Source organism: Camellia sinensis, chromosome 12, assembly GCF_055761805.1.
Source record: "Camellia sinensis isolate YWXY chromosome 12, ASM5576180v1, whole genome shotgun sequence".
NCBI classification, from domain to species: domain Eukaryota; kingdom Viridiplantae; phylum Streptophyta; class Magnoliopsida; order Ericales; family Theaceae; genus Camellia; species Camellia sinensis.
The window spans coordinates 50,329,774-50,473,952 of NC_138972.1; the positions used below are offsets into that span (position 1 = coordinate 50,329,774).

Genomic DNA, 144,179 nt, shown 5'->3' on the forward strand with positions numbered 1-144,179 from the left:
CAATAGCCCTAAGGGTTGTTTTTAGCATTTTCCTCTACAAATTTTTTTTTTTTATATTGATTTGAAATTGTAGTCACAAGATTTCAACATATTTCTTTTAAGAAAATGTACAACAAATTTTTTATTAAAATCAAAAATATTTTACAATTTTTGTAAAGACAAATTTATGAAATCATGTAATTATAATTATTTGATCCATTTAACATGATCTATGTACATGGAAGTACTAATTAATTGAATCGAATTTTCTCAACCAATCCTATTATGGTCGTAAAAACAAAATTAGACAGATACAATCAAAACGCAAATGGGACATGAACAGCTCTCATACTATTTCACATGCAATGCCCTCCAAGATTGTGTTTAGATTATGAATTTGAATAGAGATTTGGAAAATGAAAGAAAAAATATGAGTAAAATGTGAATGAAATATAGTTATATTCTACCTATATGTCACTGTCATTTTTTTTGTTTTCTTTTTCAAATTTCTATCAAAATTCATTATCCAAATACAACCAAAATGTACATCCCTTAATAATTAGCATACCAAGCATCCAAAATCATATACACAAATCCTCTCGCAAATATAAATTAACACACAATCACATACATATCATTACAGTTGTAGATAGCTAAATAGTTTTTCAAGTTGCATGCACACTCAAGAAGCTGTTCATAAACAATGGAATGTGAAATCAAGCGCACAATGGAAGCTATAAAACTAAACGATTGTGGCTAAAAATATATACAAATGACAAATATTAGAAAATATTCGCCTTTCTTATTGGCCAAATAGAAAAGCCAGCAAATTTGTGCACGAGGTAGTCCAGCGTTCTACACTCCCCAGCAAATTTGTGCTTGCCATAACTTCACTGCAAACTGTTGATCGTGTAAATGTACAACAAAATATGAATTTTCCTCTCATCAAATATGTGCAGGATGCATGGAGATTCATAATCAGAGAAAAAAATGCCTTTAATTTTAATCATTTAAGAAAATATAAAGTGTGACCCACTAAAAGTATTTTCATTTGTTGATCTCTTTGTTAGTTTTATTAAAAGTGTGACCCATTATTACTAGCAGAGCCAATATTTATTGTTAGCGGGGTCAATTAATAATCAAAATACATTACATGAGTATTAACTTACTAAAAACAATAATTAAAAATGTAAAAAGCTAGAAATATCTCATCTTGTTTTTTGATTTTGAACTAAGTTTCGAATATGAATCATATTTTAGAGGGAAAAAAAAAATCAATACTTTTTTATGTTAAAAGTTGGCATTCTCATAAAATAATATAATTTGGTGGGGGTCATTTTAACGAAACTTCAAAATATAACTTATTTTTTTTAATTTGTCTCATGAAATTACAAAGTATTAGTTAAAATATTGAATTAACATCGATTATGTTTAACATTTCAGTGGGTTCAATTGAATCCATTGATTACAATGTAGCTACGCCAATGCCCATTATGCTAACACATTCTTCATAATTTTATGATATTGTGGGTGTTTAGATTTTTTTTCTTTGACTTTTTGTTAGGTTATTTTCGTCTTTCGTGAAATTTTTTTTTAAAAAAAAATTAGATTGATTAGAAATTAGTACAAATATGTTTGGATCACATTTGTCTAAAAAATATGGATGGTCTATTTTTTGTGAAATTATACTTGCAATCCATTTTTTTAAAAGACAAATTTGATTGAAACATGTGACTATCAATATCAAATCAACCTAACTTTTTTCATGAATAATTTAATTTAAAGACACTAAAAGTTGAAAGGTTCGAATTACTAAAATAGACCAAAAATGAGCTCACAATATACAAAATTGTACCCTCCCATCCAAAAAGTGGATTGGAGGTAAGCCAGTTCCATCAATAAAAGAAATCAAACACACAAATATATCCACCCAAATACAAAAAAATGTGGTTATGATCCAACATTTGTATTGTAAATCCTACACTTAGGATGAATCTAACTTACACATTTTTTTCTTGATTTTATTTATTTATTTAGTGTTTTATTTTTTAGTCAGTAGCATTCCTCATAATGATAGAAAATATCATTTTGACCCCCAAACTTTCACGCGTTTTTCAATTTGACCCCCAAACTTCAATTAATATCAATTTTACACCTAAACTTTCAAAATTTTGATCAATTTGGCTCCGACTGTCACATTCCGTCTACAATTGGACGAAATATGCTGACGTGACACCAAAATTCATTTGAAATTTCATTTTACCCCCCAAATATTAAAAAAAATTTTAATTTAAATATTTAATAAATAATTTTTATCTCAATAATGAAAAAATTAAATTTTAAATAACATATATATTGTAAAAAAATAATAAAAAAATATAAAAATTCTCATTTAAAATTATCTTGAGACTACCAAATATGGATAATTCGACAAACATGTCATACCCATATTAGGTACTTACGTATAGTATTTCTGCATACGTATCGAGCACACAAAACACGTACCTAAATTTTTTTTCTTCTCAATTTTTGGCGTACCCAAACATACCTAGTATATACCCAAGTCGTGCCATACCTTAGTTGAACAATATTTTCTTTTACTACAAAAATAAAATTCTTTTTACTAGACTTCTTTTCATTTTTAGTTTTGTACTTAGTATGGTTTTAAAATTAAGTTATGATTTGTAAGTTATTTAATATAATGATATTTAATTTTGATTTATCTTATACCTGTACTTTTGGCATTAAATGTCAATTGTATCTTGGATTTAACAAATTAAACCATTTAATCAATTTTTTTATTTTATTCCAAATTAAAAATAAATACTTTTTATAAACGTATTAAGACGTATCCGTACATTTTTTTTTTTTTTTTGAGATTTTACCGTGTTGACGTATCCATATCATACCAATACCAGTACTCATATCCGTACATGTGCTTCATAGGTCTCAAATCATTTCAAGTTGATCCAAGCTTATTGAGCTAAAAATTTCTTGATTATTCCATGTGTGTGCGCGCAGTTGTAACTTATTTATTACCCAAATTAATTTCAATAGAATTGATCGACTAATAGTAATTTTAAAATTAAGTGAAAAAATTTTCAAAATTCAATAAGTACCTAGTATGGGTACGGCATGTTTTTCAACATACTCATACTTCATAGTCTCAAGATAATTATAAATGAGGATTTTTAAATTTTTTATTAAATTTTTGCAAAGTATATATTATTTAAAATTTAATTTTTTTCATTATTGAGGAAAAAAATTAGTGAAGCACCAATAAATCTCAAAATGTGATCTTGTGAACTGTTTAGTCCTCCCTTTTTCTTATGTACTCAAAAGTCCCAATAAGGTGAAAATTACACAAAAGGGTAGTCACTTACATGTTTGGATTTAATTTTTAAGGATAAAAGTAGGTTTCTCTAAATGTAAAATTACAAATTTGGGCAATTCGCATTATAGAGGTTTTGGATTTTCCCTCCTAGAACAAATCTCACATTACGAGAGGAAAAAAATGTAACACTCCAATAATGTAACACTCTAATATAACACTAACGTAACATCCAATGTAAAATACTAAAAAACTCATTGGTGCACTTTTTCTAGATGTAACAACGTAACACTACAAAAAAAAAATTACTAGTGTACTTTTTTCAAACGTAACACTCTAATATAACACACAAAAAACTCTTTAGTGTACTTTTCCGAACGTAACACCCCAATCAATGTGATCTCAAATGTAACACTCTAATAGAACACACACAAAAATACTGAAAAAATTCTTAATGTAATTTTTCTAAACGTCTCACAATTTGAAATTATACATTTGCTCAAAACTTACTAAGGAATTTTTGTATTCCTTTTGGAATAGTTTGAAAAATCCCACATCCTTTTGGAATTGTTTGAAGAATCCCATATCTTTTCTTCTTCTTTTTTTTTGAGTGTTATATTGGATTGTTACGTTAGAAAAAAGTACACCAAAGAGTTTTTGTGTGTTACATTAGAATGTTACACTAAAGAATTTTTTTGGAGTGTTATATTGAAGTATTACGTTTAAAAAAAGTACATTAAGATTATTATTATTTTTTTTTTTTAGTATTACATTGGAGTGTTACGTTTAAATATTATATTGGAGTGTTACAGTTTGAAATAACACATTTGCCCAAGGTTTACTAAGGGATTTTGTACTCATTTTGAAATGTTTGAAGAATCTCACATCTTTTTGGAATGTTTGAAGGATCTCATATTTCAAATCATTTTTGTACTCCTTTTGAAATGTTTTCCAAATAAAAAAGATTCTCATATAAAAATTCATTTCAAATTTGATTCTCATAGATTGTGTAAATTAAAACTCTAGCACAAAAGAAAAAAAAAGAAGAGGAAATATAATGGAAATAAGGGTATAGCCGTAAATCTAATTTCTAAATAATATATTGAATTTACATTTTCAAAATCAACGGGACTAATTAGTCTATAAGAAAATTCTTGAGACTAAATGGATCATCATTCCTTAAAATGAGATTTATAGGTAAATTTTTCAAAAAAAATTATTTATTAAATATTTAAATTTTTTTTTTTAATATTTGGGGGGCAAATTGATTTTTAAGGTATGCTTGTGGGGTAAAATGAAATTCCAAATAAATTTTGGTGCCACATCAGCACATTCGGTCCAATTGTAGACGAAATATGATGGCCAAGGTCAAATTGATCAAAATTTCAAAAATTTAAGTGTAAAATTAATATTAGTCGAAATTTGAGAATCAAATTAAAAAACACGCGAAATTTTGAAATGCAAAATGATATTTCCTCTCATAATAATAGTGAAGGATGATCAACTTACTTTACGGTTTGCCGCGTGCCATTTTACCATCAGTCATAGACGTAGTCAAAGGTGGGAGAAATGTTTGTTTGCCTTTCCTAGCTTCTTTATCATCATCATTTTCATTCATAATTGTGAAATTCCTAATTAAAATGAAAGCCACATACAAGAAAACAAAAATATATAGGAAGTTAGTTTCATAATATTCCAAATTAAAATATATAAAAAAATTGTCACATAAAATAAAGTAATTCACCATAATCTGGTTGTGGAAGAAATTATACAAATTAAAATTCGTAACATTTCATGATTACCTTTCCTTTCAAACATCGTCGTTTGTCCTGCTCAGTTTCCTTATCATCATTTTCATTCATAATTTCACGTTCCTAAATAAAAGGAAAGTGGCATACAAGGAAGTAAAAATATATAAGATTAGTTTCATATTATTCCAAGATTCAAAAAAAAAAATGTCAAATGAAAAAAAAAAAAATCACCATAAATCTGGCTTAGGAAGAAATTAAGCGAATTAGAATTCGTAATATTTCATGATTACCATTCCTTTCAGAAGTCGCTGTTTGTCCTGCTCAACTTCCTTATCATCATTCATAATTGCACGTTCCTAAATAAAAGGAAAATGATGGACAAGCAAATAAAATAATATAGGAAGTTCAGTTTCATATTATTCCAAGATTTTAAAAAAAAAATGTCAAATGAATAAAAGTAATTCACCATAAATCTGGTTGAGGAAGAAATTTTGCAAATTAGAATTCATAACATTTTACGGTTACCTTTCCTTTCAAAAGTCGTTGCTGTAAATAATGATCAAGACAAAGATTTTTCAACTTTGGAAGTGCAACCTATCAAAATTTATAATTAAACGTTATAGCATTCGTGGTTGGATTTATATCAAATGTTATAGCATTCGTGGTTGGATTTATTGTAAGTATTTTTTGGGGCGTTATACCAATGATCTACCTCCCGATTTGCATCTATTTGTCCAATCTGATTAGAATCTCGCCATTTTGATCTCTTCAGTGAATCCGTAGCGTTTCACAACATCCGACAACCTCCTTCTAGTTATTGAAGATGACAAACTCACATTTTTGGAAATCTTTAAAAATTGAACAAAATTTCACCATTTTGACATTGCGGTTATGTCCGGAACGGTCCATTTAGCTAGGACTAACCATCGCTACACTTTCGGGGGCCTCATTGAAAGTACTACTCAAAACTTAGGGTAAAATTGCAATTTCTGGAAAAATTAGGCCGCCTTGCAATTTCTAGAACCACCAAGGAATATTCGATTTTCTCTTGAAATATTCCGTCTGCTGACATGATCTTCACATTAGCATTGCGTCAGTCTACTGTGTCAGTGATAACGTCATCTTTGCGTCATGCTGACATCTTCTTGGGCCAGATTTGCATCGGGTCTCTTCTGTACTGGATCTGGCTGACGTTATTTGGGTTAGATCTGCGTTGGGTCCCTCCTGGATCGGATATGCATTAGGTCCCTCCTGGATCAGATATGCTTACGTCATTTACTATGTCAATGCTGTGTCATCCTTCACAAAAAATATTTTCCAGAACGCAGCCTGGCTGTTTTGAACCCTTGACCTCAGACCTTGCCTATGTCTAGAGTATACATTCATGCACCAAACAACCTACACACATAAAGAAGACAAACAAAATTAACGTGGTTTGGCTCAGTGCTTACGTCCGCGGGAGGGTAACCAAATTTCACTATAGATGGAGAGGATACAAAGATTATAATAGAGGAGAAAGGAACACTTATCCTCACTCAAATTACACTCAACTCACCCTCTCACACTAAGGGAGCACCCTTTTTCACACAGAGGACCAATCTATCTTAGTCTCACATTTTGCTCTTTTGGTTTCCCCACTCACTTGTCTTCTCTCCCTACCTCTATTTATACACAAATTGGAAAGGCTAAAGTCAAAGCTTGCCCACCGACTAGCCATTGACGAGCCATCGACAACATTGATGGCAGCTACCAACGCAATTACCCTATAATAGGATAGCTCGACTAAAGATCTTCGGTTCAAATCTGCAGTTGCATTCTTTTCGTCATTTTGCCGCTTTCTTTGACTTCCAATGGCTTCCATGTACGCCGCTCATTACACGGAGCAGAAGCCCAACACAATTGACAGTTGTCCTTGTCTTTACATGGCTAATTAGTATTAGCCAATATTCTGGGTTGGCCTAGAATTTTTCTTTTATATCATTTAAGGTAAAATTTACTTTTATCTTAAATGAAAGGGCATTGTTGACACTATAATTTATTTTTCTATCAATTGTGGCCTATTGATTGTGATCAAATCTAATCTTATTGTGGCCTGTCGATTTTATACCATAAATTATCTTTTTAAGTGATTATGGCAATATTTTTATTATCTTTATCAATTTTATTATTATTGTTATTATTAATTTGGTTGCTAGATTTGTGAAGAATATAGAGGAGTTAGGAAAGTGGTCAAACATGAGACATGGATGATGTTGAGGAAATCATGGCCTGTTGAGAAAATCATAGCCTATTAAGGAAATCCTGAGTTTAGAATACCTCTCTCTCTCTCTCTCTCTCTCTCTCTCTCTCTCTCTCTCTCTCTCTCTCTCTCTCTCTCATGTGGTTAAGCCTATAAATAAGCCAAGAGAGTTACAAAGAAGATATCCAACACAACTCACACAACATGAATTCTTGGAGTAGTTTCTATCTAGGAGTAGTCACTAATCATTTTAGGAGTAGATCAGTGATAACTTGTTACTATTTCTCTGTTGATCAGTGTATTTCTCGAATGTTTGTTCTTGTTTAAGTTCATGTAATTTGTGGCAAGTGACAATTTCATTTGATTAATACAAATTCAGTTCATTTGTTTCTCTATATTTCTTATTTACTTAATTGCCTCTAAAGAAGCCCTTAACCAGTTTAAGGCATAAAACTCAACCACAAGCTTGATGTGTTTTGTTTTGTAAAAATTGAATTTTGTCTGTCGATTGACTTCTATTGATTGACCTTAATTAAATTTTGGTTAACAACACCCTAATTTAAGCTTCTTATACTCGACCTCCCCCATATCTCTCTCTCTCTCTCTCTCTCTCTCTCTCTCTCTCTCATAAGGGATGTGTGAGAGATTAAAAGTAGTGTAGTGTGAACATAATTGTTCTTGAAAATTGATGAAAGTTAGAAATTTGTTGAACCAATATTACTCTCATCTTGGACTAGCATTCCTAAGTAGTTGAGGAAATTTATTTCTAGGTATTGTATTTTATATTTTCCTTTCGAAACCCTTGAATTTGTTTAGAATTATATAATAAAAAAACTTTAGGTTAATCATCCACTTTCATTTATTTCTTCTTTCTTAAGAACCTCCACCCTACATGAAGTATGCTTTAATTATTAAATCAATTGTTTATTTGTAATGTTTTACTCACTTTGGTTGTTAAGATTTATTATGATATTTTGTATATTCACTAAAAAGTCTCCAGGTCTCAAGTGATCCTTTTCAATGTTAGATACACCCTTCTATTTCTCCTATAGAATTCATGTCTGTTAGATATGAGAAAAATATGGGTGTTGGATATATGTCCAACACCTGTATCCAATTTAAACGCTTGTATCCTCTAATTTTTATATGATGTTTGAAGAGAAAGAAACTTACATTTGCTAGTATATATATATATATATATATATTTTGCCTACTCACACATGGTTGAGAGACAGAAATCCTATATATATGTATATATATATTTTTATATCTTAATTTCAAGAATAGTTCTAAATAATTACTGATATCATCTAATAAATTTATATAATATGAATATAGATATAGATATGTGTATGTCACATGTCCCCGTAACTTTTGAATATATATCTCAATATCTTAAGATTTAAGATTTAAAAAGTCTTGTACTTGTCTAGGCATCAACAACCAACACTCATACTCACAGTCATGTAACGTAGATGCTTTTATTATAAATAGATCTTATAGCATATGATAGCATATAAGTTGGAAAGAATTTTGGAAGACACCTCTCTCTCTCTCTCTCTCTCTAAAAACCTCTCTTTTCTTTTTCTGAAAACCTCCATCTCCGGCCTCTTTTTGGGCCGGCTGGCCGCCGCCTTTGGCGATGGCGGTCGGCTGGCCTAGCTTGTTCTTTTCCTTTGCCTTGTCAGTTCTTTCATTTCAATAAACTTGAGTCCCCCGTTTTCATCCCTCCTTGATGTCCTTCGTTGCTACGGGTTAGTGGTTAGTGTGTCCAGGCTTTGTCTTCAGTTTGTCCTCGTCTGCTTCAACCTTGCTGCAGTAGCTGTTTCAGCAGGGGCTTCCAGGTATTTCACTCGAGCGCTTTTGGCGAGTTGGAGCTTGAGGGGTGCGATCCAGTTCTGTCCGGTTGTCACTCGAGCGCTCCTCCTCGTGTAAGAGTTTGAGGGGTGAGTTTCTACCTATGTTTGGAGGTGTCCTAGCAGGTGGTCGGTGCTCGGTGGGTGTGTGGATTCGCGGCGTGTGATTGAAGACCTGTTGGTTTTGGTGCTTGGCAGTGGGTATTGGGTGCGAGAAAGAAGAGGACCTGATGTAGCAGAGGAGGTGTAGTTATTTTTTTGTGGGCTGCAGCACAGGTTAAGGCGTGGGGATTGGGTGTGAGCAAGAAGAAGATCTGGTGGGAGATGCTATGTGGGTGTCTTCGGTAGGTGTTGTTGTGTAGGCAGTGGGTGTTGCAGCCGGGGTGTAGTTCTGTCGGCAGTGGGTGTTGTTCCCAGCGGTGGTTTTTGGAGTCTTCTCGGCAGAAGCGTGGCTTGTTGGTGGAGTGGGTAGTAGCTATGGAGTTGCAGCAACCTAGAGGTGGCGTGGGCAGCAGCTAGGAAAGGGTGGTTGAAGCTGCAGAGGCATGCCTTGTTCTTGCAGCAGCGTCAGAGGAGTGGACTTGGCAGAGGCGTTGGTGTTGTTCCCGGGGTTGGTTTAGTTAATTTAGTTTAGTTTGGGTGCAGGTTAGTTCATTTAGTTTGTATTGGATGTTTTGGTGGGTTGAATATGTGGGGATTCATGTATTTTAATTCTCTAGTTAAGTTCTTCTTAACTTTTTTGTTTAAAAAATCGAGAGGCTTAGGGGTTAGTTGTATGGATGCGAGTAGCATTAGTAAGGGTATTTTTATACTTCCGAATCTCTCTCGATGCATGTCATCTTCCTGTACCTTTAATTTCATGCTTTTAAATGAAATTTCTCTTTGCTGATAAAAAAAAAATATAAGTTGGAAAGAAAACAGAAGAGAGTGAATTGTTGGTTCCACTTGAGGTGTACTAACATCAATTAGGAATTAAAATATTAGTTTTAATATTCACAATTCACAAGTGATATAGTAAAAGCTCAAGAATAAATAACCCTATACAATGAATTCTAATTTTGTGAATTTTGAAAATTATGTATGGATCATGGATTTGTATAGGGATTTTAAAGAAAAAAGGAAAAATTGTGTAACATGTAACTATATGTTATTCATATTTCATCCAACAATTTTTTTTATTTTTTTTTCTAAATTCCTATCTAAATCCATGATCCAAACACAACTTAAGAGAAACTTCACACTTTAGAAAGAATGAACTTTTGATCTTTCAATGTTTATAATTGAATGGAAGTAAATTTTATGTAAAATGTACTTCAGATATATTAATTTGATACTTCTTTTACTTGCAAATTTAGTAGTATAGTAAACAAAATTTTAATTTTTGGAAAAATCATGGTTTGATAGTTTTAAAATACTTATTTCTCAATTGTCTGGAGCTTCTTTTCCTTTTTGGATACTTGGACGTTAAAATGTGGCTTATGCACTTAATGCAAGAAAAAGAGAGAGAAAAACAAAAGTTTTCATACATACCTTTTCAATTAGGTGCAGTATGGTTTGATTAAGGTCGTTTATCCATAGCCAGTCTTCTCCTTCTACGCCTATAAACCACTCATACTTTCCGTCCTTCACAAATACACGTTGCAACTTTGGGGTGCATATGACTCCAGGAGAGAAGGTCTTCATTTTAGGGCAATTGAGGACAGTGATGTGTTCTACCAATGGCAATTTCCAAACATGAGTAACGTGGCAAAAACTCTCGAGCTCTGGTAGATCTTTGAGTTTTAAATACTCCAATTTAGGCAATGGAGTTCTGTTTATCCTTCCTCCTTCTTCATCTTCCTCATTTGCAACTACCTCTTCCATCATTGAGCATTTATTTATGACTAGCCTTTTTAGATGCACAAGATGTCTGGCCATAAAAGGAGAGAACATATTTCTCAAACTGCCACAATCTGAGACATGCAGATTAATTAGTTTGTTGAATGAGCCGGTCTGAAATTGATTGCACCATATTTCGTTCATGTTCTGAAATCCATGCAGTTTCAATTCCTCTAAGCTAGGGAATGCAACCTGCAAACCAAACAACTGCATTGACAACCATACTACCAAAAGTAATATAAAATGTTTAAAAAGGAGATTTATTGCTTTAGTGTCATTACAGTATTCAACTTCTACCATTCACCTTTTCATTGAAGAGACTTTGTCCCGGGGTTTGGATGTGTTCAAATGATGTCGCCACAGTAGTAGTCACTTTCGGGAAGATACTCACAAGGTTTTGCATATCATAAAGACGCAGAACTTTCAATTGAGTGAACTCAATTTTATCCACCAAAATTTCACACTGGCTGTCCTCCCCCCTAACAATTGTTGACATCATTTTACATCCCCTTATTTCCAATTCTTGGAGTTGTAACATACACTTCATCATGGATTGTGGGAATAGATATCTCAAGTTACCACAATCATGAACATGTAGAATACTTAATTGTGAAATGTGCGTAAATCCAATGGGATCTCTCTTTGAAATATAATCCAGTCCGGGTAGATGTTTTAATTTTAGAGATTTCAAGAGCAAGAGCATCTCTAATTCTTGTTCCTTACCGTCCACCATTTCCGATCCGAACACCTTCTCTAGTGAACTACAATTTTCTACAGTCAGATCTTCAAGATTTCGCAGACTCGTAAGAAATTGTGATGGAAAAACACAGAGCAATTTGTCACAGTTTTCTACATGTACTTTTCTAAGTTTAGAAAAGAAACCCACTGAGATTGGAATGGGTCCTAGCCCTTCTAGATTGTCAAGATACTTGAGTTCTAGCTCCTCCAAGCTAGGTAATGAAACCTGAAAATAAAAGTTTTGTCAGTGGTAGTTATAACATTTGTAGGAATGGTATGGAATATCACTCTATCTCTGTCTCTCCTGTTGTTGTCTGCATATATGATCAATAATCTTTACAACCAAAACGTTTAAATTAATGAAATAAGATATGATTGTGTCATTCAACTAAAGAAACTAACTATAGAATAAGCTACGTTCTAATAGTAAAATTTCCATCCATGACAAAATGACAAAACCATTTCTAAAGATCTTAGCTTATTTCCAAACAGAGTGAGTGGCAGGAACAGATCTAAGATTTGAGCTTTGGAAGGAGGGAAACACATGTAACTTTTCATCGAAAAAATTATTATAAAATTTTAAATTTTGATTTGTACTTACACAAAAAAATAAATAATATTACTATTAATCAGACATTTTTTGTCAATATAATTGAGCACAAAAATATAATTAGACATATTTCTTATCTGCATTAACATAACAAAATATTAACTATTTCTATGTCTCCGTCTAGTAAAGCTAACTATTTGAAAATAGTGTAACCGTCACTTTTTATAATATATATAAAAATATCTATGTTAAACTCGACATCAAAACCTTAATTAATATATTTCTTAATAAATATGATTAAGTAACTTCCTACAAAATCATCTTCCATCTTATTATGTAGTTTAGTTTTGAAAAGAAATTATAATTGAAAATGTATGTTTTTATGAGTATAATGATAATCCATTTCAATAAGCGGTATTAAATTTTATTAACTTATTTTAAGAATGCCATGTTGAAATATATAATATTTTTATTTCCAAACAATATTCTTATTTCTAGAGAATGAACAAACAAAAATAAATGCAAAATAAGATGTATAAGCAAATTAAAGTGTGATTTATAAAAGAAGAAAAAAAAAAACATAAATGACATGAATAGAAAACAAGAATAGTAAATAAAAGCATACAAGTAACTTTATACAATATAGAAATATAATAAACAATACAGTTAACAAATAGAATAGATCAATATTTGATAAAATTCAATTTAAAAACTATTTTTAAAATTTTGTAATGTAAATAATTTGGAGGGTATGAACTACTGAAATTTTGTAAATGCAAAGTACTCCAATTTATAATTATCTTACTAATTAAAGTCCTAATAGGTGAACTTGCTTTCTATTAGATCCTATGAGAATTAATAACTTCATTTTCTTTTTTTTATCAAACACTATTAAAAAAATGTCACGAATTGTTAATTTTCAGTAACTGTTTGCAATTTTGTCACAAAAAAAAGTCGGCAATTTTCAATTTTCACTGGCAGTTTGAAAAATTCATCATAGAAAAATATTACTAATTGTAGGTTTTAGCTACAATTTATAAAAACTGTGAAAAAAAAGTCACTAATAGTCAAATTTTAGCGACATGTAAAAATCGTCACAAAAAATTATTTTTAATAACAATTTTATTAGGACTTATTTTTAATAGAAATTGATAAAAATTAATTTTAACTATTAAGATGTATTAATAGTTTACTTTAATTTTTTTTAAAAAAAATTAGAGTGCGCCGGCACCAATCTGCACCCCTAGATCTATCATTGGTGAGTGGGTAATACTTTTAAGAAACCGTTACTTATTCTTTGATGACTTTTGTGTAGAATATTCAGTCATGCTTTCTTCTACTTGGCTACTTTATCACACATGAGAGAAGAACAAGATGTTTCCGTAATTTGAGGAACGATTATTGTAAACTACGTTATTCTAGTGTTCTTTTATATATAAAACACATTATTTTAATAATTTCAATAATATTATGATGGTCCTATTTTTTTAGAAAAATTTCACTTTAATCTTAGGTTTACTTTAAGTGCGATTTATCATTTTATTATTTAAAAATAAATACATAACTCCCTATGATTTGTAGAATAAATATTTTTTTAGACAAACCTCACTTTACTCCTTGGGTTACTCTATGTCTGGTTTACCCTATGCCATTTACAAATAAGCACATAACTCCTCCTAGTTTGTGGACTAAATTTTTTTTTAGGTAAACTTCACTTTACTCTTATGGTTTACTCTAAGTGTGGTTTACCTAATGTCATTTGGAAATAACCTAATTCTTATGATTTGTGAATTAAAGTGTATTATTAGATATGAAAGACATTAACAAGTGTAAAACACATTCCAAGATGTAAGAGGTAAACCACAAATAAAGTAAGACGCAAGAAATATTAAAGTAAATTTTGCCTTCTAAAACACTTACGAAATACTTGTTGTTTGGACAATGACATTACTTATGTACAAGTGTCTTTTAGTCTTTTAGCTCACACTTTGCTCTACAAACCACAAAAGATTAGTTCCCAATGACAAAGAGGTTATGCACACATAGGCCAAACCACAAGAAATTAAAGTGAATTCCCCCCCCCCCCCTCTTTTTTTTTTTTTTGTTTCAACACAACATTGGAAAGATAATTTTTTTTTTTGAATTTTTTCTTGAATATTTATAATAAACATAAACGTATAATGTAAAAAATGAATAGTTAAAATTTTATGCAAAAATATAATACATTTATAAATATTTATTGGGAAAATTACAATTTATCCCCCTCATCTACTGTATTTGAATTAAAGTTTTAACACTTGATCCCCTTATCTATTTTATTTTATTTTTTTCAATTTGGACCTTCATGGCGAAAATATTTTTTCAACTATATCTACAACTCAATATCACTCTACCCCTACAATTAAAAAATTGTTTAATTTTTAAGCTAAAATACAATTTTTTTTGTTAATTGTTTTCATACTTTAGTAAGAAAATTTAAATTTTTAGATGCACCTAAACAGTAAATATTTGTGAAATATTTTTAAGAAATTCACTAATGATGAAAAAAAACTAGTGTATTTTTGTGTTTTTTGTTTTTAGTTAACTTTTATATATATATATATATATATATAGAATGTTTCATAAATATTTACTTTTTAGATGCATCCAGAATAGATGTACCTAAATATAAAAAAGTTTTAACTAAAACTAAAAAAAAAATCATTAAAGAAAAAAAAAAAAAAAAAGTTCAAAAATTGTTTATAAAAACTAAACCAAACAAACTAATAATGTCATTTTAGGCCTTCCATTTGAGATGTCATGTATAAGTCACATGTCATATTTTAATGTATTTAAGAGACATATCCTTAACAAAATATTTTTAATGATATAAATTTATAAATGTATTATTTTTTAGTTGAGGGGGTCAAGTGAGATTGGGTGATAATTCAAGAGAGTAAAATGTAATTTATCTTATTTGATGAAAGGGTATTTTCATCATAAAAGTTCAAATTGAAAAAAATTAGTAGAGGAGGAGAGTTAGGTGTTATAAATTTTAATTGAGGGGAGTAATATGATATAGTTGATATGATAAAATGTAAAAAAAATGTTGGTCAATTGATAAGAGATTAATTACAAATATGAAAGATATAATAGCACCCCATAAATTATTTTGGACTCCTCATTTTTTTGGATCATCACTTATAAATTTTGAAACTCTCAAAATTTCTTTCCCCCCCAAATAATATCAAAAGTATCCTTGTGAAAACATTTTATCCATTGAATGCACATCCCCCACACCCCAACACCCCAAAAAATCCCTCTTCTAAAAAACTCTAACAAAACCCACCAAACAGAAGAAGAGTCAATGCGATTACTGTCTATGCTGCCTCATCAACCATTGTCACAGTTGATATGCCCTCTCTCTCTATATATATATATATACACACACAATTTCTTAGTTTTCTCGTAATAATTTCTTCTCTTGCAAGGAAAAAAATTTTAATAATTGGTTTAGTTAGTTTTGTTGGTAGATATTATAAAATTGTGAGTTCAGCAAAAAACTATGCAGCAATATTATCAAAGTTATGCGATGAAGGAATAACTTTTGAACTTGATAATGGATTTGGACTATTTCCAATAACTTTTGCAAGTGTTAAAAATTTTGACCATTCAATGTGTTAAGAAATTTCCATGTTCGAGCCTGTATTGCCAAACTTGAAAAAATGAAAACTTTTGCTAGTTTTAACAATTTTGATCGTTCAATATGTTAAGAAATTTTCATGTTTGGACCCGCATTCCCGAATATTACTTATTTGTTTGGGAATGCCTTCCTGAACAAATAAACAATGTTCGGGCCTGTGTTCCCGAATTTCAATCATATGTTCGGGAGTTCAATCTCAAAAAAATGATGAACATATTTTATTATTTTTGCCATTTTTTTTAAGAAACTTAACCATACAAGGCCAATCTCCTCTGAGCTAAAAACAACATCAATGCTATAAACCTCCTCTAAGCTTTTATTATTGTACTCTTATCTTATGAAGTTGTGGTTACTAGAAAAACTTTTATTCATTGTCATTGCCGGAGAAGTGTAGGTAGTCAAATGATTGCCATTGTTACCGCTGGAATATTACTGCCAAAGGATTTTCAAGGTTTTGAGGGTGGATAGGTTTTTGAAGATGGGATTTGGAGAAGATGGATGAGTGGTGATAGAGGTGGACGCTCTCATAAACCCTAATTTATGATGTAGTGTGTGCGTAAGTTTATTTGTGAGATGAGGTGTCTCAAAATTAATGATATTATTTTTAGTAATTTTATTTGAGGCTATTATTGTAATTAAAAAAAAAGTAAAAAATTAAGGGGTCTAAAATAATTTATTAGATGCTAATAGTAGCACTCTATTTATATCATCAGTTAGACTACTAAAATGTAATTTATCCATATTTGTTTGGATTTTTTTTTTAATTGTCGTGTGAGCATGACTTTAACATATCATATTTATGTCTATGATTTTGAATATATCATATTAATTATTTGAAAAGGGGGGGTGGGTGGGGGATCACACATGAAGTTTATCTCATATTTAGTAATGCTAATCAGAGTTTCCATATAGAAATTTAGGTCTTTTTACTGTATAATCACATTTTATGACATAGTATTTACTCTTTTTTTTCCCTCCCTAGATTTCAATTTTCACATTTTTTTTAAATTTATTTACAGCAAATCTTATTAGAATGGAGAAATTATGTCAAAGTGGAATAATCAAAGTTTGCAAAGAGTAATTGAGATGCTTCCATGGATTCAGAACCTTGTCCTCATAATAAGAATAGAATGATTACTTTTTCTTGTAGAAAAAATTAAGAAAGAACGAAAGAAAGAGAGAGAAGAGCTTAAGAAAAGAAAGACGTGTGGACATACCTCGGGGGGGAATAGACATCGGAAGGGACAAATGTAGAAGAGGTGCTCGAGTAGTGGTAGATACCCAAGACGCAATTTCTTCAATTGAGGGAACTCAATCTCGTAATTCGAAGGAGATTGGTGGGACGTCCCTCTGAAAAAATGAAAGAGCATTCGTAGTCTCCACAAAGTCATGGATTCTAAGGCTGGAAACTCCATCTTGTATGTTGCATCATCTTCTCCTTTTTCCTTCACAATAACTTCTTCCATTCCACAATTAGATATTTCAAGATGTTTTAATTTTCCAAACGAGCCGGTTGGAATTGGGCAACATATCGGTCCTAAATTGGGTAGAACGTCGAGCTTTAATTTCTCCAGGATAGGAAAAATAGGAGCCTCGGCGAATAATGATTGATCGACAAGCCATTGTATTCTACCACAATCAAATATTGTAAGATGTTTTAGTTTCCCAAAAGAGCCGGTTGGAAGTTGGCAGTCACATATCTTTGCTAAATCGTGTAGAGAACTGAGCTCTAATTTCTCCAGGCTAGGAAAAATAGGAGCCTTAAATATATGTGCATGTCGGAAGAATTCCATTGTATGGATAAAATATTCTGGTGTAGCACAATCATGAATTGTTAGTTCCTTCAAGTGTTGGAGTCCTTCAACTCCCTCTAGAGACAACTCTCGCACTGCATCATTCGAACTCGGCCCCCTTAACTCTAGAACTGCACTACTCCTTAACAACAACCTGACGCATTCTAACGGGATAGTACACGAGCCACGAAGTTTGAGAAGCTTTCCGAATCTTGTTATGTGTTTTGTAAAAATAGAGTCGTCGCCATCATAACCTATACAAATTGAGTATTTTTTCAATTGGCTAAACAATGGGATTCTTGGCAAAAACTCGACATTTTGTATATTAATCTCTAAAGTATTCAAATTGGACAAGTATTCAAACTCTCTCAAGCTCGCATTTGCTCCTCCTTCCTTGCCTTTTAGTTCCCAAAAGAATCCGCTGTCAACCCATCCGCAGTCAACCATGTACAACTCTTGTAATTGTTCTAGGGCTGATATGACACCATATGCTATTCTTTGAAGTTTACCACATCTTGTCAGATCTAACAACTTTAATTTAATCAGTCTTTTTATTTCAGCAGGTAACTCCTCAATGTCAGAACCACGAAAGCTGAGGATTTCCAGATTCAATAAACATCCAATTACAGATATATTATCAAACTTCTGACATTGATCAAGATGCAATGTTGACAGGCTGCTCAAGAATTGCAGTGACGACGGCAGTAACGAGATGTCTTCCGTGATTGCCAGGTCCAAAACTTCGAGTTCTCCCGTGCCCTCAAAAAAATTGTCTGGTATTTTTAGTGACCTATTCGAGCATCGTATTAGTTTTTTGCATCTCAATCCACCTGGAAACTCTACAATTTCATTTGACATCACCGAAATGGAAGTGTTAAGCTCACATGTCGCCTTCTTTGGCCACTCTCTCGGTTTGGCACCATGGATTGTCATAAAACCATGCTCATCTTTAGCCGCAATTGATATGGCGACATCGTGCACTACATCGTGCATTTTTATTTTCTCCTCCTCATCACCATCCAACAGTAAATAACAACTTTTAAGTTGATCAACAAAGACTTTCACTTGATCTCTTACGCCATCCACTTCGTCGATGCCTTCAAACCACCGCAATCCGATTCCGTATCTAACCAAATCTTCAATAGCAATATTACAGCCTTCTGGAAACAAGCAACAGAGCAGAAACAACTTCTTCGCCCCCTCTTCTTGTAGAAATTTGTAACTCAAATGTAGAGCCTGATACACTTGAACAGGCACTCCTATCAAACTACTTTCTGGACAAGGGGTCATTAGTTGTCGAAGCGCATTAATCCAATGATGTCCCTTGTCTTTGTTTGTAAGAGCCCTTCCGACAGTTACGAGGGCAAGTGGTAAACCTCCACATTCATCTACAATCTCTTTTGCTAGCGGTAGCAGATCAGAGTTGTCAGCACAATCACCTACCTTCTCTCTAAAGAGATGCCATGGTTCGTCACCCACTAGGACTTGAAGTTCGATATACCTTTTATTTTGTACTCCTTCCCATAGATTTCGATTTCGTGAAGTGAAAAGGATCTTACAAATATTGTTGCTGCCTCCTTCCAAAGGAAATCCGTACTCCTCTAAATCAAATTCTTTCCAAACGTCATCCAATATGACTAGAATTTTCTTATCCTTCGGTAGAAGTCTCTCACGTAGCCGACTTGATCGTACTGTTGGGTTCTCCATGTTGAGTTGTAAACCCAACATTTCTGCAATATGACTTTGAACCTGTTTTAAGTCTGGCTCTTGGCTGACAGTTGCTATTGCAAATTCATTGAAGAGATTTTTGGTTCTTTTTGCAACTTCTTTTGCCATTGTTGTCTTGCCCATTCCGCCCATCCCGCATATCCCAATCAAGTGGATCCCATCATCTTTCAAAGCCTCAATAATCTCGTTCATGACCAGAATTCGAGAATCAAACCCCTGGAATTCTGTTGTTGTAGTGCTTGGTGGTGGTGGATTGTAGGACGATTGAATGTAGTTGCTACCCTCAGCATGGAGAAGAGCAAGTTCCTGAGTCTTCTTCACGGCTTTCCTGCCCAGTGAGTAACGCAACTTGAGATTTGGACACCACCCATTGAAACAACCCTTTTGAACTTGGGCCTTGTCTTTAATAATTGTCTCTGCCTCTGCTGTGTTGTCATTTGCTTTAGTCAGCCATGCCTCAAGATGAGGTCCAACGGTTCTAACATTGTTGCGTGTTTCATCCACCCCTAGTTGAACCCCTTCCCTTGTCACTTTTAGGCTGTCCAATTGAGTCTCAAGATTTTGAATGTTGGTGTTGAAGCAAAACAGATAACCAAACTGTTGGCCGATCGGAGCAACCAAGTTTTCTCCGATTCTCCCCAAAATAGCATAACCAATTCCCTCAGCCATTTCAACTTGTTCTTCCGCTGATGCTGTTTTGGTTAAAGTAAAAAAAATCAACATACCAATGCAAGAGATTGTAATTGTAATTGTAATTCTAATTTGGGAGACACTTAAAAAACAGTCAGTTTAGTGGTATTTTTTCAAATTTGTGCCAAAATAGTTTACTTTTCACATCTCTAACTGTAGAAGGATTCCTGTCTAAAAAAAAAACTGTAGAAGGATTTTTTTTTTTTTATTAAAAAAAGTAATATATATAGAAAAAATACAAAATATATATATATATATCACTAGATACAAAAAAACAAGGGTTTTTTTTAGTGGACTTTCTTTCAACTCTTTTTTTGGGGGGGGGGGGGGGGGGGTTGTGTGTGTGGGAGGGTTCCATCTAGTAAGTGGACTTTAAAGTGCAAATCTTTGTACCAAGACCAATATAAATTAATCAAAAAGTTACTAAAAAAAACAATTCCAGACACAAGATTGAAAGTTTATAATTTTTTTTTAGGATAAATTCATTTAGAAAAAATACAATTATCTCTACAATTTTGACATAATTGTACAAATCTTCCTTGATGTTTTAATTCATAAAACACTTGGGTCATTTTTCGTCATTAATTTGTGAATCGTATAAATGAAAAAAGTGTTTTATCTTGTCTTTTCTTCTAAACTATATATTTAGCTTTTTTTTATTTATTTTATTTATGTGTCTATCCACTATGTGCATTAATGTTGATTACTTTAACTTTATTAGAAAAATATGTTAGTATAATTATATTAAAGTGGTAAGACTAATTATTATTTTTATCAAATCTCAAAGGAAGTGATTGTAATTTATTCTTTTTATTATTATTATTTTATTCGTGTAACAATTTAGAATAACAACCACAGCATGGTGAAAAGAAAGAGTGTCCTTAACAAGAAGTAATACTATACAAATATAATTTTGTACCCAAAAAAAATTATAGAATGAAAGGGTTTTTTAAGCATTAGCAGTGGCGGACGTGGGAATTTTAGTTAGAGGGGACTGCATTCAAATTGTACAATTAAATTTTAGGATAATTCTATTTGCACATTATACAAATTTTCAGTACACATCATAAATATGTTTAGAAATAAATTTTTGAACAAATATCAAATGTTCAGATTTAGATTTGTGAACATAAAACAGTTGTTCGGATATAAATAATTGAGCGGACTATACATTTGAGCATTTATTTTTGTTCGTAACTTTAAATCTGAACATTTGATTTGTTCAGAAATTTATATTCAAATACATTTGTAGTGTGTACTGAGAGTTTGTATGATGTGTAAATAGAATTTTTCTAAATTTTAATTCTTTTATTAATAGCTAAATCATCATACACAAGTATATCAAAAGATGCATTTTTATAACTCTACAAAATAAGAATAAAAGATACACACAATAAGAATATTATTCATTTGAATAAGGACGGCTCAACAAGAGGTTTAGTGCGAAATCTCAACAAGTAGCCTTTTCTTATATTTAAAAGCAAAATACATTTTCCTCTTCGACTTTATGATTGTTAGCTGTATATTATTATAGATGTATCTTATCCTATTGTATCTATCTCTCTCTATCTCTATCCCCTTCTATGCTTATCTCTATCTTTTCTGTATCTATCTAGGTTTCCTTTCTGCCTATATATACAGGCTTCTCCTATTGTATTATTCATTCAATTCAATATAGAGTTTCTCTTTTCTCTTCTTTCTCTATTTTCATAACATGGTATCAGAGCCTAGGTTATCTCATAGCCTCATTTTTTTTTCTGGTTCTGTCCCCGATTGGTTTCTACTGGCTTCTGCGTATCTAGTTCCTCTCTGTTTCAATGATTGGACTACACCAAACTCTTCGTCTCTTCAAGAGGAAGCAAACGCCACCAGAATCACCCTCATCGGCCATTAGACGCGCCTTCACGCGCCACCCAAAGATCGGCGCATCAGCTTGCTTCGGTTCTACTCTCGACATGCTCCCACACGCGTCGTCTCAGCCGGCTTCCCTCGGCTTCTGCTCTTCGGCTTCCGCACCAGCCTCGGCTCGCCATCGGCTTCCGCATCAGCCTCGGCTCTCCCATCAACTTCCGCCTCAGCCGTTCTGTCCTCAGCTTCCGCCCAGCTTCTCTCAGCCGCGTGCCTTGTTTAGTTTAGCCGCTGACGTCAGCCCTATTCAGTCGCTGACGTCAGCCTCTCTCAGCCCCTGGCTGGCTGCTGACTTCATCACAGCACAGTGCTGACGTCAGCCCTACTTGTTCCTAAGGTTTTTTGGGCTTCTGAATCTGTTGGTGACCTCCATTTTGGCAATTATGGATCGTATTGACAATATCCAATCTGTTCCTATTATACTTGATGGGTCTAATTATGTTAGTTGGGCCCAAGCTCTCTCTAGTTTCATTAAAGGGAAACGCCTTTGGCGGATTATTACTGGTACTCTTTCCAAACCCAACCAAAAGGAGGATGAGACGGACTCTGCATTCGATGACCGTCTTGACAAATGAGAAAGTAAGAATTATCAAATTATCACATGGTTCCGGGCTACCTCAATTCCTTCCATCAACCTTCAATTTGGACACTTTCAGGACGATGACTCCCTTGCCTCTCCTGCCAAAGCAATTTGGGATTTTTTGAAAGAACGTTATCAGACCACTGGCCATACTCATCAATATCAACTGTTGCAGACTCTTCATCACATGCGCCAAGCACCCGGTCAGTCTCTCAATGACTTCTTATCCCACATGTCGTCCGTTTGGGACCAGCTCACTCTTTCTAAACCTCCATGGGCTTATTCTGATGATGCACAACTATTTATTACTTATCGGAATCATCAGTGACTATTACAGTTTCTTATGGCTCTTCATAGCACTTTTGAGTCCGTGCGTGCTTCTTTGCTTCATCGTTTGCCCTTGCCCACTTTAGAGTAAGTCATTACTACGCTCTTATCAGATGAGACTCGTTTTGGGAGTCTCAGATCTCACAACATGGATTCTGTTCTTGCTACTCCATCTTCTCAGAGTTCCCCATCTTCATAGTCACTCATATGCAGTTATTATCGCAACCGAGGCCTGCCAGCCAATCATTCTCTTGTTCACTGCCAAGTTCACGAATGTTTGACTTGTCATAAGACTGCTCCGGGCCATCTCCAAAGCAATTGTCCTCGAGCTCCCTCTACTACTTCATCTAAGAAAGGGGCTTCTCGTTCTGGGTCTCAGTCCAAATTTAACCACGGTTCTCGCTCTGCTGCTGTTGCCTCTGAGGGTTCTTCTGCTCCTTCTTTCTCTATGGATGATGTTGAGTCCATTATCCACCAGGTGCTCAACAAATCGAGTACTCCTCCTTCTACTGCTCTTTCAGTAACCTCAGGTAACTCTTCATGGTATTTTGATTCTGCATGTTGTAATCACGTGACTTCTCACTCCACTCTATTTTCTTCTTTGTCATCATCCTCTTCTACTCCCACTATACACACTACTGATGGTTCTCATATGCCTGTTAGTCATATTGGCCAAATCTCTATTTCCACTGTGTCTCTTTCTGATGCTTACCATATTCCTTCTCTTAAAATGAACCTTATCTCTGTTGGTCAGTTATGTGAACTTGGTCTAACTATTACTTTTTCTGTTAATGGTTGTTTGGTGCAGAACCCTCAGACGAGACAGATCCTTGGGATAGGCCGTAAGCATGGACGTCTGTTTGAGCTTATTCATCTTCGCAGTCCACACAAATCATCTCCTGTTGCTGCTGCATCTACTATGTCTCATTTTCATCTTTGGCATTGTCACTTAGGACATGTCTCTTTTAGTCGTTTAAAAAATTTAGTTTCCAGTGGTCAATTAGGTCGTGTCTGCCTTGACGATGTCGATTGTTTATCTTGTCAAATTGCTAAACAACCTGCATTACCTTTTAATAAAAGTAATTCTATTTCTACTGCTCCTTTTGATCTTGTGCATTCAGATATTTGGGGACCTTCCCTCACACCTACCATAGAGGGGTCTAGATATTTTGTGATTTTTGTTGATGATTTTTCTCGATATACTTGGCTTTTTCTTCTCAAAAATCTCTCTGAACTTAAACAGATTTACTATGATTTCTCTGCTATGGTCCACACTTAGTTTTCTTGTACTATTAAGCTTTTTCGTTCTGATAATGCTAAGGAGTACTTGGATTCTGATTTTCTTTCTTTTCTTCAGGCTCATGGTACTCTTTCTCATCGATCTTGTGCAGACACTTCCCAACAAAATGGACAAGCCGAAAGAAGGCACCATTATATTCTAGACACTACTCGAGCTATTCTCCTTTCTTCTTCTTGTCTTGAAAAATTTTGGAGGGAAGCTGCCCTCACTGCCATCCATACCATCAATCCAGTCCCTACCCCTGTCATAGCTAACACAACTCCTTACGAGCGTTTGTATGGTTCTCCTCCTGATTATACCACTCTTAAAGTTTTTGGTTCTGCTTGTTTTGTTCTACTTCAGCCTCATGAACACACTAAACTAGAACCTTGTTCTCGTCTTTGTTGTTTTCTGGGGTATGGTATCGAACATAAAGGGTATTGTTGTTGGGATCCTATCTTCAAGCGTCTTCATAGTTCTCGTCATGTGGTCTTCTGGGAACACAAAATGTTCTCCACTCTTTCCAAGTTTCACCTACCATAGTCCACCCACTCACCGGTCTTCACTGATATTTCTATAGATTTGTTTTCTGATGACTTTGATGCAGATTCTGGCTCCATGCTTCCACAGCCACCTACGCCTATCGTCCATCTTGAGGATCCTGTGTCAGCTGATGGCCCTACGCCTTCTCTGGCTCAGGTGGAGGTTCCTCCGGAACCTATTTCCATTGAGGTTCCCCCTCTACCTGAACGTCATTCTATCCGGGTAAGGCAACCTCATGTTCTTCTCTGTGATTATATTGTTGGTTCCACTGCTTTTTGCTCTCATGAGCCTACTTCTTATCGAGAAGCTTCTTCTAACCCTCTTTGGCAACAAGCTATGACTGATGAACTGTAGGCTTTCGATCAAACTCATACCTGGGATATGGTTGATCTTCCTCCTGGCAAGCGTACTGTTAGTTGCAAATGGGTTTACAAGATCAAAACTTATTCTGACGGTTCCATTGAGCATTACAAAGATCGCATTGTCGCTCGGGGATTTAGTCAAGAATATGGGATTGACTATGAGGAAACATTTGCTCATGTTGCCCGTCTTACTTCAGTTCGCAGCTTACTTGCCGTTGCTACTGCTCGCCACTAGCACATTTCTTAGATGGATGTCAAGAATGCATTTCTCAATGGTGACCTCATTGAGGAAGTTTATATGCAACCTTCTCCTGGTTCTTCTGTTCCCTCAAACAAGGTTTGCAAACTCCGCCGTGCTTTATATGGTTTGAAACAAACTCCACATGCCTGGTTTGCCAAGTTCAGCTCTACCATTCGTGACTTTGGTTTTTCTTCTAGTGCCCATGATTCTGCCTTGTTTATCCGTAAGACGGAGCGCGGTACTATTCTCCTTCTCCTCTATGTGGATGATATGATTATCACTGGAGATGACACAGTGGGTATTTCTAGTCTCAAACAGTTTTTCCGTCGCCAGTTTGAGATGAAAGATTTGGGTGCACTTAGCTACTTCCTTGGCTTGGAAATTTCTCAAGATTCCTCTGGTTATTTTCTTACTCAGGCCAAGTATACTTCTACTCTTTTGGCTCGTGCTAGCCTTTTCGATTGCAAGACTGTCACTACTCCAGTTGATCCTCAGACTCGTCTTGCACCTCTTAATGGCCCCCTATTGTCAGATGCAACTCTATATCGTCAGTTAGTTGGTAGTCTTGTCTATCTCACAGTTACTCGTCCAGATATTGCTTATGTTGTTCACATTGTCAGTCCTCGCTCTCCACACTATGCTGCTCTGGTTCGCATTTTGCGCTATCTTAAAGGAACTTTGTTTTATGATCTTCACTATTCCCCTCACTCTTCTCTACAGCTGCATGCCTTTTCTGATGCCGATTGGGCAGGGGATCTTGCCGATCGTCGTTCCACTACTGGGTTCTGCTTTTTCTTAGGCACCTCTCTCATTTCCTGGCGTAGCAAGAAGCAAACCCTTGTTGCTCGTTCTAGTACCGAGGCTGAGTATCGTGCTCTTGCAGACACTACTCAGGAGCTTGTGTGGCTTCGTTGGCTTCTTTCTGACATGGATGTTTCTCATTCCGCTGCCACTAATCTTTATTGTGACAATCAAAGTGCTATTCAGATTGCCAATAACGATGTCTTCCATGATCACACCAAGCATATTGAGATCGATTGCCACTTCATACGACAACATGTTACTAGTGGCCATGTTCGTCTTCTCTTTGTTACCTCTGCTGATCAGACCGCCGACCTCTTCACCAAAGCTCATCTTCCACACCACTTTTCTGATCTCCTCTCCAAGCTCAAATTGATATATGACTTACCACCTTGAGCTTGAGGGAGGGTGTTAGCTGTATATTATTATAGATGTATCTTATCCTATTGTATCTATCTCTCTATATCTCTATCTCCTTCTATGCTTATCTCTATCTTTTCTGTACCTATTTAGGTTTCCTTTCTGCCTATATATGCAGGCTTCTCCTATTGTATTATTCATTCAATTCAATATAGAGTTTCTCTTTTCTCTTCTTTCTCTATTTTCATAACAATGATTAATCTTGAGATTATTCACAATCTTTACTATTATTGGGGAAAAAAAATGAATCTTGTTGGATTTTTGGAGAACGATTTTTGTAACAGCTTTATTATTGAGGGTCTTTGAAAAATGAGAATTTTTAAGTTTTATTGTTAAAGGTTTTTTTGAATAAAGAGGAATTTTATCATACTTTTATTACTAGAACAACTATTCTTGACTTTTCATACATTATTTCCCACTAATAATTATTTATCACCCCTCATATAGTTAAATAAAATATGAGCATAATAAATTACATACCTCACTACAAAAATAAATCACAATAAAATTACATCATAAAAATATCTTACAAAACACTGAAAAAACTTTTCTTCAGATTTAATTTTCAATTACAATAAAAATTATTATCATAAAATAATAATTTTTTTATTATTATTTATGAATTTTGAAAAATATATAAACTTGTGGGGCCGGCTTTCACGTGGATGATGAATCCTCGGAGGGGCCATCATTCCCCATTCACCAAGTCAGCAGCAATATAACATAAATTAATAGAGTTTGTGGAAGTTTTTGCGGGAGGCACAGCCCCCCTCCCGTCCGCCCTGGAGTAATATCATATTATACTGCATATGTTTCATATGTATAAAAATTATGTTTGTAAGCATATGTGACAATTAGGTGTCATCAATGGATCGGATCAGATTTATTTACATTGTAATTATTGTGTACAATTTTGATATTTTAGCACGTTTTTTGGGTTTTAATTAGTCAATTGATTGGTATGGATCGGACCTATTTAAAAAATTAAATCACGTGTCACTCATAAATCCAAATCTTATGGGCCAAAATCAAGCTGAACTAAGCTACACATTTTTTAGATTTTCATTAGTTATTTTTCTTGTTTACGATCCAATATAATTTAAGTATTTTAATTTTTTTATTAGTTTTATTATGTTTATTTCTTAATCTTTAAAATCGTAAAATTGGCAATTTTATATTAGTTTTGGAGCTTTTTTAATTTTTTCCTTTTGAATTTTTATGAGAGAATAGATTTTGACAAATAAGGAAGGAAATGGTTTTATCTTTCCTTTAAGAAGCATAAATCATGAGATAATTAATATTTTTTATAATTATTGGTTGAATGGGCTAGCGAAATTATATTTTTCCAAAATTATATTTTAATTCAAAAAAATAGTGAGGAGTTTTAAAGCTCTCACAAGGCTACTTACAAAAAATCACTTTACTATAATATATAGTATAGATATATAGTATAGATTATGTTTAGTTTAGGTAAGAATATTCATATTTACTTATTATCATCTATATAATTTGTGACAATGGTCGACTGGATAGGTTACAAGAATTTTAATAGGATTAAATGGGACATAAGTCTCGTAAATGTAATTTTGAATAATAATAATAACTAATTTATTGAAATAAATAAACACACACAATTTTTTTTTAATGAATTAAAAAATCATTTTCGTATTAATTTTAATCAAACTAATTTCTATTAAAAAAATCAAAAAACTAATTTTGAAAATGAAACCAAAAACACAACTCTATTTGGTTGAATTTATTTTCTAAACACCAAAGAAATTATTTTTAAATTTTCTAAAATTAATTTCTTTCCACAAAAAAAAATTAAAAAAAAAAGACAGAAAATCATATGAAATAATAAGTTTTTAATTTTCTTTTTCAACAAATTAGTTTTTAAAATGTTTTCAAAAACAGATCATGAAAACTTAACTAAACAGATATACACAAAACTATTTTTTTTGTTTAGATAAAATACATTTATGGTACTTATAATATGCGTTTCGTCTCATTTTAGTTCTTTAAATTTTAATTTTGTCAACTTTGTTCTTTAAGTTTTCAATTTTAGCCAAATTTTAATTTTGTCAACTTTGTTCTTTAAGTTTTCAATTTTAGCCAAATTGATCCAAATCTAAATAATCATCTAAATTGGAATAACTATAAATTTCAACTATGTTATCTAAACTATACATTTTGTGTCATTTTGGTCCATAAAATTTAATTTTGTTAATTTCGTCACTTAATCTTGCAATGTTACGTTTGATCTTCTTCATCAATGTTTTAGGATCAAATTAACGTAATTAAAAAAATTTAGGGGTAAATTAAACTTTGCACCCCTATGCTTTGTACCAAATCCTACTTTTATCCCTATACATAAAATCGTAATAGTCAACCCCCTACATTTCTGGTCAAATCTCACTTTAGTCTCAATACATAAAATCATGACACTCAGTTGCCTACACTTCTAATCAAGTGTCAATTTACCCTTTTTGTTACTCCATTGTTTAAATTTTTAACATAATACAATCATGTGACAAGTATGTGACTACGAAATGAAAGCAAAAGAAGAAGATCATGCCTATACAAATAAATCATAATAAAATTACAACATAAAAATATCTTACAAAACACTTAAAAACTTTTCTTCAAATTTAATTTTCAATTACAATAAAAATTATTAATATAAAATAATAATATTTTTATTATTTAAAATTTTTTGAATATATATGGAGTGTTTTGGGAAGTTGGTAAAAAGTTGGCTTTTGGCTTTTTACCAAGTTTTTTGGCTTTTTTGGAGGTGATTTGGGAAGTTGGTAAAAAGCTGATTTTTGGCTTTTTACCAAGTTTTTTGGCTTTTTTGGAAGTGATTTGGGAAGTTAGTAAAAAACTGATTTTTTTGATTTTTGGTTTAATATTTATTTATGGCATCAAATCAAAATAAAATGACCAATATACCCTTGCCAAACTTTGGAATTTTAGGTAATTTGTTAACATGGAGTGTATTTAGGTAATTTTACAAGGAAGCTTTTTTGTCACATCCCAAATGCAAGTCCCGACGTTTTCAACTACTGGCATCTTTTTTCACAAGTCAAAAACGTGACGTTTTTGGTGTCTTCCCAAAATGGCACATAAACTTGTGGGGGTCACCTCTCACATGGATGATGGGATCCTTGGAGGGGTCATCCCTTATCACTTCACCAAGTCAGCAAGATTTATTTTTCAGAGAATTGATTTATTTTTTATTAATTTTTTTAATATTTTAAGTAATTTTTTTTTAATTTTTATATATATCTAACATAAATACATTTTAAAAATATAATATTTGTGAAAAAAAAATTTAAAAAATTTATTAAATGCCAAAAATAATTAAAAAAATATGAAAATTCAATATATTTTCTTATTCTTGATATTTATTGATTTTTTAAAATATTATTTTACAAATATTTTACTTTTTAGATATACATAAGTAAAGTGCATCTAAAAAAATAAAAAATTACCTAAAATTTAAAAAAATATTTATTAAAAATAAAAATAAAAAACATGAAAAATAAAAAAAAATTAATTTTAAAAAAATTGAAGCAAAACACAGTAAATATAACATAAATTAATGGAGTTTGTGGAAGTTTTGCAGGGGACACAAGCACCGTTCCGTCCACCTAGGAGTGTTGTCATATCATTCTAAATATGTTTTATGTATAAAAATTATTAGCTTATTACCCGTGCTATGCACGGGATAATTATACATATTTATATTTATTTTAGTTTTTTTAATATATAAATTATATTTTTTAAGATTTTTTATAAAAATAATTTAATAATCTTCTCACTAATTATAGTGTATGAAAGAAGTTAAAAATGGTACTGCATTAACTATACACAGATTATATTTATAATTATTTGTATAAGAGAATTTTAAATGCTGATCAGGGGATTTTGATCAAATCAATAAATGCAAGCATGTGAAAAGACATGTGAATTGAAAAAAATTAATAAATGTTGATTAGGGAATTTTGACCAAATTAATAAATGCTAAGTTTTTTTTAATAAAAAATTAAAAAAATTCAGATTGGGATATTGAAACTCCCACAAGCTTTGGGGGTTAAAAACCCCCTTTTACTTAATATATAGTATAGATATTTTTAAACATATGACAATTAAGGGTCATCAATAGGTCAGGTTGGATTTATCTAGACTGCAATTATTATGTCTAAATCATATATTTTAATAGATTTTTTTCACTTTGATTGGTCAACGAATTGGTTCAAACCTATTTAAAAAATTAAAATTACGTTTCACTCATAAATCCAAATCTTATGAGTCAAAATCAAACCGAATTAGGCTACACATTTTTCATTACACTTATATTATTAAGTTCCCACACATTTTTCATTTACATTTTTTTTTTTGGGATAAATTTTCATTCACATATTTTTTATATTTTCATTAGTTATTTTTCTTGTTTAGTTTCGAACATAGTATAGATTTTAATTTTTTTTTAGTTTTATTATATGTGTATTTCTTAATTTTTAAAATCATAAAATTGACAATTTTATATTAGTTTTGGAGCTTTCTTCATTTTTCCTTTTGAATTTTCATGAGCAAATAGATTTTGACAAATAAGAAAAGAAATTGTTTTATCTTTCCTTCTAAGAAGTATAAATCATGAGATAATATTTTTATAATTATTGGCTGAATGGGCTGGCCAACAGTATTTGTTAAAATTATGTTTTAATTCAAAAAAATATTCAGGAGTTTTAGAACTCTGACAATACTACTCACGAAAAGTCACTTTATAATACATATATATATATAGTATAGAGTATGTTTAGTTTAGGTAAGAATATTCATATTTACTTATTAGAAAAATGTTTGGGAGCACTAATTAGTACTGCCACTAATTAGGTGGCAGTGGATCCCGTCATTAATGATGTGATGTTTTGGTCTTGGAGTTGTGTTTTTTTTTTTTTTTTTTACTTTTTTAATGCATTAGTGCTATTAGTGGTGATGTTTTTAGTGGGATGAATCATTGTTGTACTTATTACCATCTATATAATTTGTGACAATGGTTGATAGGATAGGTTACAGAAATTTTAATAAGATTAAATAGGACATAAGTCTCTTAAATGTGATTTTGTAAAAACAAATAATAATAAATAATTTATTAAAAAATAAATAAATAAAAAATACTCATCATTTTCATATGTTTTTACCCTTTTTAGTAGAAAAATAATTTTAATAAATTAAAAAAAAAAAAGTCATTTTCATACTTATTTTAATCAAACTGTTGGCACCATAACCTTAAAATTTTCTATCAACAGAGGAATGAGCATGTGCAAAAGAGGTTCAAAAATTAAGGGCGTGGAGTTAGTGGCCCAAGGAAGAAGAGTGAGGATGTGACACATGGCAACTTCAGGAAGAAAGAAAGCACAAGGTAGTTCTAGCAGTTGCAGATCATGGGCAGATGTGGGAATCCATCAAATGGACACGTAGTTGCACAGCATGGCCAGTAAAGGCCAAATAAAGTTTGGAAGTTCAAAGGAAAAAAAGGCTTTCAACCAAAGTCATAACTCATGTGAAATCTAGGAGCAGTGTAACTTATCTAGGAATAGTTCTTGTACTTAGGAGTAGTTTGTTTACAATTTAGTTCTTGTAACCAAGTTTGGCCCTATCGATTGTGATGTTATTTGAACTTGTAATTTGATTCTTGTAAGTGGGCGACAACTTTAAGTTTTATTCAATCGAAATTCAGTTTGTTTACATTTGTTTCTTCACATTACAACCTCCAAAGAAGTCCTTGAATCTGTCAAGGCATAAGACATCAACCACATTGCCTGATTGAATTTCTGTTTGTGAAAATTGGTTTCCTTTGTGGACTTTTCCCTATCGATTTGACCCAAACCAGATTTTTGCTAACATATTTTGGCACGCCCAGTAGGACCAGTCTAATTTGGAGTGATGGCTAAAAAGAAACAATATGAGATCTTTGAAGACCCTGGGAAAAGGGTTGTTGATGGAGAAGAACTTGATGGTGAGTTTGAATGAGTTAAAGACAACATAAATGATGGCCACTCGGTGGTTGGACAAGAAACAGGCAAAGGAAATGGCCAAAATGTGGCCTTCACTGGCCAATCCAATTGTTCACTTATTGATCCAAGAATGGCTCTTCTACTGTTATTTTTTTATTTATTACAATCAATGTATTAGAATTCTTTTGGGTTGTAATTAATTATTTATTTTTTTGATGTATTTTTCTATAGCCATGTAAGGGGATGTGTTTCACTGTTACCAATACATTTCAAGGTTGCCTTAACATGTTGCACCATATTGTAGACACTCCATTTTTGACCGACCTTAAGACTCAGACGTCACCGATTGAGCGCTCGGTGATGGTGCATATTGTGCTCGTTCAGAAGTTTCAGAGTCTCGGCTGCGAGCCTTGCCTCCGAACTTCCGGGCTCTTTCGTGTCTTGCCTCGGTTTGTGAACCAGGCTCCGTTTTCTCTGTTTTCTCTTCCCGAAGGAAAGGAGAGGTCTCGTAGATCATCTCTCAGTGGCCGTAGGCTACGTTTCGTGGTCGTAGGCCATTTTTCCCGTTTGGAGCCCGGTTTCCGATTTTTCGGAGCCGACGGCCGTGTGCCTCGGTTCGGGACCGCTTAACCACCTCCGTTTGCCCCGATTTTTGGTATGCACCCCACCAACATCCATTCCAACAACTTGGAGCTGTTTTTCAGAGCTTAGGAGCACCATTTCTCTGACCAAGAGCTGCTGGTCCATTGGTCTTAAAGGGTAAGCTTCTTTTCCCTCTTTTTTGTTCCTATCTTGCTCTATATCTAAGCCTTTCTTGCAAGCATTTTTGGGCTCCGACCCAAACTGTAAATAGTCATATTTTGAGCTCCTTTTCATGTTTTATTAAGGACCTTTTGCTGTTTGAGGTCTCCTACTATCACTTGCCTCTTTAATTCTCTTTTAGGCCTATTTTTGCATGGTATTTTAGGCTTATTTGTGAGCTGTTTCGGACTTGGTCATAAACTATAAAATGTCTTGTTTTGAGCCCCTCTTCAACTTTGTTGAAGGGCTCTCTTCAGTTTGAGGCCGGCAGCTACCACTTGCCTCTTTATCTCTCTTTTAGGCCTATTTTTGGGGGGAAATTTGAATTTCATTTCCCCCCCCCCCCACCTTTTCCTTCACTCCTTTGCCTATATAACCAGCACCCCCAGCTGTGTTTTAAGAGGTTACAAAATTTGCTTTAAGGCTCTTGCATTATATCTTTCTCTCTCTCTCTATTCCAAGCTCCAAAACCCCAAGTTTCCTACACCATTTCTACACTACCTCATAGCACAAAGCCTCCATACTCCATTCCAGACCTTTGAAGCTGATTTCTAGAGGTGAAGAGCTTCTAAACTTGGTCCAAAAGTCGTTGAAGCTTGGTTCTACAAGGGTGAGTCCCATTTTCCCTCTTTCTTGCCTTGTTTTGTTCCATATCTAAGCCATACTTGCTTACACTTTTGAGCTCCGACCCTAACTGTAAATAGTCATATTTTGAGCCTCTTTTCATGTTTTATTAAGAACCTCCTGCTATTTGAGATCTCCTACTACCACTTGCTTCTTTATCTCTCTCTTAGGGCCTAATCTTGCATGATATATTATCCTTGTTTTTGATCATTTCTAGGCTCTAAGCCAAACTGTAAATAGTCTTATTTTGAGCCCCTCTTAAACATTGTTGAAGGGATCTTCTCTGTTTGAGGTCCCCTACTGCCACTTGCCTCTTTATCTCTCTTTTGGGCCAATTTTTGCATGGTAGTTTAGGCTCATTTGTAAGCTGTTTTGGACTCTTCCATAAACTGTGAAATGTCTTGTTTTGAGCCCCTCTTCAAATTGTTTGAAGGGCTCTCCTCTGTTTGAGAACAGTATCTGCTGCTAGTCTCTTTACCCCTCTTTTAGGCCTTTTCTTGCATGATAGTTTGGCCTTATTTGTGATCATTTTCGTGGCTTGATGTAAACTGTAAAATACCTTTTTTTGAGCCTCTATTCAACTTCGTTGAAGGGATATTTGTCATTTGGCTTCTGTCCCTTTGTGCTTAATCTCTATTTTGGGGCTATTTTTACATGATAGATTAGCCCTATTTGTGTTCATATTTGAGACTTTTTATAAACTGGAAATATGCATGTTTTTGGACTTTCTTGCTTCTGTATACATACTTCATGATCAAATAATGCATGTTTTGTATAGCTATAGGCCAATGCATATGCCTAGTTTTGTGTTTCGGGTTCATTCCATGCATCGGGTGCCATGTTTCCATGTTTCGGGGCCGTTTTGCATCATATTTTAGCACTGAAATTTGCATGTTTGCATACCATGTTTCATGCCTTGCCATGCCTTGTTAGTGTTGCATGCTATGCCTTGGGTTCGGTCCTCGGTTTGCGTACATGTGTGCACGCATTTCGAGTGTCTCATTTTTCATCTCATGGCTACTAATGTGAATGTGGCTGAGGTCCACTCATGTTGGTGTAAGTCCATTGTGCATTGAGTATGCCATTTCATTTTATAGCATTGCGTATGCTAGGTTGTATGTTAGAGCATTGCGTATGTCTTGTTACATCGTGCATTGTGTATGCCATCTCATAGCATTGTGCATGCTAGGTTGTATATTAGTTGCATTCATGCATGTCATGCATATTGCATTGTGCTTGGGATAGGAGTTAGCCCGAGCACGAGAAACGAGGGACGTTTCATACTTCGAGTGACGGAATGTGTCTCAATTCCCAGTCACCGACACTTCGGATTATCTATGATGGAGTTTAGGTTTTGTTGTGTTTATATGTGCATTCACTGCATATTGAGTCGTGCAATTCGACTCCTCGGCCATCATGCATCGATATGCATGATTGGTGGCACGAGGACCGAGGACTACACTCCCTGAAGAGTAGTCATGCATACATATGTGAAAATACTTTGCCATGCCCCTTTGTTGCTCTCTGTTGTAGCAAATCAGAAATCGACAACCTTCCGGAGCTTGGCACGCATTCCAAGAACAATTGCAAACAGAGGCAAACCGGGGCATCGCGAGGGATTCTCCGCACAAGGCAACCCGAGCATGCATCATTCATCATCCGGAGCAGATTTGAAGCAATCCCTAGCTTGCATGCCAATTTATTACTTTCCTAATTTAATTTGTTAATTAATTAAGGTTTTGTACATATTTGGACTGTAATTATTCATTTGGGACTGTATATTATTTATTCGGACCCTCTGCGCGAGGGCAATGTTGTAATAAGTGTGCGTATGTGTGATGTATGTCTTCCAACCCCACGTCTTTCTCCCTTTTATTTACCCGCTTATGATGGTTAGATTAAGGCATGTTTCAATTAGCATACAGTATGATAGCATGTTTGCATTCATTCATCTGTTTTGCATGCACCGGGCTCAGCGCATCATACTAACTGCATTGTATTTTCAATTCCAAGTTGAATACATGTTAGCTGTAGCATTTCATATGCCATGTTTAGAATAACCGAGTCTGCTATAGTTGCATTTTTGCATGTGTTGCATTAGGCATTTCCGTATAATTAGGATCATGCATGGATTTCTAATTAGCTTCTGTTTTGGCTTGGAGTACTCGGTAAGTTTTATGCTTTAGCATCCTTGCATGCGTGTGAGTGACTGCCATGAATAGCATGCTTACCATGAGGCTATATGCTTATGTGATGTAACTGCCTGAATGCCTGTGGGTGAAGGTTGGGTTATTTGAATTGGAACAATTCATCAAATGTGTGTTTTAAGCCCACTAGATAGTAGCAAAATCATGTTTTTCTAAGCCCACCCGAGGGTGGCAAATCCACATCTTAGCCTACTTGCGGGTAGCACCATCAAACCACTTAAAAAAATAAACATGAAATGTTTTGTTCCAATTCAGACGATCCAGTCTATACTTGTATGCTGTGCGCATCACATAGTAAGTCTAGGCTAATAACCGGAATTAGAACGCATAATGTTTTCAAAAATAGATATCATGGTTAGTAGAGGCCGATCTTTGATCGGACGAGCGGGGGTGCTCACGAAGTGACCTTCCCCAATCGTACCCAAGTTCCCGAACCGAGGCAACTTTGGTGATGACGGACACGTGGCCTTAGGCAAACGAGTCAGGGTTTCCTAAATTTCTCCAAAATAAAACATTTAGGTGGCGACTCTGTATCTGGCAAAGTAGTCCATGTTTGGCACTTCTTTCAAAATCTGTTTTCTCAAAACGATTTGCCGGATTTGGACTCTTTGGTTCAGATTTAGAACCGTGACAATTTGAGAGTCCGAACTGTAGTGAACCCCAAATGAACAGAACGAGACTCATCCCTCCCGGGGCGTTCGGGGACGTCTACAATTTCTGGCGACTCTGCTGGGGAGTTAGAGAACTTGACTCGAACTCATGATATCTGTTTTTGACTACACTTATGTGTTTCTTTGCATTGCATTTGCATTGGTGCGCCTAGGACACCGTGTTTGCCATCTGCTATTCCTGAACGGTTTGCCGGAGGCTTGTCTTGTCAAGGCATGACCATAAGGCTGACCGGTTATGGGCTCTGCCAGTATGGGAACACAAACCCCGGTTTTACCGGGGCACCCTTTTTGACCATTCGACCTAATGCATATTCGGATCCATAGTGACCATTCCAAACTAGGACAGGTTGCTTACACGATATAGGTTATTTGAAACCGCTGCGTGCGTAGTGAAACCCTAGCTCCTGACAAAATAGGACAGGGAAATCCTCCCCAACATAGGGGTGTTTTGGCTCTCACTTGTCTGCTATTTGCTTTTAGAGTACGTCTCTATAGGAATGCATGTATCAGTCTACAAGTTTGGACATCAGGCCTGCGGGCACCAGTTTAGTAGTTTGGGCATCAGGCCTGCGGGCACCAGTTCAGTACTTTGGGATTCAGTTCACCTGAGGGTATCAGTTTACGGGCAGAATTTTGGGCAGAATTCTGTAGGAGGCACAGTCATTCAGCTCTGCTCATATGGGTTATCGTGAAATCGGGCTGAGAAGCTGCATGTTTTCTCTTTTACTAGGGTAGTCTGGGAACCATAGCTTCAGAGGGCTCCAATATCCCCCGGGTACACCGAACTTCTGTTAATAGACTTTGTCGGGTCAGAGATTCAATTCAAAGGCAATCAGTGTTCCTTTACCAGAGGCAGGGTGAAAAGGTCGGTCCAGCACAGACCACCAGTACAGCAGCTACCAGCTCAGTGTTCTTTGAACAGCCAGGTTGAGATTTCTGAGCCTACTACAGACACAGGTATACCAGTTGCTCAGTTAGATCAGGACAATATGTCGGGTCTGGAAGAAATGGTGCGCCAACTCCAGGATAGTATGAAAGCCATGCAGCAAGATGCTGTCCGTCAAGCGGAATTCACCAAGCAACAGGCCGTGGTCATAGCCCAACAGGCAGAGACAATTTCCAGGTTAGAGCAGCAAACTCAAGTATCTACTTCACACCAGGCTCCTCCCCCACCAAGAGTTCCCATACTCAGGGAGGCAACCCACGTCCAGGATGATGCGGACATTCCAGGCGGGCCAGCTCCGCCCCCGGTGCTACCCCAGCTGTCTAAAACATCCACCAACCTGCCAGACTCCCCATTTGAGTTCGAGACGGACCCCACAGCATTGAAAGTGAGCAAGCTTGAGAAATTGTTCAAAAAGTCTCGGGGGGCCCACTCTATTCCTAATATAGAGGATGGTTATACCGACTCAGTGGTGACCTTGCCGGAGCGGTTTAAAATGCCGCATATCGATCGATTTGATGGCTCTGAAGACCCAATGGTGCACCTCCAACTGTTTTCTGATATCTTGAGGCCAATGGGTTTGACTACAGCCCAGAAATTGTCACTATTCGGTCGAACCCTGTCTGGGATAGCCGCAATCTGGTATGCAAAATTGGAGAACTCTGTGAAACAGAACTGGAAAGGGCTGGTTAAGGCCTTTATTGCTCAATACTCCTACAACACACAGATCGAGGTCACGACTCGTGATCTCGAAGTCACCCGCCAAGAGCCAAAAGAGGGTTTCTCAGAGTTCGTGACAAGATGGAGAGCAAAGGCCTCAATGATGACTACAAGGCCTTCCGACAAAGATCAGATCAGGATGATTGTTCGGAATCTGCATGGCAAGTTGCTGCAAAAGATGGTCGTTCTACCTCTGTTTACCTTTCCAACCCTTCATGAAATGGGGGTTCAAATCGAGGATGCCATCAGACAAGGGATCTTTGCAGAAGATAATGAGCCTTCGAAGAGGAATGTTGCTCACAGTTCCAATGCTACTACTGATGGTAGCACAGCTGCGAAATGCTCAGAAGTAGACACTATCACCACTTCCCTCAATGACCAAAAACCAACCACTTCAACTCGGCCCCAAGCCCGAAAATTCCATCCTCTTTACATGAGTCTCTCCCAAGCTTTGAAAAAGCTGCAAGAAGAAGGGCACCTAGAACTCCTAGAACCCCAACCCCTTCCAAATCCTCTTCCACCAAGATATGACCCAGCTAAATACTGTGCCTATCGTCAACAACACGGTCATGATACGAACCGTTGCATCCGCCTCCGTCATAAGATTCAGGATCTTATTGACGAAGAGACCCTAGCTCCACCAAAAGGACCTCAGGTTAGTACTGATTCGTCACCTCCCCATCTCAACCTCACTCATACACTACCATCCACCTTCGACCCCAGCATATACATCACCCCAGCCCATCTACCCAAGCCTGAGGTGTTCATTCCAGAAAGCATGAACTTATGCATGATGGATGCACCTGGACCCCAATCATGTCAAACCCGTGAGCCCACTACTTCTGAGCTGAAGAGAATGATCAAAGATCTTCAGAGAACTGTGACAGATTTGGCCTCCGGGACATCGGCTCCGTCATCAACCACATCATATACCAGGGAGTTCATGTCAAAAGGCTCCACAATCTTGGAACGAGCTGTATTTGAGGAATGTCAATCCCTTGGCAAAGTGGAGGTGAGTGGAAGGAACAAGATAGGGGCGGACATGGATCCCCATGAACATCTTCTGTTGGCTGTTGAGGCTTTGAAAGCCAAGGGACTGAACAAAGAGCAAGTGCTCGCAGTTGTTGCAAAAACTGTGGACGACATTTTCGCCACTCAAGTTGGGGGCAGTTTGAATCAAGGGGCAAGCCGGGAGAAGGGTCGTTGTATCAGAAACGTTCCTTTCAGCTATAATCCTGCACTCGGAAGAGATCAGCAAACCAGGCCAGCACCTGCTAATCCCTCTGCTGGTGCGCCCAGCAAAAATCCACAAACCTTGAAGTACCAACCCCGAGGTCGGAGGGTCTTCTTTGCCCTCTATATGCCTTTGTCCAAAGCTCTCCAAATCCTTATTGGACAAGGCCATCTCAAACCCCTTGAGCCTCGGCCTCTCCTGAACCCTCTTCCGGCTACACATGATGCTACCCAGTACTGCGTGTACCATCAGCAAACCGGTCATACTACCGACAAACTGCTTTCGTCTTCGCCACGAAGTACAGGATCTGTTTGACAACGGGGACATCCTCCTGCCGAGCTCAGCAAGGTCTATCGGCACTGGATCGGTGAACTTGGGGGATAATGTGATGTGATCAGGGGATGAACCAGCTGCGGGTGGCGCTCAATTAACTCCAGACGTGGGAATGGCACACACTGTTCTGAGCAATATGCAAACACCAGTTTTTGTGCTTTTTAACTTGGGTATTGAGTCAGTCTTGTTGTTTTGTATAGAGTCAGTCTTTTTGTTTTGGGTCTGTCTTGGTGTATCGAGTCAGTCCTGTTTTGTTGGAGTCGAGTGATTTCGGGGGTGTTACCTCGGACATCACTTGCTTGTTTTGTGTTTGTCTTTTCGTTTTCTTTTGAGTTTGTTTCTGCCTTGGAGCCAGTTGTGCCAACAGATTCTAATTGAAATAGCAGTGATTTTCGCACTCTTGTGTTTGCTTTTGCCGTGTGCTAGTTGTGCCAGGATTTGAATGAAATGGCAGTACATTCCACCTGCTCTCTTGTGCCTTGAAATTATTGCATTGACCTAAGTTTTTCAAAACTTTTTTTTTTGAACACTGCGGTGAAAATGAAGAGGAAGGAATTCCTCGGGTTTTGCAAAAATTTGATCAATTGAGAGAAAGAGAGGCATGCTAAGCCCTTAATGAATGAAATCATGCTTGTTAGTGTGAGTACTGGGAAGGATCCTGGCTTGATCCAGATTGGTTCTACATTGTCTTCAGCGCAAGCGACTAGTCGCTTTCTTAAAAGATTTCAAAAAATGTTTTGCGCGGTCCTGCGAAGACCTGTGTGGAATCGCTCTTGAGATTGTGCAGCCTAAGATCACTCTCAGCCTCGAGACTCGACCCCTTGCTTTCAAACCTCGAACTCGGACTCAGAAAGTTCAAAGGTCAACCATAATGTGAGGCCTGCATGGCCAGATTCGAAGCAACCCTCGAACTAAGGGCAAGAAAAGCCAGATCAAGAAGAACAAGTGTTTTCAAAGGAAGCTTGCGAAGCTAGATCAAAAGCCCTCAAACTAGGGGCAAAACTGTCAGATGTGCTCGAAGAGTCAAAAAAATTGGGATGTTTCTCAAGCTAACAAAGATCGGCAAAAATGCCAAATCCCAGAGGGGAAGAGAGAAGAAAGTATTGTTGAAGAAAAACTGAGTTCCGATCTACAACACTAAGGGCAAATTCAGCCTCCACGGGATGGACTCCTGCATCATCAGCGAACAGCAGCCACTCTCTTGGATTCAGACGGATTCGAGATCTCAGAACCATTTGACATGGACCAAGCTACACTTTTACCCTTGAGAGGCTCGCTGGGCCGAAAACCCGGAAGGGCGGCCCAGGCAAAAGTTAGAGCAAGAAAAGAAGAAAAAGAACAAAAAAGAGAAAAGAACAAAAGAACAAAAAGGAAAGATGCAAAGAAAAGAACAAAAAAAGAAAATGCAAAAAATGAAGAAAAAAATTGAATTGAAGAAGAAAGAAAATACAAAAGAAATAAAAAAGAAAAGAAAAGTAAAGCTCGCAAGGTTGAAAACCCGGAAGGGCGGCCTTGGCAAAAGTTAGAGTGCAAAATGAGAGGTTAATACCCGAGTATACCTTAATCCCGAACTACGTAAGGCTTGATTCCCATGTTTGGGATACGTAGGCAACTTCATTCTGAAGTCCAGCCGTAAAACACTTCAAATCGACTGTGCCCATGTAATGGTTTTGATCATCTTCACTTTCTCTGTATCCGAGAATTTGGTTGTATTCGTCACTCTGAGGACTGACTACAATGCGCTGCGGGGCCATTCAGACAAGGGGCAACTTTCCATTGCCATTCAATGCGTTGTGGTGCCATTCAAACAAGGGGCAACTTTCCGTTGCCATTCAATGCGCTGCAGTGCCGTTCAAACAAGGGGCGACTGTCCGTTGCCATGCAGCTCCCCTCAAGTAAGGAGCAATTTTCCTTCGAATCTGAGGTTGTGCATCTCGAGAGTGGGTTCTATGCTTGTTGAGCAGTGGTCGTTTGAAAAAACAGTTTTTGAGAATTTTTACTAAGGTTGACTGATCTTCTCTCGAAAACTATTCAATTTTTCCAAAACTGGACCTTTTTCTTGGACCCAAAAAAAGAAAATTTTCAGTGCTCATAACCTAACTTGCATGATTTTGAATCAGAAAATCGAACAAGTGTGTTAATCTAACTCTCATTTTGGTTAAAATTATTTTAGTAGAAAGCCAAAAACAAAAAATGGTCAAAATGATGAACTAGGGGCACAGTTGAGTCAGGTGTTCTGTCTTTTCCCCATTATCAACATACATGCCAGAAAAGGCACCATACTTGCCAAGAAGGGCACTCTACCTGCCAGAAAAGGCACAACTGAAGGCGACAGCGAAAGGGCTGAAAGCTCTCTCATCCTCCAAGCAGCGAGATATCAAGCCAAGTGCGAAGCACAAGATTGGAACGGATCAAGATACTCCATTCCCTCATCCGGCGCATCGACAGATGTCACCGGAGGAAATAGCCGCGAACTGATTATGTTGGGCAAGAACCCGCAACTTTCTGTTTATCCATCAACCACCCAGGGGAGGGATAAAAAATGAGAGATTGAAGAATAGAGAGATGTGCGCTGAGAGAAAAAGTGAGGAAAGGGCTTTTTCCGAAAAACAGAGCCTGAGGGCCGAGTGATGTGAGAATCACAAATAAGAAAAGGGTGGGAAATAATACCCGGAGAAACTGGCTCCTCTAGCTCCTCGTGCACCAAGAGGTCTCTTGTCTTTATAACACAGTTGAGTGTTGTGTTTGTGTGTTTTGTTTGTATCGATTCTCGTTTTGAGTCGTTTAAGTGTCAATAGATGTGTTTAGGTTGTTCTACCTTTGTTTTCCATTGTTGAGTCGTTTTGGCTATGGTCAGTTGTAGGCTCAATACCCGGTTAAGAACCCTTTTCTCATTTCAATTTCAAAAATTGTTTTGTGCTCAGAGTGCCGTGTCGTTCTCCACATTTGTGCAAATCAGGATTGGTTCTTTCATAAAGCCGCGAGATTCAACCCAGGTCATGTGAAAACAGTAAAACCAGGATCCATCTGAAGCTATGAAAGTTCCGGACTACAAAGCAAAAGAAAAGAGGGAAAATGTCAGGCATCCGAGATTGTTTCAACTTCTGCAAGTTTCGTCATTGCATCATGTATGTTCAGAAAGAGCAGTGTCTTGTATGAGCTGTGTGCCGAATAAACAAAATACTGTGTTATGGGCTGTGAGTTCAGAATGAGTTGTGTTCAGAACGGACCGTGTGTTCAGAATCAGCGGTGTCCTGCGTGAGCTGTATGTTCCAAAATAAGTAGAATATTATGTTATGAGCTGTGTGTTCAGAATAAGCAGTATGCCGATACGAGCTGTGTGCTCAAAGTGAACAGAATACTGTGTTGACTGTTTCACTATTTCAAGCCAGAATGGCGATCAGAAGTGCTCTCTCTGAGTACCATTCCCCGTCAGAGTAAAGCGGTTTACCGCCACTCACTCCATGAGGTGCTTTCTAAAGTGTCGCTTTGCTTGTTTATTGCATTCTTTAAACATCACGCTCCGCATTGCTTGCAACATGTATCGTATCATCACACTTATTGCATTTATTTGCATCTTGTGTTATCTCTTTTTGTTTATCCTTTTACGCTGAGCACTGTTTAGGATCGTTATCCCCCGGGGCTCAACTTAGGTTGCGTGGAACATGCTCCCGAGTTGTTTACCTCTTCTCACGGTTTCAGCGTGGTTAGAGTGTTCTTTTCCTCACACGATTTCAGCGTGTTTGGAATTTATCTCAGATTGCGTTGTGCGCGCACCTGGGTGGTTGTTGTTTTCGGACCTCTTCTCACGATTTCAGCGTGGTTTGAGTGTCCCGTTCCTCACATGATTTCAGCGTGTTTGGATTTTATCTCAGGTTGCGTTGTGCGCACACCTGGGCGGTTGTTGTTTGGACCTCCTCTCACGATTTCAGCGTGGTTTGAGTGTCCCGTTCCTTACGCGATTTCAGCGTGTTTGGATTTTATCTCAGGTTGCGTTGTGCGCGCACCTGGGCTGTTGTTGTTTGGACCTCCTCTCACGATTTTAGCGTGGTTTAAGTGTCCTGTTCCTTACGCGATTTCAGCGTGTTTGGATTTTATCTCAGGTTGTGTTGTGCGCGCACCTGGGCGGTTGTTGTTTGGACCTCCTCTCACGATTTCAGCGTGGTTTGAGTGTCTCGTTCCTTACGCGATTTCAGCGTGTTTGGATTTTATCTCAGGTCGCGTTGTGCACGCACCTGGGCAGTTGTTGTTTGGACCTCCTCTCACGATTTCAGCGCGGTTTGAGTGTCCCGTTCCTTACGCGATTTCAGCGTGTTTGGATTTTATCTTAGGTTGCGTTGTGCGCGCACCTGGGCGGTTGTTGTTTAGACCTCCTCTCACGATTTCAGCGTGGTTTGAGTGTCCCGTTCCTTACGCGATTTCAGCGTGTTTGGATTTTATCTCAGGTCGCGTTGTGTGCGCACCTGGGCGGTTGTTGTTTGGACCTCCTCTCACGATTTCAGCGTGGTTTGAGTGTCTCGTTCCTTACGCGATTTCAGCGTGTTTGGATTTTATCTCAGGTTGCGTTGTGCGCGCACCTGGGCGGTTGTTGTTTTCGGACCTCTTCTCACGATTTCAGCGTGGTTTGAGTGTCCCGTTCCTTACGCGATTTCAGCGTGTTTGAAATTTATCCCAGGTTACGTTGTAGATGCACTGGGCGGGTTGTTTTTTTTTGGAGCCTCCCCTTCCTCACACGATTTCAGCGTGTTTGGAATTTATCTTAGGTTGCATGGAACACGCTCCTGATTTTTTTTTTTTTTTTTTTTTTTTTTTTTTTTTTGTTCTTCCTCCACTCACGAGTCCAGCGTGGTTGGCGTGTGCTCACCCTTTGTATCTATTGCATCACATCTATTACATCGTATCTATTTTACTGTCTGGTCTAGGAGACCTTAAATCCTGCATCTTTATTCGTACTATCTTGTGCACTCCCCGATCTAGGAGACCTTAAATCCTCTAAAGGTGTAATTCCTTTGGTGTTTGTCGTGCCCGAACGACTTCCCGTGGTCTGGTATAGCCACCTGCCTATGTTTGCGGTGAGTTCCTAGGAGACCAACTGAGACGGTGGAAACTAGAGTTCGAATGGCTCATGCCTAGAACACAAAGGTTCAGGATTTTCGTGACTAAAGTCTGGTTTAAATACCCAGAGGTGTATCCTCGGCTTGAAATCTGTATGGCAGCCCCATAGATTGAGATAGCATGTGTATGCGCCTCAATTCTGTATACTGAACCAACCTAGTCTGTCACCCTGTTGGAGAATAGGGAAAGCTGCGATCATAGTCAGGGAGAAAAGTAGTACCTACAGTTCAACCAAGAAGAAGCGAAAGATCCCCAGCAGCATGAGATAAGTCATTGCCAATCGCCCCTGTAAGGTACCTTTACCTCTTAGCTATTACATTGCATTTTAGCCACTACATTACAATACATTGCATGAATCCTCAATTATCAAACCAGGCTTCGCGTAGCGTATAAGTCCAACTTTCAAAATCGGCTTCGCGTAGCGTACAAGTCCAACTTTCAAAACCGACTTCGCGTAGCGTATAAGTCCAATTATCAAACCGGCTTCACGTAGCGTATAAGTCCAATTATCAAACCGGCTTCGCGTAGCGTATAAGTCCAATTATCAAACCGGCTTCGCGTAGCGTATAAGTCCAACTTTCAAAACCGGCTTCGCGTAGCGTATAAGTCCAATTTTCAAACCGGCTTCGCGTAGCGTATAAGTCCAACTTTCAAAACCGGCTTCGCGTAGCGTATAAGTCCAATTTTCAAACCGGCTTCGCGTAGCGTATAAGTCCAACTTTCAAAACCGGCTTCGCGTAGCGTATAAGTCCAATTATCAAACCTGCTTCGCGTAGCGTATAAGTCCAATTATCAAAGTCTTCCTGCATATCATCTGCATCCTGCCCCTGAACTACGCTGGTTTGATTCCTTGCAAAAGGATACGTAGGCAGCCTGCGAGCACAACCATTTATTTATCGGTATTTTGTTTGTTTGTCCAAGTCTTCGGCCTTGTCAAAAATGGGTCGTCTCTGGGCTTTGACATTCACTCCCGTCACTTATGACTTTCGAGTTCTGTCAAAGAGGGGCAACTGTAGACACCCCATTTTTGACCGACCTTAAGACTCAGACGTCACAAATTGAGCGCTCGGTGATGGTGCATATTGTGCTCGTTCAGAAGTTTCAGAGTCTCGACTACGAGCCTTGCCTCCAGACTTCCGGGCTCTTTCGTGTCTTGTCTCGGTTTGCGAACCAGGCTCCGTTTTCTCTGTTTTCTCTTCTCGAAGGGAGGGAGAGGTCTCATAGATCATCTCTCAGTGGCCGTAGGCTACGTTTCGTGGTTGTAGGCCATTTTTCCCGTTTGGAGCCCGGTTTTCAATTTTTCGGAGCCGACGGCCGTGTGCCTCGGTTCGGGACCGCTTAACCACCTCCGTTTGCCCCGATTTTTGGTATACACCCCACCACCATCCATTCCAACAACTTGGAGCTGTTTTTCAAAGCTTAGGAGCACCATTTCTCTGACCAAGAGCTGCTGGTCCATTGGTCTTCAAGGGTAAGCTTATTTTCCCTCTTTTTTGTTCCTATCTTGCTCTATATCTAAGCCTTTCTTGCAAGCATTTTTGGGCTCCGACCCAAACTGTAAATAGTCATATTTTGAGGTCCTTTTCATATTTTATTAAGGACCTTTTGCTATTTGAGGTTTCCTACTATCACTTGCCTCTTTAATTCTCTTTTAGGCCTATTTTTGCATGGTATTTTAGGCTTATTTGTGAGCTGTTTAGGACTTGGTCATAAACTATAAAATGCCTTTTTTTGAGCCCGTCTTCAACTTTGTTGAAGGGCTCTCTTCAGTTTGAGGCCGGCAGCTACCACTTGCCTCTTTATCTCTCTTTTAGGCCTATTTTTGGGGGGAAATTTGAATTTCATTTCCTCCCCTTTTCCTCCACTCCTTTGCCTATATAACCAGCACCCCCAGCTGTGTTTTCAAAGGTTACAAAATTTTCTTTAAGGCTCTTGCATTATATATATATATATATATATCTCTCTCTTTCTCTCTCTCTCTATTCCAAGCTCCAAAACCCCAAGTTTCCTACACCATTTCTACACTACCTCATAGCACAAAGCCTCCATACTCCATTCCAGACCTTTGAAGCTGATTTTCAGAGGTGAAGAGCTTCTAAACTTGGTCCAAAAGTCGTTGAAGCTTGGTTCTACAAGGGTGAGTCCCATTTTCCCTCTTTCTTGCCTTGTTTTGTTCCATATCTAAGCCATACTTGCTTCCATACTTTCTTACACTTTTGGGCTCCAACCCTAACTGTAAATAGTCATATTTTGATCCTCTTTTCATATTTTATTAAGGACCTCCTGCTGTTTGAGGTCTCCTACTACCACTTGCTTCTTTATCTCTCTCTTAGGGCCTAATCTTGCAAGATATATTATCCTTGTTTTTGATCATTTCTGGGCTCCAAGACAAACTGTAAATAGTCTTATTTTGAGCCCCTCTTCAATATTGTTGAAGGACTCTTCTCTGTTTGAGGTCCCCTACCGCCACTTGCCTCTTTATCTCTCTTTTGGGCCAATTTTTGCATGGTAGTTTAGGCTCACTTGTAAGCTGTTTTGGACTCTTCCATAAACTGTGAAATGTCTTTTTTTGAGCACCTCTTCAACGTTTTTGAAGGGCTCTCCTCTGTTTGAGAACAGAAGCTGCTACTTGTCTCTTTACCCCTCTTTTAGGCCTTTTCTTGCATGATAGTTTGGCCTTATTTGTGATCATTTTTGTGGCTTGATGTAAACTGTAAAATACCTTTTTTTGAGCCCTTCTTCAACTTTGTTGAAGGGATCTTTTCCATTTGGGGCCAGCTGCTGTCCCTTTGTGTTTAATCTCTATTTTAGGGCTATTTTTGCATGATAGATTAGCCCTATTTGTGTTCATATTTGAGACTTTTTATAAACTAGAAATATGCATTTCTTGGGACTGTCTTGCTTCTGTCTTCATACTTCATGATCAAATAATGCATGTTTTGTATAGCTATAGGCCAATGCATATGCCTAGTTTTGTGTTTCGGGTTCATTCCATGCATCGGGTGCCATGTTTCCATGTTTCGGGGCTGTTTTGCATCATATTTCAGCACTGAAATTTGCATGTTTGCATACCATATTTCATGCCTTGCCATGCCTTGTTAGTGTTGCATGCTATGCCTTGGGTTCGTTCCTCGGTTTGCGTGCATGTATGCACGCATTTCGAGTGTCTCATTTTTCATCTCATGGCTACTAATGTGAGTGTGGCTGAGGTCCACTCATGTTGGTGTAAGTCCATTGTGCATTGAGTATGCCATTTCATTTTATAGCATTACGTATGCTAGGTTGTATGTTAGAGCATTGCGTATGTCTTGTTACATCGTGCATTGTATATGCCATCTCATAGCATTGTGCATGTTAGCTTGTATATTAGTTGCATTCATGCATGTCATGCATATTGCATTGTGCTTGGGATAAGAGTTAGCCCGAGCACGAGAAACGAGGGACGTTTCATACTTCGAGTGACGGAACGTGTCTCAATTCCTAGTCACCGACACTCCAGATTATCCATGATGGAGTTTAGGTTTTGTTGTGTTTATATGTGCATTCATTTCATATTGAGTCGTGCAATTCGACTCCTCGGCCATCATGCATCGATATGCATGATTGGTGGCACGAGGACCGAGAACTACACTCCCTGAAGAGTAGTCATGCATACATATGTGAAAATACTTTGCCATGCCCCTTTGTTGCTCTCTGTTGCAGCAAATCAGAAATCGACAGCCTTCCGGAGCTTGGCACGCATTCCAAGAACAATTGCAAACAGAGACAAACCGGGGCATCGCGAGGGATTCTCCGCATAAGGCAACCCGAGCATGCATCATTCATCATTCGGAGCAGATTTGAGGCAGTCCCTAGCTTGCATGCCAATTTATTGCTTTCCTAATTTAATTTGTTAATTAATTAGGGTTTTGTACATATTTGGACTGTAATTATTCATTTGGGACTGTATATTATTTATTCGGACCCTCTGCGCGAGGGCAATGTTGTAATAAGTGTGCGTGTGTGTGATGTATGTCTTCCAACCCCACGTCTTTCTCCCTTTTATTTACCCGCTTATGATGGTTAGATTAGGGCATGTTTCAATTAGCATACAGTATGATAGCATGTTTGCATTTATTCGTCTGTTTTGCATGCACCGGGCTCGGCGCATCATACTAACTGCATTGTATTTTCAATTCCAAGTTGAATACATGTTAGCTGTAGCATTTCATATGCCATGTTTAGAATAGCCGAGCCTGCTATAGTTGCATTTTTGCATGTGTTGCATTAGGCATTTCCGTATACTTAGGATCATGCATGGATTTCTAATTAGCTTCTGTTTTGGCTTGGAGTACTCGGTAAGTTTTATGCTTTAGCATCCTTGCATGCGTGTGAGTGACTGCCATGAATAGCATGCTTACCATGAGGCTATATGCTTATGTGATATAACTGCCTGAATGCCTGTGGGTGAAGGTTGGGTTATTTGAATTGGAACAATTCATCAAATGTGTGTTTTAAGCCCACTAGATAGTGGCAAAATCATGTTTTTCCAAGCCCACCCGAGGGTGGCAAATCCACGTCTTAGCCTACTTGCGGGTAGCACCATCAAACCACTTAAAAAAATAAACATGAAATGTTTTGTTCCAATTCAGACGATCCAGTCTATACTTGTATGCTGTGCGCATCACATAGTAAGTCTAGGCTAATAACCGGAATAAGAACTCATAATGTTTTCAAAAATAAATATCATGGTTAGTAGAGGCCGATCTTTGATCGGGCGAGCGGGGTGCTCACGAAGTGACCTTCCCCAATCGTACCCAAGTTCCCGAGCCGAGGCAACTTTGGTGATGACGGACACGTGGCCTTAGGCAAACGAGTCAGGGTTTCCTAAATTTCCCTAAAATAAAACATTTAGGTGGCGACTCTATATCTGGCAAAGCAATCCATGTTTGGCACTTCTTTCAAAATCTGTTTTCTCAAAACGATTTGCCGGATTTGGACTCTTTGGTTCAGATTTAGAACCGTGACAATTTGAGAGTCCGAACTGTAGTGAACCCCAAATGAACGGAACGGGACTCATCCCTACCGGGGCGTTCGGGGACGTCTATACATATTACCAACAGGGCTTCAAGTGGTGCCCATGCGCAAGATAGTGTGGCGCATTTTTTGGATGCATATATATTATGCATGATTTGATGTTGTGGATTTAAGAGATGTTTTTACCTCTTACATAATTTTATTCAAAATTAATTAGGTGCCGTATTTTAGCTCACATAGAGGGAGATGATTATGCGCTTAGCGAAATTTTCGATCTCTCTATGTAAGTGGAAATATTGTATGCCAATTATAATTTTGGAATAATTTTTTTAAAAGTGTGCTAATGTCAAACCATGTGCAATCAATGTAGTGAAATGGCCTCTAAGAATGTTGTCACTAACCTCGCCAAAGATGAAATCCAATATTTGATTAATGAACAAGAAGTCATAGAAAAATTGACCACCCTTAAGATCCGATCTGAAGAAAGGACCACTGTCCAACATTGTCGTGACACGAAGACCCATCAAAATTGGGTCAAAGGAGAACGATGCAAGCGCTATACTATACTTAGCAGCATGCACAATGATCTCACAAGGGAATTCGAGACAAACCCCATTGCTCATGACATGTGGAATCAACTGAATATTACCTATGGGACTACACTTGCAACCGAGCTGCATGCTTTTATTTTGAAATTTGAGCAATTTGGTCTTAAAGCAGAATGCCTGGGGTTGCACTGTAGCACTGTCTTTGTTGCCAAAGCAGGGCAACATCAGGCATTCAAGCCTAACCGCAACAGACAAGGAAAACGTGGTAGCGCAGCTGGTAATTGTGGTCCTAAGGGAGCTAATATGGAGAAGTTTTGTTGAGGCAAGCACGCTGGAAATAAAAGGAAGATCAAAGTCAAGTGCTATAATAATGGGAAGCAACGCCACTTTTCTCAAGAATGCCTTGATGCAAAGAAGGTAGACCTTTCACTTAACTCTTTAAATACTTGTGTTTGTTCACATGTATGTGTTGCTAATTTTCTCCATGGTTGAATTGTAGAACTCAAAAACTACCCGTCACATAGTTAAAGAAAGAGTTGAGTTCGTGGATTACAGAAAGATACATGTGGGCAAGCAATACGTTACTTCAGGTAATGGAACTTGAGAGGATATCCTTGGAGTTGGTTCTTATCAGCTCAAGACACGTTCGGGGCATACTTTACCCCTCCATGATGCGCTTTATGCTCTTGGTATCTAATGTAATTTTTATCAGTTATTACTTTGCTAGTTTTTGGTTTTAGTGGTAGTCAGTTGGATTCCTATTTGAATAAGGGCTTGTATGCATAAGTTTTTCTTTCCAATGGTTTACTTATGCTAGATTTGGATTTTTCCTCATATTCTTATGTGTCTTATGATAATGATACATTTAAATTCTATTAATTGGCATGCTAGACTTGGTCACATAAGATAAGATGGAATGACTAGACTAGTTAAAGAAGACCTGTTGGGGAATCTTGCTGTAAGTCTTCCTATGTGTGAGCCTTGTTTGGCAAGAAGGCTTGTAGGAAGCCTTTTGGAAAGGCACCTAAGGCTTTATATCCTCTAGAGTTTGTCCATTCTAATATTTGCAAACCTATAAACGTAAAGGCATGCGCTTCTTATTTCCTTACATTTGTTAATGACTATTCATGGTTCAATTATGTCTATTTGATCTCACATCGCTTTGAGGCATTGGATTGCTTCAAGTGCTTTATTGTACTGGTTGAGAGTCAAACAAAAAATTGAGTATCCTTCAAACGGACTGAGGGCGTGAATATTTATCACATCAGTTCTAGGGACTATGTAAGGAAAATGGGATACGCAGATAGTTAACGATTCTAGGCACTTCACAACAAAATGGTGTAGCGGAAAGACGAAATCACACCTTGCTTGAAATGGTTAGATCGATGATGGTGCAAGTCAACCTCCCAATAGCTTTTTAGTGGGATGCTCTTATGATTGCTGCCTACATCTTTAACCATGTGCCTTCCAAGTCAGTTCCAACGACTCCATATGAATTATGGAAAGACGCATAACCTAATTTGGATCATTTGCAGCCTTGGAGTTGTGTCGGTTTTGTTCACAATACTTCTCATAAGCATGGAAAGTTAGGCCCTAGAGCAAACAAACTAGTATTTGTTAGATACTCGGAATGCTCAAAGAGTTATGCATAGTGAACATCCTGATAGTGGAATGACTAAAGTAAGTTGCAAGATGTTAATTTCATTGAGAGTGGATTTTCTAGTATTGGTAAAGTAAAGAAAGATCTTGCACTATTTGAGTTACAGAAGTTTGAGGAAGTCACGCCATCTTTTGGCAAGGGTGGAGAATTAGAGACTTATCCTAAAATTGCCAAAGATAGTGGGAGTGATTTACCTTCTAATGGGAGTGTTTCATTAGAAAATGACTCAATAAGGATCCTAGTTATGTAGAGGTGAACGTGGAATCATTCATCGTCGTCTTGTGAGATTGAGGGGAAATCTTTCATGTGTGCTTCATTGGATCATGATGAGCCTACTTCCTATAAGGAAGCATTAGTTTCACCGAATGCTATGAAGTGAATGATTGCTATGAAGGATGAAATGAGTTCTATGGCTCGAAACTAAGTTTGGGAGTTGGTTGACTTTCCACCTTGGCGTAAGACCATTGGCAACAAGTGGGTCTTAAAAGTTAAGTACAAGGCTAATGGGTCAAAATTCCGTCTCATGGCAAAGGGCTATATACCCAACGAGAGGGTATAGACATTCTCCCCGGTGGTGAGATTTGCCCTCATTCGCCTAATTCTAGCTATTGTCGCATATTTAGATTTAGAACTTTTCCAAATGGATGTTACAATTGCATTTCTCAATGGAGAATTGGACGAGGATATCTATAGGGATCAACCAGTAGGCTTTAAGATTAATGGACAAGAGCGCAAAGCATGGTGACTCAAATGTTCCATTTATGGCCTAAAACAATCGTCTAGATAATGGTATTTTAGATTCCATAAAACCATCATTTTGACTGGGTTTGAGATGATGAAAGAAGACCATTGTATCATTGTATGTTGACGACATATTGCTAGCTGAAAATGACATGGAGATGATTGTCGCCACTCAGAAGTGGTTGTCCTGTATTTTTGAAATGAAGGACATGGGAGAGGCAAATTATGAGCTTGGAGTTAGGATCTTGAGAGATTGCTCTAAGAGACTTTTCCGTTTTCTCTCAAGAGACTTACAATAAGAGGATCTTAGAATGGTTTCGGATGCACTATTTCAAACCCATTGACAATCTGATTAAGAATGGATGTAATCTGAGCATTGGCTCTTGCCCTAATAACAGATGAGGAAAAGAAACAAATGGACAAGGTTCCCTATGTGACTGTAGTTGGTAGTCTGATGTACACTGTGGTGTGTACTTGACCGAATATATGCTTTGTAGTGGGTATGGTCAGCCGTTACTAGAGTCACACAGGACTTGTTCATTGGCAAGCAGTGAAGAAGATCTTTTTGCTATCTTTGTCCATGATGGAGTTAGAGTATGTTGATTGTTCAGCAACATTACTTGAGGCTGTTTGGTTGAGAAGATTGCTATAACGTCTTGGGATCATGGCTCTTGTAGATGAAGCCGTTATGATCCATATTGATAGTATTGCAGCTTTGGCATATTCTAGAGAATCCTAAGTATCTTGGTAGGACCAAACACATTGACATTTGTTTTCACTTTATTCGAGGTGTGATTGCACGAGGGGAGGTAGTCCTACAACATATCTCCACTAGCAAGATGGTAGCTGATCCATTGCTAGAGATAGTTTCCATACTCATATTAGGAGTTTAGGACTTTGTAGGATTTGATATATCTTGGATACCTCATTGACTATGTTGGATATTTTTATGAGTATCTTATGCATAATAATTAATTCATGTGGTTTTATGGCGTAATTGATAATATTAGCACACATTGTATATGATGTCACCAAGCTTAGATCAGCCTTCTCACACTGGTGATCACCCTATCGCTTGTAGAGCGAGTATAGCATTTCTGATTTAGACCCGACCCATTTTGTATTTGGACCCAGGTTTCATAGCCTCGTATGGTTGTTCATATTTTTTCCCTCTTCTTCTTCCTTAAATTTGGTTATTGGATTGTATTGGTCTTGTTTGGAACAGGTTGGTTGCTTGATTTTCGAACCTTTGTTACCCAGATTTTTGCCCCTCCGCTCAAGCGGCACTTCTTGCGCTCAAGCGGGCTTTGTAAACTCTCAGTATTTTTGCAGACCTATAAAATACTGGAAGAGTGTATTCTATGCTCGAGCGGCGTTTACTATGCTCGAGCGGTGTTTACTACGCTCGAGCGGGTGGGAGCTCGAGCGGCCAATCTTGAACTCAAGCGATGTCCTTTGTCTGTAAAACTTTTGAAAATGTGTGTTTTGCGCTCAAGCGTCACTTCGCGGAACAATGTATCTAGCGCTCCAGCGTCACTTTTTGCGCTTGAGCGGACTGCGTGTATATCAGTCTGTGAAGACGACTTTTTACTTCACTTTTTCATTCCTCTCTCTCTAAAACTTTTCAAAAACCTAGATCTTAACTCTCTCTCTCTCTCTCTAAAACTCACATTCTCTTTACATTTTTACCTAGATCCATTGGGTTCTCCACCCTAGTGCCTTTGAGAAAAAGTTAGACCATTCTTAGTGCTCCTTTTTGATCCGATTGGAACTTGATTTCGGCGTCATTGAAGTTTTCACCTTACTTTGCTTGTCTCCTAACTTAGAGGTCGGGATTTTTCTACACTTTTATATGGCTTTTAACTTAGTTATGGGTTGTTGTGTAACAATGGTAGAATTTGGGGTATTGTGAACAAACCTAGGGTTTGGGTATTAAATCTAAAGATAGGGGTTTCCAAGTGAGTGAGCTATAGGTGGTTGAGGGATTGATTATGAGGCTATATTGGTCAATATAGTTGATTTTGGCATTTAGTTTGAGATTTTGGAAAAAATGAGAGTTTACCTTAAAATGCTCCAGATATTTATTTTATATAAATAAATGAAATTGATATTGTAAATATGAAATTAAAGTGACGTTGATATAAATGGTGGAGTTGGATATGCATTACCTCACACCTGTGAAATTTTGAATAATTTATCTGTCTTGAGATTGAATATCTTATTAGAAAAATCTGTATTGGGCTATCGGTGGAGGATAGCTATGCTTGTTGTAAAAATTGCATGATGATTAGGTGAATTGAAACTAATCTCTTATTGGATGTCATTGAATATGACTATATTTTAAATACATTACATATGTATGATTGTTTGGGAGGAGAAAAGAGATGTACTCCATTGTTTGGGAGGAGAAAAGGGATGTACACCATTGTTTGGGAGGAGATAGGGGATGGACTCCATTGAAATTAAGTTGGCCTCTGTGTCCAGGGTGAAAGTCCCAAAATCGAGCATATACATGGATGCTGATCCCATGGATGAAATTTCTGTAAAATGGCAAATTGAAGTGCTTATGTGATAGTTGTGTTGACTTGGGAACCAATGAGTTGTAGTCTCAGTTGGGTTGTCTGAAAGATACTGAAATTGGTTCATGAATTGAGATTTAATGAATTAACTTAAAGTGAATTGAAGGAAAACGGGTTGAGATATAAAATTTGATACCTTATGACCTTATAGAATGTGAATGTTTTGTCATAAGTATTGTATATGCACATTGTACTTATATCTTTGTTAATATTCATATATTGTGTTAGATTGTTTGTACTGGGTTTTGGCTCACCCTATTTTAGGAAAAACCATTTCAGGTGTTGGTGATATGCCTCCGCCAAGGCAATAGCTTGGAGGGACTTTGGAGCAAGAGCTTCACTTTTTGTATTTATTTTGTGTAGCTAAGGATTTTATTTTGTGTAGCCAAGGATTTTAATTGTATAGAACTAGACTTTCTTTTGTTGTAACCAAGCAATGACTTAGAAAGATGTAAGCCTTTAGAGCATTTAAATATCTGTTTAGCTTTCATTCCTCTTACTACATGTAGCACATGCTGTAGATTCAGGATGAACTATTTATGAATGTACATTGCATATGTCACTTTTGTATAACAATCCAGATTAATGAAAGCTTATTATTTCAATTATGTTGTCATGTGTTAAGTTATGATTAAGTTGTATTATTATAATTATTTCGAGGCGTTACAGCGAGCGAGATGAGACATTAGTTATCTTAATGCTTAGAGAGCGAGTGATGTAAATGTTTTGTAACTCGAGACGTGAACCAAACTAATTCATTATGAGATGTCGCCTTAGCATTGGCTAAGATGAGACTCTAAAAAGTCAAACATTGAAGTTATCCACAGCTTCATGAAGCCTGAATATAGCCAAATGTGAGGTCTTAGATAGGCACTTGATGAGCGAATATGCTAAGAAACTCAAGTTGGGCGCTGATATAGCAACTAAACTAAGATTCGTATGGCGTTAGAGAGTGATAGACCCAATCTAGTGGAAGCTCCGCCATAACATATATACTATATTGTATGTGCTACTATCAACCACTCAAGGGAGTGGCTAGATGGTTCCCTACTTTAGTACTGTGTGAGCCCTATTAGGCCAATAATAGGCCTACATTATGCCCTTGAACCTGGAACTACGTCATGAAGTGATGACTTGATGTCGCTACTTTAGCATGTCATCCAAGGGTCACGATAAATATGGTCCAGAGGACCATGTCTAGGAAAGCAGTCAAGTTTGAATGAATTGACATGAGTGGCTAAGGAAGATTGTTGGAAATCATACCCTTGTATTGTAGCTCATTGCTCGGGCGATTGTGTCTAATTTGAGATGACGATATAATCATGGGTACAAATACAGCGTTGAGGTCAAACATGTTTATGAGCTATGACTCGTGAGGGGCTTTAAAATGTTTGATAGGGTGTGATTCAATGAATCTGGGGTGTAGACGAGATATTTTGAGTGATGTGCTATGTTAGTTTATAGTGGCTTAATATAACACTCCTACCTTTATACCTTCTCGTCAAGTTGCATGCTCTATTTTTTCGTATGAGAAGTGGACTGAATTAGAAATTGAGAAATGACAACCGTGAATGCAACCAATGATGTGGACGAGTGGGAGATGTTTGAAATTGGGTCAGATTTGACCCGACCCATTACCATGGAGCATCTACATGGGTTATTCATAATTCACATATTTAATAAATAAGATAATTAATAAATTATCTTTTAGGTGTTTGAGTTATTATGGGAGACTACAACTCCACATCTATCAGGAGAGAATGTCTATATATTTGATATAGAGAAAAATTATAATACGGATTATTATTTGGTGTATGAGGTTACTCAAAAATCTCCTGTAGAATTTCTCTCTATGTTCTTCCCTCTTAGGTCACCATTAGAGAACCTAGGGATTTGGAGCGTGGATACAACATTAAAAAACTCTGGTAGCTTCTTGTGTGGGGAGCAAATATTCAGGCAAGCCCGCACTCCTTTCTTCCAAGCTCCTGTCTGTCCGATCGACCTTCGAGCACAACGACGGTGAGTTACCCGGCGGTGTGTGGCCGGAAAACCCCTCCGACGATCAAGTTAGACACACACACAGGGATAGAGAGAGAGAGGAAGGACTGAGTTGTGTTTAGTGTATGTCTCACTAAATATTTTTCTGCCACAGCACGAGGGGCGCAGACTTACTTATATACCTTCTGCGCGCCAAATCCACTCCCATTCGTCTCTCGACACGTGGTGCTACTATCCCAACTGTCAGCACAAATCTTGCTGAACATCACCTGACCTGACTGCCAGCCCACTCTACTGGGAGCTTGGCAGCCGGGCTACATCATCTCGGCTGTAGATGGCCGTGTTGTGTAGCTGGCCAGAGCGCCCCGCTCGCCGTGCTCCGCTTCGACCGAGCTTGGGCATGTCCCGGCATTGCCGAGCTCGGGACAGCTACGCTGGTTTGCCGTGGGCCTTACTGCCGAGCAAACACATATAGCTCGGTCCAACCTTGTCTTTCCTGGCGCCGGACAACCCATTTTGACAGGCTTCGATACCAAGAAGCTATGTAGCTCGATCAAACCACGCCTTGCATTAACCGAGCAGAATCTTTCAAGACAGGGTCGTACTACCTCGGCCCAACCCTTGTTCGGCCCAAATCCGCCCGGCCCAATTCCAGATCATAAATCTCCCTCTCAATTGCGCCTTAATTCCGTCCGCGCAAGCGTGATTGGGATTACCCATTCTGACCGGGGTTACCTCTCCTCGGTCCTCGGTTCACCAGTCGACGACCGGGCTAGCTGACATGCCTGTCTTCAACATACTATCTCTTGACTTGCTCGGTCGTTGCCTCATCTGACCTTCCTGTCTGTTCAACTCTGACGCTGCCATTAATGGGGACACGTGTCAATCTCTCATTGGTCCTCGAGCGGCCAACCCAGCCGTCCGTTGGTATTCAAATTTTTGGCGGTTTTTTCTTCCTTATCCGCATGCCTAGCTTCCTTCATTTCATTCCTCTTGCTTCTCATTTCTCTTCGACGACCCAGAGCTCGTGCCATTCCTCCCTTGCCATTCCTCAGCTTGTGTTCAAAGAAGCAGCCACTACCCTTCAAAGGTATGTCCCCCAACTCCTCTTTTGCTGTTATTTCACTTAGAACTTCACACATTAGGGCACTAAACACGTAGTTTTTAGGACATAGGTACCCAAAATCGTCCCAAACCCTTAACTGTTCATGGTGTTCTTCACTTTCTCTGATGAACATTGAAGATCTGGGGCGGACCGGGCTCCAGGTCTTCTTTTGATCCGAAACATCACTCCGACCGAACAAATAGCTTGTTTGCCTCAACCTTCGTAGAAACCGGGGTAGCAGAAGGACTTGGCCGCTCGACCGGGCCATTCTCTGGTTCGCTTGAGCGACCGAGCTCTTTAGCTAGCTTTCACGACCGAGGTGGTTTGGCACAATCCATGACCGAGCTCAAGTCCAGCTCGTTTTGCGCAACCGCGCTCCCACTTACAATTACCCTCCATTTTCCTGCAGAGTCCAAGGGGACCAAAGACCAATTCCAAGGCTCTCAATGACCGAGCAGTCATTAATTCCCAGCCCGTGCCAAATCGCCCCAGCCGAGCTAAATTAGTCGGCCATACATGGGGAAATTCCGCTTCCTTGTGGACACACCTGCTGCCTTAGCGGCCTTCAGGGAAGAGTATAGTATCCCGGCAGACGTCCATTTAGAGCTCGCCGAGATGGAAACGACCCCCTGGGGCAGGCTTGACCAATGCCCCTTCACTGTGCTGTCAGTAGTTGAAGGAGGCCTCCGCTTCCTGGTCAACCCTTTGATGACCGAATTCCTGCGCCGCACCGGGCTAGCACCTACTCAAGTCTCGACCAATACTTACCGAATAATCAACGGCGTGCACGAGCTAAACAACCAGCTAGGAACAAACTTAGGTTTAGCCGAGATACTACGACAATACACACTTGGGCACACCGGCGATGGCCTGGCCTACTATTTAAAAATAAGACCGGGCAAAGAGAAAATAGTGACCGGCACCCCAGACAAGGACTTACATGATGACGACTTCTTCTGGGTGTCTGGCAATTATGAAACAACCGACGTACCGGGCTGGTTCATCAATAAGAACTTCGGTTCCACATGTAAGCCACGCTAATTTGCTCGGTTAATACCCTGCCTTCAACATCCTGTACTTAACAATTTCTCCTGTTTCTTTTGCAGCAATTCAGGCCTTGCAATCCAACTACCAATATCCTAACGTTGAAGCCATCCGAAACGTGCTCCGTTACAGCCACCGGGATTGTAACGAGTTGCTCGGCTACACACCAACCTACAGATACTCAGCTCCACGCCGGAGCAAAGTTACAGACTTTCTCCGTGCTCAAACGCCTCCTCCAGACCCAACTCTACCAGACGTGCCGTTAATCCGGCTGACCGAAGAACAAGAGATGGCAAAACGAAGCCGCATCAAGAACCTCCTCACAGCAACCTCAGCCGAGATACCGAGCATCACTACCCATTCTCAAGCCGCCGGGCAATCCAGTGGCCTCGTGGTCGCTTTGGCGTCTCTAGCCGCCGGACAGGTCGGACAAGAGACCCGCCGGGCTGGCAAAAGACCTCAGACAGATCCGACTGCCGAGCTGGTTGCCGAGCTAACCACCAAGCAACCCACCGATACTGTCAACCCAACACCTCCGTGGCGCCCGCAGCTGAAGCACCGGGGTAAAGACATCCCGGCTAGTGCCTCCGTCAAGGGCAACAAGGGGCACTTGCTCGCCTTCAACCTTTCAAAAGCCCTCCTGCTGCCGAGCGACGTGGTGGGCAGCGACCATGTCCCTGACACCCGGTTGGTGAAATCAGCCGTAAAGTCCATGACCAGGGTACGTATCTCAATCTTCTACTGAAATTTTACAAGTGTTTGCGCGGTTTCTTCTCTAATTGAACTTTCTTCTTGTAGGCCATCCAGAAACAACACTTGGTCATGGAGCGAATCCATCGACTGCGGCAGAAGGCGAATGACACTGCCGGCCAAGTGCAGAGCCTTCAAACCGAGCTGGGCCGAGCAAAATCCTCTTTGAAAATTGCCAATGCAGACAACAATAGGTTGCTCGGCTAGCTTGATGAAGCCGAGAAGAAGAGGGATGAGCTCCAGGCCGAGCTGGATGCGCTCAAGAAGTCAAGGGAGATGGAGTGCGAGGATGCCAACAACGCCGGCTTCAAGGAAGCCGAGGACAGCTATAAGAAGCAGGTCTTCGCCACTCAAGATATTTATTTCAAAGCGGGCTGGAAGTCAGCCTGCGAACATCTCGGTCAAGGTCCTGACACCGATGTGTTTGCCACTCCCCCGGTTGCCTTCCTATCGGTCTACCTCGTGCCTTATGCCAACGATGTCTTCAGCACGTTGCAAGTTGAGGCCGAGGAAGAGCTCGCTAAAGAAACTGAGGTCAATGTCGAGGAGGGAACCGGCCAGGAGCAGCCCGGAGAAACTGAGGCCAGTGTCCAAGAGCGAACTACGGTCGACCTGGAAGCAGCTAATGACGAGTTCTCCAATCTTTCCCCCTTATTGTAGTTCTCTTTTTCTTTCATTGTTTGCTTTGCATATGTAACCGGGCTCTCTACCCCTCATTTTGTACTGCTCTTACATCAATGAAAAAGCTTTACTTTCATCAAGTGTTTGTGCAGTTTTTAAGCCTCATAACTTCAGCCGAACAAGATATCTCGGCGGGGCAAACCACTTTAATTAACTGATCTAACCGGAGTAAACATCTCGGTTGAGAAGAGCATAATTGAGCAAACCATCAATTCTTTCAACCGGAGTAAACATCTCGGTTGCGAAGAACTGAGTTGAACAAACCATCAACTCTTTTAACTAGAATAAACATCTCGGTTGAGAATAACTGAGTTGAGCAAACCATCAACTCTTTCAACCGGAATAAACATCACGGTTGAGAAAAACTAAGTTGAGCAAACCATCAACTCTTTCAACCAGGGTAAACATCTCGGTTGAGAAGAAGTAAGTTGACCAAACCATCAACTTTTTCAACCGGAATAAACATCTCGGTTGAGAATAACTGAGTTGAGCAAACCATCAACTCTTTCAACCGGAATAAACATCACGGTTGAGAAGAAGTAAGTTGACCAAACCATCAACTCTTTCAACCAGAATAAACATCTCCGTTGAGAATAACTGAGTTGAGCAAACCATCAACTCTTTTAACCAGAATAAACATCACGGTTGAGAAAAACTAAGTTGAGCAAACCATCAACTCTTTCAATCGGAGTAAACATCTCGGTTGAGAATCTCAAACTTAAAGCAACATTAAAAATGCTAAGGCAAAGATGAGTTCTATATATTTGACACCAATGAATATTACATGTAAGGCAAAAAATTCCTTTGCACAAAAAGAAAGCTAAAGCTTTACACAAAAGGAGAGCTAAAGCTAGAAATAATACAGCTTGAGGTTGGCTGCATTCCATGGCCGGGGTATTCTTCTACCATCCAAGTCCTCCAGGTGATATGCCCCCTTGCCCGCTAGACCGGTTATCTTGTAGGGTCCTTCCCAATTTGCCCCTAGCTTGCCTTCACCTGGCACCAGAGTATTGCCCATGACCTTCCTCAAGACCCAATCGCCTACTTTAAACGGTCTGGAGTGCACCGTTTTGTTGTATTTCCTTGAGAGCTCTTGTTGGTAGGCGGCCACATGGATGAGAGCCTTTTCCCGACGCTCTTCCACTAGATCTAGTTCAAGAGCAATGGCTTCGGCGTTCAGCTCGGGTTCAAAACCTTCACGTCTGAGGGTGGGCAGGCCGACTTCCAAAGGTATGACTGCTTCCATGCCATAAGCCAAAGCAAATGGAGTTTTCCCGGTAGATCGCCGTGGGGTTGTCCGGTATACCCAAAGGACGCTGGGGAGCTCCTCAGCCCACTTTCCCTTGGCTTTTTCCAGCCGTTTCTTCAACCCATCAAGTATGATCTTGTTCGACGCCTCAGCTTGGCCATTGGACTGTGGGTAAGCCGGAGTAGAGTTGTAGAATTCAATCTTTAGATCTTCACAGAACCCCCTAAACAGGCGGCCGTCAAATTGAGTGCCGTTATCAGAGATCAGAATTTTGGGGACGCCAAACCGCGTGACCACATTCTGCCAGACAAACCGCTTCACGTCTTTCTCCTTGATTGTTGCCAAGGGCTCCACTTCAACCCATTTGGTGAAGTAGTCCGTGGCCGCGATGAAGAACTTCCGGTTGCCTGGTGCGGTTGGTAGCGGCCCCACTATATCTAGCCCCCACATCGCGAAGGGCCAAGGGCTGGTGAGGGGAAGAAGTTCTCTGGCTGGCTGGTGGATCTGGTGGGCAAACTTCTGGCATTTCTCACACTTGCGAACATATTTCTGGGCATCGACTTGCATGCACGGCCACCAATAACCCTACAAAATAGCTCGGTAGGCCAAGGACCTGCCCCCTATATGACTGCCACAGATGCCTTCGTGAATTTCGTAAAGGAAGGCTTCTACACTACTCGGGTGTACACACTTTAGGTAGGGACCGGAGAAAGACTTCTTGTATAAAGCGCTTGATGGAGAGAGCCAAAACCGCTCAGACTTCACCCGCACTTTATGTGCCTCCTTCTTGTCAGTTGGAAGGGTTCATTCTCTGAGAAAGAGGATTATGGGATCCATCCAAGAAGGACCTAGCTCGGCGCAGAGTACTTCTGTCTGCCCGATTTCCTCAATGCTGGGCCTCGGAAGGAATTCAATCAAAAGAGGGTTGGGAGAGGTGCTGTCGACCATAGAAGCAAGGTCAACCAACTCATCTGCTCGGCCATTTTCTTCTCGGCCAATCTGTTGGACCCTGATCGCCTGAAATCGCTTGATGTGGTCTCTGACCAAAGCTTGGTACTTCATCATTCTGTCATCCTTTGCCTCGTAAACCCCAGAAACTTGGTTAACCACAAGCTGGGAATCACTGTAAACCATGAGTTCGGATGCTTGCATCTGAAGCGCGCTCTTGAGACAAGCCAATAGAGCCTCGTACTCGGCCTCATTGTTGGATGCTGAGAAGCCAAGGGTGATAGAATGTTCTATAGTCAGTCCGTCTGGCGAAATCAGAACTATACCCAGCCCGGCACCGTGACGGTTTGAGGCGCCATCAACAAAAAGTTTCCACATTTCGCCGACAAAGAGCTTCCAACACTCTGAGGGGCCCTGAGAAGCTTGAAGGTTAATGGGATCATGGTTGCTCGGCTGTTCGGCTTCCGGTCCCGTGACGGGCGATTCCACTTCAGCCCCCCTTGGCGATTCGGCGTCGGACTCAGCAAGTTGATTCACGATGCCTAAGTCCGTGGGCAAATCGGCAGGTCGCGGTATTATGCCAGCCGCAGGCTTTGTGTTGAGCAGTTCCATTTCTTCCCTCCTTGGTGATGTGGTGTCGGACAAGGCGGGTTGGTCAGTGATAGCCAACTCCGTCATTGCATCACCGGGCTATAGTGTCGTATTAGCTAAAGGGGCTTCGGCGGGGCGCGCAAGTTCCGTGTCGCCAATGCCGTCAAGCCGCGGTATTTTGGTGGAGCTTACACTCACCTCTTCATCTGCCTCGGCAATATCGACCGGGTATACCGGATGAGTTCCGGGTGAGAATTCAGCAACGAAGTCGGCCAGAGTTTGGGCTTTTATGGCTATGCGCAGCTGGAACTTCACATCAAATTGTCCCAATTCGACCGCCCACTTAAAAATCCGACCGGAAAAGTCTGCCCGTTCGAACAAAGCTTTGAGAGGGAACTCGGACAAGACGATGATGGTATGGGCATGGAAATAGTGCGCCAACTTCCTTGAAGCCATCATCAATGCTAACGCAAGTTTTTCCAGCGGCAAGTACCTCGAACCTGCCGGTAGCAAGGTTTTGCTGACGTAGAAGATGGGTAGGTGTTTGATTCCTTCCGACCGGACAAGCACTGCACTGACTGCATGCTGCGATACGGCCAGATAAAGGTAAAGTTCTTCTCCGGGCTCCGGTGTGACCAATAGCGGCGCTAAAGACAAATATTCCTTGAGCTCGGCCAAAGCCCGGTCACACTCTTCATCCCATGAGAACTTTGATTTCAAGGCTTGAAAGAAAGGGCGGTGGCGATCTGATGACCGGCTTATAAATCGATTAAGCGCGGCGGCCATTTCGGCCAGATACTGCACATCCTTAGCCGAGCTAGGCTGCTTCAACTCTTGCACTGCTCGGATTTGTGTAAGGTCTACTTCAATACCTCGGTTCGTGACTAGGAAACTCAAAAAATTTTCAGATACCACGCCGAAGGCGCATTTAGACGCATTCAAACGTAGCTTGTGCCTTTTGAGAATGGCGAACATCTCGGCCAAATCGGACAAATAGTCTGCTTGATGCCGGCTCTTAACCACCATATCATTAATATAGGCCTCCATTGTTCGGCCTAGCAGAAGAGTGAACATCTTGGTCACCATCCTTTGAAAAGTTGCCCCGGCATTCTTCAAACCAAAAGGCATGACTTGGTAGTAGAAGAGCCCTCTTGGTGTAGTAAACGTGGTGACCTCTCGGTCAGGCCCATGCATGGCAATCTGATGGTAGCCGCGGTAGGCGTCCAAGAAACTGAGCCTGTTATGTCCAGCCGTTGAATCCACAAGCTGGTCTATTCTAGGCAGAGGGAAGCTGTCTTTCGGACAAGCTCGGTTGACGGTCTTGTAGTCAACGCAAACTCGCCACTTCCCATTCTTCTTGGGCACCACGACCGTGTTGGAAATCCACCGCGGGTAGTGCACTTCCTGAATTGCTCGCACCTCAAGCAAGTTCTTCACTTCCTCCGCAACTACCTCAGCGTGATGCAACGCCGATCTCCTTGTGCGTTGAATGACCGGCTTTGCCCTGGAGAAGACATTGAGATGATGGCATATAAAGCTTGGATCGATACCGGGCATGTCGTAAGGTGTCCATGCGAAGACTTCAATGTTGGTTATCAAGAACTCAACCACGTCGGTTCTTTCTTGAGCTGTAAGGCTTGAGCTGAGCAAGAAGAACTTGCTCGGATGCTCGGTATCAAGGCGCACTTCCACCAATTCCTCGACAGCTTTCTCCTCGGCCTTGGTGCCCACATCGTCGAGGACTCCCTGGTCTTCCGGTCCCTCAATCATCTGAACGAAGCATTTGGCAGCTCGGCTCCCGTTGACCGCCACGAAGCATTGCTTCAACATGACTTGATCGCCCCAAATTTCCTCGATTGCCCCCATAACCGAGGAGAATCTCATCACCTGATGATAGGTCGACGCTACGGCTTGCATAACGTGAAGCCATCCCCTTCCTAGGATCAAATTATAAGTAGATGGCACCTGTAACACCCAGAACTCCACTTGTTTGACCACGGATCCCACTTTGACCGGCAGGATAATCTTTCCCAAAGGCCACTCCGGTTGTGAGTTGAAACCAACCAGTGGCGAAGTTGCTGGGGCCAAATCTGTATCCCGGAGCTTGAGCTATTTGAAAGCGTCGTAATACATGATCTCGACCGAGCTTCCCTGATCGATCAAGATCCGTTTGACATCAAATTCTTTGACGCGGAGTGTAACCACCAAAGCATCATTGTGCGGCGTCTGGATGCGCTCTAGGTCTCTTGAAGAGAAACTGATCACTTCTTTCTCTTCGGTCTTTGTAATAACCCTCATCACTGCTTACCGATAAACACTGATTACCGTTAAACTGAACTGATTATGACTGATAACCGAACTAATTACGACTGATAACTGAACTGATTATGACTGATAACCGAACTGATTACGACTGATAACTGAACTGATTAAAGTACTGAACTGACTGACTGAAAAAAACTGGAATCGAATTGACTAAGTATGTGTGTTAATTTGTATTCTATCTGTTTGACTGTTTGACTATCTGTTCATGTTTTATGTTTAAACTGCTAATTGAAGGCCTTATCGGCGGCCGAATCCGGAATTGATTGATGTTCCACGACCCTCATAATTAATGTGATTTTATGGTATATTATCTGAAAACTGATTAGGTATGATTAAACTAGATTAAAATGAGTTAATTGCAAAGTTTGCCGTAATTACCGTTTTGCCACCCTTAGTGGCCCACTCAATATAACATATTTGGGTCTTACACTTGACCACATAACACATTTGCTCAGCCTTTCTCCTTGCCATAGCCGACCAAGAGAGGGAGAGGGAGAGGGAGAGAAATTAAGTTCTATCTTGTGAATTGCTTGGAAATTGAAGAATTGTTGAAGAGATTGCATATTTGAGCTCCCTTCTTGAACTACAAGACTTAAGGTAGCTCCATTGTCTTCTTGTTCATGTTTTGAGTTGATTCTTGCATGGTTTAGAGTTAAGTTGAAGTCTAGAGCCACCTTATGGCTCAAATTGTCATGTTGAAGCTTAATTGTTGCATGCATGTGCATATATTGAAGTTTTGAGGTTGTAGTTCATAATTCCTCACATGCATGTCCATGTTTTGAGAGTAGTTCATGAAATCATCTTGTTATAAAAAGATTTGGCTCACTAGAGCATGAAATTGAAGCTTTGAAATGATTTGAATACATGCATGTTTGCATGTTCATATTGTTCTTGATATTGGTTTGAAATTGGGTTTGAATTAAACACCCTTGGGCTTTGATTTCTCAAAATTGAGCTTTGAACCATGTTATTCTATGTGTTTACAAATGTTTTCTGGAAATTCAGCCCAAGAGGTCGAGTTTTGAGTTGTTAAAACTTGGTTTGAGCTTGGAGGTGCAATCTGGGTTTTCCAGATTTTGCACTTCCGCTCGAGCGGGGGAATTGCCGCTCGAGCGTGAAATCCGAGCATCCAGTATTTCTGCGCACTGTTTTACAGTCCGCTCGAGCGGAGGATTGGGCGCTCGAGCGGAGGCATGTGTCTCACGATTGAGCGGGCGTCGAGCGTCCGTCGAGCGGAGATTTCACCCATCCAGTACTTTTACAGTACGCTCGAGCGAGGGATTTGACGCTCGAGCGTATACCTTTGTTGCATATCCGCTCAAGCGGGGAAACCTGCGCTCGAGCGGGACTCTGTTTTCTGAAAATTCTGAGAATGCTTTTAAACGTGCATCTTTGCATCCTCATCCCATTCTAGGCATTCGTAGACCTAGTTTAAGACATCTTATTGAGGATATAGATGTAGAACACACTGAGGCAAATTAGGGATTAAGTTATTATCTTTCCCAACTGTGTAGCTTAGTGTGTTCAATCTGTTAACTGTGTAGGGTTGGCGACTGGGGAGACACGCTCTAGCTTACTGTAGCCCAAACTCTGTGAGTAACGACTATGTAAAGATATGTTCGAAATGATTATTTTCTGGACAACTGAACTGTACTGCTTTCTGAACTGATACTGTTAATTGAATGAATGTATGTCCTATATTCTAAACTGTATTGTGGCATCCTTAGCAATTACTGTTTACTGTTACTGTTGCAGAGATCTCTGTCGGTTCCCTTGTTGAAACCACTACTGTTACTGACTGATGGCCATCATTACTGCTCGGTCTTCTAAGACCTACTGTTTACTGTACTGTTATGCTAATGGGTGTACCACATATGACTGTACTGACTGATCAACTGAAATACCGTTTAAATGAACTGTTTTCATACTGTAAGGACATTCATTCTTAACCTCTTTACGCATTATGTTATTCACTGGGTTTTAGCTCACTGCTCATATATATATGTAGGTGTTCAGGCACCAGACCGCGGCTAGGAGCGTCAGGGTTACTCCAGTTTTGTCAAGCCAGCCTATGTGCCTCACTGCGAGGTTCCGAGCCTATCTGTTAAGGCTTAGGGGTGTTTTAGATTTCCCCCTTCTGTACTGTCTTACTGTTCTGTATAGACTGCATGTTTACTGTACTGTTATGCAGGGATTGAGTCCCTAGTCTGAATGATTGTAAATATTGTGCATACTGTTCTGTACTGTTTACGTATAAATGTATGGAAAGTCTTTTTGCATACAGACTGTCACAGCTCATTGGGCATTGGTTAATTACTGTATTGGCTTCCGCTAGGCCCTGTACTCTGTTTTTCTGTACTACTGTTCTGCAGGCCTTCGGTAATCTCGGATTACTGGCCGGTTACGGTGCTAAACCCATAGGGCCGGGTTTGGGTCGTGACAGTCTTCCCCCTCTTGATCGCAGGTTGAACTGACAAAACTTCCCTCATGTGTTCTGCCTTCTTGATCATACCTCGGAGCTCGCATACACGCGCCGGTTCCACTATGCCGTGGATGACATTAACCACCCCTTGTGGAGGGGCATCTCGGTTATCCGATCCCCGCGGGTCAACCGGAGCTTGATTGGCTTTCACGTCCCCATCAATGTATAGATCTAGGTGTCCGGCTGCGGCTAGCTCTTCCAAGTGTTGCCTCAAAGGCAAACAGTCCTCTGTCCGGTGGCCTCGCTCCCGGTGAAACGTGCAACGGTACCTTGGGTTGAAGCCCTTCTGCGCGTCACCTAACTTAGCAGGAAACCGGACGTACTCCTCGTCGCGGATTTCACTAAGTATGCGATAGATTGGAATCTTAAAGACTGTGGTGATACATGTCCTGGCTTTCAACCTTCTGTTTGCATCGGCTACGTCATCTCGGGGGTAGTCATCCCGGTCATTCCGACGTCCCCTACCCCAATTTTTTCAATTATTGCCACGGTCCGATTCCTCAGCACGGTCGCTGGATCGGCCGGACTTATGCCCGACGGTGTGCACTTTGCTAGCTGATCGCTTGTCTGTTGCTACCGGAGTTGCCTTCACGGTGGATGTTGACGCATCATCTTCCACTCGGATGTGCTCATTGATGCGCTGCATTAGCTGGCCCATGGATGTCGGCTGGTGCATGGTAAGCGAGTCCCGCAGTCTATGTCTGACCGGAAGACCGCGCTTGTATTGTGTGATTGCAAGGTTGACCGGGCTATCCAAGATCTCGTTGAAGGTCTCCCAATATCTAGAGTTGTACACCTTCAATGTGTCGCTTGGTTTCATCTTGACACTAAGGAGGTGGTCAACTTCCTTTGGTGTTTTGGTGTTGGTTTTGAAGCGCGTCACAAAGGCTTCGGCCAACTACTGCCACCTTTCAATGCTCCCCTCCGGCAACCTCTCGAACCATTTTAAACCCAGCTCGCCCAAACTTGATGGGAAGATCAAGCACATAAGAGCGTCATTCCGCCTATGTCCGACCATGACCTGTCAAAAATGACTTACATGCATATACGGGTCGGTTTTTTCGTCATAGAGCGTGAACTTTGGCTGGTGGAAGCTCGCCGGAAGCGATGCGGTCTCTATATCCACGGAGAATGGGGTGGCACTCAGCCTCGCCAAGTCTGTATCTACAAGGAGAGGCGCGGCTGGACAGGGTAGAGGCATTCTGACCTCCTCGCTAGCGTGAACCCCATAGGATAGCCGCTGGAACGCCGGCACCCTTTGAGCCTCCCGCCGGCGAGCCCGTTCCTTCAAAACTGCCCGCAAATCCTCAGAACGAGCGGAATAAGAATACCCCGACGTCGTCGCTGGACGTGAGGGTTGATAGGTGCTGTCTTGTGTGCTAGACTTCTCTTCGTGCACATCACAATTTGCAACCATGTAACTTCTGGTGATAGAAATGGAAGGAGTGTGCCGCTGACTCTGACTGCCTGAATGGCGGGGTTGGGTGCGCTCACTGTGGTCTCCCTCTCCAGCTGCACCCTTCCCTTTGACATGCCGCTTCAGCTCCTCCATCTTCGCCGCCATCCGTCGGATAACGGTGTCCTGGTCCCTTAACTTGTGTTCCAGTCGTCTCGCATGTGAGTCTCTCCGCCGCCGATGACCGTCTGGACTCCGTGAGTGACCATAATTTCTTCTGCGCTTATCCCGCGCATCTCTGGAATGTCCTCCTGGAGAAATCTCCAGGGCCGCCATCGGAGGAACGATGGTGGGGTGCCCCTCTCTCCGTCTGCCTGACTCCGGGGTAATTCTGTCGACGGCGGACAGCGGAATCTCCTTGTTGTTCGCCATGGACGGCGATCGGACGAGTCTGAAAAACAAGGTTTTGTCTGTCAACTTCCCACAGACGGCGCCAATTGTGCGGGGAGCAAATATTCAGGCAAGCCCGTACTCCTTTCTTCCAAGCTCCTGTCTGCCCGATCGACCTGCGAGCACAATGACGGTGAGCTACCCGGCGGTGTGTGGCCGGAAAACCCCTCCGATGATCAAGTTAGATACACACATAGGGATAGAGAGAGAGAGGAAGGACTGAGTTGTGTTTAGTATATGTCTCACCAAATGTTTTTCTGCCACAGCACGGGGGGCGCAGACTTACTTATATACCTTCTGCGCGCCAAATCCACTCTCATTCGTCTCTCGACACGTGGTGCTACTATCCCAACTGTCAGCACAAATCTTGCTGAACATCACCTAACCCGAATGCCAGCCCACTCTACTGGGAGCTCGGCAGCCGAGCTGCATCATCTCGACTGTAGATGGTCGTGTTGTGTAGCTGGCCAGAGCGCCCCGCTAGCCGTGCTCCGCTTTGACTGAGCTCGGGCATGTTCCGGCATTGCCGAGCTCAGGACAGCTACGCTGGTTTGCCGTGGGCCTTACTGCCGAGCAAACACTTGTAGCTCGGTCCAACCTTGTCTTTCCTGGCGCCGGACAACCCATTTGACAGGCTTCGATACCAAGAAGCTATGTAGCTCGGTCAAACCACGCCTTGCATTAACCGAGCAGGATCTTTCAAGACAAGGCCATTCTACCTCGGTCCAACCTTTGTTCGGCCCAAATCCGTCCGGCCCAATTCCAAATCATAAATATGGTCCAGAGGACCATGTCTAGGAAAGCAGTCAAGTTTGAATGAATTGACATGAGTGGCTAAGGAAGATTGTTGGAAATCATACCCTTGTATTGTAGCTTATTGCTCGGGCGATTGTGTCTAATTTGAGATGACGATATAATCGTGGGTACAAATACAGCGTTGAGGTCAAACATGTTTATGAGCTATGACTCGTGAGGGGCTTTAAAATGTTTTATAGGGTGTGATTCAATGAATCTGGGGTGTAGACGAGATATTTTGAGTGATGTGCTATGTTAGTTTATAGTGGCTTAATATAACACTCCTACCTTTATACCTTCTCGTCAAGTTGCATGCTCTATTTTTTCGTATGAGGAGTGGACTGAATTAGAAATTGAGAAATGACAACCGTGAATGCAACCAGTGATGTGGACGAGTGGGAGATGTTTGAAATTGGGTCAGATTTGACCCGACCCATTACCATGGAGCATCCACATGGGTTATTGATAATTCACATATTTAATAAATAAGATAATTAAGAGATTATCTTTTAGGTGTTTGAGTTATTATGGGAGACTACAACTCCACATCTATCAGGAGAGAATGTCTATATATTTGATATAGAGAAAAATTATAATACGGATTATTATTTGGTGTATGAGGTTACTCAAAAATCTCCTGTAAAATTTCTCTCTATGTTCTTCTCTCTTAGGTCACCATTAGAGAACCTAGGGATTTGAAGCGTGGATACAACATTAAAAAACTCTGGTAGCTTCTCAATTGACGAAGGGTTTTCCAGATGAGGCTCGTAATCCAAGCATGTGATTCAAACTATTTCTTCTTCAGGTAATATGATCACCCGCATATTTTGCCTTCATATCTATATAATAAGGCACAAAGTTTTTTAAAAAATATATCAAAATGTATGTGAGATACATTTTGATCCAATGGCTAAGATCAATCCCAAATATATATCAATGGTTAAGAAAGCTCTGTTTTTCAAATCAGATGGGACATCTTAGGTGGAAATGAGATTGAAAGGCTGAGATTAAGTTAAAGGTTGTATCCTTTTACCTTTACCGTTGGATATATACTTCAACTTTGAAACTCATTTCAAACACATTTCAGCCTTTTCGTCGTCTCTCTCTTCAAACCCATTTCAGTGTTTCTCTTCACCGTTGGATATACCCTTCAATTTTGAAACCCATTTCAAACACATTTCAGCCATTTCACCATCTCTCTCTTCAAACCCATTTCACTGTTTCTCTCTTCAAACCCATCTCTCTCTCTCTCTCTCTCTCTACAGTGGAAAGCCACAGACAAAGCATCGATCGAACGAATTGGGGCAACGATTACACTGAAGATCTCCTCGAATCAGGTCCATTTCTCTCTCTAATGCTCAATATACTTATTGGGTTTTCACTTCTCATCAAAATCTCATAAGGGTTCTCAATATATAATTCTTGGTAAGTATTCCATCTCACACTAATCACCCAACATCTTCTTTAAGTCCTCCATTTTCCCTATCCTCAAATGGAAAACAGAGTTGATATTAATGATGAAGAAGAAGTTCCCGTGGTTAGCCATGGGTCACCTCATCCCATTCCTCCACCTCTCCACCACCTTAGCCACCAAGGGCCACCGCATCTCCTTCATCTCCACCGACGGAAACCTCCGCCGCCTCCCCCAAATCCCTCTCCGCCTCTCCCCTCTCATCACCTTCATCCCCCTCCCCTTCCCCGCCATCCTCAACTTACCACCCAACACCGAATCCTCCATGGACGCACCACACCACCAAGCTCAGCTCCTCAAAATCGCCTTCGATTTTCTTAAACAACCACTCTCGGATTTTCTCGAGAAAATTAGCCCGAACCCAGATTGGATTATCTCTGATTACGCCTCTCACTGGCTGTCGGGACTTGCGACGGAGATGGGTGTTTCGTGTGCTTTTTTCAGCCTTTTTAATGCTGCGACAATGGTGTTTTTTGGGCCTCCGGCGAAGGTGTTGAGCGGGGATTGTGTGAGGAGCAGTGCAGAGGATTTTCAGATTTTCTTCATTTTCAGATTTTCAGATTTCAACCTATTACAACAGAGATTTTCAGATTTTCTTAAATTTCAGGTTTCAACAGGTCAGATTTTCTTCCTTCAGTGTATTGAAATATGATGTTGAGAGTGAGCGTCCTGTAAGAAATTGTACTTTTTGCTGGCCATCCTTTTGCCATTTGAATTTTTCAAAATTTTGCTTTGACAACATAAATTTGGTTTTATAATTTCATTTAAATATGGCACCTTTGAAATTGCATTTGGAACTTCAATCTTTTTTGAGGGGTTCTGTTTCTGTTGCAGCCAGAAAAGTGTTATGTGAACACTCAAATTTTGATTGATTTTATTATTATGTAAAAAATTTTGATCTAACTGAAATAAAGATTTGGTCACTTAGAATATTATTATGTAAATTGTGGTGCAGAGAACTAAAGGTTTGGACACTTCGGAATTGCTTGAGCAGTTGCCAGCATTACAGCAGCTTCTATTTCGTGTTCTTGGTTGCCAGGTAACTTTTTTTTGCTTCACTCAACTGAATCAAACATAATGCTGTCTAGCTTTCAAATATGGCCTCTTAATGAAACTTTTGGGCAGCCACAGGAGCAACGGTTCATAATTTTGTGATTCAATTAGCACTCTCTATGGTGAGTGGAGTTTATAAATTTTCCCCCTGCTTTGTCCATGGATTTGCACTCTGTTTGGATGGGGTGATTTGGTGAGAAATGATAAGAAATGATGAGAGTGAGAACTCTCTTATTTTGCCTATTTCATTTCTCATCAAAAGTGGTGAGTGAGATTGGTGAGAAACAAGCTGATTAGTTATAAAAAATTTATAATAGTGAGATTGCCCATTAAAATTCCAAGGAAGAAAAATAAGTCTTTCATATCCATCTCACATGCATTGCCTTCATACCCATCTGAGTATGATAGTAAGAAAACACAATAATTTCCTGTCTTTCTCACCCACGATCCCAACGGAGTGTTATTGAAGTAACTTTTCAAATAGAATTCTTTTGACCTGACTGTCCTTACTTTTTTCAACAGGTTGCTTCTGAAAGCATTAAAATCTACAATGCTATCAGTGATGGTGTCGTAAATTTGGTCGACAAGGTAGAATGTGGCTTTGGATTTTTGAATGAGTAGTTTTGTTTTCAGCAAATCATGGATATTTGATAACATGCAATGTGACAGTTCTTTGAAATGCAACGACATGATGCTCTTAAGGCTTTGGATATATATCAGAGGTCAGGGAAACAGGTAAATAGTTCTTTGGAATTATTTCTAGCAACTACCTGCTCTTTTTTTATATATATATTATTATTGTTATATGCGTTCTCTCCTTACGGGTATGATCATATCTTTAGGCAGAAAAACACTCCCTTTCTCCCCTTAGTTAGATATGAGGGTCAACTATTCCTCTTTTGGACTCAACCTACTGTAGAACCCACTGCGCTATAGAGGTAACGATCTAATTTATTGAGTTCCATTTAATTGAAATTTTGTGTTTTGGTTATGAGTTGTGGTTCCACATAATGTGTTTGCCCTGTGCGTTTCTAATTTATTTATTTTTACATTTATTATCAGCATTGTGTAGATATATTGTTTTAGATCTATTGTGAAACTAACTTTGGGATTTTGGAGATTGTTGTAGAGCTGCTGATGTGTCCTTGAGTTTATAATAATTTTTTTTTGTATTGTTGATAACTGGCTTGGTTATTGTGTTTTCTGTTGTGTTTATTTTAATTATTGCCTAAGAAAAAGAGTAACCATTGTAAGGAAAGAAACCATCTCAATTGTCTTCTCTCTCCATTTATATCTCCGCTATATGTGTCAAGGTATGTCTCTATATCTACTTTCTCGATTAGCTTTTATTTTTTGTTGTATTGTGTGTCTATTATTTGTTACTTTTAGATGCATCACTATAAATATGGTCAGTTTCTTTCAATCTGTCATAGATTCATTGTTGCTGGTATAATTCATTTTTTTCTATTTTATTTTGACGACTAATTTTGAGTTTTTTGGTTATTATTCAGTGAAGGGATTTTAATTTTTTGTTATGAAGTATATTGTTAATGCTATTTGAGTTTTTTTTTTTTTTTTCTTTTTCCAGAGCTATTGTATCTATTGATGGTGTTAAATATGATTTTTAATTATAAATCTGTGTTGGGGGGCGTTTGGTGTCAAACATATGCTCAAGAATCATTAAAAAGAAAAAAAGCCACAAAATGGCATAACAGGGCAGAAACATAACACATGCAAATTTGATTTTTTCTTCTGTATAACAGGGCACAAATCAAGGGTGTTGATTGTCATGCTTCTCTTCCTCCAAAATGAGTACTATTGAATTTTTGTAAAAAATTAATGTTCCTTTCTTTTTTTATTAGGTTTTGGATGATGTGTAATTATTGTGTGCTTTATAATTAGGTAGTGAGTGCAAAAAATAATGATTATGGCAAATGCTACATGCATAAATCCAAATAAATTTCACTACTCTTTGAAAAAAAAGGCAATTTTCTTGGGTTTCATAGGTTCAAATTGATTTTTTATTCTATATTTTTCAGATACTTTTGTGTTTGATTCAAAAAGGAAAAGTGTTCTGAGTCTTCAATGAAAGATAGATGCATTGGTTATTGCTTGCGTGAAAGTTTCACAATCTGTTATCAATTTAAGATGAGTAGTTCTCCTTTGTCCACGTGGTTTAGTAATTTTATGTTTATTGCCCAAGTTAATTGATTAGATCTCCATTGAAGTCTTTGCTAATTCAATAAATCTATATAACAAAACAAGGGTGTTGATGGGGCATTTGATAAATTTGATGTTTTTATGTATATTTATTCAGATTAAAATTAGTTTAATCAGATTCAAATAATATTTTGGCTTGACAAAGTTTTGCCCAGTTTCACAGGCCTATTACACACTCAGTTGTGTAGTTATGAATTATAATTAAAGAGCATGCATTTGTCTATTCTCTCTCTCAATTAATTGGTTTATTAGGGGAACTGTATACGTATCAATTTGCTTACTAATCGATAGTTGTAAAGAGCATGCATTTGTCTATTCTCTCTCTCAAATTGGCCCCTCTATAAAACATGTATTGGTATCATTTCGTCAACAAAAATAATTTTTGCTTATGTATGTAAGGTTGTGTTTCAATCATAATAACTTTATATTTCCCTCATCTTTTCTTTTTCCTTTTTAAATTCCTATCTAAATTTAAAATGATATTCTCAGAGGGGAATACAGTGAGGGAGGTGGTTGTGCAATACGATTTACGTCTAGATCAATTTAGTTTGCGGTTGACATTCAATTTCTATGGTCACTAGCATAAGGCACGAAGAAACCTCATCTTCATGTTATTTTTTTCTTTCAAAATGCAGCTTCTCTGTTTGATACTCAGTCTATAATTGGAGCAATTGTTATGTTTTATCACATAAATACATTTTTTACATCTTGAGTACTACTTTATTTGATAAATTGTTCATATTTTGCTCTTTCATGATAACGAAACTACATTGAGCTTTTATCTTGCGCAAGTTATTTTGGATAATATAAACATCTTAAAATCAGATTGAGCATGACTATGAAAAAACTTCAATCCAAATTTAAACACCTTAAGCGTCAATTCAAAGAGCTACTTTTGTTTAAAGTATATTAGTTGGTCTACTTTTGAAAATGCATTTTCATGGCATTGGTATGTCATAGGTGAGAGAGAACTTAAGAAAAAAGTGAAAAGAGGGTGTGTGGTTGCGCAATGAGGTTGTGGGATGACGGGAAATGGAAGTATAGGGAGAAAAAAAGTGCAAACAAGTTACTAGAACAGTGAGGGAAAGATATGGAGGATACGTAGCGGGAAATGGTTTGCAATTGAATTAATGGATTTGATTTAGTTTAAAAGATGAGATATAAGTTAAAATGATTACAAATGTACGTTGGCAAAAATATCAGTATGAACTGGATTGTTAATATTTAGGTTACATGCTAAATTTTATGTTCATAAATTTTTGTATTGGCTGGAAATTAATTATATTTGTTGAATCAATTTTTCTAAATGCTCTATTAAGTGTTTAGAGGCTAAAGGTTGAACTTCTGAAATCATGTTTAAGAGTTAAGATTTAATGTGATGAGAACCTGAAATTGAACTTTTTATTTGTGTTTGATGACTTTAGTTTTTGCAATTGTTATAAATAGTTGTATATACATACATATACAAACCTCTTTCACTCTCTCACATTTGCATACTCTTCCCCTCCCCGCCAGCTCTTGATCCAAAGCCCTTTAGGATGGCTTCTTTGTTGATGCAATAAAGTTGTTATTGCATAGGAATACTTTTGATGGTTGATTTCAAAGTGGATTAAATATTTCAACAGGCCACAAAACAAAAATGAAAATCCACTTATTTATATAATAAACCACAAGGGTTTTTGAAAATGTCTTACAGTTGTTTTTAATGGTTGAGATCAATCCTAATCAACATCTGACAGTTAAAAGTATAAGTTGAACAAAATGTGTGTTGATGCTAGACCTCCGGTTCTCGCCTACCAGTACCTCTGTCTATCACAAACATCTCTCTCCCTCTTAAAAAGTTAGTTTGAATTCCTAGACTTGAACGAGAAGAAGAGCTCTATTGGTTTTGATATAAGTGGGATTACCTTAAAAGTTAGTTTCTTTACAACATAATTTGAAGAACGGAAAGAGCTCTACTTAGTTTACTATCTCTCTCTCTCTCTCTCTCTCTCTCTCTCTCTCTCACACACACACACACACACACACACACACACACTCACAACCTCTTTGCAAGTGACGATAATGGAAATTTTTTGTGAATTTCGTTGAGGGTTTCTGTCTTTGGGATTGTGCTTTGTACATAATTTAGTTGTATTTTAATTGTCCTTTTCTTTATGGTTATGTATAGCTCCTTTGCTGCTTCAAGTCTCAATTTAGGTGTACAGTCAGAAGATTGAATATCTTTATTAACTGGTTTTAGCTATGTTGTCGTTCACTTTCCCACATTTTATCTTGGTAATTTTTTTATTCTCTGGATGGGTTTGGGGATGGCCTGAACCACATAAAGCACTTGAAAACTCTAATGTTTAGGGAGGCAATTCGTTTTGTAGAAGACAAAATACAATAAATTTGAAAAAATGGGAGAATGATTTGATACAGTTGTACTGAGTAATATCCATACAATAACTAAAGATTTGATGTACTAATTTAGTCATCCATGAGATTCTTTTTTATGATAGCTATCACTTAAATATTGTTTTCAAGTCTTTATGAGTAAAAAGACAATTTCTCATGTCTCATTCAAACTTAGATCGAATCTTCATTTTGTTTCTATGTGCAACATTTGATTTTATTTGTGAAGTGATGATTGGTCCTTTATATCAAAGTAAAAAACTGATTTTTGCTTGCGGGATTATTGTTCAGATTCATTTTTTCCTCCCAAATTAGTTTTAGTGTTTGTTATGGCCAATACAAGCTATGTGTCTCATATCATCTCTGTTTTTTTTTTTTTTCTTTTTGTTTTCCTCAATTTATTTGTCATGTGTTGCTTCATGCATTGTTGGGAATATAAAATTGTGGCCTCATCATGTCTTTCAAAGATTAAAGATTTTGTGTTTTGGAATTATATAGTAGTAGTGATGACACAAATTTTTGATTTTTTCGTGAATTTTGCAATGAATAGTTTGTGTTTTTTTAGGGCTTTTTAATTTATTTTTTATTATTTGATCTATTTACAGAGCTTAGATAATTGGAAAAATGGCGAGTTTATCAATGCGTGTTCTATGTTTGCTTCACTGTAGCAATTCATTATGTAGATCAAAGTGTTTGGAGAGGTTTGCCTAATTCATAATTTAGCTGCTATTGAAATTTACTCCCTGGTTAAACTAGGAAGACTTCTATACAAGAGTTATCATTTTATTGTTAGGTTTCACTATGTAAAACCTATGTAAACTTCTCTCTTACATTCATGTTTAGAATCTTTGCTCAATACTATTCTTCATATGTGTTTCAGCCAATGATAGGGTCAGAATTATGCTTATCACTGGTATATTCAGAGCTATTAGAGAAGTACATGAATTTTGTGCTGAAAGAAGGGGATTAATTACAAAACAAATTGAAAGAAGAGTATTTGTTGCTATGACAATGTCCAAACCAAGCCAAACCAAATCAAACCAAGCCTTTAGTCCCATTGCAAAAAATTGTGAAACATGCAATTATCACTCTTAAACATGGTTTTGCTGAATTTTTTTGGTATTGTTCAAATTGAAACCATGAAATCATTTGATTCAATAATATTATATTAAGCTATTCATGCATTTTTTTTTTTGTTCTTAATCATTTTTATTATTTTGAAAAATCATTTGAGTTCATTTTGTTGTCAAATTAGAGTTGCTTTTGAAGAATCATTTTGTTGATTTCTCATTTTGTTGATTCCTCATAGCTATTGGGTTTTTAAAGCAAATTTAAGCGAGTGCTTTTGTTGCAGGTCGCTGATCCGTATTAGAAACGCTGGATGATTAATTATTATTTTTTAGTTAGATAGGATGATTGCGCTAAATGTTTTTGCCAATTTACTGTGTAGAAGCAATTTCAACTTCTTATTTGTGAAGTATTAAACTAGAGTGATATATCATTTTAAATTGATTTATTAATTGAATTTCGTAGCACGTGTGGTACCGGAAAAATTATTGACCGTGCCTTCAGGCACGGGTTATCCCTAGTGATATTACAATTCTGAACCAAGTCGGGAAACCAAGATTATTACATCCTAGGTTTAAACTTAGGTAATTATATTTTTCATCTTAAATACATCTTTATTTTTTTAAAAAATGTAAGTAAATTATATATTTATATAAAAACTGATTTATAAGTGCATTAACGTATGTAATATTTTAATAATACGATCAAATCCTCCTGCAAAAAAATATTCCCAAGCTTGACCCATTTAAGAAATGAATAATTGATAACAAATCCATTTATAGGGGATATAGCATTTGGTCTAAAGACCAGTCATTTTACAGAGACAAGAATATGATTTAAATGAAATTGTGATAAATTATTGTTTTGAAATAAATTTTTTTCCCATTTTTATCCCACTGTCACTAGATCACCATCGGATCACAGACAAACATATTAGGGACATAGATAGGTAACATGATAATAAATAAGAAAACAGCATTTGCACAAGTCAACAAGTAGATAACACTTAGAACATATAGGTGCTGATAGGTTGACAGTGCACAAATTGACATATAAGTATGTGTAATATTATCTTTTCAAATTATTTTGTCCTTTCAATCCCAACAAAATAAACTTCAGAATTATTATTCTAAATTTTTTTAAATTGAACTTGTTTAATAAATAGGTCTAGAAAGTCCTGCCAACCTAATCTAGTCCTTCATGAATTTTCAATTTGCTCAATCATAAGGAATAAGTTCTCGTTGGTAGCTCGTCTGGCTTCTCCCAACTTATTGTCTTAATTTGAGAGAGTGTTTTGGCTTAGGTCCATATTTTAGAATTAATTTTGATAATTCAAATCGTTCACTTCTTAAGACTTGTTGAGTAGAATATTCATGTAAAAAAATTAAGATAATTAGACATCAGTAATTATATATTTGAATTATATTTGTATTTGAAAAATAAACGGTTTAAGAATAGTCATCCTTTTTTATAATACAAATTTTATTTAAATATATATTTGAATCATATTTGTTTTTAAAAAATGAACGACAAATATAAAATTAAGAACATTATCAATTTTTTCATAGTAATATTCTAGATAATTGTTTTACTAACTGATAAAAAAAAACAGAACATGAAATTAAACGTTTTTGTCCTTCTAGTTATTGGTTTGATTCAACTATCTAATAAAACCGAGAACATTATTGACTTTTTCTAATTTTAAAACTGAGAACATTACCAGTTTTTTCATTTTTAATTTTTTTTTTTGTTTTTTTTTGCACATCAATGTTCCATCATCATATTCCTTTATAGACACAAAATTTTCAATTTTGTACAAAAAAATAATTCAATTATTTATTTAGTTTTTTTAAATTTTTTAAATTTGAAAATTGATATTTTAAAATTTTGAAAAAATATAAAAAAAAAATGTCAATTCAAACTATTAAACTTTTAATAGGACTTAAAGGTCCAAGAAATCTTAGTTAGGATTTAATGGATTTTCTAATTTAAAAGCTGAGAATATTATCAGTTTTTTTATTTTTAATTTTTTAAATTTTTTTTTTTTTTGCACATCAATGTTCCATCATCATATTATAAAGACACAAAATTTTTAATTTTGCACAAAAAAATAATTCAATTTTTTCAAAAAAAATTATTTATTTAATTTTTTCAATTTGAAAGTTGATATTTTAAAGTTTTGAAAAATATAAAAAAAAAAATATCAAATCATAAATGATGAACAAATGAACAATCATTATTTACAGGGCAATTCAGACTATTAAAATTTAAATAGGACTTGAAGGTTCAAAAAACCTTAGTTAGGATTTAATGAAATATAAGTTCATAAATTAAAACTTGTATGTAAATGCCCATTTTAAAAATAGTCATTTATTTTTTATAATATAAATTTGATTCAAATATCTAACTACCAAAATTTGATTATCTTAATTTTTTTATATAAATATTTTACCCAACAATTTTTAAAAAGTAAACGTTCGGATTGTCCAAATTGATTTTAAAATAAGCCTAAATCTAAAAACTCTATCAAATTGAGATGATTGAGAAAAGTTAAACCATTGTCCCAAAAATGTTTTACCTGCGGTGTCTTTATCAATTTAAAAAGACAGTGCCCCATGTGCAGAAAAGAGTAGAGATCCAATTCCATGGGTAAGAGAACCCATAATAATAATAATAATAATAATAATAATAATAATAATAATAATAACAAATAAATAAATAAAGAGAACCCATAATAATAATAATAATAATAATAATAATAATAAATAAATAAATAAATAAATAAAAAGAAAATTACACAAATATCTATTCATTTTGTACTCATTGCTTGTATATATATTTTATCTTTATCAGAAAAAAATGAGAATCCAAGAGAAATAAAAAGCAATACAAAGTGAAAATCCAAAAGGGGCAGGTCAAGCAAAGTAGTTGTAATAGAATAAAACAGAATGGTAAGTCAAGTAAATTGAAATTTTTTATTTTTGTTTTGGTACCTTGGATTTGAGAAGTAGCACAGCAAGCACAAAAGGGAGCCCTCTGAAGTAGATGACAAACGAAGCAATGTAATACTACTGAGCAATCGCCAATTGGACCAAACAGTGCCTATCTAATGGACAAGTTAAAATATTTGTTAGTGTCAGCTGATTAAATGACCATGTTAAATGGTTTACGAAATGCTTTAGTTTTTTTAATTTATTTGTTAACTCTTTAGATTAATGGGACGGATTTCCCCAATTCATAGAAATTCCTTCTATGCACACTCATAAAATGAATATATTATATGCACATTATTATGTATTTTTGTGATTCATATTACACATTTTTTTTGATAAATGTTACGTAATCTTATAATAGAATTATTATAATTAGTATTTCAGAAATGAAGTTAGGTAGTTTATAGCAATATTACACGTTTTTCCATAGAAATTTTGAACCACAAAATGTATGATTACCTTGATTCAATATATAGGTTATGATAAATATAGGTCACGATATTATCATATTTTTCTTTAAAAAAATAAATAGATTAATTTAAAAATTATCTTTACAGTCTATTTTTTTTAAAAAAGGTAAATTACACTTACCTCTTTTGAAGTTTCTGAACCTCTCCTATAATTTCAATAATTACACTAACCTCTAATACTTTTGAAACTATTATCAAGATTCTCCTACTGTTATTCTCTATTAGCCTATTTAACAAAATTTACTAATGCCATAGATTATAATACCAAAAAAAGATGAAATAGCCCATTAGTTACCTTACTATTCAAATGAGAAATTTCACTCACCTCCCCAGAGGTTTTGCATATACATTATCAAAGACTCATACATATTTTAGCATTATTTAATAAAATTATTAAATTTTATGCAATATTAAATAAAAGTCTTAAATTGTTAAAACATTATTAAAACATCTTATGGGGGAAAAAAAACACACTTAATTTTCATTGATAAAATATTTTAAAATAAGCAATCTCTCTAAAATTAATATTATATAACATCCTAATAATTTAATATAAGATTTATTTCACACTACATAAATAACATAAAATTTATCATTTTAAGTAATGCATTTATTATTTAAATTTTTTTTAAAGTTGAATAAATAGATTTATTTTTTTCCTGACAACTTGCATTACTTATTTATTCATATGTAAAAAAAATATTATTTTACCTTTTCTCAATCATTTATTATTCTAAAATTTTAATTTTTACCTTTGAGTCATTAAACTTCTAGTCAATACATATTTAAAAAAACACAGACTAATATTTCTTAGATGATTAAAATAAATTAAAATAAATATAGAAGTAAAAAATATATATAATCGCCACACAATAAATTAAAATTAGTTGATAAGAATAAAAGATCAATAAATCATTTGAGAATAATAAATAATTCAAACAATTTATCATTTCTTACACCTAAAATTAAAATAAATCTTTATTTGAAAGGATAAATTATTTGAGAATAATAAAATATATACTAAATTAATATGTTATTTCTATACTTCAAATCTATTTCTCCATTTTTATTTATCTCATGTAAACTATTTTTATTAAATTAAATCTTAAAATTAATCTTTCACCTTCATTAATGGTTGAATATTTGTTTTATTTTTTTGTTAACAAAAGCTCAAAACTTGTTGTGAAAAAGAAAAATAGAATCAACAAATTACATTTATACTTTGAAAAAATTAAGAAAATAAATAATAATTTCATACATATTTACTAGGGTAGATTAAATTTAGTGCATTTAAGGTTAAGATTAATGTTGATAATAAATGAGTTTGGTTTAATTGTCAAAAAACCTCGGGGATTTACTTCTATATTTATTTCTTATTTTTTTTTTTAATTATGTAAGAAATTTTAACTTGCATTTTTTTAAACAAAAATGTTTCATGCCCCCTTTCTCCCCACCCCCTTTGGCCCCCTTTCTCCCCACCCCCTTTGGCCCCCTCTCTCTCTCATTGGTTACATTTTCTTTTCCTTTTTTCTTTTTTTCCTGTTCCTCCAATCGCCACCCGCCACGTGTCTGTAGGGGGGGGTTGTGGGGGTGGTGATTGGAGGGGTCTCTATCATTGCTCTTTTTTAAATATACATCGACTAAAAGTTTAATAACTCAAAGATAAAAATTCAAATTTGATAATAATATACCATTGAGAAAAGATAAAATAATAATTTTTTTTATATGTACATAAATAAGTAATGCAAATTATTGAGAAAAAAATAAAGAGTAAATTACGACAGTAGTCCTTATACTTTACCTTTTGTGTCATTTTAGTCCTTGTATTTTCAATTAGCTCGATTTTGATCATAAATTTATGATTTTATCTCAATTTGATCTAATTAATTACAACTCTTAACATTTTTTTTCATAAAAAAATATGCACATAAGTGTCACATGCTATATTTTTAAGGCAAAATTATAAACTTACTCAATTCGGCTAGTTAACCTCAACCAATTTACTGAAAATTTTCTTTAAAAAATATTAACAATATTATTAGTTAGACCAAATTGAAATAAAATCTAAAATTAAAAATTAAAATTTAAAATTTAGTCAATTGAAAGTGTAAGAACTAAAATGATACAAGGGGTAAAATTTAGTGACTACTGATGTAATTTGTCCAAAAAATAAATCCATTTATTTCAACTTTAAAAAAAATCAAATAATAATTGCATTACTTCAAATGACAAATTTTACGTTGTTTATGTATAAAATAAGCTTATATTAAATTATTAAGATATTATCTAACATTAATTTTAGGGAGATTGTTTATTTTTAAGTATTTTATTGATAAAAATTAAGTTTTTTTTCTGTTAAATGTTTTAATAATATCTTAACAATTTAAGGGTTTTATTTAGTATTGCATTAATTTAAGAATTTTATTAAATAATGCTAAATACTTATGAGTCTTTAATAATATATATACAAAACTTTAGTGGATGTAAGTATAATTTACTCATGTTAATAATGAATAAGGCTTCTTAATTTATGAGTATTTTTGTCTTTTCACGGACAAATCAAAGGGTAATATAGTCATTTTTACACCCAAGTAACGTTCTTTGTACGAATTTAAAAGATTGAGAAATTCTTGATATTTTTAGTAAAAATAAGAGAAGTTTCTGTAATTATTCACACTACATGGGAGGTCCATATAATTATCAAAAATTTCTAGGTACGCAAGTGTAATTTATCCATTTAAAAACAAATATAATAAAATATATATATATATATTAATAAAAGATCCATCCAAGTGTCAAAATAAGATTGGTTGTATACCTCAGAGGCCCCAACAGTGCCTCTATTTCAGGATAAGAGAATCTTTCCCTTTATTGATTTAGTGTCATTTTGGGAGCATGGTATTTTTAGAAAGTGATTTGAGAAGTTGGTAAAAAGTTGATTTTTAACTTTTTAGTTTAATATTTGTTTATGGTATTAAATCAAATTAAAATGATCAAAATATCCTTACCTAACATAAGAAATTTATTTTTTTATTTTTTTGTTATAGGCCTCAATTTGTAATTTCACACTTATTTTTTTGGCATTTTTCAAACTAATTTTGTTGCGTTTTTACCACTTGTATTTTTAGATATTTTGACAAAAACGTGATTTTTTATTTTAGTTTCCAAAACCACCCTAAATATATGTAGGTCATAACCACGGCTACAAATAAATAAATAAATAAAATAAAAAATATGAACTCACTCACTATGAGCTTTTCTTGTGAGCCACAATTTCGAGTCCTCAAGGGTGGTGTTACGAATCAGGGATACACGTGGAGGCTAAGGGTTTCTTCAAAGAGAGTAAGAGAGATAGAGTGCAGGGAAAGATTTATTCGAGAGAGAGGGGTTGTGTAAATGAGGAAGAGAAAGTATTTATAGATATAAAGCTCAAAAACAAAAAATAACAGTCACTTCTTGACTAGTATTTAATTAAAAAAAAGTAAGTCTATTTATGTTTTATTATTAAAAAAAAAAAAAGAGAGAGAAGGAATCCACTCAACTTTTTTTATCAATGAAAAAGTTAACTTTTTAGTATTTGCCAAAAGTTATCAATTTTTCTAATAATAAGGTTAAGTTTGACATATTATAAAAAAATTAAAAAATTAAAAAATTATTTAAAAAGTTAAAAAGTTAATATTATTTATCAAAAATTAACAATTGCGGCTGCACAACTCTCAATTCTAATTTTTTCCTACAAATCAATTTTTACAATTTCTTATTACACATTTTTCTATAAAAAGTTAAAAAGTTAACCCAAACATCTATATTTTCTTCCTTAATTTTTTAGTCCAAAAAGACAAAAAATGTACTTATTTAGGACATCTCAAACAACCCCTAAATTTACTATAAAAATAAATAAAAATAATGTTATTATTATTAAAAAGGAGATGCTTGCTTCACTACGAAGCCCGCATCGATGATGTGAATCATTCAATAAATAGAGTTCATTGAATACTTTATCTCCATAAAAAAAATAAAAAATCATGTTGATGAAACATCAATAATTATTTGATCAAATCACACTTGTATCATACTTATTATTAACACAAATGTGATCTAATCAAATGACTATCGATATTCAATCAACGTGATTTTTTACAAAAATGAAATATTCGATAAATCCTACATATTGAATAGTTCGGATTATTGATGCAGGCTTTGTTGTAAGACCACACAGGCCCAACAACACTCTCCAATCCGATTTAGACTGGAGAGAGACTGTGATTAAAAATAGATAATGCTAATAACGGAGGTTAAGGTTATCAATAAGAAATAAATAAAAATAAAATATTTATAATCGCAATATAATTTCTAGGAGACTTAGGCCATAAGTATGATTTTAAAATTTTTAAGGCAATAGTCTCAAACTCTATTCTTTGATAGTTAAAAGGACAAACCAATTTGAAAGATCATAATACATCTACTTAATTGTTTTATGTATGCGTCACCTATCTATTTGTGTGTCATATATTTATCTATTTATTTATTCACGTGTCATTATCTATTTATTTACATGTTATCTACCTGTTCATCTAATCTATCTATTTATTCATATCAAAATCACCACCAATCGCTGTTGTCGAGGACTTTTTCAACTATTTTTCAGACAATTTTTCCTGTCATTTTTCCATTGATTTTTCTAATTAACAGTGATCCGGCAGTGATCTAGCGACAATAGAACAAAAAAAACTTTAAAAAATCTTTCCAAATAATAATTTGTCATTTTGATTAAATAATTTCATTATCTTCACACAAATAATAAATAAGTAAATCATTGAATCTAATGCTGTTTATTCATAGAAATAAGCTGATCCCCAATAAGCTTTAAAAAAATTTAACTATCTAGTTAATTTAAAAAAATTATGTAAATAATATTTCATAATACTTTAAAATTATTAAATAATTAGTAATGAATCAATTTCAAAGAATGAACGCAACTAATAAAATTTCTAACTCCGTTAGGGAAGAGAGGTTTGGAGCTTTTTTTTTACTAAAATAGTCACAAAAAACAAAATAAATTTTTTAACTTAATAAGACAAAACATCACATCTAATCCATAATCATTACATTTATTCTCTTATAAAAAAATCAAAAAAACTAAAAATACCAAAAATCCTTCTCAAATCAAATTTTTTAGCTTCATGTTAAAATAATTAAAAAAATTAAAAAATTAAAATAACAACCCACTTCCGAAACGAAGCCTAAGAATGAGGTAAGAAAGTCATCACATGGCTTTGCAGGTGGAGCCCCCACCGAAGCCGACTTTCTGATGACTGATTAGAGCTGGAAAAATAGGTGGTAGCTCGAAAGTCTGTGGCCCGATTTTGGGTCGAATTTTTTTTTCTGGCATTTGAATACAAAGAGAGAGAGAGAAAAGAGAGAGAGAAGGAGAAAAGAGGAAGAGGGAAGAGAGAAGAGGAAGAAAAGAAGAGGAAGAGGAAGAGAGAAGGAGGACGACGGCGGAGGACGAGGACGATGGCGGAGGACGACGGCGGGCTGGTGCTGGTTCTGCCGACGACAGGCTCGTGCTGGTTCGTGCTAGTTCTGCCGACGACGGAGGATGACGGCGGGTGCTGGTTCTGCCGACGACAGGCTCGTGCTGGTTCGTGCTCGTGCAGCAGCTCAGCCTCCGTCGCGCCTCCGCCGCTCCTCCGCCCCTGGTTGATGCCCCCTCCTGTCCAGTTCTCCCTTCCCTTCTTCTTCTTCTTCTTCTTCTCTCTTCTCTTCTCTTCTTCTTCTTCTTCTTCTTCTTCTTCTCTCCTCTTCTTCTTCGTTTCTGATTAAACACAGAAAAAAAAAAAAAAAAAAAAAAAAAACAGACACCAAAGCGACGTCGTTTTGGTGTCGAGCCAAATTCGACCCACGAATTTCGAGCTACCAACCGGGGTTGTTAAAGCTGTGTTTACGTCTAGTCCGAGAACAGATTTTTTTAATAATTTTTTAATTAAAATATAATGTAAAAAAAGTTAATATATTTGAGCTAATTTTTTGATTTTTTATAAAAAAAAATATATAAAAAAATAGAGAGAAAATAAATCTTTAACTTTTTGGTATATATTGTTAATTTTTTGATTTTTTAGTGATTTTTTAATTTTTTGGCTAAAATCACCACTTGCCAAAAGAGGCCTTAGTTTTGATTTTTTGGTTAAAAAACACAAAAAAAATATAATTAACTACATAAATCAGTAACAATTCTGATTCGTTGCTCGAGAGTGGCTCGACACCAAAACGACGTCATTTTGGTGTTTTTTTTTGTCTTTTTTTCTCTCTTTCTTCGCGTTTTGATGAAGATAAAGAAGAAGAAGAGAAGAAGAAGGAGGAGCTGCGCTACTGGGTTCATCAACATCAACATCAACAAAAAAAAAAAAAAATTGTTGATCAACATCAACAAATTTTTTTCTGAACAATTTTTTTTTGTTCATCAACATCAACAAGATCTGGGTCTGCAGATCGACATCAACATCATCAACATTTTTTTTTTGAACAAATTTTTTTTTGGATGCAGATCCAGATCAATTTTTTTTTTTGAACAGCTTCAGATTTTGAACATCATCTTCAACATCATCATCATCTTCATCAACCAAAAAAAAAAAATCCCTTTCATCCTCACCGACCGCCATCACCGCCATCATACAGATCAAATTTTTTTTGAACAGTTTCAGATTTTGAACATCATCATCATCTTCATCAACAAAAAAAAACAAAAAAAAAAAATCCCTTTCAAAAAAATCCCTTTCTTCATCAAGCCAAAAAAATCCCTTTCTTCATCAAGCCAAAAAAATCCCTTTCAGCCTGAGTTAAAAATCCGTGGTTCGGTTCTTCTTCTCCGTGAAGAAAAAAGAGCTGGGTCTAATGATGATGATGGGTCTGGTGATGGGTCTTCTCTTCTCTTTCTCTCTCTCTCTCTCCCCTCGTCTCTTCTCTCCCTCTGTATTTCAACGCACAGAGAAAGAAAGAAAAGAAAAAAAAATACCCAAAACGACGTCGTTTTGGGTATTCAGGCCAATTTCGAGCCAACAAATTCGAGCAACGGATCATTTTTCAATCAATAAAATAAAATGTCGCATTTAAATCATAATCACTACACTTCTTCTCTCATAAAAGTTAAAAAAAGCCAAAAATAAAAAAAAAGGTTAAAAAAGTCAAGTTAAAATATTTAAAATACCAAAACAGTAAACTATTTTAACTCTTTCTAAACAAAGACTAAAGGACTGTTTGTAGTGTTCTAAACAAGTGCACTTTTTGAATCTTTGGTAAGAAAAGTAGACAGAAAAAAGATGTATGTTTGAGATAACTTGTTGTCTTTTTACGAAAAAATGTCTATTAAAATATTGTATGAAATAACCAAATTACATTATTACCCCTATGTCCTAGACTCAGTGGACAGTGTTGATTGAAGGACAGTACGGATTGTCCTGAAAATTGTGATAACTTCAGAACATATATATATATATATATTCATGGGTATTGTTGGGACCGTGGGGGCCATCACGGGTCTCGTTTCAATAATTCGAACCGACCAATGTGTAAAACCCGTCGAGTACTATATGTCTGTAAAAAATTACGTTGATCAGATATCGATAACTATGTAATCAAATCAGTTTTGTATGAAAAAAATGGACGGTGAAAAATAACGGCTGAAAAAATATGATTTGATCACATAGTTATCCATATCCGATCAACATAATTTTTTACAAGCATATATCACTCGACGAATTTTACACATTGTATGGTTTGAATTATTGAAATGGAGCCCGCGGTGGCGGAGCCAAAAAATTAAATTAGAAGGGGCACTTATTAATTACAATAATTTTTACAAAAATATTTCACGCAAATTTTTACGATTGATTTCAAGAAACATAAAAAAAAATAATTAGTGTGTTTGATTTTAGTTTTCTGAATTCAATTTTTTGAAAACTGAGTTTTTTTATTTTTTGTATTTTTTTATTTTTAGTGAATATTTTTTGAATTTTAAGTAATTTTTTTACTTTTTTAAATGCACATTACTTAGATGTATCTAAATAGTAAAATATTTGTAAAAAATTAATAAATACACAAAAACATAAAAAATATATTGAATTTTATTTTTTTTTATATTTTTGTATATTTATTGTATTTTTTAAATTTTTTTCACAAATATTATACTTTTTAAGTGTATTTATGTTAGGCGTGTCTAAAAATTAAAATAATTGCTTAAAAAATTAAAAAAATTCATTCAAAACATTAAAATACGAAAAATAAAACAGTAAATTTTCTGAAAACTAGAAACAAACTAGCTGAATGTTATTTGTAACTAGTGTATCATAGACAACACAAAAAAAAAAAAAAAAGACATAAGCCTTAAAATAAATTATATAATGATGAATTATTTTTTGATAAAAAATTTGAGGAAAAATTCAATATAATGGTAATACCACGTCATCATTGGTACGTGATATCATCTACTGATGGTAAATAAACGCATAAAGAGTGAACCTCACATGTCAAATGTAATTAACAATCTAATAAATTTCATATTTTTATAATGAAATTACTTATACTTGCATATCACTAATAATGACATTGCCGTTACATTCAAAAATTTTCATAGCTAATATAGTTTATTTATAATAATCTCTTTATTTTCAATCAAAATAACCATTATTGTTTTCATAATTTTTAAAATATCATTGGCATTTCACTCTAATAATATTTTTGTAATTTTTTATTTGAAATATATATTTTTTTTTATGTTTGCAAAAAAAAAAATCCCAAAATCCAGGGGCACGTGACCCCCTGGTCACATACTCCCTCCTCCGCCCTTGTCCACGGGTCTAACAGTGCCCTCAAACTTAATGAATATAGATATCTAATTTGTAGTTTGTACCATCACAATGTGCCATTTTGGGAACATGGTAAAAAGTCACGTTTTTGGACAAAATGTCCAAAAACGTGGCGGCCAAAAAGCCAGAAAAGTCATTTGGCAAATGCCAAAAACGCAGCCGTAAAATTACAAATTAGGGTCTATGAACAAAAAATAAAAAAATAAATCTCTTATGTTGGGTAAGGGTATTTTGGTCATTTTAATTTGATTTGACACCATAAATAAATATTAAACTAAAAAGAAAAAAGTTAACTTTTTACCAACTTCTCAAATCACTTCCAAAAAAATCAAAAAACTTGATAAAAAACTAAAAATTAACTTTTTACTAATTTCCCAAAATAACCCCATATATGTATGTAATTTTCTCCCATCACTTTAGTACCATTGCATGTGTAAAGTTAGATTGTACCTTTTTTTTTTTTTTTTTATAAATTAATTTTTTTATATTTTTAATTTATGAATAGTAATAATTTTTTTTTAATAATTTTTTTTATTTTTTACCCTTTTATAACATGTCAAATCAGTCCGAAAGTTGTCCGTCTCAGTTCAGAAAATTATTGAGAAAATATCAAATCAATAGTATGAATTACACAGACACCCCTTTAATAATCAAAATATCAACTATTTAAAAAATTATGTAAACAATATTTCGTAATACTTTAAAATTATTGCATAATTAGTAATGAATCAATTTTTCAGAATGATAGCAACTAATAAAATTTCAAATAATCAAAATATCAATGATTTAAAAAATTATGTAAATAATATTTCATAATACTTTAAAATTATTAAATAATTAGTAAATGAATAATTTTTCAGAACGATAGCAACTAATAAAATTTTTAAGAATGAAAAGTCACGTACCCCCCAAAAAAAAAAAAAAAAAAATTCATCACGCCGCTTTGCAGGTGGTGTCCCACCGAAAACGATTTTTTGAAGGTGTTTGGATGGAGTCAGAGCCTCTCTTTGCAAGTCCTTACAGACCCTCTGGGCTTATTTTTATATCTAATTTTAATAATTTAAATTATTCATATTTTAAGATTTATTTAGTATATTATACTTATAAAAAATTAATTTGATCGGATATCAAAAAGTATGTGTTCGAAAAATTAAACTATTCACTATTTTTTAAAGAATTTAATAAACAGTTTTCCGAACATATACTTTCTGATATCCGATCAACTTGATTTTTTACAGGTATGATATACTGAATAAATCATAAAATATGAACGGTTCGGATTATCAAAATTGGGCCTAAAAGTAGGCCCGAAGGCCTGCAAGCATGGAACGCAAGAAGAGGATCCCAATTTGTTTTGATGTCCAACAATAATTTAAACCACTAAAAATACATCACTAATAGCATAATGCATTGGGAATAGTAAAAAAAAAATAATAATGTTTTAGAGCTCTAAATTGGGAGCACTAGAGCATCACTAATGATGTGGCACAGGGGGTCCCACCAAAGTGATGTGATGTTTTGGCTTGAATTTGTTTTTTTTTTTTAGTTCATTAGTGTTATTAGTGGTCAAAAAATTAGTGGGATGAATCATCACCAAAAAAAAAACAAGGCATAGAAAGTGAGTGAGGCCCACTACCACATCATTAGTACCCCCATACTGCTTCTTTTTTAGTACTCCCCAGCAATTTTCTTAGATGTCACATGTTTGTCTCATTCTGGAAAATTATTGAAAAAATATCAAATCATAGTCCTTTTAAAAGAATAAAAATCAATAGCCTTTTTAAAAGGGTAAATTACACTGTTACCCTTTTAATAATTAATATATCATTGATTTAAAAAATTATGTAAATAATATTTTGTAATATTTCAAAATTATTAAATAATTAGGTAAATTTCAAACACTAATTACAAATTATTCCTGTGATTCTAGAAATTATATTATGCCCCTAAAGTTTCTAATTTTATAATAAATAGGTTCTTTATTAATAAATCATCAAGTTAATTAGTACTTTCAATAATGTTAAAATTTTATTTCAATTAATAATTTATATAATTTTATTATTATATAGGTGAACAATTAAAAAATTTACATTTTCAATTAATTTGATTAAATAAAATTTTTTGACAATAAGATATAATTTTTCAAACTATTAAAAGCAATTTATATTTTAAATAAACTGCAAAGGTGTATTCCTAATTTACCCCAAATAATTAATAATGAATCAATTTCTAAGAATGACAGCAACTAATAAAATTTGGAAAAATGCTTGGGAGCACTAATTAGTGCTCCCACTAATTAAGTGGCAGTGGGTCTCGCCATTAATGATGTGATGTTTTGGTCTTGGAGTTGTAATTTTTTTTTTTTTTTTACTTTTTTAATGAATTAGTGCTATTAGTGGTGATGTTTTTAGAAAAAATGCTTGGGAGCACTAATTAGTGCTCCCACTAATTAGGTGACAGTGGGTCCCGTCATTAATGATGTGATGTTTTGGTCTTGGAGTTGTGTTTTTTTTTTTTTTTTTTTACTTTTTTAATGCATTAGTGCTATTAGTGGTGATGTTTTTAGTGGGATGAATCATTGTTGTGTTTTTAGTGGGATGAATCATTGTTGTAAAATTTCTAAAACTCCGTTTGGCAAAAGCTAAACGGGGCTTTTCTTGCTATTTTAGTCACAAAAGACAAAATAAGCTATTTTAGCTACAAAAAACAAAATATCACATCCAACTCATAATCATTACATTCTTTTCTTACAAAAAAAGTCAAAAAGCCAAAAAACCCTTCCCAAACTAAACTTTTTAGCCCAGGTTAAAATAGTCAAAAAAGTCAAAAAGTCAAAAAATCAACTCACTTTCCAAACGGAGGCTAAGAATGAAAAGTCACCACGCGGCTTTGCAGGTAGGGCCCCACTGAAGACGACTTTCCAGTGACCGATTAAAGTTGGTGTTCAAGTCAACATGTTCGTCTCAATTATTGAAAAAATATCAAGGAAAATGTTTGAGGGTAAATTACACCGTCACCCCCCTTTAGCCTTGGGAAGTGGATTGACTTTTGGCTTTTTGACTTTTTTAGTTATTTTAACTTAAAAGTTTGATTTGGGAAGGATTTTTTGACTTTTTGATTTTTTTGAGTTTTTTTGTGAGAAAAAAATGTAATGATTATGGGTTGGATGTGATGTTTTGTTTGTTATGACTAAAATAACCTATTTTGTTTTTTGTGGCTAAAATAACCAAAAAAATCTACAAACTCACTTACCAAACACAGGCTTAATAATCAAAATATCACTGATCTCCCAGTCAGTTAGTAATATGAGTGTTTGTATAGTTGTTATTTTATGTTCGTTTGGAAAGTGGGTTGATTTTTAAATTTTTTAATTTTTTTTGACTATTTTAGTTTGGGTTAAAAAGTCTGGTTTAGGAAGAATTTTTGGTTTTTTTTAAAAAAATTTGACTTTTTTGTGAGAAAAAAGTGTAATGACTATGAGTTGGATGTGATGCTTTATCTAATTGGGCTAAAAAATCTTTTTTGTTTTTTGTGGTTATTTTAACCAAAAAAAAATCCTCAAATCCAACTTCCCAAACATAGGCCGCCTCTGTTTGGCAACTTAGGTTTTGGGCTTTTTTGGCTATTTTAGCCACAAAAGACAAAATAGGCTATTTTAGCCACAAAAAACAAAACATCACATTCAACCCATAATCATTACATTCTTTTCTCACAAAAAAGTCAAAAAAGCCAAAAAACCCTTCCCAAACCAAGCTTTTTAGCCCAGGCTAAAATACTCAAAAAAACCAAAAAGCCAAAAAACCCACCCACTTCCCAAACCAACCCTTAGTAGGTTATTTTAGTTTTTAACTATTTTAGTAAGCTAAATTTTTTGTGTTTGGGAAAATGATTGAATTTTTTTGTAGTTAATTTTTGATATTTGTAAGAGAAAAAATAAAATAATAATGGATTTGATATGACATTTTGTCTTATTAATTATATTAGCTTATTTTGTTTTTTATTTTTGTAAATTTTAGCTTAAGGCCTGGTTTGACATATTTAAAAAGAGTTAAAAAGTCAAAAATTCACTATCCTATTTAAGTCACATCACCTCCCTAATATATCACTTCAAACCCAACTCATATTTCATAAAAAGTCAAAAAACACACATATTTAAGACATCCCAAACAACCCTTACAATCTTACTTCTCAAATAGGCCCACTATTAATTCATCTGCGTTAAGTGGCTCTTTAGGATCACCCACAAACTCGTCCGGGTTAGACCGGAAGAACTCCCTCTTCAGAAAAGAAGGTCCTGCATCTGCAACATGAACCTGGGCTTGATTCTCAGTTCTGAGAATGCCCACGGATTCCCTAAATGCCCCTGCTATCTCTCGGGCCAAGGCCCCCATAGCCTGCTGACCAACTGGGTCAGCCACATTGGCCTCGCCAACTCCCTCCTGCTGCTCCGGAATCTCATCCGGTATAGGCATCTCCTGCCTACCATGCCTACCACGTCCTCGTCCTGACATCCTAATAAAGGTAACAAAGACGTTAGCACTCTAATAAATGTGCCAAAACTATAACGCTCCCGTCCTAATGTAGTGGACAATAATAATTCATTCCATGTAAGCACATAATCACATAAGCACCTACGAATTTCATTCCTGGATAATGACAGTCCCAAGGCGTTACTAGAGTTCTGGTTGGAAACAACATTGATCAAGTGCTTTTCCAACAAGGCATCCAGAAACTTAAGGGTCCAATCAACATCCTAGAAACTACATTCCATACCCACATAGTCACATAAACATGTTATCATATAAGCATATAACAGTACAGCTAAGTCTCTATCCAACGAGACGAACCCATTGTGATACTAATCACTTCCCACGTACCCAAAGTATTAAAACCCGGTACGCTCTGATACCAAGTTGTAACGCTCTCAAAATAAACCCACAACATATATAACATTAACATGCACTGATATATGAAAATAAAACATTATTCCATTCATCAGAGTATTTTTAATAAAAGACACTACATGTAACATCGAAAATAAATGCCCTACAGGTTTACAACTTTCCAAGCCAACACTTAGACACAAAAGTCTGAGTACTAACTTAGTTACACATTAAACCCTTGGCTTGAGTTTACATGTAATATCAAAATAAAACAAAATAACAACTAACTAAACAGAGTCTTCAACTCCAAATCCTCCCAAGCTAAGTCATAGGTGAGTGACTAACTAACCAACTACACCATTTAATCTCATAATTTCCCAATTTCATGAATTAAACTTAATTCCACATTTTTCCCAAAATTAATTATACAAATTAATTTATTACAACAATTAGGGCTTTTTCCCTTTTCCTCAAAAACCAACCCTAAGGTTCAATTTTCTCAATTTAACACTAACAATGTCATTTTTCATGACTTACAAACATATGGTGTTTAATATATGAAAACCCCATTTTTCTCAAAGTATAAATCAAACCCTAACTTTTTCCAAAATTACCAAACCACACCAACATATCAAAATGACCAAAACTTAGGACAAAACCTATAATATGGAGTAGGGTATCCCTACCTCGAAGTGAAGAACTCAAATGGAGATGATGACCCAAAATCCAAAGTGCTCCAAATCGCCAAACTTTCAGATTAAAACAAAGCGCTCGCGACCCTCTATCTTTTTAACAAAGAACCTAGGGTAGAAACACCCTAAAAATAGATGAAACCTAAGAGAGAAGGTGTGTAGAGGGAGAGAGAACACGGACCTAGGGTTTAGAAATCAAAAGAGGATAAAAAAAAATGAATTTTCCCCGCTGCTGCCTACTAATAAAAAACAGGCTTGCTTGAGCGAAGACTTGGTCGCTCGAGCGACCAGACACAGAGATACTTGCTCGAGCCAAGAACATCTCGCTCGAGCCAACAACCCAGAAGCTCGCTCGAGCGAAGAAAAGCTCGCTCGAGCCAACAACTCGAACCATTAGGCCTGCAACTAGACGCACGCTCGAGCGACGGAACGCTCGCTCTAGCGAAGAACAAACTAGCTCGCTCGAGCCAAGAAATGCAACTCTCAGGTCCAGAACCAGACACAATCGCTCGCTCGAGCGAAGCCACTCTGGCTCGACCCACCAGACACAGAAACTCAACTCTCGCTCGAGTGACCAAACCCTGGCTTGAGCGAAGGACCAAAACAAAGAGCTCGCTCGAGCGAAGGTCCAAAAATCTGGGCAGCAACACTTGGTTCCCAAACACAACCAACCTGTAACAAACCTGCCAACACATCCTATAACTCAAATACAAGGTATGAAAGGATGTAAACAAAATATAAACAACTGCTAACATCCACGGACACAAGTCCGGATCACTGTACAACAAGGGGTAAAACCCGGGATCGCTATAACCTCCCCCCCTTAAAGAATTTCGTCCCCGAAATTAAGCACAAGTTTTCAAAAACAAGTTTTTCTCCATTTTAAACAATGTTACATTTCAAAATTCAATAACTCGACCCATTACCGGTCATTCTATCTCTTATCAAGAGGCATTTCACAATATGTAAAACAACATATATTTCAACATGCATTAACATTATGCATTTTCCTTCCAATTCCAACAATTTCATATCATAACTAAAGTTCATGATACATTTCCATTTCTACTATACATTCAACATATACAATGTCACATTAAACTTCCATATTAAGGCAAGTTTCAAAACTCTTCCATTAAACCAAAACATAAATCATGTTTTACAACTTAAGACATATTTAATGCTCTTAAAGTTCAACAATACAACAAAATATACAACATATTCTCAAATATCTACAAATAGATCCGGATACTTTTCTCGGACCTCTAACTCACGTTCCCAAGTGGCTTCCTCCACTCCGTGATGTTTCCACAAAACCTTGACCAAGGGAATAGTCTTGCCTCGCAAGATTTGATCCCGCCTATCCAAGACCCGAACCGATCTCTCCTCATACGAGGCATCCTCATCTACCTCCAAGTCGGTCCAATCTAACACATGCGATGGATCCGGCTCATACTTCCGAAGCATACTCACATGAAACACGTCATGAACTCCGGACAACTGCGGCGGCAAGGCCAAACGATAGGCAACCTCGCCAATACTCTCAAGGATCTCAAAAGGGCCAATAAACCGAGGGGACAACTTCCTACTCTTCCCAAACCTCATCAATCCCTGCCTAGGTGATATCTTTAGAAAGACATGATCACCCACCTCAAACACCAAAGGTCTCCTCCTACAGTCGGCATAAGATTTCTAATGACTCTGGGCTGTAACAAGCCTCCTACGGATAAGCTTAACTTTCTCCGTCATTTCCCTCACCAACTCCGGATCCAACAAAGGTGCATCACCCACTTCGGCCCAACAAACTGGAGACCTACACGGCCGGCCATACAAGGCCTCAAACGGTGCCATACCGATACTAGACTAAAAGCTGTTGTTGTAGGCAAACTCTACCAAGGGCAAGTGCCTCTCCCACGTCCCACTAAAGTCAAGGACACAACCTTGAAGCATATCTTCAAGGATCAGAATAGTACGCTCTGACTGCCCGCCAGTCTGAGGATGATAAGCCGTACTAAAGGTCAACTTAGTGCCCAAGGCACTCTGCAAACTCTGCCACAACCTAGCAGTAAAACGAGGGTCTCTATCTGAGACAATCGTCACTGGGACCCCTTGCAACCTCACTATGTCCCGAATATACAAGTCGGCAAGATGATCTACCGAATCTCTTGTGCGCATAGGAATGAAGTGCGCCGACTTAGTCAACCGGTCTACAACCACCCAAATAGCATCACTACCCCGCTGAGTCCTCGGAAGACCTACAACGAAGTCCATAGTGACATGCTCCCGCTTCCACTCGGCAATATGCAAGGGTTGCAACAAACCCCCTGGCCTCTGATGCTTGGTCTTCACTTGCTGACAAGTAAGGCACTTAGACACGAAAGTTGCCATATCTCTCTTCATACCCCGCCACCAAAACTGGCGACCCAAATCCCGATACATCTTAGTGCCTCCAGGATGCACCGTAAGGCGCGAATGATGAAATTCTTGGAGTACCTCCTCTCGGCAAGACTCTGGCACAAACAGACGGTCTCGGTATCTCACACTCAGGTCGGGATACATCGTCAAACCCTTCTCAACCTTCCCATTGGAGATCTTCTCTCGGAGGGATTCTACCTCATGGTCACCTCTCTGTGCCTTTAACACTCTAGTCACAAGTGTAGGCTGCGCAACAACAGAAAACAAGGCCGCAGCCTCAACAGATTTGCCCAGAAGCAAATCAAACTCACCAAGAGGACCCAACATCCCTCACTCCCGGATGGCTATACAAGCTACATCACCTATGGATTTCCTGCTAAGGGCATCGGCCACAACATTGGCCTTCCCCGGATGATAGTGCAACTCGAAGTCATAATCCTCAATAAACTCCATCCACCTCCTTTGTCTCAAGTTCAAGTCTTTCTGTGTAAACAGATATTTCAGACTCTTATGATCCGAGAACACCTCGAATCTCTCACCATAAAGGTAGTACCTCCAAATCTTCAAGGCAAAGATCACTGCTGCTAACTCTAGGTCGTGTGTAGGGTAATTTTTCTCATGTATTTTCAACTGACGTGAGCCATAAGCTACCACTTTCCCCTCTTGCATCAACACACAACCCAAACCCTCTTGTGAGGCATCACAATAGACTGCATAACCCAACCCTCTCTCTGGAATAATCAAGACCGGAGCGGTGGTCAATCTAACTTTCAGCTCTTGGAATGACTTTTCACAAGTCTCACTCCATATAAACTTGACTCCCTTCCGAGTCAGTCTAGTCAAAGGTGAAGCTAGCCTAGAGAAATCCTTCACAAACCGGCGGTAATACCCAGCTAATCCCAGAAAACTACGGATCTCAAACACACTCTTAGGCTGTGCCCAATCTTGCATTGCCTCAGTCTTGGATGTATCAATAGATACCCCTTTCCCGGATACCACATGGCCTAAGAACTTGACTTCTTCTAGCCAGAACTCACACTTCCCAAACTTGGCATTCAGCCTATGGGCTCTAAGTAACTCAAGCACCACTCTCAAGTGTTCCTTGTGCTCCTCCTCTGAAGGTGAATAAATCAGAATGTCGTCTACAAAAACGACCACAAATCGATCTAAGAATTCTCGGAAGATCCGGTTCATCAAGTCCATAAAGACTGCAGGTACATTAGTGAGCCCAAATGGCATCACCAGAAACTCATAGTGGCCATACCATGTACGGAATGTCATTTTCGGAATATCCTCCTCCCTGACCCTCAACTAATGGTAACCCGATCTCAAGTCTATCTTAGAGAAATAACGGGAACCCTTCAACTAGTCAAACAAATCATCTATACAGGGCATAGGGTACTTATTCTTAACCGTAGCCCAATTGAACTTCCAGTAGTCGATACATAATCTCAAGGCACCATCTTTCTTTTTAACAAAGAGGGCCGGTGCTCCCCACGGCGAAACACTTGGGCGAATGAAGCCCTTATCTAGCAACTCTTGGAGTTGAATCTTCAACTCAACTAACTCGGTTGGGGCAAAACGATAAGGTGTCATAGAAATCGGCGCCGTGCCGGGCACTGGGTCAATAGAGAACTCAATCTCTCTGTGAGGTGGCAAACTAACAAGATCCTCAGGAAAGACGTCCGAGTACTCACAAACCACTCTCGGCAACACAGTCTGGGCCTTATCACACTCACTACTCAGAAGGCTAGCAAGAAGAGCACTCAACTCACTCCGCCCTCGCGGATCGTACACCGGTGGCAAAATACTACCAACCCGATCCCCCAAGAAATGGAAACAATCCCCGCTCAAGGTACATACTGTGACCCTCTGACAGTAACAATCAATAATTGCCCGGTATGACGATAACCAGTCCATACCCAAAATAACATCAAATCCCGACATGGGCATAACTACAAAAGGAAAGGGAAGTCAACGATCAGCGACCTCTATATCACAACCTCTACATCCGTGTTTCAAAATCAACTCACCCCCAACAGGTGATACTACACATATAGGAGATACTAACTGTGCCAACTCCAATTCCAAAATAGATGCAAATGCAGCTGATATAAAAGAATGGGATGCTCCCGTATCAATCAATACATTAGCAACCGAGTTACAAAACAAGAAAGTACCTCTCACAACAGATGGAGCCGGTACAAGATCCTGCACGGTAACAGCATACACGCGCCCAGATGGTCTCTGATCTACCTGCTCACCCCTAGGAGCATAAGACTGCTGCACAGACTGGGACGATGAAGCCCCCTGATTGGCCCTCGAGGCCTGAACTGACTGAGCTGGCTGGTGACTCTGAGTTTGCCTCAAACCTGATGCACCAGATGTGCTACTCAACTGCGAGCAAAACCTCTTCAGGCGCCCTGCCTGACCACACTGATAACAAGAGAGCGGCTGGCCTCTACCCTGACTCTGACTTTGAGATCGAGCCGAATATGACGCTGCTCTCTGTCCTCCTCCCTTCTACGGGCAAACTGGAGACTTGTGGCCCAGCTGACCACACTTGAAATAGTAATGTCTCCCTGGCTGCCTTTCCCAGGACCTGCACTCGGTACTAGAAAAGTCGATCTAGTAAAGCTACCCTGAGACTGCTGAGGGTTAAAACCTCTATGTCTCCTGCCATCACTCTGGCCATCTTGACTCCTCTTGGAGCCCCGCTGCCTCTCCTCCTCCTCCTGCATCATGATCTCCATATGGGCTGCAGCATCCACCAGACACCCATACTCTCGGGTCATAGAACCCTCAACTCTCATCTTGAGGCCATGCCTCAACTTCTTCTCGAACTCAAGACAACGGTGTTCCTCAGACGTCACCAACTCAGGTGCAAACCTGGATAAGCTAGTAAATGCGGCCTCAAACTCGGCCACTGAAGAACTCAGCTGCTTAAGTTGGCAAAACTGCTCCCTCAACCTCTCCTTAACAGCTGGAAACAGGAACTTCTCCTGGAAAGCATCTACAAAGGCCTCCCAAGTTCCTCCTATACGGCTTTTCCTGAACTTCCACCACTGACCCGTATCCCCTTTTAGCTGGAAAGATGCCAAGGTCACTTTCAACACCCCGTCTTCGATGTCAAGCATCTCAAATGTCTTCGTTGTCTGTTTGAGCCATTCATCTGTCTTAAGTGGCTCTTTAGGATCACCTACAAACTCGTCCGGGATAGACCGGAAGAACTCCCTTTTCAGAAAAGAAGGTCCTGCATCTGCAACATGAACCTGGGCTTGATTCTAAGCTCTGAGAATGCCCACGGATTCCCTGAATGCCCCTGCTATCTCTCGGGCCAAGGCGTCCATAGCCTGCTGACCTACTAGGTCAGCCACATTGGCCTGGCCAACTCCCTCCTGCTGCTCCGGAATCTCATCCGATATAGGCATCTCCTGCCTACCACGCCTACTACGTCCTCGTCCTGACATCCTAATAAAGGTAACAAAGACGTTAGCACTCTAATAAATGTGCCAAAACTATAACGCTCGCGTCCTAATGTAGTGGACAATAATAATTCATTCCACGTAAGCACATAATCACATAAGCACCTACGAATTTCATTCCTGGATAATGACAGTCCCAACGCGTTACTAGAGTTCCGGTTGGAAACAACATTGATCAAGTGCTTTTCCAACAAGACTTCCAGAAACTTAAGGGTCCAATCAACATCCTAGAAACTACATTCCATACCCACATAGTCACATAAACATGTTATCATATAAGCATATAACAGTACAGCTAAGTCTCTATCCAACGAGACGAACCCATTGTGATACTAATCACTTCCTACGTACCCAAAGTATTAAAACCCGGTACGCTCTGATACCAAGTTGTAATGCCCTCAAAATAAACCCACAACATATATAACATTAACATGCATTGATATATGAAAATAAAACATTATTCCATACATCAGAGTATTATTAATAAAAGACATTGCATGTAACATCGAAAATAAATGCCCTACAGGCTTACAGCTTTCCAAGCCAACACTTGGACACAAAAGTCTGAGTACTAACTCAGTTACACATTAAGCCCTTGGCTTGAGTTTACATGTAATATCAAAATAAAACAAAATAACAACTAACTAAACAGAGTCTTCAACTCCAAATCCTTCCAAGCTAAGTCCTTGGGGGTAGCATATCAGCTGGACCTGAAAATGATGTTCCCGTATAGGGTGAGCCACAGCCCAGCAGAAATATACTAAACCAAATATAAGAATTGACTAAAGCAATAGCATTCGATAGATGGTTAACACTTATAAATCCATTATATCACTATACAGTTTCATGACAATAATGTCCATGACAGGTTTCACTTTCTGTTATTATTCAACTTTCCACTTATACAGACATGGCTCAGAATCTGGCCAAATTATAAAATGAGACTACATCTCACATTAACATTACTTCCAATATCAACAATTTAAATGAGACTAAGGCTCATACTAAAACACTTCTATAAGTCAATAAGTACACATATTTGCTGTACTAATGGAGTCCATCCCCTTTCTCCTCCTAAACAGGTTTGAGAGTCCATCCCCTATCTTCCCTCAAACCATGGAGTACATCCCCTATCTCCTCCCAAACAATATGCATATACAATGTATTCAACACTTGCCATATACACTATTCAATCAATACACATATTTGCTGTATTAATTCAACCGTCATAATCAATGACTTATTCAATGTGATTAGTTTCAGTTTTCCCTACTCAACATGCAATGTCTACAACAATCCCGACTATCCTCCACCGATAGTCCAAAGCAGTTATTTCTAAACAGGAAATAAATGCATCAACAAATATAAACTCAACATTTTCATAGGTGAGTGACTAACTAACCAACTACACCATTTAATCTCATAATTCCCCAATTTCATGAATTAAACTTAATTCCACATTTTTCCCAAAATTAATTATACAAATTAATTTATTACAACAATTAGGGCTTTTTCCCTTTTCCTCAAAAACCAACCCTAAGGTTCAATTTTCTCAATTTAACACTAACAATGTCATTTTTCATGACTTACAAACATATGGTGTTTAATATATGAAAACCCCATTTTTCTCAAAGTATAAATCAAACCCTAACTTTTTCCAAAATTACCAAACCACACCAACATATCAAAATGACCAAAACTTAGGACAAAACCTATAATATGGAGTAGGGTATCCCTACCTCGAAGTGAAGAACTCAAATGGAGATGATGACCCAAAATCCAAAGTGCTCCAAAACCGCCAAACTTTTAGATTAAAACAAAGCCCTCGCGACCCTCTATCTTTTTAACAAAGAACCTAGGGTAGAAACACCCTAAAAATAGATGAAACCTAAGAGAGAAGGTGTGTAGAGGGAGAGAGAACACGGACCTAGGGTTTAGAAATCAAAAGAGGATAAAAAAAAATGAATTTTCCCCGCTGCTGCTTACTAATATAAAACAGGCTCGCTCGAGTGAAGACTTGGTCGCTCGAGCGACCAGACACAGAGATACTTGCTCGAGCCAAGAACATCTCGCTCGAGCCAACAACCCAGAAGCTCACTCGAGCGAAGAAAAGCTCGCTCGAGCCAATAACTCGAACCATCAGGCCTACAACCAAACGCACGCTTGAGCGACGGAACGCTCGCTCGAGCGAAGAACAAACCAGCTCGCTCGAGCGAAGAAAAGCTCACTTGAGCCAAGAAATGCAACTCTCAGGTCCAGAACCAGACGCAATCGCTCGCTCGAGCGAAGCCACTCTGGCTCGACCCACCAGACACAGAAACTCAACTCTCGCTCGAGTGACCAAACCCTGGCTCGAGCGAAGGACCAAAACAAAGAGCTCGCTAGAGCGACAAACTGCTCGCTCGAGCGAAAGTCCAAAAATCTGGGTACCAACACTTGGTTCCCAAACACAACCAACCTGTAACAAACCTGCCCAACACATCCTATAACTCAAATACAAGGTATGAAAGGATGTAAACAAAATATAAACAACTGCTAACATCCACGGACACAAGTCCGGATCACTGTACAACAAGGGGTAAAACCTGGGATCGCTATAACCTCCCCCCCTTAAAGAATTTCGTCCCCGAAATTAAGCACAAGTTTTGAAAAACAAGTTTTTCTCCATTTTAAACAATGTTACATTTCAACATTCAATAACTCGACCCATTACCGGTCATTCTATCTCTTATCAAGAGGCATTTCACAATATGTAAAGCAACATATATTTCAACATGCATTAACATTATGCATTTTCCTTCCAATTCCAACAATTTCATATCATAACTAAAGTTCATGATACATTTCCATTTCTACTATACATTCAACATATGCAATGTCACATTAAACTTCCATATTAAGGCAAGTTTCAAAACTCTTCCATTAAACCAAAACATAAATCATGTTTTACAACTTAAGACATATTTAATACTCTTAAAGTTCAACAATACAACAAAATATACAACATATTCTCAAATATCTACAAATAGATCCGGATACTTTTCTCGGACATCTAACTCACGTTCCCAAGTGGCTTCCTCCACTCGTGATGTTTCCACAAAACCTTGACCAAGGGAATAGTCTTGCCTCGCAAGACTTGATCCCGCCTATCCAAGACCCAAACCGGTCTCTCATCATACGAGGCATCCTCATCTACCTCCAAGTCGGTCCAATCTAACACATGCGATGGATCCGGCTCATACTTCCGAAGCATACTCACATGAAACACGTCATGAATTCCGGACAACTGCAGCGGCAAGGCCAAACGATAGGCAACCTCGCCAATCCTCTCAAGGATCTCAAAAGGGCCAATAAACCGAGGGGACAACTTCCCACTCTTCCCAAACCTCATCAATCCCCACCTAGGTGATATTTTTAGAAAGACATGATCACCCACCTCAAACACCAAAGGTCTCCTCCTACAGTCGGCATAAGATTTCTGACGACTCTGGGCTGTAACAAGCCTCCTACGGATAAACTCAACTTTCTCCATCGTTTCCCTCACCAACTCCGGACCCAACAAAGGTGCATCACCCACCTCGGCCCAACAAACTGGAGACCTACTCGGCCGGCCATACAAGGCCTCAAACGGTGCCATGCCAATACTAGACTGAAAGTTGTTGTTGTAGGCAAACTCTACCAAGGGCAAGTGCCTCTCTCACGTCCCACTAAAGTCAATGACACAACCTCGAAGCATATCCTCAAGGATCAGAATAGTACGCTCTGACTGCCCGTCAGTCTGAGGATGATAAGTCGTACTAAAGGTCAACTTAGTGCCCAAGGCACTCTGCAAACTTTGCCACAACCTAGCAGCAAAACGAGGGTCTCTATCTGAGACAATCGTCACTGGGACCCCGTGCAACCTCACTATGTCCTGAATATACAAGTCGGCAAGATAATCTACCGAATCTCTCGCGCGCATAGGAATGAAGTGCGCCGACTTAGTCAACCGGTCTACAACCACCCAAATAGCATCACTACCCCGCTGAGTCCTCGGAAGATCTACAACGAAGTCCATAGTGACATGTTCCCACTTCCACTCGGCAATAGGCAAGGGTTGCAACAAACCCGCTGGCCTCTGATACTCGGCCTTCACTTGCTGACAAGTAAGGCACTTAGACACGAAAGCTGCCACATCTCTCTTTATATCCCGCCACCAAAACTGGCGACCCAAATCCCGATACATCTTAGTGCCTCCAGGATGCACCGCAAGGCGCGAATGATGAAACTCTTGGAGTACCTCCTCTCGGCAAGGCTCTGGCACAAACAGACGGTCTCGGTATCTCACACTCAGGTCAGGATACACAGTCAAACCCTTTTCAACATTCCCACCGGAGATCTTCTCTCGGAGGGATTCTACCTCAAAGTCACCTCTCTGTGTCTCGACATATAAAATTGAAAACATATAAAATTATAAAAATTATTTAATTCAAAAATTTACAACGTATAACCAAACATATAACTTAAAATTATATTCAAACCTCAAAAAAGGTTCCAAAAAAAAAAAAATTATTTAAAATAAAAAAAATAACAGATGCCAATTGTAAAAAAAAAAAAAAAAAAAAAAAAATCACCACACGGCTTTGCAGGTGGTGTCCCACCGAAAACGACTTTTTGAAAGTGTTTAGATGTCACATGCTTTTCTCATTCCGGAAAGTTAATGAAAAAATATCAAATCAGTAGTCCTTTTAAAAGAATAAAAATCAATTAGTGTGTTTGGTTTGAATTTTTTGAATTAAATTTTTTAAAAATCAAATTTTTTATTTTTCATATTTTTTGTTTTTAGTGAATATTTTTTAATTTTTAAAATTTTAAACATTTTTTTAATTTTTTAGATGCACCTTACTTAGATGTATCTGAAAAGTAAAAAATTTGTGAAAAAATATTTTAAAAAATTAATAAATACATAAAAATATAAAAAATGTACTGAATTCTCGTATTTTTTTTATATTTTTGGTATTTAGTGAATTTTTAAAAGGTTTTTTTCACAAATTTTTTTCTTTTTAGATATATTTATGTTAGGTATATCTAAAAATTAAAAAAATTGCTTAAAATATTAAAAAAAATTCATTAAAAACAAAAAACACACGAAAAATAAGAAGGTAGAATTTTTTAAAAACTGTTTTCAGAAAAACGAAACCAAACAAGTTGAATAGTCTTTTTAAAAGGATAAATTACACTGTTACCCTTTTAATAATTAAAATATCATTGATTTAAAAAATTATGTAAATAATATTTTATAATACTTCAAAATTATTAAATAATTGGGTAAATTACAAACACTAATTACAAATTATTCCTGTAATTCTAGAAATTACATTATATCCCTAAAATTTCTAATTTTATAATAAATAAGTTCTTTTGTTAATAAATCATCAAGTTAATTAGCAGTTTCAATAATGTTAAAATTTTATTTCAATTAATAATTCAGATAATTTTATTATTATATAGATGAATAATTAAAAAATTTACATTTTCAATTAATTTAGTTAAATAATTTTTTTTAATAATGAGATATAATTTTTCAAACTATTAAAAATAATTTATATTTTAAATAAATTTCAAAGGTGTATTCCTAATTTACCCCCAAATAATTAGTAATGAATAAATTTCTAAGAATGACAGCAACTGATAACAATGAAAAGTCATCACGCGGCTTTGCAGGTGGGGCCCCACTGAAGACGACTTTCCAGTGACCGATTAAAGTTGGTGTTCAAGTCAACATGATCGCCTCAATTATTGTAAAAATATCAAATTAATACTCCCTCTGTCCCAAAATATTGGTCTCTTTTGGAGATTTTAATTTTTTTTAGTAGTACAATTATTACATTTGAAAAAAGTTAATTTTTCAAAATTACCCTTTTGATAGTACATTTTTTGAAAATATCAATGTCATAATTGTATTTTTTATATTGTTTATTAATTTAAAAGAAGGACAAAATAAGAAATTTACATTATTTTTGTACTTGATTTTTGAAGAGAGACCAATATTTTGGGACAATGAAAAATGGAATAAGAGATTAATATTTTGGGACGGAGGGAGTAATCTTTTTAAAAGGGTAAATTACACCGTCACCCCTTCAATAATCAAAATATCACTGATCTCCCAGTCAGTTAGTAATATGAGTGTTTGTATAGTTGTTATTTTAGATTGGTTTGGAAAGTGGGTTGATTTTTTAATTTTTTTAGCTATTTTAGTTTGGGTTAAAAGTCTGGTTTAGGAAGAATTTTTGGCTTTTTAAATTTTTTTTTGGCTTTTTTGTAAGAAAAAAATGTAATGATTATGTGTTAGATGTGATGTTTTGTCTAATTGGGCTAAATTTTTTTTTTTGTTTTTTGTGATTATTTTAGCCAAAAAAAATAAAATCCCCAAATCCAACTTCCCAAACATAGGCTTTAGTAGGTTATTTTAGTTTTTAACTATTTTAGTAGGCTAAAATTTTTGTGTTTGAAAAAATGATTGAATTTTTTTGTAGTTGAATTTGATATTTATAAGAGAAAAAATAAAATAATAATAGATTTGATATGACATTTTGTCTTATTAATTATATTAGCTTATTTTGTTGTTTTTTTTAAATTTTAGCTTAAATTAGACTAAGGCCTGGTTTGACATATTTAAAAAGAGTTAAAAAGTCAAAAATTCACTATCCTATTTAAGTTAGATCATCTTATTTAAATCATATCACCTCCCTAATATATCACTTCAAACTCAACTCATATTTCATAAAAAGTTAAAAAATACACTTATTTAGTACATTCCAAACAAACCTTAAAATCCCACCTCTCAAATAGGCCCGCTATTAATTCAAATGATAAAATTATTGGAATACCTTTGTAAAACAAATGTCGTGTTTGGTAGATTTTTAGAATTATGATTTGAAAATATAACTGTATTTTGAGTTTATGAGTTTTGAAATTATAATTTGAAAAGAAAAAATTTATTTAGTTATGAGTTTTGAATTTTTAATGTGACATATAAAATTAGAAACATATAAAATTGTAAAAGTTATTTAATTAAAAAATTTACAACTCATAACCAAACATATAATTTAAAATTATATTCAAAGTTGAAAAAAAATAAAAAAAATTCAAAAAAATATTTTTTATTTAAAATACAAAAATAACAGGTGTCTATTGAAAAAAAAAAAAAAAAAAAAAAAAAAAAAAAAAGAAAAAAAAAAAGAGAAAAGAGTCATCACGCGGCTTTGCATGTAGTGTCCCACCGAAAACGACTTTTTGAAGGTGTATAGATGTCACATGTTTTTCTCATTCGGGAAAATTATTGAAAAAATATCAAATCAATAGTCCTTTTAAAAGAATAAAAATCAATAGTCTTTTTAAAAGGGTAAATCACACTGTTACCCTTTTAATAATTAAAATATCACTGATTTAAAAAATTATGTAAATAATATTTTATAATACTTCAAAATTATTAAACAATTGGGTAAATTACAAACACTAATTACAAATTATTTCTGTGATTCTAGAAATTACATTATGTCCCTAAAGTTTCTAATATCATAATAAATAGATTCTATTGTTAATAAATCATTAAGTTAATTAACAGTTTCAATAATGTTAAAATGTTATTTCAATTAATAATTTAGATAATTTTATTATTGTATAGATGAATAATTAAAAAATTTACATTTTCAATTAATTTGATTAAATAAAAATTTTTGACAATAAAATATAATTTTTCAAACTATTAACAGTAATTTATATTTTAAATAAGGTCAAGTTTGGCTAAATTAAAAAAGTGCACTTATTTCATCTTTTTATCTTTTTTGGGTCACATTAATCAATATCTCCTCTCTACTTTTTCTACACATAATATAAGAAAATTCAAAAAATACACTTATTTAATCTTTTCAAACTTGGTCTAAATTTCAAAAGTGTGTTCCTAATTTACCCCAAATAATTAGTAATGAATCAATTTCTAAGAATGACAGCAACTAAAAAAATTTCTAAGAATGAAAAGTCATCACGCGGCTTTGCAGGTGGGGCCCCACTGAAGACGACTTTCCACCGATTAAAGTTGGTGTTCAAGTCACATGTTCGTCTCAATTATTGAAAAAATATCAAATTAATAGTCTTTTTAAAAGGGTAAATTACACCGTCACCCCTTTAATAATCAAAATATCACCGATCTCCTAGTCAGTTAGTAATATGACTGTTTGGATAGTTGTTATTTTAGGTTCGTGTGGAAAGTGGATTAGTTTTTTAATTTTTTGATTTTTTTTTTATTATTTTAGCTTCAGGTTAAAAAGTCTGGGTTAGGAGGAACTTTTGGCTTTTTTTATTTTTATTTTTTTTAAAACTTTTTTGGTTTTTTTTGAGAAAAAAATGTAATGATTATGAGTTGGATGTGATGTTTTGCCTAATTGAGCTAAAAAATCTTTTTTGTTTTTTGTGATTATTTTAGCCCAGCAAAAAATCCCCAAATCCAACTTCCTAAATATATGCTTAGGCCTCGTTTGGGAATATGCTATTTCAGTAATTTTTTGGCTTTTTACGAAAAGATGTGCAGAAAAGTAGAGAGGAGATGTGACAACTTTTAATAACTTTTTAACTTTTTGACTAAAATAGCCACTCTCCAAACGAGGCCTTAGTAGGTTATTTTAGTTTTTTAACTATTTTAGTAGGGTAAAATTTTTGTTTTTGGAAAAATGATTGGATTTTTTTGTAGTTGCATTTGATATTTGTAAGAGAAAAATAAAATGATAATGGATTTGATATGACATTTTGTCTTATTAACTATATTAGCTTATTTTGTCTTTTTGTAAATTTTAGCTTAAATTAGACTAAAATCCCACTTCTCAAAAAGGCCCACTATTAATTCAAATGATAAAATTATTAGAATACCCTTTGTAAAACAAATGTTGCGTTTGGTAGATTTTTGGAATTATGATTTGAGAATATAGTTGTATTTTGAGCTTCTGAGTTTTGAAATTATGATTTGAAAACAGAAAATTTATTTAGTTATGAATTTTAAATTTTTGATGTGACATATAAAATTAGAAACATATAAAATTATAAAATTTATTTAATTCAAAAATTTACAACTCATAACTAAATATATAATTCAAAATTATATTCAAACCTCAAAAAAAAATAAAAAAAAATCTAAAAAATAATTTTTATTTAAAATAAAAAAATAACAGATACTAATTGCCCAAAAAAAAAAAAAAAAAGAAAAGAAAAAAAAAAGAAGTCATCACGCGGCTTTGCAGGTGGTGTCCCACCGAAAACGACTTTTTGAAAGTGTTTAGATGTCACATGTTTTTCTCATTCCGGAAAATTATTGAAAAAATATCAAATCAATAGTCCTTTTAAAAGAAGAAAAATCAATAGTCTTTTTAAAAGGGTAAATCACACTGTTACCCTTTTAATAATAAAAATATCTCGGATTTAAAAAATTATGTAAATAATATTGTATAATACTTCAAAATTGTTAAGGATCTCTTTGGTAACGTTTATGTTTTCAGTTTATATATATAAAAATTTTATAAATTGATTTTTGTTTATTTTTAGAAAAACATAAACTACAAACACATTTGGTAATTGACAAAATATTTAAAAAAATTTAAAAATATAAAAAAGAGTGAGAAATGACAAGTGGTGGAAAGTGGCGGCAGAAGACGGTAGTGAAAAGTGGTGACGATGGGTGGTGGGTAGTGGGTGGTGAGTGGGTGGGTGACGGTGGCGAGTGGTAGCGAGTGGGTGGTGGTGGTGTTGGTGGTGGCGGCGGCGGGTGGTGGGTGGCGGTGGTGGTGGCGGTGGCAGTGGCAGGTGGGTGGCGGGTGGTGGCAGGTAGGTGGCGGGTGGTGGTAATGGTAGTGATGGGTGGGTGGGTGACGGTGGCCGGTGGTAGCGAGTGAGTGGTGGCGGTGGTGGTGGGTGGTGGGTGGTAGTGGTGGTGGCGGGTGGGTGGCAGGTGGCTGGTGGTGGATGGTGGTGGTAGGTGGGTGGTGAGTGGTGGTGGCAGGTAAGTGGCGGGTGGCTGCTGGTGGCGGGCGGTGGATGGTGGTGGCAGGTGGGTGGTGAGTGGTAGTGGTAGTGGCGGGTGACGATGGATGACAGGTAGGTGGTGAGTGGTAGTGGCGGGTGACGGGTGGATGACAGGTGGATGACAGGTGGCGAGGGGTGGGTGGTGGTGGTGAGTGGCGAGTGGCTGGTGGCTGGTGGTGGGTAGTGGCAGGTGAATAGCAAGTGGGTGGTGGTGGTGGTGGTGGCGGCGGCGAGGGGTGGGTGGTGGTGGCGATTGGGTGGCAGGTGCATGGTGGCTGGTGGGTGGTGGTGGCAGGTGGTGGTGGTAGCGGAAGACGTTGGTAGAAAATGGTAGCGGGTGGTGGCTAGTGTTGGGTGGTAAAAAAAAAAACTGAAAATTCAAAACGGAAACGCATTTTTTGAGTTTACATTTTTTGGCCAAATTTATAAACTAAAAGACCACTGATTTATAAATAAAAAATTTCACAAGCAAGTTTTTATTTGAGTTTTTTAAATTTTTGTAAATATAAACAGAAAACTGAAAACGTAAGTATTACCAAACGGCACCTAAATAATTGGGTAAATTACAAACACTAATTACAAATTATTCATGTGATTCTAGAAATTACATTATGCTTCTAAAGTTTCTAATTTCATAATAAATAGGTTCTTTTGTTAATAAATCATCAAGTTAATTAACAGTTTCAATAATGTTAAAATTTTATTTCAATTAATAATTCAGATAATTTTATTATTGTATAGGTGAACAATTAAAAAATTTATATTTTTAATTAATTTGGTTAAATAAAATTTTTTGACAATGAGATATAATTTTTCAAACTATTAACAACAATTTATATTTTAAATAAACTCCAAAAGTGTATTCCTAATTTACCCCAAATAATTAGGGATTGTTTGGGGGGTCCTAAATAAGTGTACTTTTTGTCTTTTTGAACTAAAAAATTGAGGAAGAAAATATAGATATTTGGATTAACTTTTTGACTTTTTATGAAAAAATGTATAATAAAAAATTGTAAAAATTGATTTGTAGGAGAAAATTAGGATTGAAAATTGTGCAGCCGTAGAATAATGTTAACTTTTTAACTTTTTGAATAACTTTTTAACTTTTTAATTTTTTTCAGACATGTCAAACTTGACCTCAGTAATGAATCAATTTCTAAGAAGAAAAATGGCTGGTAGCTTGAAATGTGTGGCCCGATTTTGGGTCGAATGGCAAAACGACGTCGTTTTGCCATTTTTTTTTTTTTTTCTTTTTCTTTCTTCCTTTTCTTTCTTCCTTTTCTTCTTCTTCTTCGTTGAAACCAGAAGAAGAACAGAGGGGAAGAGGAGAGAGGGAGCCTCCGCCGCCTCCCCCCGCCGTCCTCGTCGCAGCTCGCAGCTCGTTCGTCGCCTCCGTCCGCCGTCGCAGCTCGCAGCTCGTCGGCTCCGCCCGATCGTGCCTCCGCCCCCCTCCTCCGCCTCCAGCTCTAATAATTAGACCCCCTCCAGTCCTTCTCCTCCTTCCTCCTCCTCCTCCCTCCTCCCTCCTCCCTCCCTCCTCTTCCTCCTCCTCCTCTTTCTTCTTCCCCCTAATTTCGAGCCCCTATATTCGAGCTACCAACCGGGGTTGTTCTAAGAATGACAACGACTAATAAAATTTCTAAGAATGACAAGTCATCACGCGGCTTTGCAGGGGGGCCCCACTGAAGACGACTTTCCACCGATTAAAGTTGGTGTTCAAGTCACATGTTCGTCTCAATTATTGAAAAAATATCAAATTAATAGTCTTTTTAAAAGGGTAAATTACACCGTCACCCCTTTAATAATCAAAATATCACTGATCTCCCAGTCAGTTAGTAATATGAGTGTTTGGATAGTTGTTATTTTAGGTTCGTTTAGAAAGTAGGTTGACTTTTTAATTTTTTGATTTTTTTGACTATTTTAACTTGAGGTTAAAAGGTCTAGTTTAGGAATAACTTTTGGCTTTTTTTTTTAAAATTTTTTTGGTTTTTTTGTGAGAAAAAAATATAATAATTATGAGTTGGATGTGATATTTTGTCTAATTGGACTAAAAAATCTTTTTTATTTTTTGTGGTTATTTTAGCCAAAAAAAAAAAATCCCCAAATCCAACTTCCCAAACATAGGCATAGTAGGTTATTTTAGTTTTTAATTATTTTAGTAGGTTAAAATTTTTGTGTCTGGGAAAATGATTGGATTTTTTTGTAGTTGAATTTGATATTTGTAAGAGAAAAAATAAAATGATAATGGATTTGATATGACATTTTGTCTTATTAACTCTATTAGCTTATTTTATCTTTTTGTAAATTTTAACTTAAATTAGACTAAAATCCCACTTCTCAAATAGGTCCACTATTAATTCAAATGATAAAATTATTGGAATACCCTTTGTAAAACAAATGTTGCATTTGGTAGATTTTTAGAATTATGATTTGAGAATATAACTGTATGTTGAGCTTGTGAGTTTTGAAATTATAATTTGAAAAGAGAAAATTTATTTAGTTATGAGTTTTGAATTTTTAATGTGACATATAAAATTAGAAACATATAAAATTATAAAAGTTATTTAATTCAAAATTTACAACTCATAACTAAACATATAACTCAAAATTATATTCAAAGCTCAAAAAAAATAAAAAAAAATTCTAAAAAATATTTTTTATTTAAAATACAAAAATAACAGGTGCCAATTGCCAAAAAAAAAAAAGACACTGTTCCGATCAATCGGCTGATCAACCGATTGAATGATCGGCCAGACATTCGGGAGACGTCTAGAAGGATAATCGAATAGACGTGTTTTTAAAAATGGGTGTAGAATCAATTTTTTAAAATTCTAACCAAATACAATACTCAAACCAAGATATGAAATCACATTTTCAAAACTCCACTAAACATAGCCAAAATTTTCTTTTGCCCTTTACCCTGTACCCTTCTCTCTCTCTCTCTCTCTCTTATGTTGATTGTGTCTCAAATCAAGATAATCTCTATTTCTTGCTCTCTCTCTCTCTCATCCACCATAGCCAAGAAAACCTACCAATCCATACATCCACCAAACTCCTTTCCTGTTCCTGCCGATCACTACAACCCTATCATAGCATTAGTGTTGTCATTGCTGCCTCTATTTCTCTCTCCATCTATTCTCCATCATCTTTTCGTCTGAAAAGCACTACTACCTCTGTTTTCTCATCACTCTACCATCCTTCACTTCCTTTTGCAAAACCCACCTCTCTCCATTCCAATTGAGGCCTCAATTAAGCACATTTAACTAGCTAAAACAAGTGGGGATGCAACAGATTTACTGCCTCCACCGACCTTCAGACAGACAAATGTTTAAGACGCACAAAAAACTCTCACAATAATGTAGCATGATACATGTAAATTTTTGATTTGTCATGAATTCAATTGTGTATAACCTACATCTTTTACCGCATCATTGTAGGTAAATTTAATGATCCAAATTGTGGACTTCTAACCTTACTCCTTTACACATGCAAGACGAAGATTCTAGTAACAAGATTTCTGCAATGAGCTGCCAATGACATTAAAAAAAATTCCAAATTCTTTTACTAGACATTTTGTTTACTTTATTTTTCATAATAGATATATTATTTCTATTTTTATTTTCTCAAGATCAAAATGTGTCTATCTTTCGGAGTTGATAAAATGTGTATACAATGTGGTCTCTTTTTTGGAGATGGATTGGAATTGGAGCTGGTAACTGTTCAGTGGAGAAGAGCTCCATCACTATGGAATGGTTGTGTGTATACAGTAATTTTGGTGTGATGGCAAAATTTACTATCCACTAGTAAACAAATTTATAATTATATTTCAGCCTGTATTTACCAGAATCTTAAAGGGGTTGTTTTTAGAAAAAAAAATGTAAAAAAGGTTTTTGGAATTTGCTTCGTTTGTTTGGGTGGAAAATATTTTTTGTATTTTTTGCCATTTGGTACAACAGGAAACAAAAGTCAACGGAAAATGTTTTTTATAGTCAATGAAAAACAAACCTATTTAGAAAGAAAATATTTTTCATCTTTAAAATTTAAAAAACATTTTTCAGAACAAAATTTTCTCATGTCACCACATTACTATCACTACCATCACTTCTGCTACTACCACAACCACAACCACAACCACAACCATCATCACCACAGCCGCCGCCGCCACCTCCACCACCCCACAGCCACCGCTACTACCACCTTTATCCTCTTACTACCACTACCACCACACCATTACCGCCATTGCCGCTGCACCACGACCCCCATCACCACTTCCAACACCTCAACTTTTCCCTTCACCCTACCACCGCTGCCACCACTACCGCCACTAATGTAAACCATTATGACATTAATTTCAAGAATGCTATCAAACAAGAAAATGTTTTCTATGGAAAATGTTTTTTGTCAAAAACAAACAGAGCGTTGGTTCGTTTGTTGTGTTTTTGTGAACAGAAAACATAAAACAAAAATGATAAACTACCCAACTAAGCTAGGTTTGGCATCCCTTAAAAAAGTTAAAAAGTCAAAAAGTCACTATCTTATTTAAGTCACATCATCTTAAGTTATATCACTTCTCTACCACATCACTTCAAACCCAACCATATTTTATAAAAAGTCAAAAAGTGCACTTATTTAGAGTATCTCAAACAATGAAAAATGATCAATGAAGCTTATCAATTACCTTTCCAGAAACAACAAACAAAAATTCTGTTTGGTTGTGAATTCAAAATGTAATTCCACATGTGTATTTCAGTATGATGTTTGGTTGTGTGTTTGGAATCAACTTTCCAAACTTCTGCAGAGAGCTCTGTATTACAGCCGCATTTTTTGTTCAAATTTTGGCCAGGGGAAGACCACCCGGACGTCCTTAGGGACTACCGCCCGGACGTCCATGGGGACATCCACCTGGATGTCCTCTGCTGTACAGGAATTTTTTTTTTTTTTTTTTTTTTTTTTTTTTTTTTTTTTTTTGCAATTGATTTATATAATTGGAAAAAAAAATTTCTGAAATTTTTTTAATTTTTAATGTGCTTTAAAATAATTTTGAGTTGTATATTTAGTTATGAGTTGTAAATTTTTGTATCACATATCAAATATCACATCAACAATTCCCCCCTCAAATCAAACATCTTTTCCAAAACTATTTTCAAAACTCTTTACCAAACAAATTTTCTACACTCAAATCATAATTTTACAACACACAAATTCAAAATACAATTCATACTCTCAAATCACATTTACAAAACACAACCAAACGCAACCGTAATTTCTCTCTTCTCCATCTCTCTATTTTATCTTTTTCACTCATCGGTAGTTTCTGTTTTTCTTCCTCTACAGATCTTCACTTTTCTCCTGCTTCAATGGTGAAAGTTGTTCTTTTGGCAACAGAACAGATCATATGAAATCATATAAATGGTAGAGAAAGTTGACCATGGGGAAAAAGATGGTAGAGTGGCTATAAGAGGGTAATTTTGGCATTTCATGATTTCGGTTGGTCAGTGAAATTTCGATGATCAAGTCATTGTCAGTGAAATTTCAACAAGTTAGTGAGTCAGTGAAATTTCATAATTTTTTCCTTCAAAAATTCATATTACTCATGGATCTTATTTGAATGATCTTGATTCTAAAAATATAAATTTTATACAAAACGGGGATATAAATTAAAAGTTATTAAATTTTGAAGTTTTGAAATCACTTAAGCAATGTAAAAGGTGAGATAAAATACCTAAACTACAAAATAATAACACTGAAGGATCTAGAATGAAAACTATCTTAGACCTCTCCTACTACTCAAACTATATGAAGGATGTATTGCTAATTTTTCCTTTAATATAATTTATTTATATATTATATAAGTAAAAATGGATTTTTAGTGAGAAGAGCTAAGAGAGTTCTAAGTCCTCAATCTAAACTAAATTTCTTGATTTTTCAACTTAAAAAATTAATTAATAAATCACACACTATCGCCTTTTTTTAAAAAAAAAATTTTATAAACAAATAGTGCATTTTTATTTCTAAAATAATTCATTCCTTACCATCAAACAATGAAGGAGTTTTCCAATTAAGAAAAAATAATTAATACATCACACACTCAAAAAAGGAAATTTTCAATTAAAAAAAATAATAATAAATCACACACTAAAAAATATTTTGTCGTAAACTAATTTCTATTAAAATATTTTGAATTCTTCACCATGAAGTATAAAATAATTTATATAATTAAAATTTGAGTTAATTAGAAAAAAAATCCCCGGGTTTCGCGTTGTTTTCAATTTAAACCCTAGAATTTCAATTTTGACAAATTAAACCCTAGAATTTCATCCATGTTTTAATCTGACCCCTTCGTCCATCCCCGTTATAATAAATTAACAGAAATCTAGGCAGAATTTCAAATTCAAACCCACATGTTCAAACATTTGTATCTCACTCGTTGTAACTCTGTTTTGACTCATTTTTGCGTCATTGGATTCACCTCATATCCTAGTTTTCATTCCACTCTTCATACGTCTTATTCCACATTGTTTTACTTGCTGTCAGAGTTTCGAAAGTTGGCCAAAAAAAGGATTTTTTTCACTTTGGGCAAAATTTTCAAATTCAAATCCACATATTCAAGTAGGGTTAAGTATGGTTCGGATTGGTTTGGATTGGAGTAAAACCAAGACCAATCCGTTATCTATGATTCTTAAAAAATTGAAACAATCCAATCCGTTTAAATCTTGGAACCAATCTAAACCAATCCATTTAAACACGGATTGGATCGGTTTAGGACCACAGATTTACATAATTAAATAACAAAAAAAGAAAAGAAAAAAAGAGAACATTTTAATTTCATAAAAACATAAATATAGCATTATATTAGTTCCACAATAGTAACATGTCTTTCCATAATAGAGACATATTATTCTAGAATTTAAACAACCATAAGAAAACTGGTTCCACTATAAGTATTTAGACCATTACAAATTAAAATTAAAAACCAACAAACAAAAGTAATAAAAGAAGATACTATACGGGTTTTGGTTTGGATTTAGCTTTTATATGGAATAAGAGAAAATACTATACGGGAGGGTGTATAATATAAATATAGGTTATTTGTATACGATCTAGATCGGTTCCAATCCGGAACCGATCCGTGGACTACGGATTTTTAATTTTTCAATCTGGAATCGAACCACGGATTCAAAAAACTAATCCAAACCTACCAGATTGGACTGGACCAGATCGGATTCGGATTTTACGGATTTCTTGCTCAGCCTTATATTCAAGCACTTGTATCTCCCTTATCGTAACTCTATTTTACCTCATTTTTACGTCATTAGATTCAACTCATGTCCAAATTTTTATTTCATCCCTTATATGCCTTGTTTCACCTTTTTTGCATGCCGTCGAATCTCCAAAAGTTGATCAAAAATAAGCTTTCTCTCTATCTCTTCTTTTTTTCCTCATCCTCCGCGACTCCTCTTGGCTTGCAGCTACTGCTGTTGCTGCTTCATTATCATTATCTGCAAGATGAGGTGGTGGTATTGTCGAGTAGTGATAAGTATACAACTTCACATAAAAATCAAAAACCAAATGGGTTGGTGAGCATGTTAGGCTGCCTTGGTTTCCAATCAAGCATCATTTATTGCATCTCCACTGCTAAGAATAATGTTGCGATAGCAGGAAAAAAAAGGAGAGAGAAAAAGGTCTTATTTTTTGCCAACTTTCGGAGCTCTGACGACATTCAAAAAGAGGCAAAACAAGGCATATAAGAGATGAAATAAAAATTAATCTATGAATTGAATCTAACGACACAAAAATGAGGTGAAACGAAATTACGACGAGGAGGATAAAAGTGCTTGAATATGTGGATTTGAATCTAAAAATTTTACCCAAAGAGAGAAAAATCTTATTTTTGGCAAACTTTCGGAGCTCCGACGACAAGTAAAAAGATGTGGGCCAAGGCGTATGAAGAGTGGAATGAAAACTAGGCCATGAGATGAATCCAACGACGCAAAAATGAGGCGAAACGAAATCACGACGAGGGAGATACAAGTGTTTGAACATGTGGGTTTGAATCTAAAATTATGCTTTGATTTTTGTTAATTTAATATGACGGAGACGGACGGAGAGGATAGATTGAAACACGGATGAAACTCTAGGATTTAATTTGTCGAAATTGAAATTCTGGGGTTTAAATTGAAAAACACGCGAAACCCTGAGTTTTTTTTTTTTTGTAATTAATTCTTAAAATTTTGTAACATATATATTTTTTTCTCTCACCATGGCCATTACTACTCAACGTATATATCAAACCTCATTATTTTTATACACAGTAAACGTTAGTAGGGTTCCTTCAAGGTTCAAACTCTCATATCAAATTTTTTTTTAATTTTAAATTTTTTAATAATAAAAATACTAAGTGTCATTATGTGTTGTATTTTAATCAGTTCATAATTAAATTTATGAAGTTTTATATTAAACCCTTACATTATGCCACCATAATTACCATTTCAAATTCTTTTCTTAATTTATGTTTACCATACCAAATTTAATTTCAAAATTGCTTCCCTAAGATTGCATTAATGCATGATTTTGATATATTCATACATACACATGGAAACTAATTAATTTTTGAACTTAAAATTTAAACATCATTGATTCTTTAACCTGGCTGGGGCTTCTCTCTAGTCATCCATTAGACTCGAGAGGTGCTATTAGGCATTGTGGGCCCACTTTTGAGCCCTATTTTGCTAATTTGAACCATTCAAATTTTAAGATTCATCGATTACATCATTCTTGTAAAAAATCAAGTTGGTCAGATAACGATAACCATGTGTTTGTATCAGTTTTGTATGGAAAAAAATGAACGTTAAGAAAATAAACGGTTCATACAAAATTGTTCCAAATACGTGATTTCTATTATCTGATTGACTTGATTTTTTGTAGAGACGATGTACTTGATGAACCCTAAAATGTGAACTGTTTGGATCATCAAAATGGGGCCCAAAAATTGTCCCATTGAATGTTAATCCCATATTACAACCCCCAAACTAACTCATACCAATCACGAATCGATAAATTATTATATAATTTATCTATAATATTTAAATTTATTATTATCAAATAATTTTACTAAGATTAAAGCTAAAATATGACATATAATTTAGGACGGATCTATCTTAGATAATTTTTTAATATATGAATATATGTAACTATTTATTTTATAGTGTTAACATAAATATATTTACCTAATTTCAAATTTTTAAATAGATATCCATAAAATATTTCATATTTCTTATTTAAAAAATAAAAAATACTTATATGTATTTATTTACCAATTTAATATATAAATAGGTCAAATGATTCATAAGTTGGGTATAGACCAAGAAATTTTTTAATGATTAGGTAAAAGTCACGTTGGCATAAATATACAAGTGATTTATGTGTAATTCTGATAAAAATGAATAAAATTTAATTGATTATAAATCATTTTTACTACATATTTTAAATAAATTGTATATTATTATTTAATTTTAAAACTATTTTTTGATTATTTGTTTATACTCGTGTATAGCAGCATTACCAAGGCTACTTTATCGATTCTTAACACAAAGTAAAAATAAAACTAACTAAAATTTTAAAAAGAAAAGTGATGTTTTTTATTATTTTTTTATTTTTTATTTAGCAGTTTCAAAATACAAAATTTGCTAAAATTTATAGGTTATTAACACAACAAATTTAAAATGAAACTAACCAAGATTTTAAAAAGAAAGTGATATTATTTATTTATTTATTTAGTAGCTTCATAATACAAAAATTATTGAAATTTATGGGTTATTGAGGCAATACAAAATTATGAAATAAAAAGGTGATCCATTGAATTTTTTTTTTAATTAAGTAGATTTAGAATACAAAAGTTGTTAAAAATTATTAGCAGTAGACACAAAATAGAGTTAAAAATTGTATAATGAGATATCATATATGCTTATTTTTTAACTACACAAAATTTAATTTAAAAAATTATAGTTGCCATTTAACTCTTATATAATTTTTAACTTACTAAACCTCCTTCTTATTTTTGAGTTTTTTTTTATTATTATTTACAATTTTTTTAAAAAAAAATATAGGTGACATTTCACTCCCCTCTTCTATTCTTCTATTATTAGAATTATATTAGATTTTTTTTCAAGTTTATCTTATTTTATTTTTGAATTTTAAATTTCAACTTTATCTTTTTTTTTCCCCTCATTTGATGCTTATTGAATTTCTCTCTACCTTATTTTTCTAGAATTTATTTAATTTTCTCTTTCTATATCTTATAGTTTATCCTCAAATTTAAATTTGATTTTTTTTTATCTTTATCTTATATTTACAAAATCCACTCTCGCTCTTGATTTTCAGTTGAGCTTATTATATATATATTTTTGAAGATTTATCTAATTTTCTCTTTCTATATTTATCTTCGAATTTAAACTTAATTTCTTTTTTAATCTATCTTATATTTATAGAATTTTACTCTTATTATTCCTTTTTAATTGAGTTTATTCATTTGAGTGTATTTCAAAAAAATTAATTAGTTATGTATATCTATATAAATAGTGAAATCACTCAAATTTATTATTTAAACACCCATCTAAATTAATATCATAATATTTAGTTAATTTTTAACATGTTTGGTATTATTTATTATATTTTGTTACTTGTCCGTGAATGAATTTCACGCTAGTTTTTTTATTATGTAATTGCTTTTTTAAAATTCTACTAAAGTGTAATTACCTCAAAATGATTTACTGTTGTATGGTTAATATATAGACCTAGGGAAGCAGATCAGATACGCGTGATGCAAAATATGATACAATGGCAATTCCACATGTTTGAGACTGAATAAAGACTTTAATTTTATTAAAAACTTAGGTCTCGTTGGGCAATATCACATTTTAACTTAAAAGTCAAAAAATTATTAAACAAGTTAAAAATCTGATAAATTATACAAGAAAGTCAAAAATTTTATTTTTTCTATACTTTTTGTGCATCTTTTCGTAAAAAATTAAAAAGTTATTCCAAACATTCTAATTTTTTTACCTCATATTTTAACCAAAAAAATCTAAAAATTACTAAAATAACATATTCGCAGATGAGGCCTTATTAACCTCAATTATATTTTTAGTAACAAGAATGCTTTGCTTACTGTATTTACTTTTATTATTTTTATTGACCATCCTATGGGACTTTAATATGGATGATACATGTGAAAGGGTCAATTTTTTTTATAAATCCTTTTTCTAAGTGTTTTATTCTATCTAGTACATCTTTTTTTAGTATTCTATTAGGATTTGTTTAATGTAATATGACCAAATTATCCATTTAATTTTTTACAAACATTTCTATTTTGAAACTAATACACAACAAAAAATAACAATAGTCCCTCATTTTATAGAGAAAATATTTCCCTCATTGTAAGAAAAAAATCTCTTCTTCATTCTAAGGAAAAAAAAAATATATATATATATATCTCTCTCTCTCTCTCTCTCTCTCTCATTCCACGGAGAAAATATCAAATTATGAATTTTCAACTTTTTTATAATGTGAAAATTTTCAAAATAACACAACAAAAAATTTGAATGAAAATCAAAATACAAAATACAATGTGAATGTTCACAGTAAACAATGAACATATAACTAATTTGCAAAAAAAAAAAAAAACACATATTAAAGTACAATGTGAATATTCACAATGTAATGATTATGGTTTAGATCCAACCCGTTTGTTGTTTTGAAACCGGGATTTCCTTGTCTTGAATGGTCGTTCATACCCTTATTCATCCTATTCTTGTTTGAGTTTGGTTGTTTGGATGTCATTGTTGCGTTTAGAACAGGTTAGGAGCTTGTTTTTCAATTGAACTATTGCCTAGATTTTGGTCAGTTCGTTCGAGCGGTCCTTTGTTCGCTCAAGTGGTCTTTGAGAACTTCCAACATATTTACAAGTTGGCAAAAATACTGAGATGGTAGTGTTCTTCGCTCGAGTGGTGTTTCTTGCGCTCGAATGGTCTTGGCTAGAGCGATTATTCTGCAAAACTTCTGAGGGGATGTCATTGTGCGCTCGAGCAATCACTTTGTTCGCTTGAGCGGTCTACGCATATATCAGTTAGTAAAAGTTACTTTTTGAGTCATTATCTCATCTCTCTCTCTCTAAACACTCCAAAAACCTAGATTGTAATGCCCCAAAATAACCTAACACAAATTAGTTACATCAACCAACATACAATAGCAAAACTCCAACCTCACTACAAGAATTTTCACTTTTGGCAACTAAATTTTTAGTCGCCAAAAGTCAATTTTTAGTCGCCGATGGGTTTTAGCGACTAAATTTTTTGGTCGCAAAATTAGTAGCCAAAGAGTAGTCGGGAAAGCTAATTGGCGACTAAACTTATTTTAGTCGCCAAATGTATTCATTTGCCGACTAAATATTTAGTCGCCAAAAGGTTGAAAAATTAATTAAATAATACATTTTCGCCGACCAATTTTTTTTGTCGCCAAAAGCCTCAATTATTGTTAACGACCAAAGATTTAGTCACGAAAATTTTTTTTAGCTACTAAATTTATTAGTCGCCTAAAGTAAATACTAGTGTTTTGGCTACTAAAATTTTAGTCGCTTGAAGTCAAACATTTTTGGCTACTAAAATTTTAGTCGGCAAATAGTATTTGTTTTGGCTACTAAAAATTTAGTCGCCTAAACTCCCACATTTTTGGCTACTAAAATTTTAGTCGGCAAATAGTTTTGTTTTGGCTACTAAAAATTTAGTCACCCAAACTCCCACATTTTTGGCTACTAAATTTTTAGTCGGCAAAAGTGTTTTTATTCTTCAACTTTTGTTTTTAGCTACGAAATATTTTAGTTGCCAAATGTTTGATTTTTTTTTGGCTACAAAACTTTTAGTCACCAAATGTTTGATTTTATTTTGACTACAAAACGTTTAGTCGCCAAATGTTTGATTTTCCTTTGGCTACAAAATGTTTAGTCACGAAATGTTTGATTTTTGATTTTTTGATTTTTTTTTGCTACAAAACGTTTAGTCGGCAAAAACATGATATTATGTTTTATTGCAAATATTATAATGTGTCCATAACCTGTCTGCATTCCATGCAACCTGTAATACATATATAAATAAAATGATACATAAACTATCAATCATTTCACAATCTGCATCCATATACAAAAAATAAATAACTTTAACTGTCCAAGTACATACAAACCAACTATTGTCCAAACTAAAATAATAATTTCATACAAAATATAGAATCATACAAAAAGCAAAGCAAAGCCCTCCATATACAAAAATTACATTTACTACCAGGTGAAATGACCGTTTGGCATGGTATAAATTCCCATCGTAATCTATACCATGACAAAAGGTGATGTATGTACCAAGACATAAGTACATCTATGTACCACGACAAAAAATCATATATATGTACGGCGACAAAATGCAGTCTATGTACCATGCCAGTAATTAGCTATTGCCTACCAACAGTTTTCTGTATTAGTAATAGTTAATTGCACAAAAGCCGAGGACGACAAAAATATTATATTAATTCTATACAAAAGTACAATTTCTTCTCCATACACCAAAATATTTCTCTGAAAGTCCATGCAACAAAGTCATCTACAAGAAACAAAAAAAAAAACATTAGAATTGGACCCAAAAATGCCCAACTTCATGAATGAATTTGGCAACAAGTGACAAATAACATATCAAAGAAGCAACCTTCCATGATAAATCAATTATCAGTCTTTCTACAGTCTTTCTAAAGTCTTTTGTTATACGAAATATTGTTAAATGCAGAACAATCATTACTAATCTTTCATTAGTAACATAAAGCTAATGTAACAATCTTCTATTTCTATGCAACATGTATCCAAATTATGTGGCTAAACCAATATCAAAGCCCAATGTGAATAGAAAGTATTCTTTTTACCAACTTCCTCATTATTTGTTTGCAAAAGGCACTTGAATCATTAGATTGGATATAAAACCATCCCTACTTATTAATGTCTGTCAGTGCCATTTCATTCAAGATATTAGAACATCTGAGAAAAATAATAACAAAAATAAAGTTCAATCATAAAAGGAAATATGTAGAAATGTATGTTGAGACACCTATAAATGGTTCATCAAAGAAAGAATGCTTGATATCTCATGAAGCACATGGCCTCTGAAACACCATTCACAATTTGATACTTGTATGAAAGGTTAAATATAATATAACACACTTGTGTACGTTCAAGAAATTAATATAATATAACAAGGCGTAAACTGAGTTAATATTGGTTTCTAAATATTTTTCCCATAATTTTCCATTACTATACATCTCCGATACATTTCGTCAGTTGTCACAAGTCATATTTGGCATAGAGAAGCTGCCCGTGTCAGCCACACGGCGGTTCGAGAGCTGTTTTGAATTTTCACCCCCGAAACACCCTTTTTCGACTAAGTTTTGGACGTATTCGGCTCTAACTCCCAACCTACAGGTCCGAATAACATTTCGTCAGTTGTCACAAGTCATATTTGGCATGGGGAAGCTGCCCGTGTTAGCCACACGGTGGTTCGGGGGTTGTTTTGAATTTTCGCCTCTGAAACGCCTTTTTTCGAAAAAGTTTTGGGCGTATTTGGCTCTAATCCCAACGTACGAGTTCAAATAACATTCCGTCAGTTGTCACAAGTCATATTTGGCATGGGGAAGCTGCTCGTGTCAGCCACACGTGGTTCAGGGGCAATTTTTAATTTTCGCCCTCAAAACGCCCTTTTTCGACAAAGTTTTGGGCGTACTCGGCTCTAAATCCCAACGTACGAGTTCGAATAACATTCCGTCAGTTGTCACAAGTCATATTTGGCATGGGGAAGCTGCCCGTGTTAGCCATACGGCGGTTTGGGGGCTGTTTTTAATTTTTGCCCCCGAAACGCCCTTTTTTGACTAAGTTTTGGGCGTATTTGGCTCTAACTCCCAACCTACGAGTCCGAATAACATTTCGTCAGTTGTCACAAGTCATATTTGGCATGGGAAAGCTGTTCATGTTGGACACACAAAGGTTCGGGAGCTGTTTTGAATTTTCGCCCCCGAAACGCTATTTTTCGACTAAGTTTTGAGCGTATTCGGTTCTAACTCCCAACCTACAGGTCCGAATAACATTCCGTCAGTTGTCACAAGTCATATTTGGCATGGGGAAGTTGTTCGTGTTGGCCACATAGCGGTTCGGAGGCTGTTTTGAATTTTTGCCCCGAAACGCCCTTTTTCGACTAAGTTTTGGGCGTATTCGGTTCTAACTCCCAACCTATGGGTCCGAATAACATTTTGTCAGTTGTCACAAGTCATATTTGGCATGGGGAAGCTGCCCATGTCAGCCATAAGGCGGTTCGGGGGCTGTTTTGAATTTTCGCCCCCGAAACGCCCTTTTTCGACTAAGTTTTGAGCGTATTCGGCTCTAACTCCCAACCTACGGGTCCGAATAACATTTCGTTAGTTATCACAAGTCATATTTGGCATGGGAAAGCTGTTCGTGTCATAAAAAAAAAAAATTTAATATGAGAGTTTTGTGCAATTGCAATTAATACATATGGAGTGTATGGCATTATAGGAGAGTTTTGTTTACTCATAACTTGTTTTTTTTTGAGTTACACACAAAAAAATTCTTATCTGCAGCAAGTTACTGGTTATGCAGTGTAGATTCCTTGCAGTGTAGGTTTTATTTTTGTTTCTCATAAAGAATTACTTATAACCAAATTTTCAATGTGATTATTTCATTACTCAAAGATGTGTAGGTTTTTTGCCAATATTTTTGCACTGCATACAAACTTCACATGTTGAGTAGTCTCTTGTGAGCTTTTAAAGTTGAGTTGCTAGGTATTTTCCCAGAGTCTTGGCCACAGGTCCACTAGGTGGTGAGCATCACATGCACACCTTTTGAAAAATGCTCACCATGTTTATGTGCTGATATCCTTGAAACATATCAATAAAATATATATATATAGAGAGAGAAAATACCTACAAATAATGAGGGAAATGCATCACAATGTTGGATGGATCCAAAAACTACAAATAATGAGGGAAAGTGCTTTGTTCAATCATTAGAATTAGGGTGACCAACAATCTTGGTTATACTTATGTGTAGAGAAACCTTAAGAATTGCTATATTAGGAAATGCTTTACAATGTTTTAATAAAACTAAAGAAATAATTAGAAAATTTTGATATCAGTTAAAATTTGACTTGGTTTGAATTGATTAAAAATTTATGTTACAAAGGAATTAATTTGTAAACCAAAAACCTGAGTTGAGAATCTGATATTACACCACTTAATGTTCCAATGTAATCTTCCAAGGACAGTCAACATACACCCAAGGGCTGTTTTGAATTTTCGCCCCTAAAACGCCCTTTTTCTACTAAGTTTTGGGCATATTCGGCTCTAACTCCCAAACTACGGGTCCGAATTACATTCCGTCAGTTGTCACAAGTCCTATTTGGCATGGGGAAGCTGCCTATGTGAGCCACACGACGGTTTGGGGGCTGTTTTGAATTTTTGCCCCCGAAACGTCTTTTTTGGATTACGTTTTGGGCGTATTCGACTCTAACTCCCAACCTACGGGTCCGAATTACATTCCGTCAGTTGTCACAAGTCCTATTTCCCATGGGGAAGCTGCCCGTGACAGCCATACGGCGGTTCAGGGGCTATTTCAAATTTTTGCCCCCGAAACGCCTTTTTTGGACTAAGTTTTGGGCGTATTCGACTCTAACTCTCAACCTATAGGTCCAAATTACATTACGTCAGTTGTCACAAGTCCTATTTGTCATGGGGAAGCTATACGTGAGAGCCACACGGTAGTTCGGGGGCTGTTTTGAATTTTCTCTCCTGAAAGCCCTATTTCGACTAAGTTTAGGCCGTATTCAGCTATAACTATGGTAAAGCCATAAACATTCCTAACAAGGCTGATTGAGTGCCAAATGAGAAGTTAATGCATGTGAAATCTGATTCAGAATTTCTGAAAGAAAATTTTCATTCTCCAAGTTAAGGGAGCTCCTAGTTGGTAGTGAAAGCTGTAGAGGAACAGCACCACATAAACAGACAGCTAAATGATTTCTTATCAGAAAGTTGGCTAACATAAAGTAAAAAGTGATTTTAGTTCAAATAAGAATGTTAAAGGAATTGTAAAAATAACCAAAATTGACCCAAAAATGCTAAAGAAAGTTGTCAACGTAAATAGATAAGTTTGAGTAAAAATGAACACATGCACGAGCGCACAAATTCTATTGACATAGAAACAAATGGAAAATGTTACAATCCAATGGAAAATGAACATAGAAACAAATTCACAATCCAATGGAAAATGTTACAAGTGCGGTTGTATGCTCTTTTAATCAAAACTACCAACCACTATAATAACATCAAGCAATAGATCAAGATATTTCTAAACTCAGTACTTTCACCACAAGGGGACTTCCTGGTAGTGATATGAGAACCTTGGTGGGCATCCTGATAGGTCCCTTCATGATATATGATAGATGAATAGTTTAAATTAAGAGCATCTTTAACACCTCTAGCTACTGATATATGATTATCTTTTATCATCACCATATCAAATAATCCCATTATGTGATTCCACCCTCCACCTATTAGTACCTGTTAAGAGAGACACAAAAGATTACCAAAAGGAATTTAATTAAAAAATGATAATAGATACAGTGCAACTACAAAGGAGAAAACCAAAATAGGTGAATGGATTAAGTTCATTTTGTAAACTTCCAGTACCATACGCTTGGATCTTCATAACATCAAGTAGTCCCTAAGAGCATCTCCAAAGACACTCTTCATTTTTCACTAGCTAAAGTACAAAAAAAGGACACCTTTATTTTACCTAATTAGTTTAGCTATTGTGTGTTCCAACCATACTCTTTATTTTAACTAGTCATTCAAACTAACTTAACCAATTTTCAAAACAAAAAATGCTATATATTACTGTCTTTTTCATAGAATGCCACATACGCACCAAATGCTAATATAGTTGCCAATGTGACATTTGCGATAATATTTTTAAAAAATAATATTTTTTAATATTAGTTTTAAAACTATTATAAAAAATAATTTTAAGTAATATTTAATTTTTTTTAATAAAATTTATAGTATGTGAATATGTACCAACATATGAATTTTGTGAAACCATGTTGAAGGGGAGGAGAGGGGAAGAATAAAAGAAAACAATAAATTTTTTTTTTAAAATAACAATACAAAGGAAGTTCTTCAATAATTGTCCGATTTATTTTATATTTTATATGAATGATACACATGATGAATCCTATAATATAAACAATTTCGATCATTAAAATAAAATCGATACAAATCTCAACAGGCCATCATAGCAGGTGCTGTGACAGCACCCTCCCTTGTGCCCACAAAACTTTTTTTTTTTTAAAGTGCTATGAAAATGTAGTTTTATTTTTATCTGAAGGAAAGTGACACCTAAGACCAAGAAATAACTCTAGACCAAGAAAAAACAACAATCATAATCTGCCACCAGTAGCAGCCTCATAACAACAGCTCATAACAGTAGCACACACCAGCAGCACCTCTACCTTATAGACAATATCTGTCACTAAGCTGCTACTACTACTGCACCTCTACCCAAGTCATCTTCTCATCCCAAGTCTGACCCAGCCATCCATCTTATAAACATAATCTAACCTTAGACACATTCCTTTACTACACAACACCATCAGCACAGAATATAGCAGCAACCAATCTTTAAGCCAATCAAATAAACATAACAAACCAGAAGCTTTGCTGAGCAGAGCATCTGTTTCAGGGCCCATAAGAGATTCACACCTTTTATAGACTGATGAACCATTAAAAAGCTCATATTGGCAAGCAGAGTATTAGCAACAGAGTGATAGTAGTAGAGTAAAAGGCCAGTGACCCTGTACACCTAACCAAGCATCTGTAGCATGCCACTAGACTTGAGCCCAATCATTCAACCTCCAATCTTGATACAAATCTTAACCAATACAGAACAACAAAAAAACCACCAGCAGAGTATATAATAATAACAGCATATACTCTTGTTTATTAGGTCTCCTAGTCTTCTTCACCAATGAGACTTATAACTTAGTGGTAAATTGAACCCAATTTGGACTCCCACCTCTTTCCCAGAGGCACTTCAGTATATTAGTTATAAAAAAAAAGGGTTAACAAATTTCATAAAGAGCAACTACACTAGCATAGCAAGCCACTTATGGATCTAGCTATAGGTTGTTCAATAAATTGATTAGCATAAAGCTCCACCTCTAATTTTAATTTAATCCCTTTTAAATAGGCTATGGTGTTCTTGATGCATAATACTTACAAGAGTAACACCAAACACCAAAAACTAGTAAGGCTTATTGTACTAACCATTATGGTAACAATAGTAACACAAAAATGGCAACAGTGAATGCTAAGATGATAACCTGCCTCTCCTCCTATAAACATTATCAAAGAGAGAGTCCAAATTTATGTTAATTATTAGATAGGCACCATACATGTGCATGTGCTACAATTATTTACGTGTCGTACTAGGATGAAAACTGATATAACATAAGCTTTTCAGTACACGCTTGCGACGCCATTTTTGCATTCTTTATTCTCAACAAACTCAAGAGACTACATATTTAATAAATCAAATATTTGATAGTCGCCATCATAGATCAAATTCCATGAATATGCTTATTCATATTTGGTATACCTAAAACCATACTTGTCAACAAGACGGCTAAGAAAGGATCAGTGTTACTCATAGACAGTCAAAGAATCTCATGTCCCACTGCTCGGTCCAAAAATGTATTTCAAAGGGTTGTGGAAATGAACTACTCTCAGCTACCACAATACATGAAATATGCAATCAAAGCCTGATATGCAAAATTGAATACAGTCTTTAATCAAGAGAGGGGTTCCAAATTGAAGATCCTCATTGATCTGCTTGTCGTCAACAAATTCAATTAATCAAGTTCGCATATCAACTTTTAAATAGCCACGTAATTCATAATTTCATCTGTTTTCAATATAATTTATTGACTAAATCTTAATCCTTGCAACAGTAATCTGAAGACAGAACAATTCATGCATGGTATCACATTCTTCACATTGTGCACTGCATTTCAGATTATATTTTCTCCAATAAATCAATGCAAGTCCTTCCCGTGTTCATGACTGCTTGCAAGATGCCTAGAAGGTATACACTTGAGCTGAGTCTCCTTGTGCTAGTCTGAACTAACTTAAATTCCACCAAAAAGAAACAAAAAGAAGAAGAAAGAATTCAAAGGGTTTTATTAATGTGCAAATTCACTAAAAATAAGTACAGGCTTCAAGCCAACAAGTGGGATTCTAAAGTGATTAACTAGAAAAATTCATGTGCTCCCTGGAAATGCATTTCTCAATTGTTGGATTTATTCTATGATTTAATTTGTTTCATGAGGACAAAATTCTTAGAATTTATAGAATTAAGGTCCATCTTGCAAAATCATTCGCAACACAAAAACACAAAACACAAAAACAGAACAGTAAAGTATCAAGCTATGCTTAAACTCACAGATCTGAAATAGGGCAATTATCTTTCTTTAAAAAAACTGAATTAAAAGATTATAATATTATGCAATAATTCAAAGTCCTATAATCACATTACTCTTTTCAGAAATTAGAAAGTACTTCCTAGGTTTCTTTGGGGGAAAATCTTGCTAATCTAAGCCTTTCTTTTTAAAACTTGATCATAGACTTTCAATTGAGCCCAATGAATTTCTCACATAGCCCTATTTGAAATAACCAAAGCTTAGAGGACATGGTTTCTTAAAAGGGCGTTGTTGGCCAATAGCTATTCCATAATCTCATTTTCTCAAATTACTGTTCGCAGCACAATATAAAAAATAAGGTTAATTACATCAAGACATCTTAACTATTAGAGAATATCTACTTACTTCCCACATTTATGAACCTATACATTTTGACTAGAGATTTGATGAAAAAATGGAACATGAATTTTAAACATACAATTTTAAAAGTGGATAAAGAACACTTGACTTCTATATCGATTCATACAATTTTACACTGAATAATGCTACTTTAACAAAGAGAATAAAAGTTTTCACTAACATTGTATGAGTATTAAAGCCATAAATCTGCTAGGTTTTATAATCTCCAAGCAAGCTTGAGATCAATTTTGTAGGAATTTCCAATTCACCTTTTGAGATCAAGAAGTATGACCAAAGCCAAAATCAGCCTTCTCTGTCAATTGGTAACACTTTTTATTTTATGATTTAAATTTCAATTGATCTTAAAACTACAATTTAAAGTCATGAATGGACTTAAAACAGGGAACCCATGTAAAATGCGAACATCAATTTTACCAACTAGAAAACCTGAAGTTAAACCACCAACTAACTATGTTATTTATACACAAACATGACCAAAAGTAAATAGATAAAGCAAAGTCAAACCCACTAAGATCATAAAACATGTCCATTCCATATCAATAAAACCATAAGATCATTACACATGGTGATGGTGGCGAGATCAGTATCACACATGCAGACACACATCATTCAAACAATACCAAGATAACTGAAATAGGCATAAAATGAAATTCATTTTCCCAAGAAAATAATTTTTGAAAATATTGGTACTCCTTCAACCCCAAATAACTAAGTCGTCCAATAGTTCTTTTACTTTAATACAAAACTGACACATCAACACTAAAAACAAACTTAGGATTCATAAAATCATTCCTGGAAATAACCAACTTTCAGGAGCTTCCTAAGTAAGTTTGGGCCAACCAAAATGATATTTTTTGCTCTTCTTTATTGTGACAGTTTGGAGACTAACTTTAGTGTGGCAGTTTGAAACAAAGCAGTGGTTGCAAAGTCCCATTGTGGTTGTGTTTTGAGCTTATCTTAGCACAGGAAAAAAAATGTTGCATTAGTTTTGGGACACTGGTTTTAGTTACCTAAAATTGGCCTATTTGACTTAACATTAGCCTTGATATTTTGGAACTAAAAATTGTGAAAACAAGATTAAGGGGCAGAAACTAGATCCTCACTCAAAGCCTGCTTGAAAAGAGCTTGAGCGGAGCACTCAGTGGTTTCTAAAAAAATGTAAAAATCCCAAGAGGCTCCTTTTTGTAGCTTGTTCAAAGAGCGGTCACATGGGTGACAACATTACATGAAAGAGAACAGGGATAGTAGTGTGCTTGAGCTGGGTAACATGCACAAGTTTTTGTAATTCATGCAATGTCTTTTCTAAACAAATCGAGACAGATTTGAGAAATAAGAGTGAAAGGGTATAGGGCAAGTTTTATACGATTTGGGGATACGACAAGGTCGAGAGCGAGAACGAGAGAGAGCGCGAGACTGAGAGAAAGAGCGAGATATAACCTGGTATTGCGGCAGTGGCGGTGGTGATTTGCAACGGTGGCGATTTGTGATGGTGGCAATGTACGACGTCGAATGGTTCTCAGTGGTAAGCTCCTGAGGTGAAGTGAGATTTGGTGGTGATTCTGTGTGTGTGTGTGTGTGTGTGTGTGTGTGAGAGAGAGAGAGAGAGAGAGAGATAGTGCTTTGTATTCCTAAACAGAGGAGAATACCTGGGAGGGCGCCAATAGGTTTTCATTTTCCCACTAAAATTTTGGCAGCTTTGGTGACTAATTTTAAATTTTGTCGGCAAAAATGTAAGTAATAATGAGTAAATTATTTAGCCAAATCAACTCAAACGGAGACTATAATGTTTGTCGCCAAACTTCAACCTACGGCGACTAAAATTCTTTTTGTCGCTGAAAATAAACTTTTGGCGATCAAAATTTTAGTTGCTAAAGGTAAAAAGATAATTTTTAATTTTCTATTCGGCGACTAAATATTTTAGTAGCCAAAATTCAACCTACGGTGACTAAAATTCTTTTTGTCGCTGAAAATAAACTTTTGGCGACTAAAATTTTAGTTGCCAAAGGTAAAAAAATAATTTTTTTTTTTCATTTGGTGACTAACTGGTTTTAGTAGCCAAAACTCAATATACGGCGACTAAAATTCTTTTTTGTCGCCAATTCTGGCAATTTTTAGCGACTAGATTTTTTTTAGTGGCTAATAACCAATATACCCCTACTAAAAAAAATTAGTAGCTAAATGTTGTACTTTTACCGACTAAAAAAAAATTTAGTCGCCAATTCCATAACTTTGGCGACTAAATTTTTTTTAGTCGCTATTTTAGTCGCCAAAGGTGCATTTTGTTGTAGTGCCTTTACATCATTAATCAATAAGGTTTGTACAAAAGTCCAACATGTGAATTATACATTCAATGATATAGAAATACATGAATCTATAGCATGTAGAACATCAAATCCCAAAAATAAATAAAATGCCCTTAAGGGCTTACATGTTCCAAGGCTTAAGAATGGTTACACAAAAATGGTCTCTCGGACCCATACATGAATAGCCCTTGGCTAGCAAAATAAATCACAACAAAAATAGAGTCATTTACTCTCCACAAAATATGCCCATGCCCTCAACTCGACGGGATCACCACATCTTTTCCTGCACTAAAATCCCATAGGGGTGAGCATAAAGCCCAATAGAGAATTCTTAACAAAGTACATACAGCTATGCAAGATTTCCAATATTAAATGCAAATGCCATGCAATGCCAATTAAAAGAAGATTTCATTTTCATACCTTTTTTAAAAAGTTACCATGTTCAACAATAGTTTGAAATCTCAACAATTCCAAAATTTACAATTTTATTCAATGGGGCGGTAAATATGACTCAAGTAGTCCCTAGGTTAGTGTCTGCAAATAAGCTTAACCGGCACTACCAAAAACCCCACTTTACCGGTCCCTAACTGGAAAGGAAGTGGTACCTCCTCCGCGCATGTTTTCGGTCTTTCACCTCGGACACTCAGGCCAACTTAATCATTTCCATCTACACCTCCCACCTAGACTTACCAACGTATTTACCCCAAAAACATTTCCATAGTTTCATTTCATAACATTTCTTTCTCCATGAAAATATGTTCAAATCTCAATTCACAACTTGCATCAATGTAATGATAGCAATGCGAATACAATATATGCTAAAACTCAATAATAATGTTGAAATAATCAATTAAATGAATATGCTATGCAATAATCATCATCACTATAAAACGTTTCTCCATCGTCAACTCTCTCAATGATAATTCATCATAATTAAACTTTCCATTCCCCTTTTAACATTATCAAACATGATACCCATACTTCCATCTAATTTCATCACAATTAAATACTTCCACATTTTGTATTTAATCGACAAATGCCATCTCATAACTTTGTCTACAATTTTAACTATAAATTTCCAACCCCATGTTTCACACATTCCATGCAATGCATTATCACTTTTGCGGCATAACAACAAATTGGTTAATTTCATTGAACCCCAACCCATTTCAAAAACAAAATCCATAAATTTGGGTCTTTGACTAAGATAAGGTATCTCCTCACCTTTTAAAAGTTCACACACACATCAAACATCATCTCTCACGCAATGAGAGTGGAACCCTCAAGGATTTAACTAAAAAGATTTGAGATATTGAAACCCTCTTTTGAAAATCTCTACACTCTTGAGCCAAAAATCAAAACCAACATAATAACTTCAAGAAAACCCTTAAATCAACATTAACCTTGCAAAACATGTATATATAACTCAAAGAAGTCCCTACCTCAAGCTTGATGAAGAGATTTGATGAAACCCTTGAATCAAAAGTTGAAGAAATTCGATCTCCATTGAACAAAGTGAAGTTCTTGCTTTGCTCTCCAAGATTTGTGAAAAATGATGGATCAAAACTCAATGGATTGCAAGAAATCAAAGGTTCTTGGTGTTTGGTGAGAGTTTTTAGAGAGAAAGAGGAGCAAAATGATATTTAAAGTGAGAGAGAAATGTCCCAAAAGTGATATACACAGCACAAAAGAAGAAGGAAAAATAGAGTTTTCGGACTCAGGTCCGTCCCGCATGTGTGGCACTTTTCCCCCCACATACGGCACTGATCCCTGCACGTGCGGCCCTTCAATCCGCACCTCACCCCGCACCTGCATATAATGCAATGTGCAAGGTTGGAAATTTCCCATTTTCCCGCACGTGCGGCCCTGGTCCTCTAACCTAGAAATTTTCTGGTTCAATGCCAGACACTCCGGACTCAACCGTGCACCCTCCGAAACAAGTGACACTCAAACCCGGAATAAACAGGGACATGAATTTGATGAAAACTTTTGAACGCAAAAAACCCAATAGAGACAAAGAGTGAAGCGCCGCATAACAAAACCGGTCATCACATAGATCTACTCCCCTTCTCTTTAGAACTCACCTTTTACCTTAAAATACACTATCATCTATTGATCTCTACACTCTAGTCCCTTTAATAAACAGGTAGAGCTCACCTAGATTTTCATTCTAATCAGAACAAAGTTGATTTTTGGCTTCGTTGAGGTTTCTTCACTCTCTCTCTCTCTCGCCTTCTAGCTTTGAGGTAGGGATTTCTCAACACTTTTGTATGGTTTTTAACTTAATTATTTGCTTTTCCTAAACAAGATTGTGATTTGAGAATTTTTGAATAAACCTAGGGTTTTGGCTTTGAAATAAAAAAAGGGGTTTTCAAAATGGTTTATTGGAAATGATTGTGAGGATGTAATTATGGTTGGGTTATGATGAAATGATGGATTTTTATCCTTGGAATTGATTTATAAAGAAAAGGGAATTTTGCCCTAAAATCTTGGATATTTGGTTTTGTAAAAAGGAAATGGAAATGATGTTAGGTTTTGTGAAATTGGAATGATGATGATGATGATGATGGTGGTGGTGGAGTTGGATATGTATGATCACTCCTATCTCGAAATTTAGGAAAGTATAACTTTAATGGAAATTATTAGTTGAATTAGAGATATTTGTTTTGGACTATCAATGAAGGATAACTATGATTTTTGTATAAATTGCATAAGAATTAAGAGAATTGAAACTAATTTCTCATCCATTTGCATTGAGTATTGTTGCATACTTAACACATTAAAAATGTATATTGTTTTGAGAAAGTTCTTAGTGAATCTGGGTAAGGGGTGTGGTTGTGGTATTATGTTGGCTTGTGTGTCCTTAGTGAAAGTTCAGAAACCCACGTGGTTAGGTGCCGAGCCTTCCGGTTAATACCGGTAAAAATGGATTTAATATTGTTTGTATAGCCGACTGGCAAACACGTACCTGGAGATTCCCAGTGTTCGTATCCACTGCCCTGCTTTCTATTGTAAAGGAAATATTTTCATGAATTGTGATATAAACCTGGCATTGCATGATTTTTGGAAAGAGATATAAAACGTTTTGACATGAGCATTGCATACGCATTTACCTTACAACTTTGTTAAGATTCATACATTGTGTTAGAGTATCTCTGCTGGGCTTTGGCTCACTATATGTGGAAAACCATTTTCAGTTTGCTGATGATATGCCTCCCCCAAGGCCGTAGCTTGGGAGGACTTAGAGCCAAGAGTTTCTTTTGTTATTGTTGTATTTATTTTGTATAAGGCTTGGGCTTAAACTGTATTAAGTTAAAACTCACTTTTGTTATAACCAAGTATCGTCTTGGAAAGTTGTAGCCATTAGGGCATTACTTTATTTGTTTTGACTTTTATTTCATATCATTAACTTGTGGCACATGCTATAGATTCAAGGTTAAAGCTTATGAATGTATAGTTGCATGTATCATCTTTTGTAAAATTGAATCATATGAATGTAAAGATATCATATTCAGAAATGTATTGTTAATTGATAATTATCGTGAGATGGTATTATTATTAATTATTTGGGGGCATTACACACAATAAACATACAGCTAACTTTCGAAAAACAAAATTCATACCAAAATACAATGTGAATATTCACAGTTTACAATTAACATACAATTAGCCTTAAAAAAAATGAACTTATACTAACGTGAACATTTACACTACAACGTGAAAATATAAAGCAAAAGTGAAAAAAAGTCAAAATCGACTATTTCAATTGTTCAATGTTAACAAAATTGATTGTTTAACCAACAAGTATAGTAACAAAAACAACAAACATACAACTAACTTTTGAAAAAACAAAACTCATACCAAAATACAATATGAATGTTCGCATTTTACAATTAACATACAACTAGCCTTAAAAAAAAAAAAATCATAACAATGTAAGCATTTACATTGCAATGTGAAAATATAAAACAAAATTGGAAAAAAGTAAAAATTGACTATTTCGATTGTTCAATGCTAACAAAAATGATTATTCAACCAACAAGCATAATAACAAAAACAAGAAACATACAACTAACTTTCGAATTTAAAAAAAAAAAAAAAACTCATATCAAAATGTAATATGAATGTTCACAATTTACAATTAACATACAACTAGAGTTGAAAAAATTAAATTTATACTAACGTGAACATTCACATTGCAACATGAAAATATGAAACAAAATTAAAAGAAAAAGAAAATCGATTATTCCGATTGTTTAATGGCAACAAAAAATAATTGTTCAAATAACAAGTATAGTAACAAACAATATACAAAAAGTCATCAAACGACATATAAAAAATCATCAAATAGTTCAATATACAAAAAATCATCAAACAATATATAAAACAATTATCAAATAATTTATATATATATTGATGTACTTTTTTAGAAAAATCTATATATAATCAACGTCGATATAATACCGGTGAATAAACTATACAAGATTTATACAAATCGACGAAGAGATTACGGTTTATGCATAACAGTGGCGAAAAAATAATTATTCATCGCTGATTTACCATCATTTTTGTTGCGAGTTCATCATCATTTCTATTATCAGTTTACAACTAATCTTCTTTTCCGAATGTTTTTTCATGGCAAGACCTTGATGCAAAATAATGATAAAGGAAGATATTTGATTAAGTGAATCCCTCACATTGAGGCCAAAAAAAAATAAAAAAACACCAAGCATAATAATCTTCAATATTTTATATATACCACAAATAAAATATTTCTAATATAATTGATATTCTCTCTCCTCGATATATGGTACACAATACATATTATAATAAAAGTCTATAAGGGTAAAATAGTCCACATAATAATTATAATATGGAAAAAAATGACCTATTAAAATATAAGTCGAAATATATAAGACTTGATAGAATATTCAATTTTTTTTTATAGACTTTACTAAATGGAATTTATAAATAAATCTTCCTATATGAACTTATTCTAATTTAATGAAAAACTTATTAACATCAATTATATTTTTAGTAGCAAAAATGATTTGCTTATTACTGTGTACAAGCAATGCATCCGCGATATGCGCGGAAATCAATTTTAGAAAAAAATTTGGACATACGTTTTAGCTTAAAATATGTTTGAATTTATTTATTTTTTTCTTTTAAAGCAATGACATTTAGATTTCATTTTAAATCACTTATTTTTAATTTAGAACCTTTTAAAAGAAGAGTGTGAATATTATTACCATTTTTTTAAAAGTTTTTGGATGCTAATGCATTAAATGATTAAATGAAGGGAAAATTAGGCTAAGGTCCCTCTCTCATTTTTTGTAGTAGAAGAGATCCATAATATTATTTTGTAATGTCTAAGGTCCCTGGATCCTACACCCGTATATTCCAAAGAAAATTCACTTTCTTGCTTTCTTATTTCCTCTGGCTAGGGCTTTCATCATTTTCTCTCTCTCTCTCTCTTTCTGATTCGATCAAACTCATCTGTCTTTCTCTGCCTTCCCTATTTCGAGAGGGTGAAGATCTCAAGGTGAAAAATATTTGTAAGAATTTGGGATAATTGATCCAAAATTCGATTGAAAACCAGACCCTAACAAAAACTCCGACATACTCGCCGGTAACGGCCTCAACCTAGACACAGCTCCGTCGCCATAATACAACTCAAACACTCCGCTGCCACTACCGGCAGAGGCTTCAAAAATGCCGCAATCAGAATGGCTACGAAGCACGATCACAGGATTGAAAGGCGAGCGATCTCCACCATTCCTTTAACTCTGACACATTATCATTTCCCGTCTGGGTCTGATCATTTTGTTCACTATTTAACTCAACAGAGACAGAAGAGAAAGCCAAGGAAGTGTGCAATCTGGATGGTATATATGCTTACAGGGCATTTCACGAGCTTCAATTCCTAATTCAAAAGGTTCTTTGCAAACAACACAGTATGATTCTGCGGATATATTGCTTTCAACGATCTCAATTGTGGGCATTGATTCAATCACAGCCTTGGAAGCTGGTGGATGATCAATTCAATCCAACCAGAAAAGGTATTGCACCATTCATTTCAATCTTGGGATATTTTTCGGGAATATTTATTTTTTATTTTTTACAAACCGAGATCCATCATGGTTTCTCTGGAGAGTCCATGTAATCACAAATATCCATTATCTTGGGATATTTCTCTGGAGAGTGGGAAGTATATGCAAGGCATAGAAATTTGAAATTTCTCTGGAGAGTCCATGAAAGGCTAGGGAGGCCAGAGAAATTTAAAATTTCTCTGGAGATTTAATTTTGTGGAAAGGCTTGTGAAGTCAGAGAAATTTTAAATTTCTCTGGAGTGTTGAGTCCAGGAGAGGCAGGGAGGGCAGAGAAATTTAAAATTTCTTTGGAGATGTAATTTTGTGGAAAGGCAGAGAAATTTCTCTAGGAGAGTGGGAAGTATATGAAAGGTAGAGAAATTTGGAGAAGGAGAGGGTAGATAAATTTACAGTGGGAAGTTTAGGGAAGGGCAGAGAAATTTTCAAAATTTCTCTGGAAAGTCCAGAAAAATTCTTCCCAGAATTTCTCTCGACCAATTTTCTCTGTGACGTGAATTTTCTCTGGATGAACTTGAGGGACCTTAGACATTATGAAAATATTAGATGTCCTTTATGCTATAAAATCTTAATACGAGGGACCTTAAAAAAAAAACTCCTTAAATGAATCATGAATATGATAGTTTTAATTTTTGTGTTTATGTTTTTTCTTTTGGTTCAAATTATTGAATTACATATCAAACTTTACCCTCTTTTTTTAATTATAAAAATCAAAATTAAAATAATTTTTGAGCATATTGTTTGGTAAGATTAAAAGTTCTAAATTTCATTGTTACTATTTAGATATTTCAACACTTCATGTTTAATAATTAAAATTTTCATTGTTACATTTACACTTCATGTCAAAATTTTCAATACTTAATAACATAGTTGTCAAATCAGGAATCAAATCGTGAATCGAAACGGCTATGTACCGAATCGCGAATCAAATCGAATCGAATTGTAATTCGTAAAGATTTAGTCACTTTGTCTAAATTACATAGAAAAACATATTTATATACTTAGGTATTATAAAC

General features: G+C 36.0%; 2 protein-coding genes across 3 annotated transcripts; one reads left to right on the top strand and one right to left on the bottom strand.

Annotated features, from left to right (window-relative positions):
• Nucleotides 1–521: 521 nt before the first annotated feature.
• On the bottom strand, nucleotides 522–86,746 carry LOC114306493 (putative disease resistance protein At4g27220). The gene is made up of 10 exons (XM_082896857.1): nucleotides 86,623–86,746; nucleotides 82,905–83,013; nucleotides 17,143–20,217; nucleotides 12,061–12,086; nucleotides 11,339–11,998; nucleotides 10,687–11,226; nucleotides 5,352–5,417; nucleotides 5,113–5,184; nucleotides 4,820–4,941; nucleotides 522–879 (listed from the first exon to the last, which is right to left on the bottom strand). The coding sequence occupies exons 3-9, from the start codon at nucleotides 20,192–20,194 to the stop codon at nucleotides 4,921–4,923; spliced, it is 4,437 nt and encodes a 1,478-aa protein (XP_082752983.1). The 5' UTR covers nucleotides 20,195–20,217; nucleotides 82,905–83,013; nucleotides 86,623–86,746; the 3' UTR covers nucleotides 522–879; nucleotides 4,820–4,920.
• On the top strand, nucleotides 72,835–75,167 carry LOC145804144 (UDP-glycosyltransferase 91C1-like). Of its 2 annotated transcripts, none has more exons than XM_082897903.1 (6): nucleotides 72,835–73,793; nucleotides 74,132–74,215; nucleotides 74,302–74,351; nucleotides 74,752–74,817; nucleotides 74,899–74,964; nucleotides 75,072–75,167. In XM_082897903.1, the coding sequence occupies exons 1-2, from the start codon at nucleotides 73,220–73,222 to the stop codon at nucleotides 74,137–74,139; spliced, it is 582 nt and encodes a 193-aa protein (XP_082754029.1). In that variant the 5' UTR covers nucleotides 72,835–73,219; the 3' UTR covers nucleotides 74,140–74,215; nucleotides 74,302–74,351; nucleotides 74,752–74,817; nucleotides 74,899–74,964; nucleotides 75,072–75,167. The 2 variants fall into 2 exon arrangements, with proteins under 2 accessions (XP_082754029.1, XP_082754030.1); XM_082897904.1 differs by having other exon boundaries at nucleotides 74,308–74,351.
• Nucleotides 86,747–144,179: the final 57,433 nt, after the last annotated feature.

What these genes read in the sequence shown, in the direction of transcription:
- LOC114306493 (XM_082896857.1), bottom strand. Translation starts at nt 20,194, where the DNA reads ATGGCTGAGGGAATTGGTTATGCTATTTTGGGGAGAATCGGAGAAAAC. An exon ending in AATTTTTTCTACAAGAAAAA is followed by an intron (nt 12,087 to 17,142) that starts GTAATCATTCTA and finishes TCATATATGCAG; the next exon opens with ACAACAACAGGAGAGACAGA. An exon ending in TACTGCACCTAATTGAAAAG is followed by an intron (nt 5,418 to 10,686) that starts GTATGTATGAAA and finishes CCTTTTATTTAG; the next exon opens with GAACGTGCAATTATGAATGA.
- LOC145804144 (XM_082897903.1), top strand. Translation starts at nt 73,220, where the DNA reads ATGATGAAGAAGAAGTTCCCGTGGTTAGCCATGGGTCACCTCATCCCA.